This window comes from Phyllobates terribilis, unplaced genomic scaffold (assembly GCF_046119375.1).
Source record: "Phyllobates terribilis strain yellow unplaced genomic scaffold, ASM4611937v1 Scaffold_11__3_contigs__length_659146591, whole genome shotgun sequence".
Lineage (NCBI taxonomy): Eukaryota > Metazoa > Chordata > Amphibia > Anura > Dendrobatidae > Phyllobates > Phyllobates terribilis.
Window position 1 is genome coordinate 319,323,398 of NW_027362771.1, and position 144,179 is coordinate 319,467,576.

A 144,179-nucleotide genomic window follows, 5' to 3' on the forward strand; every position below is an offset into this window, starting at 1 on the left:
CCCTGCATTGCTGCCAGTGTCCCCCAGCATTCCTCTGACTTCCTTTTCTGGCTCGAACAGAACGTGCCTACTGCAGCGGTCACCTGATGGCCTCTACCAGAAGAAGTCAGGAGATTGGCGATTGACACTGGCAGTAGTATGGAGGAATGTCAGGGGTCTGTATGTGTTTTTTATAGGACCACTATAGGCACATTTCCTATTTTAAATTAACAAAATGCAGTAGACTATCGCTTTGAAGACACAACATAATTTGGGTCTTAAATGTTTTTTTCTCAAGTTGTATTTTAAAGAGCGACCACTCCTCCGACTCCTGTTTGCTGGGGACGGTGCGCTCCTGAAGATTGATAGTTCTGACCAGCGGAATGGTCGCTGGTCTGAATGCAACACGTTTCCAGGCTGGAAGCAGAGGCAGCTTTGCCTTTGGAGTATCGGAGAAGCCCAAGAGGACTGAACTTGGCTGGATCCAGCTATCATGCCAGCTTCAGTGTGGGGCAAGCGGGCTTTACAGCATAGAGCCTGCTAGTGGCACATGCTTCTTACCTAGGTAACCAGCCACTATGAGACAACAGGGTGACCGGTACCATAGGCAACGAGCTGTACGCTAAAAAACTAAAAGTCCCTCAATTCTTGGGAATAGAGGGAATTTTAAAAAGAGTGTTTTTTTTTTTACAAGAGCTTAACAATTTTACCTATTCAAACACTTCAGGCAACCTCTTTAACAATGCACTAATTTTACATAAATGTACCAAACATCAGTATACATTTCAAGGGTAGATTCATTTTTAGTTCGAAAAAGTTTACAGAAACCATTTTGATTTTATACATGGGCCTGGTAAATGTCTTGACATATGGAATGTAAAAACAACTCACAATCTAAGGAATTTGCTAAATCACTACAGACAGTCCCCTTTCTCAGTTTTTGAAATGTATTTCCATATCCGTGCCCCAGGTTGAAATTGTGTTTTTGAAATCCATTGTTGGGTCGGTGGTAGCATTCACCGGAGGCACCATTAGTTGGTCACGCATGAACCGTTCAGTCTCTTATTGTTTGTTCTTTGCATCGCTCTATAGTATCAGTTTTCCATGAACGCAGTAATTTTCAGAGGCGTACTGTGAAAACCAGAGGAGGACGTCACATGGGATTACAAAGTGGTATCGTGCCAGGGAACAATGTACAACCCACCTATATTTGGAGCTGAGTAGCATCAGGGAGGAATGAACAGCCCACCATAAACATATCCCAATTACATTATGAAAACGTAATGATTTTGCCAAAACTACAGATCCATATGTAATAAGTAGTGATGAGCTTGGCACTCGAATCAAGCAGGTTGAACACTCGGTTGGGCTCAACTTGAGTACCGAGTATAATAGAAGTCAATGGGAAACTCGAGCATTTTTTTCGGAAGACCCTAACAGGAGGGATGGGGGGCAGGAAAATCGCTGAAATGGATGGAAACAGCGCACAAATGACATGGGAACAGCATGGGGAAGATGCCTGGACGCATCTCTGACTTTCAGGTCGCTGCTCGGAACAATGTTGTCAGAGTATTACACCAATTTTATGGACTGATAATAAAACATATAAAACCGAAGATAAAATGGATTACTAGTGAAAGGACAGTATGTAGCCCTGAAAATAACTTTTCTTTTAATCGTGCAGTAGCGGTATACAAGTACTGCAATAGCAATATTAAACCCTGCCTATAAAATAAGCTCTCTCTCCTATAACAATTCTCCCTGAACTGCTTCCAGAAGAGAGTTTGCCGAGTATTGTGTCACCGGGTCTTATATAAGACCCGGTGATGCGATGCGGCTTGCCAATCACAGTAAAGACAGTAGCCAACATGGCTACGGCATTACTGTGTATGGAAGGCAATCCCCGGATGTTTATTGGCTGTCTAACGAGCACGAAACATGGGGTGAGGACTCAAGCAAGAGACTGAATGAGCAGGTAGTATCTAAGTATATATAAGATTATAAAATCATTATAGCTGCACCAATTTTAATGGAAAAAGCTTGTTAGTGATGCACATTGCATCACTAACAATGCTATGGGGGCAGTGTAGAGGGTAGCTAGGAGATGACAGGTTCCCTTTAAAGAACCTCATCCACAACTACCACAAAAGACTGCAAGCTGTCATTGAGGGGGCAATACACGGTATTAAGAACTGGGGTATGGGAACTTTTGATCAGGGTCATTTGGATGTTTTTGGTTGTCATTAAGATTTAAAAAGAGAAAACACAGTAGTTTGACAATAAATGGCTTCACCCAACCAATAACCATGAGTGGAGAAAAAGTTTTTTTTGTTATCATTCAAATTCTCTGAAACAAGGCCAAGAAAGGGAAAATTCTGCCGGGGTATGTAAACTTTTGAGCACAACTGTATATATGGATTGATCGGGAAAGCACGTTGACGTGCTTATGGCCACATTAACAATTAGTTTCCTGAAGTTTTGTTATATTCCATCAGTGTAATCTCCTCTCATTTCTATGTTGCAGTTAATTATTATGAAATTGTATCAGTACCAGTTTTCCTGTAATTCTATAACTGCTCCACTGAAAGGGTTAAATGACCTCACTGCCTATGTAAATCGGCTTGCGATAAAGACTGGTGCTGTCCAGTAACACAGATTACTCCACTGCTTACCTTGGGATAGAGATGGGACATGACATCTATTAATCCAAGCTGTTTGTGTCAGGCTAATTTTATGCAGTCCTCTTTAGAGCTTCTTTCAGAGGACATAGCGGTGAACAGGGACAAAGGGTTTGCACATTTAATGCTCTTACTTTCTGCTACATGAAATGACAGCATATGTATTGCATGGAATTAGAAAGAAGACCAAATGGCACATGTATAAGCGTTCACTTTGATGCCGGGGCTAGATGGTGACTTTAGCCATGACACATGTCGCACAGCTGAAAATCGCTATGTGCTGCAGAGTAATGCGGGTGAAAGGGGTCACATTGCGACCCATAAAATACCGCACACATGACAAGCAAATTGCGAAAAGTCAGGTCCAATTGGATTTTTTGTGACCATCTGTTTATCAACCTCATAATACCTTTGTCAATGATTTCTGAGTTGTTCCTGAATGCTATGTGTGAGTTTAAAATCAAAGTTAAATTCTCCATGCCAAGGAGCACAGGGTAGGGGAGATGACGATGTGCCTCTTCTCCACCTCCCTGCAGGCCCTAGTGTATCAGTCAGGCCACAGTGGGCAAGATCCAAGTGCAATGTAGCAATGATTGCCAGCGGTTCTGGACTAGTCTGATACCCACAGGCAAAGAGAGCAGGAAGGAGGATTTAACATTGTTTTTAAAAACACACATAGGGGTTGTCCAGGTTTGTCTTGAAAGTCTGTAGTTACTCTATGTGACTGCAGACTTGTGAATCCTGACAGTGCGTACAGCATGTGATGTGAGGATTCTCCGTTGCCGGCAGTAAGCCCAAGCGGTCATGTGATCGCAAATATGTGATATGCATACACCTGGCCATATTCCGACTAGACATGAGCAAGTATATGATATGCATACTTCTGGCCACATTCCGACTAGACGTGTGCGACCTCGCTCAATTCACTTATATTGAGTGGGGCCGCACGTCTAGTCGGAATGTGGCCAGAAGTATGCATCTTGCATACCTACGTTTACATGGTCTCACCGCCGGCATCGGAGAATCCTCACAGCACACAGTGCGTGCTTGTCAGGCTCCCTTTAACTAAGCAATAATACCCTATATAAATCAGCTTGTTTCAAGTTTGTGCTAGAATGTGGAGGTTATTCATGCCGTTGGTCATTTAAAAAAAAATATGCCAGGCTCTCGGCTCTCCAATAAACCTTTAAAATGGCTGTGGAGGATGACACTAGGTAACAGCAGGTGGCACTGAGTGGAGCAGAAAGCGGAACAGCCTGCAGCACTGACTCTGTTATACATGTGCTGAGCTGACAGTTACCAGCATCACCTAGGGAAATAGCAGTAATTAGTACTGTTGTCTTTACAGCTTGTTAATGCTGTGATGACTCTGTAGGTTTCTCTGCATGTGAAGTTTAATGCACAATTTATAAACATAAGCTAATAATTGTCATAATGTGCTGGAGCTCCCTGCTGTCCTGGATCCCAGTGCACCTATAGAAGTAAATAATATTTATTCTCTTATGCCTAATATAAAGTACCGTATTTTTCGGACTATAAGACACACCTAAGTTTTAGAGGAGGAAAATAGAAAAAAATGTAAGCAAAAAATGTGGTCATGATGCACTGTTAAGGGGGAGGGGGTCTGCTGCTGACACTGTTACAGGGGTAATGTCCCCCAATTCTGTTAATATCCCCCATCCTGGTATATATAGCACCCTCCTTCCTGTTATACGTGGCCCTCATCCCCATACTGATATGCTTGGCACCCCTCATCCCCATCCTGGTATGCATGGCCCCCCTCACCCCCATCCTGGTATGCATGGCACCCCAATCCCCCATCCTGGAATGCATGAAACCCAATCCCTCATCCTGGTATGCATGGCACCCCCTGATCCCCATCCTGGTATGCAAGGCACCCCTCATCCTGGTATGCAAGGCACCCCACATCCTGGTATGCATGGCACTCCTCATCCTGGTATGCATGACACCCCTCATCCTGATATGCATGGCACCCCTCATCCTGATATGCATGGCACCCCTCATCCTGGTATGCATGGCACCCCTCATCCTGGTATGCATGACACCCCACATCCTGGTATGCATGGCACCCCTCATCCTGGTATGCATGGCACCCCTCATTTTGGTATACATGACACCCCACATCCTGGTAGGCATGGCACCCCTCATCTTGGTATGCATAGCACCCCTCATTCCTCTTCCTGGTATGTGTGGCACCCTTCATCCCTCATCCTGGTATGCATGGCACCCTTAATCCCTCATCCTGGTATTCATGACCCCCCTCATCCCTCATCCTGGTATGCATGGCAGCCTTCATCCCTCTTCCTGGTATGCATGGCAGCCTTCATCCCTCTTCCTGGTATGTATGGCACACTTCATCCCCCATCCTGGTATGCATGGCACCCCAATCCCCCATCCTGGTATGCTGGCACCCCAGTCCCTCATCCTGGTATGCATGGCACCCCCTGATTCCCATCCTGGTATGCAAGGCACCCCTCATCCTGGTATGCAAGGCACCCCTCATCCTGGTATGCATGGCACCCCTCATCCTGGTATGCATGACACCCTTCATCCCGGTATGCATGGTACCCCTCATCCTGGTATTAATGGCACCCCTCATCTTGATACGCATAGCACCCCTCATCCCTCTTTGTGGTATGCATGGAACCCTTCATCCCTCATCCTGGTATGCATGGCACCCTTAATCCCTCATCCTAGTATGCATGACCCCCCTTATACCTCATCCTGGTATGCATGGCAGCCTTCATCCCTCTTCCTTGTATGTATGGCATCCGTCATCCCTCTTCTTGGTATGTATGGTCCCCCTCATCCCTTTTCCTGGTATGTATGGCACCCTTCATCCCTCTTCCTGGTATGTATGGCCCCCCTCATCCCTCTTCCTGGTATGTATGGCACTCTTCATCTGTTTTCCTGGTATGCATGGCCCCCCTCATCCCTCTTCCTGGTATGCATGGCACCCTTCATCCCTCCTCCTAGTATGCACGACCCCCCTCATCCCTCTTCCTGGTATGTATGGCACCCCTTAATATATCATATACTGGGTAACATTTGGCAATGTATTTAGGCTTTTTTATATATATACATTTTTTATTGCAGAATGCTGCACGTATTTAGGCTTTTTACACAAATACCGTACATTTAAAAACTAGGTGTTTGAACCAATAGCTATAGTTATGAAGTCCTACAAAATTATAATATGACGACTATTATTAGTATCTGTACAATTATTATCTATTTAGTATAACTGGAAAAAGTAAGAAGGTTGTTCCAACAGGACAACATCTGTTTATATACCGTATCATGACATAAGCGGAGAGGAGAGCGGCGGCTGTCCATATATTACACAGACCGCCATTCATTTGTCAAGCACTACTACGTGGCAACTAATGATTGCAAATGTTAAAGGGAACCTGTCACCCGGTTTTTCCCATATCAATAACCAAAAACCCATTAAAGTCATAATGGGTTTATATGTTTTCCCATATAAAGTAGGGCCAGCACCTGTAAGCCCTATGTGACAGCATTCTAGTGTGCTCTCCTTGAAACAAAAAATAGCTTTTATAATACCTACGGGCGGTGCGGTCCGATGGGCGTCACTGTTCTGGATCCGGTGCATCCTCTCTTCTTGCTTCATGTGGATGACGCATTCTACGTCATCCATACAGTGTCCTCGAAATCGCACTTCTGCACAGGCGTGCTCTGCCCTACCTGTTAGAATCTATGTTGTTTTACTCTCGGCCATCTTGTTGTGGTTTGCTGGCTTCTAGTCTTTTCCTCCGGTGCTGGGTTTCTTGGTCACGTGATCTCTGCACTCTTTATTACCCAGCATCTTGCCCCCATTCCCTGCTGGACATCAGTGTTGTTTCGCCCGTGCTCTGGCTAAGTAGCCTGGTTTAGTTCTTCTTGCTTTTGATTATTGTTATCCTGGGTCTTGTTCCAACAGTTTTGTTTCCTTTAATTTTTGTTTCTGCAACTAACTTTTCTGTTAGGAGGTCTCCTGCTTTTGCTCCCAGTCCTTAGATCTTTTAGAGACCCCTTTCCCTTTCCTACAGGTCTTCGTTTGAGTTCAGTGCAGGAGTTTCGGTGGGGCTATTCATAAGGAATAGGGCACCCACCTCAGCGTAGGGTTAAGCTGAGTCTCAGTGCAAGGACAGCTTTTCCCTCCTATTCATTAGTTCTAAGTTGCAGAATATAACGCTGCCGAGGGAAGAGCAAAGTATTGTAGTGCGCATGCGCTGGCGCTCTTTGGCCTTTTCCCATGCATGCACATTACAGTACTTTGCTGTGCCCTCAGCACGGTGGAGGAGTGCGCCTGTACGGGAGCGCGATGCCCAGGACACCGTGTGGATGGAGTAGAATGCGTCGTCCACACAAAGCAAGAAGAGAGGAGGGGCCGGATCAAGAACAGCAATGCATATCAGACCGGACCGCCCCCTCTAGGTGAGTATAATAAAAGCTATTTTTTGTTTTATGGATAGCACATTGGGGACATATAGACCAGGTGACAATTTTCCTTTAATATACAAGCACTTTGGCCCTGATTCATCATTGTTGTTTCTCCACTTTTTTGGAATTATTTGCACGTTATTAGTTGGGGGCTTTACTTTGTAGTATTTGCACCTTATTCTCTATAAGTTTTGTGTCATTATTAAAGTTGCCTTTCTTTATTAACTCTTTTTACATCTTCTCCTCCCCCATTCAGTTTTGCTTATCCAGATGTTTTTAGACAGATTCATGAAATGCGACTTTCCCAAATGATGCCATTTTTTGGTACATCTCACTTCAGTCACTGCCTGGAGTAAGGTTTCTGGCGTATTTTTCAATTTGGTACAGAATTGATTTTTTTAAAGGATTAGGGGTCTTTTTGAGCTAAAAAGTTGCAAAAAACTGGGTAAAGACAGAAATTTTTGATTTTGCATAAAATTCATGAACAGCTTAAGTCATTTTGAAGAATTTGGCGCAAAAAATATCAGCAAATACCACAAGACAAAAAAAGAAAAGTGACCTCAATAAATCACAACTAGTGTTGAGCGAGTATGTTCTGTTAACCCTTTCACCGAGTATGCTCGGGCCGAGCTCCGAGTATTTACAGCTGCTCGGTGATATGTTTGAATCGCTCCCGTGTGCATGATTTGCGACTGTTTGACAGTTTTAATACATGTGAGGAATGTCTATTTCTTACACATTCCTCACATGTAATAAAGCTGTCAAACAGTTGCAAATCATGCACACGGGAGCGATTCAAACATATCACCGAGCAGCTATAAATGCTCGGAGCTCAGCCCGAGCATACTCGGAACAGAACATACTCGCTCAACACTAATCACAACTGATGAATAGGGGCCTACATGAACAAAAGTATTGGGCCACACCTGAAAATTATGCTGCCCCAACTGCACCTCAGCAATAACTGGGGGTAGGTACCTAAGGCTCTGAGATGGAGACGGACTGCGGTAAAACATGCTACCACTGGACTCTGGAGCAGTGGATATGTGTTCTGTGGAGTTATGAATTATACTTTTCTATCTTGACAGCCTGATGGACAAGTCTGGTTTTTGTGAATGTCAGGAGAACTTTACCTGCCTAACTGAATTGTGTCAATTAATTTATTTATTATGCATTTCTTACATAGTGCCATCGTATTCTGCAGCGCTTTACAGACATTATCATCACTGTCCCTATTGAGGCTCACAATCTAGATTCCCTATCAGAATATCTTTGGAGGACCCCGAGGAAATCCACACAAACACGGGGAGAACATACAAACTCCTTGCAGATCTTGCCCTTGGTGGGATTTAAACCCAGGTCCTCAGCGCTGCGAAGCTACAGCGCTAACCACTAATCCACCATGCTGCTCACACGGTTTACCCACCATTTGTTAAGCTTGGTGGATATGAGATAATGCTAGTGGGTTGTTTTTCAGGGTTGGCCTTAGTTTCGCTAAAGTGAAATCTTAGGCACCGATTCATCATACTGGCGATGTTCACACCGGTCTTGATGAGTGGGCGTGGTGGAGTCAGATGCTCCTGATTCATTAAGAGGAACATTTTTTCAAGCGGCTTGCACGTCCGTGCCACACGTCTTCCTACATTTAGGGACTACAGTAAGAGTTCTGGAGTAAGGAATGCCATAGCTCGGCATGAATTAGACAAGGTATGCACCACACCCCTGTTGTGCCCTTGCTCCACCCATTCTGGCGGAGCTGGACAAAACTTACGTGAAAACGCAAAAAGTTCAGAGCATCTTACAAGGTTACTGGCATAAAAGCGATGATTAGGGGACCAAATGTTTCAGCATACCAAGACATTTTGGATAGTCACAGTCACAGTGACTCGCCGGCGCCTGCGCACAAGATCCCTGCAGTACAATGACAGCATAGTACACAGTACAACTGTGCCTTTTGTAAAAGGCGAAGTGAACAGGCGCGGGATCTGGACATGGCGACTGCACGTCACAGGTAACTGTGACGTGCAGGGGAGGAGGGAAATATTTTAATTAACACAGTAGGCGGGGATTTCTTCCAGTCCCTTGGCCCTCAAACATCGGAATCTTCCCTGAATAAAAAGCAACAGAAAGCAGACCTCTAATACGAGGCATACAAGTAGGTATAGATTCACATTTCTATCACCTGTATGCCAGTATTAGAGGTCAGATAAGTCCCAGGGATGACAGATTCCCATTAAGAAGAGAAGTAGCCAGACTGAGAACACATAAGGAGGGATTGAAAGGACTACCATTCACCTAGGTGAATACTGCCTCAGCAGATTGACAGTGATCTTGGGTCGTTGTTCCAAGGGAAAAGGAGAAAGACCTGGGCCCGCATCACGTCCTCAATTGACCTAGTTAAAGGTCACCTTTACTGAGCCCAGAGGGACTCCCTGAAAATAAGACAGACTCCATTGAGAGGCCAGGCATGATGGATAACAGTGTCACATCTAGTGCAAGTACAACTCTCGAGTCAAGGACGTTTTTTTTTTTGTGCCGACCTGATATATTTTTTTTAACATTATTAGGGTACATATGACGTTTTGATTGTTTCCTATTGTATTGTTTGGTGGAGTTGCTGCAACTTAAGAAACACAATTCTGGAATTTCAATTTTTTTACAGCTTTTACTGTATGGTTTAATCAATTTTATCTTCTGATAAATCAGACGTTTTAAAAATAATTGTGAAGACCCCGGGGTCTTCCGTGGGCGTAATACTACTCAGACAACACAGGGTGAGGGTAAAACAGGACAATACTTTATTGAACCACCAAACGGACAATAAACACATAGAACAGTCCCAGCAAATAGCCAAGATGGTGCAAAATTACACAGTCTCACCCTTCCGCTGGCCCGCCTGGGAATAGAACAGCTGCGACTTTGTGACTTCCAGGGCCAACTACCTCAACCAGTGGCCCCCCACTTTTGGTGGGCCTCCACAGAGGAGGTAGCGGCAAGCTTAGGAACCTGACAGTCCATCGAGGTATAAGGCCAGGAGACCCGAGGGTCCCACCCTAGCCTCTCCGAGGTTTTCCATGGGGCCAGATGACCAGCTGGTCCCAATCTGGCTTCTCTGAATGTCTGCATGGGTTCCAGGCGACCGGATGGTCCCACGTGGCAGACCCCAAACAACATATCCATGGGGCCAGGTGATTTCATCGTCCAAACCTGGTCTCCTCAAATGTATCCATGGGTTCTCTGGTGGTCAATGGAGCAGATCTGTATCCTTCCAGTCAGGGTCGTATACCCTTAGGCCGGAATCATGTAGAATCCAAATCTGTGTCTCTCTGGATCGAAACATGCTACCAAGCTACTGTGCTGAAGAGTATCTCTCTGATTCTCAGCTTCTCCTTGATTCTCCTTCCAGCAGGATAGAAAACCCTTTTTATATTTACATAGGTGGCTAAAGTCATCAGTCACAGGTCAGAGATAAAGGTGCAGGGCTCACTCAGGTCTCATTGTTTGAGCTAATCCCCTTGCTCTTGTAAATAAACTAGATGGTTTAGAACAATATGCAATTAGCATAGTAACAAACATCATTGTTTCCAAACCAAGAGAAGTCAACATTCAGATTTCTACACATAATAGTATGTCCTTCTTGACAAGCCACAGAAAAACACATACATTCACAAGTCAACACAAACACAATAGTGTATTTATCTTGGCTTAACAAATCTAGATGTCTGGCTGATTAAGATTAGAAGCTTTTTCGTCACAATAGTGATACCAAATATGTTGATTTTCATATTTTCCTATTTTTAAAGGGAGAAGAGGAGTGTGAATCAAATTGTTTTTTTTCATATTTTTAAATACTTTTTTTTATATTTAGTACTCTTGGATGACTTAAAGGGAACCTGTCACCAGAAGAAAACGCTATTAACCTGCAGATATGCAGTTAATCTGCAGGTTAATAGCGTTCTTATGCTGCCCGGCGTCTGCACGTAGCCAAATGCTCCGGGCAGAAAATTAACTTCATTCTCCAGGCAGCATTCTGCTTTCAGTCCTGGGGGCAGCACTGGCACTGGTTCAGTCACCACTCTGAGTATATAGACTGAAACTGAATTGCTGCCGGGGAAAATAAAGTTAATTTTCTCCCCGCAGTGACCACTAAGTGCAGACACCGGGCAGTCTAATAATACTATTAACCTGCAGATTAACCCCATATCTGCAGATTAAAAGCTGTGAGATTGAAAAATATATGTGGCCCACAAAAGTGTGAAATTGAACAATGCCTGAGCAACTCAATGGCCTAAGTGGGTAAGTAAACAGTGTCCTACAAATTCAAAGCTCAGCCAGTGTCTAAGGTAAACTATTCCTGACCGATTCACCTCCCCCCGCTTACATTTGTAATGTGCATTTTTTCATGCATATGTCTTGCATTGGTGACCTGTGGTCATGCTTCTGTGGTGGAAGCAAATCTTAACTTTGGCATCCTGAAAAACGCACCAAAAATCGCACCAAACCCTGCATTTTGGAAACTCCTTTCCTGTTAAGAGATCAGGTTTTGCTGCAGAAAAAAAAACACTGAAAAAACCCCTAATGTGAACATAACCTAAGAGAACAGTATCTATTCAGTAATAGAATTGCACTTACATCATATGATGCAACAGACAGGATAGGTATAGTGTGGTCAAATAAGCCCCAACGCGCGTTTCAGCCTAGCTTCAGGGGACGTCCCACAAAAAAGTAATCTATCTTGACAAAGAAATAGAAAATTGGTACAAAATAGGCTTGTCCTGAAGGGATTAATAAAGAGGACCTGTTACAAAAGTGGCCAGTTTATGCTCTTATACATTCCTGCTGCTCCTCTGCGTATACAGTTGTTTGTTTTTTAAAAGGCCAGCCTTTTAGTTTAGTGACAATTTTTATGGTCTAACAGGATTTTCTGGAGACGCGGCATTAGGCTGCTCTGCATCATTACCCAGTGAGCAAGCCCCCTTGTAAAGACCTTGAAAATTAGCCCTAAATAGAAAATCCATGTCTCTGGAACTGTATAGTGGATTAAAAAAAACTAAAATCGAAAAAAACAAATCCTCATGTGAGTGTCAGGAATAAAATAAGAGCAAAAAGAGGCCACTTTTAACCTGATGACAGCTTCTCTTTAAACAGGGCTCTGGCACCTAATAGCCCACTAAGTTCTTTGCCTATGATTTATGGCATAATGGGGACAGATTCATTAAAATTGTTTAATTTTTGGATAGTGCAAACTATTTCACTATTATCAATAATTTGCACCATATTCTGGTGCAATTTTGGCGCATGGCATCACAATTTAGGCCGCACCCATTTTGCGTTAGGCAATGCCTAAGCAAAACACATGATAAATGTGACGCAACACATAAAAAGGCCTCATTCAGACGTTTGTTTTACACATAAGTTATATTTGTGTTTTCCTCAAATAGAACGAGTACCCATTATATTCTATGGGGTTGTTCACACATCCGTGGGTATCTGCAAAAAAAAACAAAAAAACAGACATGCTCATTTTTGATCAAAGTCACAAATCAAACTCGCTAATGCTAGTCTATGGATCTGTGAAAAACTTGGGAAAGCTCACTGATCATCCTAGTTTCATCCTTTCTCTCTCCTGTTTTCACTGACTGTTTGCTAAGAGAAGCTTGAGAATAATTCACACTTAAAATGTTGTGCATATGAAAAACTGATGAAACATTGATGATCAGTGTCGGACTGACATGCCAGGAACCCACCAGTAACATTGACGCTCGTGGCCCACTGCAACTACATGCAAATATTACATTACTTTCACCCCCAAATTTACTTAGGCTTGGGTAGTTTGTTAAATGAATGATGAAATACTGCCTTTGTATGTACATTGTGAATCAAGTGTATTGTGTCTACTGTTCATATAAAGGGAGTGGGGGGCCCATCGGGGAATTCTCCTGTTCACCTATGTGCCAGTCGAAGCCTGCTGATGGTAAAAACAGACATATGGACCACATACATATGAAAATCCAACTCAGCACACCGATGAAAAGATTTTTACATGTATGAAAGGAAATGGCCGCTGATTGTCTGCAGGGCCCACATGGCATAACAACGTCATGCGAGACTCGACACAGGAGGTGACGATAGGTTGTTTTTCTTTTACAATGGAGAATATAGCAAATAAGAAGATAACTTTACACTTTATAAATTTGAAAGATGGCAGTCCCACCAGTTTGTAAAATACTTGATTATGAGGATTTTTTTTATTAAATAAATCTATCATCAGTTTCATGCTGCCCTAAAGACATGCAGCATAAAATACTAAAAGGCCCCCACATTACAAATAACATGTGTTAGGCTATGTGCCCACGATGCAGAAATGCTCCGGATTTTTCCTTAGCGTTTCTGCATCTTCCTGGCAGAAAAAAATGCATGCGGATTGTACATGCGGATTGTACATGTGTTTTTCCTGCCAGGGACAAGCGGATGTGAAGCGTTCTTCACATGCATTTCCGCATGCGGGTTGTCAAGCGCTTTCCAAGCGATTTTAGCATCACTTGGAAAGTGATTGACAACTTGGTCACACTATATAAATCCATGCAAACGGCATGGATTTATATAGTGTGACCCGAGAGAATGTCAAAAAATAAATATTATGCTTACCTTCCGATGGCCCCCGGAGTCCTTGTCTCTACTTGCCGGCAGCTCGCAAGCTGGACCTGCCGACGTCAATGGTCGCGTGACCCGTCACATGACTAAATGACGTCAGCGCAGGTCCTTTAGTCTACCGCGAGCTGCCGGCAAGCCAAGAAAAATGACGCGCCCCTGGGCCTGAGTCGCGCAGCGTTGCGCACGCGGGAGCCTACCCGGAGCCGGATCAGATGGGGGTAGTAGTCTCGTGGCGGTGACCCGGTCCGTGCCCAGGGAGTCAGACTAAGTGGCAGTCTATTAGCAGTAGATGGTGGATGACTACGCCACCCGTTGAATGCAGCTATGGAGCTGCCGCTGCAGGGCAGACCGCTGAGGCCGGTGGAAGGATGGTGCAGCGTGGATGGTATAACCCCCAACGGGAGGGGTATGGCCTCAGGGCAGCCGACGTGGATGATGGGGGTAGCAGGAACCACTCAGAGACGATGCGGTGTAGTTCAGGGTCTTTACTGGTGACAAAGATAGACCCTCCCGGAGTACTTGCTAGCAATCGGGGCCTGGTCAGTCCTTGAGCAGATGGGATCTCCCCTGGCCAGGCGGAGTTGTAGGCCTCCCAAACTAACGATACTCTTCTGGCTACCTTGCTAGAGGCGGGTAAAAGTAGCCCACGTCCCTGAGTGTACCGTGTGGTGCTCACCCGTATGGCCGGTGACTCGGGGCCTTCTAATGGCTTCCGCTCCACGATGGCGGTGCTGGTCCCACGCGTGTGACCGTGCCTTCGGGTTTCTGGGCCAGAGGACCTGCAATCCCCTGCCGGTCGGTTTCTGCTGCTGGGTAGAGATTAGTCCCCACAGCCTCGGACTCCGGGTTCGGTGATACTTCTCAGTCAGGGCGAGCTCTGCAGCTGCCAGCCCCTGACTCCTTGTAGCACTGTTCCCACAGAGCTCCTGATGTTCTTTTCCTATATCTGCTTCTCTGTCTCTACTTCTTCTCTACTCACTAACCCTGCCTCAGCCCTAGGTTTATATAGGGGAAGTTCTTCCCCTCCCAGGACTGGGCAGGAGGTGTGGCATGCATAGGATCCCTGACCAAGAGACCTCCCACCTGCTCTCAGACGTAATATCTCTATCACTGTGGCAACCAGACCCCTGGGGTGTCACATTCCCCCCTAGTGAAATTTAGTACTCCGGGACTAAACATATTTTTGGAAAAACATAACAAGGTATAAACAATAATAGTACAATAAGAAAAACATATAAAGATGGTCACGGCGTGTCCGCAACCGGGTGCAGTTTTTGAAGAAAAGCAAGGTGTCCATTTCACCAAAACAGGGAGACGTAACCAGGTAGGGGTCTGTCCTACCCCGAATCCTTAACAGTCTTTAGTCCGTCCTGGGTTACGCTCCAACTATGTACACAGGATTCCCGGTAAATCCACCAAAGACTCCTATAAACAACTAGACACACATAATTATACACAAGCAACAAGAAAAACAGGTAACCACAAATAAAACAATTTATACACTTCAAATCCTCCAACGTGCGGGTAACTGGCCTCTAGTGGCCCTAGTGGACCTACGGAGCTGACTGTCTAGCCCTGAACTACAGGGTGTAGGAGCTGTCAAGGGTAAACTGGGCAGCTGTCTACCGGCTCCTTGGCTCACTAGGGGTACGGCAGGCTCACTATAAGCAGAGGGTTGATCCTCCTGTTCTGCTTGTGTGGAGTCTTCTGCCTCCTGGACCGGCTGCTCTTCCAGCTCTACCTGTCGCTCCGTAGGTGCTTGGGATGCTGGTTGGAGGAAGGTGAGTACGGGTACCACAACTGCGCCATTGACTTGAGTCCAAGACCGAGGGAAGTCTCCGAGCACAGTACTAACCATGTCTTCCCTTTCCTCTACGGGTCGAGGGTCTTCTTGTTCCTCTTCAGGGTTCCGTAGCTATTCGGGACACTTCTTCAGGTGATCCCGGGATACAATGGTCGTGGTTTCCCCTCCGTCTTTACTGATGGTACAGACCTTTGGGTTGTCGTGGCTTGAGGGCAGTACGGTGTACGGGTCCTTCTCCCACTGGTCGTCCAACTTGTGGAGCCGTCTTTTTCTCTTCAAGACCTGCTCTCCGGGTACCAGGGGAACAGCGGGAGCATACTGGTTGTAAGTTTTCTCTTGTCTTTCCCTAGCCTGACAGAGACTTCGCTCCACACTCTCCTGTACTCTCCGGTACTGCTGCTGCCTCTCTGTGTCCCAGTCTGCTTCTGGTGAAGTGTCCTCGGGTGTCAGGACTCCCATTTCCAGGTCAACAGGTAACTTACCAGGTCTCGCCCTCATTAGGTAAGCCGGGGTACAGTTGGTGGAACCTACCGGGATGTGGTTGTATAGGTCCACCAGATCGGGCAGCTTCTCAGGCCACAGACTGCGTTCTTCCAGGGGCAACGTTTTCAGAAGATCCATTACCACCTGGTTCATTTTCTCACAAAGTCCATTAGTTTGCGGATGATAGGGTGTTGTCCTTATCTTCCGGCAGCCATACAGAGTGCAGAATTCTTGGAAGACCTCCGCTTCAAAGGCAGGTCCCTGGTCTGTCAACACTTGGTCCGGGTACCCGTGTGGACGGCAGAAATGCTGCTGGAAGGCTCTAGCTGCTGTTCGAGCTGTTAAGTCCTTGACGGGGACGACAACCAAGAACCGGGAGTAGTGATCCACGATGGTTAGTGCGTAGACGTAGCCACTTCTGCTTGGGGTCAGTTTTACATGATCCAAGGCTACCAGTTCCAACGGCTGCCGGGTGACGATGGACTGCAGGGGAGTCTTCTGGCTGGCACGGTCCTTCCTTCTTAGGTTGCACGGGCCACAGTCTCTGCACCACCTCTCGATGGTTCCCCTCATGCCTACCCAGTGAAACCGCTCGCGCAGCAGGAACTCCAGCTTCTTCCATCCGAAGTGTTCAGCCCCGTCATGGTATGCCTCCATCACCATGGCTGCGTCTCTTCGTGGCACCACTACTTGCCAGATTAGTTCATGCGTCCGGGAGTTAACCATTCTGCGGCACAACTTCCCCTTGTAAAGGAACAGTCGACTCTTCTCAGCCCATAGTTGCTTGGCTTCCTCCAGAGCGTCTGGGTCAAGGCGAGCCTCTGGCCGAGTCAGCATCTCCTTCACCAGTCGGACGGCAGGGTCACTGTCTTGCGTTTCCTCCCAGTTGTAGTGAGGCAAGGGGTTAAACGTAGCGGCTTGCTTACTCTTTACCCGATGGGAATACTGGATAGTCCCATGACGGTGGAACGCGGGGAGTTCAACTTCTTCCAGTCCCTCTGGATCTTCTCCTACGTCCGGTAGGTTTGGCATCCTGGACAGGGCGTCCGCGTTGGTATTGGAGCGTCCTGCCCGGTATTTGATTGTGAACTCATAGTTGGACAGACGGGCCATCCATCTCTGCTCTAGGGCACCGAGTCTTGCCGTGTCCAGGTGTGTCAACGGGTTGTTATCCGTGTACACGATGAACCGGGAAGAAGCGAGGTAGTGCTTAAAGCGTTCGGTGACTGCCCACACCACTGCCAGGAACTCTAGCTTAAATGAGCTGTAATTCTCAGGGTTTCTCTCGGTGGGTCGCAGTTTTCGGCTGGCGTAAGCGATTACTCGTTCTTTCCCCTGCTGGATCTGGGACAGCACGGCTCCTAGCCCGATGTTACTTGCGTCGGTGTAGAGGATAAAGGGCTGGCTGTAATCAGGGTACGCCAGGATTTCATCCCCCGTGAGGGCCATCTTCAGCTGGCGGAAGGACTCTTCTTCTAACTTCTCCCATCTGAAGGGTAGCTTCTGGTTCTTGGCCTTCCGGGACTGGCCTATCAGGAGGTCCTGCATAGGAGCTGACTTTTTGGTGAAACCGGGGATGAATCTGCGGTAATAGCCTACCAACCCGAGGAACTGCCGCACTTCTTTTACACTGGAGGGACTTGGCCATTCCTTAATTGCGGTGATCTTATCAGGGTCGGGAGCCACTCCGTCAGCGCTCACCACGTGTCCCAGGTACTGCACCTTTGGTTTCAGGAGGTGACACTTGGAGGGTTTCACCTTTAGGCCGTAGCTTGCCAGAGCTTCGAACACTTCCGCCAGGTGTTTCAGGTGGTCCTCATACGTCTTGGAATATACGATGACATCGTCCAGGTACAACAAGACCGTCTCGAAGTTTCTGTGGCCCAGACAGCACTCCATTAATCGTTGGAAGGTTCCTGGTGCGTTGCAGAGTCCGAACGGCATGCAGGTAAACTCGCTAAGTCCCATCGGGGTGGTGAATGCGGTCTTCTCCCGGTCCGCCTCTGCTACAGGAACCTGCCAGTACCCACTAGTGAGATCCAAGGTAGAGAAGAAGTTAGCAGATCTTAAAGCAGCCAAAGACTCCTCTATCCTTGGTAAGGGGTACGCATCCTTGTGTGTGATACGGTTGATTTTCCGGTAATCTACACACATCCTCATGGTGTTGTCTTTCTTTTTGACTAAGACTAGTGGAGCTGCCCAGGGGCTACAGCTATCCCTGATCACCCCAGCCTCCTTCATGTCTCTAAGCATCCCCTTGGCGTGTTGGTAGTGTGCAGGGGGTACGGGTCGATACCTCTCTTTTATGGGAGGATGGTCTCCCGTGGGGATGTGGTGTTCTACCCCCTTGACTCGCCCGAAGTCTAACGGGTGTTTACTAAACACTCTCTCGTACTCTTGAACCACCCGATAGACTCCCTGTTTCTGGTGTGAGGGAGTGGAGTCAGTACCCAAATGTAGTTGCTGACACCAGTCCTCCATCGTTTTCTTAGAGCCGTTACCTTCCTCCGGGGAAGATGGAGGCAAGGGTTCTATGGACTGTATGGAATCTTGATTGATGGTATACAATTTGGCTAGCGTGGCATACCGGGGCAGGTACACTTCCCTCTTCCCGATATTTATTATGCGAACGGGCACCCTCCCATGGCGTACATTGACCACCCCCCGTGCTGTCAAAATGGTGGGCCTACTATCTGAGTAAACTGGTTCTACCATTGCCTGGTAATCTCTACCTCTCAGACCAATAGCTGCCCGGCACCAAATCATCATTTCACTTTTTGGGGGCATGGCAATAGGGAAAGGGTCACACATTCGCACGCTACCAATCTCACCACCGGAGAGTTCTAGCTGTTGCCGTCGCATCAGTGCCCGGATCTCTTTCTGGAGCACTCGCTGCTGGCCGGAGCTGGCGTTCTTGGCAACCTGCTGTAAAAGGAAAATCACCTCTGCAAGACAATTTTCAATTACATTAGTTCCTAGAGTTATCTTTGGGTGACTCTCGTGTTTGTCAATCTCTACAATGATCAGTCCCTGTGCCGCCAATTCGACTCTACCGATTTTAATGGTCACCTCTTTAAATCCAATCTGTGGCACGGGCTGACCATTGCTGGCGATGATACTCAAGTCGTCGTCAGGGTAGCGGGTGATATCCGAGTCATTCCAGTACTGCTTGAAGAGCACGTACGGGATGGTGGTGACCTGTGACCCGGTGTCCAGCAGGGCACTCATAGGAATGCCATCCAGTACCACGGGTAAGACTGGACGTCCTCCCACATATTTGTCGCGCCAGTTCGATGGGCCTGGTGATCTTTTTCCTGGGGGTTGGCCCTCTACCCCAGGTTGTGCCAGTTTAAAGGACAGTACCTTGCCATATGTCCGGGTTGATTGCAGCGGCGGCAGATGGGTCGTCCGTCCTCGTTGTATCGGTCGCTGGGTCTTCCTCTGGCCGGTGGGGTCCTCCTTGGTCGACGCCACGGGATGTCCTCCGGTCCGGATGCCAGCTGGATCTTCCCTGGAGTGGAAACCTGTAAAGACTGCACAGTTCGGGTTAGCGCAGCAACGCTTTTAGCTAGCTCTTGGACCTGATGGTGCAGGTCTGGAGCCGGGTCATTGTTCAAAGCCTGCGCATCAGCTCCCACAGGCCCTGCCAACAAGGGCGCCGCCTCCTGGTGGTAAGTGGTAGTGGGGCGTCTGTGGGTCACAACGCCACCGGGTGCCGGTTCTCGAAGCACCCGGATGGCTCTGTCCTTGAACTGTGCAAATCCCAGATGAGGGTCCTGTAAGGCCATTGCCCGCAACTGGGTTCGGTGGGCATTGCAATATAAACCCTCTATAAATTGTTCAGTCAACAGCCTGTCCTCGTCTCCCACGCCGTCAGGGTCGGTCTGCTTAATGGCTCTCAGGGCCTCTTGTAGGTTCAGGGCATAGTCCCTTATACTCTCATGTGCCCGCTGTTTGCACCCGTAGAATCTAAGCTTGATCTCGGCTGAGGTGCGGGTATCAAAGGTGTCCCTCAGCCGGGTTAGTATCCCCGCGACAGTCCTCCCCCCAGGTGGCCAGGACTTTACCTCCCTTTGGGCTGCCCCGGTTAGTTGGGCCACCAGGATGCTCACTTTTTGCTCCTCTGTGAGGGGGTACACCTGGAAGAGGCTATCCAGCTTTTCTCTAAAGTCATGCAGGGTATGGGACTCCCCTGAGTACTGGGGTAGCCAGGCTGCCCCCGGGATATAGGTGTCACGCTGTCTCTGTATACTGGAGGTAGGGGGCCTAAGCTGACCCTAAGCTGGGGCCCTGACTAATCCCTCAACCTGGAGGTACTGTTAAAGGTACAGAGGTCCAGGCCGCCAGCGTAACCCCTACCTCCTGAAGATCCCTGCACCTCAGTAATCTAGTCCTGAGAAGGACCCCGATCACAACCAAAGGGAACAAGAAATAATATGCCCAAACACAGTATTTAGACGAACGAGACAGTACAAGGGAAAAACCAAAAACACCTTGCATACAAACAACTTCTCAACTACAACAGAGGGAAAACCAACGGGAAAGGAGATAAATGATAAAGCGAGGAAAGGGAAAAAACACTTCCAAATACACTTATCTCAGCAACTCCAAACACCACGATCCGCTCTGTCAGTCTGAATGAAATGCTTTCACCGACACCTCCCAAACAGACCAGCAGGTATATGAAGGAGTCTCACTACAGAAGTATTGATTGCAGCTGGGCGAGGCTGGACCTCATCTAGCCCAGAGAGAGAGAGAGAATTAACTCCCTCACTGCCGAGAAACACAAAGCACCAACAAGTCAGCTGCGAGAAGTCAGGCTGTGTACTCGTGACGATCTTCGTGGGAACACACCCGTGACAGTACCCCCCCTTCTACGAGGGGCCTCCGGACCCTCAGGGCCAGGTTTATCCGGGTGAGTCGTGTGGAAGGCCCGAACTAATCGGTCTGCGTTAATATCCGACGCAGGAACCCACATCCTCTCCTCAGGACCATACCCCTTCCAATGAACCAGGTACTGAAGGGACCGGCGATTAAAGCGTGAATCAATGACCCTCGATACCTGGAACTCCAAGTTACCATTGACAACCACTGGAGGGGGAGGTAAAAGTGACGGTACCACCGGCGCCACATACCTCTTAAGCAATGATCTGTGAAACACGTTGTGAATTTTAAACGTAGGGGGGAGGTCAAGACGGAATGCCACCGGATTAATAATAGAACTGATTCTGTACGGCCCGATGAACCTGGGACCCAGTTTCCAGGAGGGAACCTTAAGTTTTATATTCCTGGTAGACAACCATACCCGATCGTTCACACTTAGGTCCGGACCAGACACTCTCCTCCTATCAGCCATACGTTTGTATCGGTTCCCCATAGTATTCAGATTCTTCAGCACCCCTCTCCATACTGAAGCGAGTGATGAGGAAAATCGTTCCTCCTCAGGAACCCCCGAAGAGCCCCCCCCACTGAAAGTACAAAACTGGGGGTGAAAACCATATGCCCCAAAAAACGGGGACTTACCAGTGGACTCGCTCCGCCTATTATTAAGAGCAAACTCTGCCAGAGGTAAGAAAGAAGCCCAGTCCTCCTGGTTCTCTGACACAAAACACCGGAGATATGTCTCCAAGCTCTGGTTCATACGTTCCGTCTGACCATTGGTCTGAGGATGAAAAGCCGATGAGAATGACAACTGCATCCCCCGCCGTGCACAAAACGCCTTCCAGAACTTAGACACAAACTGAGACCCCCGATCAGACACCACCTCGGAGGGTACCCCGTGAAGCCTCACAATCTCCCCAATGAACACCTGCGCAAGAGTTTTAGCATTAGGGAGAGCCGGAAGAGCGATAAAATGTGCCATCTTGCTGAACCTGTCCACTACAACGAGTATGACCGTTTTACCCGAAGACGGAGGGAGGTCCGTAATAAAGTCCATAGACAGATGAGTCCAAGGACGCTCCGGGATCTTCAAAGGTAAGAGGGCCCCAGACGGACGGGTATGTGAGGTCTTAGAGCGCGCACAAACCCCACAGGACGCGACAAAAGTTACCACCTCCTTATGTAAATTAGGCCACCAAAACCGACGCGAGAGGAGATCCACAGTAGCTTTACTCCCCGGGTGTCCTGCAAAAACTGAGTTATGGTGTGCCTCGATCACCTTTTGTCGCAACTGATCTGGAACAAACAATCTCCCTGGAGGTCCAACAGGGGCGTCCCCCTGAGCCTCCAATACCTCCTCCTCCAGCTCAGAGCATACTGCCGAAACCACCACCCCCTCCTGAAGGATAGGAATCGGGTCGTCCGTATTCCCGGCCCCCGGGAAACTACGAGATAAGGCATCCGCCTTTACATTTTTTGACCCAGGACGATATGTAACGACAAAATTAAACCTGGTAAAAAACAATGACCACCTAGCTTGTCTGGGATTCAGACGTTTCGCGGACTCCAGATATAGCAGGTTCTTGTGATCGGTGATGACGGTGACCGGATGAACAGCCCCCTCCAGAAAATGGCGCCACTCCTCAAAAGCTAACTTAATGGCCAAGAGTTCCCTATTGCCGACATCGTAATTCCTCTCAGCGGACGACAATTTTTTAGAGAAAAAGGCGCACGGATGCCACTTACCAGGGGACGAACCCTGTGACAATACTGCTCCCACCCCTACCTCGGAAGCGTCTACCTCTACAATGAATGGCTGAGACGCATCAGGTTGAATGAGTATGGGCGCCGAGGCAAAACATTTTTTCAAAGAGGAGAATGCTTGACAAGCCTTGTCAGACCACCTAGAAAAATCCGTCCCCTTTTTAGTCATGTCAGTGAGAGGCTTAACCATGGACGAGAAATTACGAATGAACTTCCGGTAATAATTAGCAAACCCCAGGAAACGTTGTAGTGCCTTAAGATTCTCTGGCCGATCCCACTCAAGAACTGCCCGCACTTTCCCAGGGTCCATACGAAAACCGGACGCTGAAACCAGGAAGCCTAAAAACTGGAGTTCCTGTACGGCGAATACACACTTTTCCCACTTGGCATACAGTTTATTATCCCGCAAGATCTGTAACACCTGCCTAACGTGCTCCTGATGAGACACCAGATCCGGCGAGTAAATTAGGATATCATCCAGATATATGACAACAAACTGTCCCACCAAGCGGCGAAAAATGTCATTAACAAAGTGTTGGAACACCGCCGGGGCATTAGTCAGACCGAATGGCATGACAAGGTTCTCATAATGCCCCTCCGGAGTGTTAAACGCCGTCTTCCACTCATCCCCCTCCTTCATCCTAATCAGATTGTACGCCCCCCTGAGATCCAACTTAGAAAACCATTTGGCGCCCACGATCTGATTAAAGAGATCGGGAATAAGTGGGAGCGGATACGGATCTCGGACCGTAATCCGATTAAGTTCACGGAAATCCAGGCAAGGGCGTAGGCCTCCATCTTTCTTCTTAACAAAGAAGAACCCCGCAGCCACCGGTGAAGATGAAGGTCTAATATGCCCCTTAGCCAGACTTTCTGAGATATAATCCTTCATGGCCTGCCTCTCAGGACCAGAAAGGTTATACAACCTAGCTTTAGGTAACTTGGCCTCAGGGAGCAGTTTTACAGAACAGTCATACACGCGATGAGGAGGTAGTTCCTGACACCCTTTCTCTGAGAATACATCCTCAAAGTCCGCCAGAAATGGAGGTAAGACCCAAGGAGTAACCGCACCAATGACCGTGTTCATGCAGTTTTTATTACAGAATTTACTCCATTGGCTTATCTCCCTGGTTTGCCAATTAATAACCGGGTTATGCTTAGCTAACCAAGGAAGGCCCAACACAATAGGAGTGGGAAGACCCTCCAACACGTAGCAAGACAACAGTTCTTTATGTATTGCCCCCACTTGAAGTTTTACGTCATGCACAACTTGCAAAAAACTTCCCTGCCCGAGAGGCCTGGCATCGATCGAGAATATGGGGATGGGTTTAGCCAACTCACTCAACCGCATACCTAGAACCCGGGCAAACCGAGCATCAACCAGATTAGCCCCGGCCCCACTATCCAGAAGAACAGATATCCTCTCAGTTCTCGTACCCACCACCACCTCCGCCGGTACGAGAAACTGAGACGAACCTAGGGACGAAATACCTACTCCCAGATTGCCGTCCACCACACAACCTGGGATCAACAGTTTTCCGACGACTCTTCACTCTGCAAGGGACGGGATGGACACCCCCCAATAAAATGTCCCTTTCTCCCGCAGAAGAAACACCTTCCTGCCTTATGGCGCACCACCGGTCCCCTCCCCCGAAATGATGTCCCTCCTAATTGCATAGGCTCCTCTGGACTGACCAGGGGAACTACCATATGAGGGGACCTTGTAGGAGGTGGAGTCATCACAGGGGGTAGAGTTATCCCGCACCTCTCCCGAAGCCGTCTGTCCACGCGAATAGCGAGGGCCATAGCGGCTTCCAGAGACACGGGAGAGTCATACTGTGCCAACACATCCTGTAATTTGTCGGATAAACCATGACAAAACTGGCTCCTAAGAGCCGGGTCATTCCACTGGGTGTCCGTGGCCCACCTACGGAACTCCGAACAGAATTCCTCCGCCGGACGATCTCCCTGCTGGATCCTACGTAACTTAGACTCAGCAAGGGAGATCCGATCTGGGTCATCATATACGAGTCCCAGGGCAGCGAAAAACCTATCCACTGACTGGAGAGCCGGGGAACCCGGGGGAAGAGAGAACGCCCAAGATTGTGGGTCCCCTTGTAGGAGCGAGATGACAATTCCCACCCTTTGTTCTTCACTCCCCGATGACCGAGGCCGCAGCCGAAAGTACAATTTACATGCCTCCCGGAAAACAAAAAACTTGTCCCGCCCCCCAGTGAACCTATCAGGGAGAGCTACTTTAGGTTCTGGTCCGGCTTGCTCCTGAGGATGCCAAACCTTGGACCTAACGTCCGCCAGCTCCATGGACAAACTCTGCAATTGCCGAGCTAGACCGGCTACTGGATCCATAGTAGCTGGAGAAAAACTAAGTGGGTCGGTGAAAATGTCACGCTGTCTCTGTATACTGGAGGTAGGGGGCCTAAGCTGACCCTAAGCTGGGGCCCTGACTAATCCCTCAACCTGGAGGTACTGTTAAAGGTACAGAGGTCCAGGCCGCCAGCGTAACCCCTACCTCCTGAAGATCCCTGCACCTCAGTAATCTAGTCCTGAGAAGGACCCCGATCACAACCAAAGGGAACAAGAAATAATATGCCCAAACACAGTATTTAGACGAACGAGACAGTACAAGGGAAAAACCAAAAACACCTTGCATACAAACAACTTCTCAACTACAACAGAGGGAAAACCAACGGGAAAGGAGATAAATGATAAAGCGAGGAAAGGGAAAAAACACTTCCAAATACACTTATCTCAGCAACTCCAAACACCACGATCCGCTCTGTCAGTCTGAATGAAATGCTTTCACCGACACCTCCCAAACAGACCAGCAGGTATATGAAGGAGTCTCACTACAGAAGTATTGATTGCAGCTGGGCGAGGCTGGACCTCATCTAGCCCAGAGAGAGAGAGAGAATTAACTCCCTCACTGCCGAGAAACACAAAGCACCAACAAGTCAGCTGCGAGAAGTCAGGCTGTGTACTCGTGACGATCTTCGTGGGAACACACCCGTGACAATAGGGCATGGTGAAAGGCATGACCGCAACAGCGGTGGCGCTGGCGGGGGTTGAAGCGGTGAAGCTCTCCTCCGTATCCGACATCCTTCTCCCCCCTAGTGGACCGTGGCCTACCTTGCAATGATCCTCTTCCGTAGGCCGCGGCTCCGCAGTGGATCGTCAGGGTTGAGGACCTTCCGTCGCGCTCCTGTGACGTCGGCGTCTGCTGGGCTCCTTCCAGGACCTTACGCAACGTCCGGACGTGAGGCGGGGCTTCAGTTCTCGCGCGCTTTCGGAGTCCACGCCCCTCTTCTTCCCGCGCGGCGTCTTCAAGATGGCGGCCAACGGCGGGAAAACTCCACGGATGGCGGGAAGAAGGCTGAAGATGGCGCCGGATGGCGGGAAAACCTCACGGATGGCGGGAAGAAGGCTGAAGATGGCGCCGGATGGCGGGAAAACTTCACGGATGGTAAGTTTTAAAAGTCTCTTTTTCAGGCACGCAGTACCCGGTGGTTGCGGGCACGAAATCCTGCCGACTACGCCAAAAGTTGACGCGCCCCTGGGCCTGAGTCGCGCAGCGTTGCGCACGCGGGAGCCTACCCGGAGCCGGATCAGATGGGGGTAGTAGTCTCGTGGCGGTGACCCGGTCCGTGCCCAGGGAGTCAGACTAAGTGGCAGTCTATTAGCAGTAGATGGTGGATGACTACGCCACCCGTTGAATGCAGCTATGGAGCTGCCGCTGCAGGGCAGACCGCTGAGGCCGGTGGAAGGATGGTGCAGCGTGGATGGTATAACCCCCAACGGGAGGGGTATGGCCTCAGGGCAGCCGACGTGGATGATGGGGGTAGCAGGAACCACTCAGAGACGATGCGGTGTAGTTCAGGGTCTTTACTGGTGACAAAGATAGACCCTCCCGGAGTACTTGCTAGCAATCGGGGCCTGGTCAGTCCTTGAGCAGATGGGATCTCCCCTGGCCAGGCGGAGTTGTAGGCCTCCCAAACTAACGATACTCTTCTGGCTACCTTGCTAGAGGCGGGTAAAAGTAGCCCACGTCCCTGAGTGTACCGTGTGGTGCTCACCCGTATGGCCGGTGACTCGGGGCCTTCTAATGGCTTCCGCTCCACGATGGCGGTGCTGGTCCCACGCGTGTGACCGTGCCTTCGGGTTTCTGGGCCAGAGGACCTGCAATCCCCTGCCGGTCAGTTTCTGCTGCTGGGTAGAGATTAGTCCCCACAGCCTCGGACTCTGGGTCCGGTGATACTTCTCAGTCAGGGCGAGCTCTGCAGCTGCCAGCCCCTGACTCCTTGTAGCACTGTTCCCACAGAGCTCCTGATGTTCTTTTCCTATATCTGCTTCTCTGTCTCTACTTCTCTACTCACTAACCCTGCCTCAGCCCTAGGTTTATATAGGGGAAGTTCTTCCCCTCCCAGGACTGGGCAGGAGGTGTGGCATGCATAGGATCCCTGACCAAGAGACCTCCCACCTGCTCTCAGACGTAATATCTCTATCACTGTGGCAACCAGACCCCTGGGGTGTCACACAAATACACCGGGGGGCATCAGAAGGTAAGTATAATGTATATTTTTTATTTTATTCTTTTTTTTACAGGTACTATGGTACCCGGGTCCGGACGAGAGTCTCCTCTTCTCCATACCCGGGTACCATCCGCACATTGAAACGCATGGAATCCGCATGTACAGATGCAGTGATGCGTAATCCATGCGTTCCAATGCAAGTCAATGGCGGCTAAAATGCAGCACTTCTGCAAAATAATTGGTAGTGCTGCGTTTTTTTCCGCAATGATAATCTGCAGCGGAAATTTCCACAGAATGTGCACAGCACATGCGGATTATCATTGGGGAACATGGCAGACCTTCTACCAAGCGTTTTTAAGCGTTTCTGCAGCGGAATTGCCGCTGTGGAAACGCTTAAAAAACGCATAGTGGGCTCACAGCCTTAATTTGAAACGCTACAGAATTTTAAAAGGAACCAGTCACAGGGAAAAATTTCCCCTCTGGTTTGTCTCTGCCTGGCTAGTCTCGATTGACAGGTCTGTACCTATACACTAACAGATGGAGTAAAACATAGTTATGTGTAATCGGACAGCCTGTCAGAAATCCATGTTGCCCGTGGTTAGAGCTGCATGAATGTCCATGCCCTTTCCCTTTAAGTAATTAACAGAATATTGCTTTTTTTCCAAAGCTAAGGGTTGGGCTCATAATATTGCTAACTCCATACTTAATACATCTTTATTGTCCCACTTTTTTTTACAATGCATAATAAGCATGTTTTATGTTTTTTGTTTCCTTTGTATGTACCTGTTATTTTTTCTACCACACTTTTTCTTTCCACTCATCTTTCCATTAATATGCTGTAAGGTAGCGCTATTCATCACGCTAGGGGATACTCGCTTCACCGGGTCAATCAAAGCACACATGCAACGTTTTTCTGGTAATTCACAGTACAGCAGTTTATTACATCTCATAAACCGCTCATAACATAGGCCACCTCAGTGGCTCGCCGACATGTTACACATATAATATCCCAGAGCCTTTCTAGTGACAGACATGCCCACTTGGCTCCAGATACAGCCTTCAGCAAGGTAACAATAGCAATGTCCACATCAAGCAGCGTTTTTACCTTTGCCGGGTCGTAGCTGCTTCAGTCAGCTCGGTTCTGCCACAGCTGTGGCTTTAAGGCTTCCCAGATGGGGCCTCCGGGCCACGTACCTTTAAATGCTACTGGTATCTCAAACACAGGGGGATCCAGCCTCTGCCTTCCAGGCTAGTGGAGTCCCACACAGGGACCAGGCCTCTCGCCCTCCAAGGCTACTGGTATCCTAAACACATGGGGATCCAGCCTCTGCCTTCCAGGCTTCACCAGGCCTCTCTTTCTAGGCCTCACCAGGCCACTCTCTCTCTATTTCAAAACTACCAGGGTTTATATATCCTTTTGTGCACACAGAACCTGTGATGATGTCACAGTCATGTGATCAGTCACCTGAGGGGGAGGTAAATGGTCAGCTAGAGCACACCCCCTGGACATTCTAGCAATGCAGCAAGCCGCTGCATTACAATGCTTGGATACAGCACTCTGTGAACAGCCAGCTTCTTTAGCAATGACCTTTTGTGGCTTACCCTCCTTGTGGAGTGTGTCAATGACTGCCTTCTGGACATTTGTCAAGTCAGCAGTCTTCCCCATGATTGTGGAGCCTACTGAAACAGACTAAGGGACTTTTTTAAAAGCTTAGGAAGCCTTTGCAGGTGTTTTTTGTTAATTATTCTAATTTACTGAGATAACGACTTTTGTGTTTTCATTGCCTGTAAGCCATAATCATCAACATTAACAGAAATAAACACTTGAAATAGATCACTCTCTTTGCAATGACTATAATATGAGTTTCATTTTTTGTATTGAAGAACTGAAATAAATTAACTTTTTGATGATATTCTAATTTAGTGAGAAGCACTTGTATGTATGTATACCTTGTATGTAACTGTTGTATGTATATATATGTATGTATGTATACCTTGTATGTGTACCTAGTATGTAACTGTTGCCCAGCCTTGACCTACCATAATCTCAGTGCTCAGCTATTGCCCTCTACTGGTTTCCTACATCTTTCAGGTTTACTGTATCAATACAAAAGGGTCTATGGTAGAAAACATGAACTGTCATCACTGGCCCTGTACACTTCCAATATTATTCCCCCAGTCAAAAACACTAGTTTGATATGTTTGATACCAAGTGGGTATTTTGTGAACTTTAACATATGTAACAAATTACTGATTAACTTGTTCTATAGATCTTAATACAAACAAGAGTATGTATAGCGGTTTAGACAAATAGCAGCAAATTTTTAAAATTTTTTGGATATCATCTTAAATATAGTGGCTGGCAACTGTAAAAGCCTTCAGGGTTCAATACATGTCTGAACAGTGTGTCACTAATATCTGTGAGCATTATTACTTGACAGTATTTTAAAATGTTTTCTTCCGTGGAAATTAGTTGCAAAAATCGTATTTGATGGGATGTTGAGAAGCAAAACTTATTTACTTTCTCAAACAGTACACATTAGATTAAAATTGATGAGTTAACAATAACAAAATTTGGTTGGGTGAAATGTAACAATGAACAATCATTTTAGCTGACCAGTGCCACACCTTCACTATCTGGAAAAATGTCAGTCATTTTTAGACTTTTTTGTACATTAGATGAAAGATCTGGACTAAAAAGTGCAAGGTTGCGTTTGCACAATAATTGTTCACCGACGTTTATTAAATTGATGTAAAACGATAAACCTAAGTGTATGGACACCTTTACATTACACTGTCTTGGGCCACGTTCACACGTTCAGTATTTTACATCAGTATTTGTAAACCAAAACCAGGAGTGGTTAAAAAATGCAGAAGTGGTGCATGTGTTTTTATTATACTTTTCCTCTGATTCTTCCATCCTGATGAAGGTAGTATTTGAAACGTGCCTCGGGGTGAGTGCCACTTCTGTCCAGAAGGTCCTGGTACTATATCATCTGATTCATTCTGATGTTTCAGTCATCCTATATTTAGTCACCACCTATGAGATACATCATGCATATCATTCCGCAATTTCAGCCATGATTCTATATATGTGATATATGTTTGTGTTCATGCTCCTGCATGAAACTGTATGATTACTTCTTATATTTGTACCTAACCTTATCACACATATATTGATGTTTGATAAATATAACATTCATATATATTTTTATATTGTTTTTACATTTTCAGTGTGCGAGTCCGTCTTTTTTGTGCATTTCCACTGCATACCAACCCTTGTTCCTAACAAAGGTTTTTATACGGTCACTGTATATTGTCCATGTAATTATTTGGCCCCTCATCAGATTTTTTGTTTTTCGCAGATAATTGCTAATTGGTCTATAAATAACATGCCGGCAGATATATGTGTATGTGATTTATACGATAAATGTTCTCATTACATATGTATTGACGCGTTTCAACCGTTGCTACGGCATTGAGGAAGGACGCAGCAGCTTTCGAAACGCGTCGCCACGGCATACTCCACCCTGCCCCCTGTTTGAAGTTTATCATTGATTTTTTATTAGATTTTGAATACATTTTTCTGAATTTTAAAACTCACCTGAAGCTGGAACCTTCCTTCCTTTTCATAACATGGCCTTATACATAGAAAAATGGACTAAAGCTTTAGTAATTCATGATGACACTAAAGATGCAATAGCTAAATGTTTTCAAAGAGCTATTAAACCCATACAGAAAAAAATCATGGTGCTCAATATGTCTGTTGTGCTGCCTACAGTACTATGAAAAAGTTTTAGGTAGGTGTGGAAAAAACGCTGCAAAGTGAGAATGCTTTCAAAAATAGAATTTTTAAATAGTTTATTTTTTTATCAATTATCAAAATGCAAAGTGAAGGAACAAACGAGAAACCCTAAGGGTATGTGCACACGATGCAGAAATGAAGCAGAAAAATTCTGCATCATTTCTGCATCCCCCTGGCAGAAAAAACGCATGCAGATTGTGCATGCGTTTTTCCTGCGGAATACATGCGGATTCACATGCGTTTCCACATGCATTTCCGCATGTGGATTGACAAGCGCTTTCCAGGCGATTTTAGCATCACCTGGAAAGTGCTTGACAACTAGGTCACACTATATAAATCCATGCAAACAGCATAGATTTATATAGTGTGACCCGAGAGAGTGTATATACTTACCTCCGATGGCCCACGCTGTCCTGCTCAATCCGTTCTCCCGGCTGCCGGCAACTTTGAATTGAAAGACCTGCCGACGTCAGCGTCACGTGACCCGTCACATGACTCTGACGTCACCGCAGGTCCTTCAACTCACTGCAAAGTGCCGGGAACCAAGCAGGAGCGCTGCGCGGGCCGACAGAAGGTAAGTATACATTTATTTTTTATTTTATTCTTGTTTTACAGCTTTTTTAATGGTACCTGGGTGTGGATGAGACTCTCCTCTCCTCCACACCCGGGTACCATCCGCACATTAGAACGCGCCAATAGCGCAAGTACAAATGCAGTCTTGCGGAATTGGCGCGTTCTAATGCAAGTCAATGGCGGCGAAAACGCCGCGTTTACGCAAAATTAATTGACATGCTGCGGATTTTTGAGCGTAGCATTTACGCTGCGGAAAAATCCGCATCATGGGCACAGCACATGCGGATTTCAATTGGGGAACATTGCTGCCCTTCTACCATGCGTTTTTAATGTGTTTCCGCGGCGTTTACGCAACTGCAAAAACGCAGCGGAAACGCATTAAATACGCATCGTGTGAACTCAGCCTTAATCAATATTTGGTGTGACCACCCTTTGCCTTGAAAACGGAATCAGAATATAAATTTTTCTAGATACACTTCCAGAGTTTTTTTTTTAAAACTTGGCAGGGAGATTGTTCCAGACATCCTGAAGAAATAACCAAAGATCTGTGGATGCAGGTTTGTGCAAATCCTTCTATCTCTTCATGTAATCCCAGACAGACTCAATGATGATGAGATCAGGGCTCTGTGATGGCCATATCATCATCTACAGGACTCCTTGTTTTTCCTTACGCCGAAGATAGTTCTTAATGACATTGGCTGTATGTTTGGGGGTCATTGTCCTGCTGTAGAATAAATTTAGAGCCAATAAAACATCTCACTGATGGTATAGCATGATGGATAAGTATCTACCTGTATTTTTCAGCACTGAAGACACCATTAATCTTGACTACATCCCATACTCAATTTGCTGAAATACACCCCCAAATTTGCAAGGAGCCATCAATCTTGTCTGCAGACAGTCATTATTGTACCAACCTTTAGGCAAACAAACTGCCTTCTGTTACAACAAATATTTCAAATTTCTGCTCATCAGTCCAGAGCACCTACTTCCATTTTTATGCACTCTAGTTCCAATGTTTTTAAACATAGTTGAGTCACTAGGCATTGTTTCCATGTCGTAAAAATGTTTTTAAGTTCACAATGCTTCCATAAAGACGACTTCTGGTCAGACTTCTCTGAACAGTAGGTGGGTGTATATGGGTCCCACTGATTGCTGCCAGTTTTGAGCCGATGGCACTGCTGAACATCTTCAGTTTTCAAATAGAGGTAAGCATGATGTGTCTCATCTGTTGCGCTGTTTCCTTTATCTACCACTGTGTTTACGGTCTTCAACATTGCCCATTTCTTGGTGTCCTCAATGCTGAGAAATACAGGCAGATACTTGCCCATCATACAATACCATCATGGAGGTGTCTGATTGGCTCCAAATATATTCTGTCATTAAGGATTATCTTCAGCGTAAAAAAGAACAAGGAGTCCAGAAAGTGATGGTATGGCCCCCACAGAGCCCTAACCTAAATATTATCGGGTCTGTGTGGGATTACATGAAGAGACAAAAGGATTTTCTCTAGCCTACATCCACAGAGGATCTGTAGTTAGTTCTGTAAGATGTTTGGAGCAACCTCCCTGCGTAGTTATTTCACAAAATGTGTGAAAATGTACCTAGAAGAATTGCCGCGTTGATGCTTTTTTTGAAGGCAAAGGGTGGTCACACCAATTAGTGGTTTGATTTAGATTTCTCTTTTTTTCATTCACTTTGCATTTTGTTACTTGATCAAAATAAACTATTTACAATTCTATTTTTGAAAGCATTCTTACTTTGCTGCATTTTTTTCCACACCTGCCTTAAAATGTTTCACATTGCTGTATGTCTGAATACCACATAACATGTAGTGGAGTCTAGTTAGGTTCCTTACTATCTTAGTGAGCAGAGCTAAGTGCAGAAGACTGTATGGTGGCACACATTGTCTCCTCCTGCCACATAGGAAGCCGCTTGAGATACCGTTCTGTATATTCTCCACTAAGAGCAATGCTTTTTCGGCATTTGTTTGGAGTATGGCATAAAAAGGAAGTATTCTATTCCTAATGAATAAGCAGTTCAAGCTTCTCAGTACATGTATACTATTCTAATGTGGTTTAGTAGCTTGCCTTGTGATTTCCTGTTTAAACACCACAGGAAAAACAGTGTACTATTTGAGTATGAACTTCAAGCACTCCCATCAAAATTTTTATCCTCTTAATATATTGTAGTCATCATATTATATAGCACTGTGTACCAGGGCCGGGAAAAGTAGGCAGGGTACGCACCTGCCTAGGGCTCTACCTCCTGCCTACCAGAGGGGGGCGCAGTTTGAAAACAAAATTGCTGAATGCCTGGGGCCGCACAGCCGCTTCCTCAGGCCGCAGACACTCAGCACGGTGACGGCCGGGGCGCAGGCTCGGAGGTGAGCAATATCAGTCACTGACTTTGCTCACCCCTCTCTGTCCTGCGCCCTAGCCATTGCTCCCTCCCTGTTCTCAATTGCATTCGCATCTGTGCAAATGGGGGGAATAAAATGAGGGTCTGTGCAAGGGGGCATAAAATGAGAGGCTGTGCATGGAGCATAAAATGAGGGGCTGTGCAGCGGGGCATGAAATGAGAGGCAGTGTGGGTTCATGAACTGAGGGGCTGTGCGGGGGCCATGAAATGAGGGGCTGTGCGGAGGCCATGAAATGAGGGGCTGTTCGTTTGGGCCATGAGATGGGGGCTGTGGTGAATATCATACTGTTTGGGGTGCTTTTTGTGGGCCATAATACTGTATGGGAGTCTGTGAGGGCCATCATACTATATATGGGGGGCTGTGGTGGACATCATACTATATATGGGGGGCTGTGGTGGTGACCATACTATATATTGGCGACTTGTTGGGGATATCATACTCTACGGGCGGCTGTGACCATACCATCATACTGCATAGGTAGACAGTGTGATGGGTGGTTACAGTTTGAAGAGGACAGCGTGATGGGTAATATTAGGGTATAGTGTGAAAAGGAGCACAGAATGGATATGGAGAGGGCACAGCGTGAAATAGAGGCACAATATGGAGAGAGGTTAGCATGGTGGGGGGCAGTGTGGAAATATAGAAAGTGTAATGGAAAATTAGAGAGGGGGCAGCCATGCTTTAGGCCTTGGTTCATAAGGGTGGATTGTGTGGCGTTTTTAGCTGATAATGGTAAACAGTGTGGAGGACATATACCATAGGAAGTTTATTTAGGGTACAGGATGGACAGATATTTTTACGCAGAGGGCATTTTAATAACACTCTTATTTTTAAGGGCACTGTGCAGGGATGTGCTGCAAAAGACCAGAGAAGAGGGAGGTCTGCAGAGACCAACTGTGGCTGTGAAAAGTCATCATTCCATCTAGACAAGATAGAGATGAAAAGAAAGAGACCACCCCAGAGAAGATGTAATCTATAAGGTACCTGGATGTAAATGTTTATTTGTGATACTAATTCTCATCAGTTCTGTGGTTTCTGTATGGTCCGCAGTCTGATGATGGCTGTTAATAACAACTCCCAGTATCTCCTTACCATTGTTAATGACATACAGGGAGTTGCAGGGTTGTACGTTCATTCGATACAATTGTTTATGGGGCTGACTTGATATTACAATTGATCGTTGTACTAAGCTTGGTTCTTGTATTCAAGTACTCTTGGTTCTGGTCATGTACTTATGGTGGTTCTGGTGACGTATTCATGTACTGATGGAGGTTCTGGTGACATATTTATTTACTGATGATGTTTCGGGTGCCATATTTATTGATGGCTCTGGTGCTCTAATTATCTACTGATTATGGCTTCGTATACCACCAGAATCATCATCACTACATGAATATGTCGTCAGAACCAGAATACATCACCAGAACCACCATCAGTTTTGTGCAAGCTGTATTTGTCACATGACGGATGCAAAAACCATCAGACTTATCCCTTTATCTATAATGCGGGTCTGTTTATTTTCCATTAGGGTATATGCCAAATGTTGGATACCTTAATTGAAACTAAATGGCCCTGATTACAGTTACGCTTTATTAGTTTCCATAACTATTCTTGGGTTGGTTCTACATTCAAAATATAGGACATCAGGGATGAATACCTAGGGTCCTATTACCTTAGTCTCTGAACCATTCCTTTGCTTTGGGTGGGGGCGCCATTAGCTTCATCTGCCTAGGGCCCTGCTGTGTGCTTACAATTGCTCATTTTGCCTTTCCACCCAGCTAATTCTTTTCTTTTCCATTAAGTCTATGACGTCACGTGATTAAAAACTGACTAGCTGAATCCTTCTAAGCTCTATGTAGAAACAGGAGGTAAATTTTCCCTGAATGACTCATAGGTCACTGCAAAAGTCCTTGGCAGGGGTGATGAGCAGAGCAGCTGGGTCAGAAGTTAAAGATGGGAATGATAAATACAGGGAAAAGAGATTTCCTGTTTCCTACACAGAGCAGAGAAAAGAGAAGAATTAGCTGAGTAGAAAGGCAAAATTAGCAAATGTAAGTGCACAGTGCTATATAGTATGATGATTTCAATATATTAAAAGGATAAAACTTTGATGGGAGTACTTCTTTAATAACACAATATTGCTAAAATGTATAATGTTAAACATTTCTAAACCAAGACAGTTTTACATTTATTGATGTAACAATATAAAAGGTCCTGTCAACATGACTATTTCCTAAAGTATAATAGATTTAGGTGATAACATAAAAAAGTCACTTAAGCAGCCCTGGGTCTTGGGTTGGAATCCCACCAAAGACAACATAACATAATATGACATTGGCTTTTATGTATGCAGATGATAGGAAAAATAATATTCTGAGCGCAAATGAGAACAAAGGCTGATATGATCGGTGACAATTCTGTATTGCACTGCAGAATTTATTGGTGTCATGTATATGACAATAAATATAAGTGTAAAGCGAAACCTTATTATTGTAATATTCTAGTTCCACTTCAACTGGTATAATATCTCAAAGAAAAGTCCCATGATTTTACTTAATGCAGCAAATTTAATTATAGTTTAGACATGTGTAGTTCCAGTGATATTATGACTGGCATGTGATCACTACCGAGTTATTACATTTCCACATCCGTTCCTCGCGCTGATACTTCAGAAACATCGTCCTGTGCTGAATGACAGCTCTTTTATACTGTAGAGTTAAAGGTAATTTTACAGTAACATATTTCTTTATTAGATACTTTTTTGCATAAAGAAATGTCTGCAGTGTATAAATAATTAGCATATCAAAGTGAATATTAAATAACAATTCTTAAGTGTGATAAATCAGCAGATTTTTTTTAAGCTGTGCTACTTGTTATATTTATCCATCCAAGACTTGTAATATCGGTTACATAGAGTCGACTGGTATATACCTTTCTGATGTAATTCCCCCATCTTTAGAAGTGGCCATTTTGACGTGTTTTATAATGGTAAGAATAATAGGGCTGCAGACTACTGTTTTTGACCCAAAAAAAGAAGTCTTTTAACTCCTTCCTGACTAGGATATTTTTTTTGTGGTTTTGTCTTTTCTTCCCTCTTGCAAGAGCTTCAACTTTTTTTTTTTTTAACTGTGTTCATTGTGCAGTAAAAATGATCAGGTCAGTACGATTATGGTTATTCCAAACGCGTATGAGATTTTTTTATATATATTTTAGTAGTAAAAAAAAATCTATATCTTTATACAAAAAAAATTGGTTTCAATATTTTTTTTTTATTTTGATAAACCGAACTTTTACAAATGTGGCAAAACCTATTATGTTTTATTTATTTTTTTATATTCTAAAACTAGAAAATGGGGGGTAATTTGAACTTTTCGATTTATTTTTTTATTATTAAACTTTTTATAATTTATAAATACTGCAGCACTTAGTTAAATTAACGACTTTCTATAAATTTCCCTCGGGATCAATAAAGTGGATTTTGGTGCAGCAATATGTGAAAAACACATAGAAAAAAAAGGCAGTGAAAGAACAAAAAACACAGCATTTCTGCATGTGGGAACAAGGCCAAAAGCCCTGTTGATCTTTAGCAGATGATTTCCAGTGTTCATATTAAGAATTGAAAGCTATAAAAAGTGTGATAAATGATAGTAAGGCTATGTGCCCACGATGCAGAAATGCTCCGGATTTTTCCTGAGCGTTTCTGCATCTCCCTGGCAGAAAAAACGCATGCGGATTGTACATGCGGATTGTACATGCGTTTTTCCTGCCAGGGACAAGCGGAAGTGAAGCGTTCTTCACATGCATTTCCGCATGCGGGTTGACAAGCGCTTTCCAAGCAATTTTAGCATCTCTTGGAAAGTGCTTGACGACTTGGTCACACTATATAAATCCATGCAAACAGCATGGATTTATATGGTGTGACCTTAAAGAATGGTTAAAAATAAAAAAATAAATCTACACTTACCTTCCGATGGCCCCCCAGTCTTGCTTCACTCCGTTCTCTCTTGCCGGCAGCTCGCGGTACACTGCACTGAAGGACCTGCTGTCACATGACTATGACGTCAGTGCAGGTCCTTCAGTCCACCGCAATCTGCCGGCAAGGGAGGACGAGCGCAGCGGGGGCCGTCAGAAGGTAAATATAACATTTATTTTTTATTTTATTCTTTTTTTTCACAGGTACTATGGTACCTGGGTCTGGATGAGAGTCTCCTCTAGATGTCTCCTCTCCTCTAGACCCGGGTACCATCCGCACATTGAAACGCGTGGAATGCGCATCTACATATACAGTGATGCATAATCCATGCGTTCCAATGCAAGTCAATGGCGGCGAAAATGCTGCACTTCCGCAAAATAATTGGGTGGTGCTGCGTTTTTTTCCGCAATGATAATCCGCAGAGGAAATTTCCGCAGCATGTGCACAGCACATGCCGATTATCATTGGGGAACATGGCAGGCCTTCTAATATGCGTTTTTTAAGCGTTTCTACAGCGTTTTTGCCGCTGCGGAAACGCTTAAAAAACGCATTGTGGGCACACAGCCTAATATTGTGAAAATAGTGACACAATGTTTAGCTTTTGTTTTGTATTGTAACATGTAATATTTTTTTAAGTGATCATTTTGATTGAAACTATTCACTTGTGTTATTGATCATCTTCCCCCAAAGCATGAATGGAAGTAATAAGGGTTGTCCTTGTGACCACTTGCTGATAAATCATGCGGCGTTATTGTGAAATCGCTCTAGTACAACTAATGTATCTCACAAGTCTGGTCACATATCTCTTCCTGTACATCACGTAGGTCATCAGGCTGTATAGAATAATTCAATTATTGCCAACAGGTCAGCCTTTGTTTAGTTTTTTCGATTCTGAACAGAGATAATAGTAATAACAGGATCATATGATTTTTGTCAGGGGTCATTTTGAGTTTTTAGCAATCAACCCGCCACTCCGAGGTGGAGAAAATGTAAGAACATTTACTTTCCCACACTGAACATATCTGCAGCTCCATATTACTGCGGAAAGCCTTATTTCAAGGGCAGCTGAACCCTCTTGTTCTGTCTGCTGTCTAGATAAATACAGAATGTTAGCCCTACTTCTGAGATTAGCGGAAGGGCAGGGAATAGAACAGAAGATAATGGCACATTGATCAGAAACACGGAGCTATGGATGTTATGAGAGTTCTGCATGCACCTATCCTGTAGCAACAGATGTGTCTGTCGGCCACAACAAATGACTAAAATATGCCTCCTACATTTATTAGTAAAAAAAATTAAGGCAGATCAATTTCCCTGATCCATTCATTTTTTCTTGTCTGTCTTTTATGACCAAGAAATATAGATGTTATAATTAGAGGTGAACAAACCCGAACTTAAAAGTTCGGGGTTCTTACCAGTTAGTGTCCGGTGCTAAACTCCGAACCCAGACTAGTCTGGGGATGAGAAAGAGAGATTTTTGGGTCTCCATTGTTTTCACTGGGGTTCAAGTTCTGGTACCCGAACGAAACTTTTGGCTAAAGTTTGGGTCAGGTACCAGAACCCGAACTTCCAAGGGTCCACTCATCCCGTTATAATGTGTGCTGTTAATTTCAATGGCATTTCATTTAGCACAAATTTCTTATAAGAAATCTGCTTTCATCCATTGTGACCAAGGCTTTCCTTTGCAATATATAAAAAAGCAGTAGGTACCAGCTAATATTTTTAATTACTTGTCTCGTTGACTTATTTTACAAGCAGCAAGACCATGTCTCTCCTTTGAAAATGTTCTTTTTACTTTTTAGGCGCTATGTACTTTTGCTTATCTAACACCTAGTATAATACATGGTCTTTTTTTTTCATAAAGTCTTGAAAACTGATTTTCAATGTAGACTATGAAAACCTACAAACAAAACACTGGTTATTGCTGGGTCTGATCGCATTCAGTTATACTGGCTTTTAAGTTTCCATTAAAAAAGCACTGGCTTGTCGCTGAAGCCTTCCGGTATTTTATATTTATTGAATATGTTCATTGAATACCCTTTTAAAAAGGACGGAGATGTCTTTACTGTGACTGTTTTTGCCTTTTTGTGCATTGACAGGATAATAAGAAGATACACATTTTAGAACTACAGCATCAATATAAGTACCGGTATATTCAAATGTTTAATGCAGTTGAACCATCTGAGCAAAAATATTTATTAGTCTTTCCAGGTTCACACGATATAATTTTGATTTATATGTCCTTGAAGACGAGAATAAAAATGTGTACGTTTTTTCTCACAACAAACTTATCTGTGCAACCAAGAAAGCTGAGTAGTTTTCATTTTTCAAATACTTTGAATTTTTGCAATAATAACATGAAAGAGTAATAAGTAAAGGAATTTGTATGTCTGCCGTTTTCTTATAGAAGCCTTAAAATTGGTTAATCAAAATGCAAGTAAATTAAAAAAATCTGAAAAAAATACTGGCGCACAGTTACTAACACACTAAGTGGAAAGTCATTAAGAATGGTGTTTTATAAGCCAATCTCAATTAAAATTCTGCACGAGTATGGCTTAGTGCACAATGCATTTTGGCCTTTTGTCAGGAATACAGGCTCATACTTTGGGCACAGCCTGGATAGATGTGATGGCATCTCTCCACCATAGAAACCTATTGCAAAAAAAACCCCAATACATTAACAGCACAAGCATGAGAAAAAAATGACATGTGAATGAGGCCTAGGTGCTTAATTGTAGAGTAGTGTCAGTCCCACTCCTTTATCAAAAATGTAAAGCAAGTTCTTGAGGAATAGGTATGTAAAAACAATTATCTCAAAGTCGAGTTGAGTTCCGGGGTTAAGTCTGGTTCTCTCTGGTGGTAGGACCAAAGTAGTCTTCACTTCTGCGGCTGGAATCTTGGGCGCAACTGGCAATTACTATGCCATGCAACATCATGGTGTGAAGCAGGCATGACATTGCAGGACCTAGTAAACATCAAAGGGACCCAAGATGCCAGCTGCAGAAGCCATGATTGCCCTGGTTTTGCTACCACAAAAGACCGACCTGGACAGCGTGAATATGTTTGCTTCGCTCTATTTGGGACACCTCAGGAAAGGATTGTTTTCCTATTAAACATCCAAAATATTAGTCATTAAAAGTTTATTGGCACAAATGGAGGTACCATTCTGAAAACGACACTGGCTTTTCAAAGTGCTGGTCTCTAAGACTGGTCGTACACATTAGATGGCAGTCGGCCAATGCGTCAGCTGATCGTTCACTTGGCTGAGCGCTCCTGTGTTTTTTATTAGAAAGCTGCCGGTTTCTCTTAAGGAGAACAATGTGATTGGTAAACCGAAATCGGACATGCGCGATCGACAACTCTGCGGACCACCAGTCGGCCGGAACCCTGATACAACTGTCGGCCAAACACGTAGACATCGGCAGGTTCTGCCGGTGCCGGCTTTAGTCTAATGTGTATGGGGGCCCTAACCCTACAGAGACTCATCTGCTGGGCTAAAGCATTTAGTCATATTACACGGGCACCTCTGGAGGCTCAAGTGGCATGGCATCAAGTGATTAGTATACTGTCAGTAGACGGAAAACTGGTATAATTGATTTGATATACTGCTGTGATGTATGGAACTGGTAGAGACAAAATGTTGGACAGTTGTCTCTAGCACGTATTTAAAGGGGTTTTCCCATGAACAAAGTTAATTTTAATTAATAGATCTTTGAATATTAATAAGTTCCACAATTGGATGTGTTTAAAAAAAATGTTACTGTGTTGAGATAATCTTAGAAATGTGCCCCTGCTGTGTGCTGTGTAATGTCTGTGTCTGACTAAGAAAGAACATGGTTTCATCATACCACAACTCCCGGCCAGGGGAGAACGCAAAAGAGAGTATACAGACAGGACAGCATGGGGTCACAAATGATTGTTTCTTTCAAGTAAAACATTGATTAAAAACAGGCAGTGGAATGTTTTGCCACATAAAAATAATCATTTGAGATCCAATAATGTCCTGTCTGTATACTCTCCTTTGCTCCCTGACCAAAAGCTGACAAATATATATTCAGACCATGTTCCTGCACGGTAAGACACAGCCACTACACAGTACACAGCAGGGGCACATTTATAAGATTATCTCAGCACAGGAACATTTTTAACACATCTAATTGTGAAACTTATTTTTATTCAAAGATCTATTGATTAAAATGTACATTGTTCATAGGAAAACTCCTTTAACCCTTTCACCCCCAAGCCTATTTTCACCTTCCTGACCAGGACAATTTGACCAGTGTGACTTTATGTGGTAATAACTCTGGAACGCTTCAAGAAATCCCAGTGATTCTTAGTTTGTTTTTTCGTGACACATTATGCTTTGTTAGTGGTAAAATTAGGTCAAATTTTTGTTGCTTTTATTTGTGAAAATATTAGAACTTTGGCGAAAAATGTTGAAAATTTCACACTTTTCAAACTTTCAGTTCTTATGTTCTTAAACTAGTTAGTCATGCTGTGAAAAATAATTTATAAATAACATTTCCCATGTCTACTTTACATCAGCATCATTGTTTGAAGCACAATTTTTTTTTAGGAAGAGCGGTTAAAAGTTTATCAGCAATTTTTCATTTTTACCAAAAAATTTACAAAACCGTTTTTTTTTTAAGGACCACATCACATTTGAAGTGACTTTGAGGTGCCTATGTGACAGAAAATACCCCAAAGTGATACCATTTAAATAAATGCACCCCTCAAAGTGCTCAAAACCAAATTAAAGAAGTTTATTAATCCTTTAGGTGCTTCAATGTGGAAGGAAAAAATGAACATTTTAATTTTTCCACAAAAATGTTCATTTAGCCCCAAATTTAGCATCTTTACAAGGGTAACGGGAGAAAATGAACCATACAATTTGTTGAGCAATTTCTCCTGGGTACACCGATACCCCATATCTGGAGGACAAACTACTGTTTGGGCCCTCAGCTGGACTTGGAAGGGAAGGAGCGCCATTTCACTTTTGGAACGCAAAATTGGCTGGAATAGATAGCGGACACCATGTCGCACTTGCAGAGCCCCTGATGTGCCTGAACAGTGGAAACCCCCACAAATGGCCCCATTTTAGAAATTACACCCCTCAAGGAACTTATCTAGAGTTGTGAGCACCTTGAGCCCACAGGAGCTTCCCCCATAAAAATGTTGCCTTAGTGCCAAATATTTCATTTTTACAAGGATAACAGGAGAAAATGGACCATATGATTTGTTGTGCAATTTCTCCTCAGTACACCGATACCCCATATGTGGTGGAAAACTACTGTTTGAGCACACGGCAGGGCTCAGAAGGAAAGGAGCGTCAATTAAATTCTGGAGCGCAATTTTAGCTGGAATAGATAGTGGATGCCATGTCACATTTGAAGAGCTCCTGACATGCCAAAACAGCTGAAACCCCCACAAGTGACCCAATTTTGGAAACTACACCTCTTCAGGAATTCATTTAGTGGTGTAGTGAGCATTTTTAACTCTCAAGCGATTCACAGAATTGTATAACATTGGGCAGAGTTAATGGAAAATTACCATTTTCTCCACTAAAATGTTACTTTTGCCTCAAGATTTCAATTTTCAAAAGGGATGATAGGAGTTGTGACTTGTTGTGACGTCAGCAACTTTAATGAAGCAGTGATAATCTGCATATTTTTTCTCGGCTGTATTCAGCATAAGAAAATAAAACACAGCATGCTGCAATTTCAGTCTGAAATCAGATAGTGCAAGAAAAAAAATTATATGCCATCTGAATCATTGCAGAGATTTACACGGAAACCCCATTGTAAGCGCTCAGCATAGAGCGCAGGATAAATATGAGCCGTGCCTTACTGCGATCTTTAGGAGGCAGAATGAACTAATCAACAGCAGGAGAAGAATTGGTTTTATTTATTTTTGACGCCGTACCTCGTGCGGTATAAGTTATTAGACGACTTTATTTTTTGGGTTGGTGCGATTACAGCAATACCAGATTTATATATTTTTTTATGGTTGCCTACTTTCACACACTAAAAACGCTTTTTTTTTGCAAAACAAAGTTTTTGCATTGCCATATTTTGAGAGCTATAATTTTTCCATATTTCGGCTGACAGTCATATGAGGGCTTGTTTTTAGAGGGACAAGTTGATATTTTTATTGCTACCATTTTCGGTCACATAACATTTTTTGATTGCTTTCTGTTCCGAGATTTTGGGAGGCAAAATGAACATAAACCAGCAATTCTGTTTTTTCTTTTTATGCCGTTCACCGTGTGGCAAAAGTGATGACAGCTTTATTCTTCGGGTCAGTAAGATTACAGCGATACCACATTTATATAATTTCTTTATGTTTTGGCGCTTTTACACAAAAACTATTTTATAGAAAAAAAAAATTGTTTCTCCATTGCGTTATTCTGAGAGCTATAGCTTTTTTATTTTTTCGCTGAAGGAGCTGTATGGTGGCTTGTTTTTTTGCAAGACGAGATGATGTTTTCAGCTGTACAGTTTTTATTTACATCCAAATTTTTGATTGCGTTTTATTCCATTTTTTGTTTAGCGGCGTGATGAAAAAGCATAGTTTTTTGCCACTTTTTTTTTACTGTGTTCACTGAAGGGGTTAACTGGTGGGACAATAGGTCAGGTTGTTCCGGAAGCAGTGATACCAAATATGTGTACTTTATTTGTTTATTTTTGTTTTAGATAAATATATATATTTATTGATTTAATATTTTTTCTCTTTTTTTGTTCTTTATTTTGTGATTTTTTTTTAATATTTTTTAAAACTTTTTGTTTTTTTACCTTGTCCCAGGATGGGATGTCAACTTTTCCTTCTCTGATCTACCACTCTGCAATGCTTTTGAATTGCAGCTTATTAGATCAGGTAATTGTACACAGGGAGGAGGCATGCCAGCTATTGCTGAGCAGGAGCTTACAGACCACCGTACCTGGGTGACAGTGTGGACATCTTTCGCCCAGGGGTGACTATGGAGACCATTGGCACAATGCAATCGCGTTGTGCTGATCGAAGCAGAGAGGGATCTCCCTCACTCTGCTATGCTGAATGATGACGCTGTCACTATTGACAGTGGCATCAGAGGGGTTAAGCACCCGTGATTGGCGCTAGCACCGATCGTGGGTTTGCAAGGGTGTCGGCTCTCATATATCGCTGACAGCTGCTTTTGAGTGTGGCGACACTAGGAGAGAACCCGCGCGATTATCATGCCATACATGCACATAGGTTTGCTAGAACGCACCTCCCATACATGTACAGTGGATGTCGTGAAGGGGTAATTTCCTAACCTACCCAAGAAAGATAAAATGAAGAATATGATAGGTTTCTATGTGCAAAACTTCACTCCATGTTTTTACCAATACATTATAGATACAATTGTTTTACTTTGCAACTTAGTATAATTTCCTATAGATTATTTGCACCTTGCATAAACACACTTAAAGGGAATCTGTCACCCCCTGGGCGATACCAGACCTCTACTATGGCCATACATGGCATGGAAAAGTAAATCTATACATACCTGTATGGCCCATAGTAGAGGTCTGATTGCAGAGATAAGCACTTTAATAAATTATTTTTTTCACAGACTTGGCATCCGGGGGACGCCAAGCAATCCCCGCCTATCTGCTTATTATTCCCCTAAATCCCCCCCTCCCCTGCACGTCACAGGGCCCTGTGACGTGTAATGTGCTCCCTGACTTCTGGGCATGTGCAAAGCGCCGCTGACATAGAGTGCGCTTTGCTTCATCCCGGCCCCGTCCCTCCGTGCACTGCGCCGCAGGGTTCTATTACGCAGGCGCCAGAAAGTGACAGACCCCCCGAAGCCTGCGCAATAGAAACCTGCGGCGCAGAGCATAGGCAGACGGGGCCAGGATGAAGCAAAGCATGCTCTATGTGAGCGGCGCTTTGCGCATGCCCGGAAGTCAGGAAGCGCAGTGCACGTCACAGGGCCCTGTCACGTGCAGGGAAGGGGGGGGGGATATGATAATTAAGCAGAGAGGCGGGGATTTACGGGAATAATAAGCAGATAAGGGGCATTGCTTGGCGTCCCCCGGATACCAAGCCTGTGGAAAAAAGAATTGATTATAGTGCTTTTCTCTGCAATCAGACCTCTACTATGGGCCATACGGGTATGTATAGATTTACTTTTCTATACCCTGTATGGCCATAGTAGAGGTCTGATACCGCCCAGGGGGGGTGACAGATTTCCTTTAATGAGTTATTCCTAAAATGTACGTTCATGGCATATCCATAGGATGTTAAATAATTATGACAAATGTGGTTCCCACCACTCAGACCCGCATCTATCTCGATAATAGGGTCACATTGTCACTGCTATGGGAGAACAGGTACATGTGCATGTCTCTCCAATAATTTCTTTGGAAATTCAGAACACTGCCGAACCCGCTTGCTGGGCCATTTTTGGAGATGCCAGAGTAATAAATGAAGTGGGGTGTTCATGTGCAGCAGCCCCACTGTGACTGGCCCTCATAAATGGCAGTTCTAGTCTTGCCTGTGGTCTCTCTCTAACTGATTAAGGGCGTTTTCCAATACTAGGATGAATATCAGATTATCAGGGGGTCCGACACAAGGCGCCCCTACTGATCAGATATTACTTGCTCCGCCACAAGTATTTAGTGGCCGCTGCCGAATACTGCATCTTGGCTTCACAGCATGTGAATCATAACGCAGTGGTGGTGTTCTGCTCCGTACGCTTCCAGATCTGGTAACAGCCGAACACAGTGGTAGTGCCGGGTGTCCGACCACCACCAATCTGATATTGATGATATATGATATCTTAAGGAAAGGTCATCAAAGTCCTAATAGTGGTAAACCCCTTTACTAGTAATATAGAACAGATTGTTACAACTAAGATAACATTACGGGTTTGTCAGTTTTGTAAATTGCCCCTTATTCCTTATGTATGTTTGCTGGTTGTTATTCTGTGCATTTTCTTAGTGTAAGGAAGTGGTAACACAAAGTAACTGAAAGCATTTTCATTGAGCTTTACTTCTATGGCTTCCCTGGTATAGTGTATGTGGGTTAAGAGCTCCTGAGGTTTACTGTACAGGATGTGAAATGTGGCGGATAATCAGTTACATAACGGCTGGCGGCAGCAGGCAATGCAGGCTATCTGGTCACTGCTAATTACATTGGGAGAGAAATCACCAGAGAGCTTGCCTTTGGGGAGTCATGTTTATGTCCTTGCTGATACTCACATGCTAGCAAATTCTGTTCATGCTTCATTTTAGATGGGCTGTGTCTGATCAGTTTAGTCATGTAATCTGACCGACATGTAGAAGCTACATGAATAGGTGCACTGACAAGCAGGACATGGCCCTATACTGCTGAAGAACAAACTAATATACCGCCTGCACTAATCTTCACCATCTTCAGAGTGCATATGTACTGTGTTTTACCTTCACTGTTTAACCTCTCACATCCTTGCTGTCTTTTATACAATGAATGCATTCTTTATCTACTGAAATCAGAAAATATATCAGCAATAGTATTAGTTATGTGCCACGCTGTGTTTTTCATTAGGAAGCACTTGAGACAATTTTAAAAGAAATGTGACATCAGAAAATTGTAGAAAATTACCTCTTGTTTAAATCTGTTTTTTTGTGTTTAAAAAATACATTTAAGTTCTTGACAATTTTTTTTTATATCATCTTTCCTAAAATGAGAAATCTTGCAATTTTTAAACTTACCTCGGGGGTTTTTATGGACTAACTTCCTGTTCTAGAAAATGTACATGTACATTAGCAGCAATAGACTGACTTGGACCTTATCTTTTGTATTGAAGCATCTAATGAGTGTGTGCAAAGGTCATTGTGAAGGAAAGGAGGGGGGAGCAGGGTCAGCTGTGATATCACCTATTGTGAATGGTGGATCCTCTGTAATCAGTTGTGTACAGAGGTGTTTCCTGTAATTGTAATCATGCCTCTGGTAAGGAAACTGCTTTAAACTCTTCCTGAACTACAGGAAATTATAGCCCTGATTCATCAAAGCAATGACAGAATTCTGGTGTACATCGCTTTGAAAAGTCACAAAAGTTTATCCGTGTTTTCATGTCAGTTTCGTCAAAATGAGTATCACTGTGTATATTACTGGCATTGTAGATGGGATTTCACCACATCTCATTCAACCATCTGGAGAAAATCTGCAGTGAAATTGATGCTGCAGGTTTTAAAAGCAGACTCTGCAGTAAATGCACAGCATTTCTCAATATCTGCACCACTTGTTGCTGTTGCCTGCAGGTCCTGTGTGGACTTACCCTGACAAACTCGCATGTCAATCCAAAAAGTCCTAACGCTATCTTATCAGTGAGGAAAATATATATTCAGATAAATGGAGCCAATTTTTAGTTGCAGCATTCCTGCAATGTGGGAATCCACCCTATAGCTACGTCCACATGGGTTGGATGCACAACATATTTTCTGTTGGATTTTCTGTCCCGGTGGAAAATCCACTTTTTATTATAGTACCAGTATTGTGGATGTAAAAAATATCGGCAGCATAAAAATCTGCCTGTGTTCAGGATTTTCCGAAGAGTATTACAGCACTAGTGGAAAAAGAGAAAACTGCACATCCCAATTTCTTGTAAAGAAAAAAAAAGAAAAGTTATTTTACTATGGCTAAGAGCGGCTACACGCCAAAAACGGGTCAGATGTTTTCTATGGAATACACGCAATAATACAACATGCTGGTTTTTTAATCAAGATGGAATAAAATTTGGATGTGTAATTGGGATGTGCGGTTTTCTCTACTTTTTCCACTAATCCAGTTGATGGTTTGCAGCACTCCCACATCATAAGACCAGTTTTTTTCAGTATCAGCAGACAACAGAAATCTAAATGTGGTAAACCCGGATTTTTTTCATATTACAGCACTAGGGTTGTGGATGAGAACTCACTACGTCTTAACTGTACACTCATGGAAAAATCAACAATGTAAATCGAGCAGTGCTGCAAATTTGATATTTGCAGACCATCAATGTATCCTTTAGATTATAACATAGTGGATTCTGCCTTAGGCTAAGTGCCCACGATGCAGAAATGCTGCATATTTTTTCCGCTTCTCTCTGGCAGGAAAACGCATGCGGATTTTACATGCGTTTTCCCGCCAGGTCGAAGCGTTTGTCAAGCGTTTTTGCATGCGGGTTATCAAGCGCTTTTCCAAGCGATTTTAGCATCACTTGGAAAAGTGCTTGACAACTTGGTCACACTATATAAATCCATGCAACCGGCATGAATTTATATAGTGTGACCAAGTAATAGTTAAAAAAAAGAATAAGAATGGTAAAAAATAAAGATTATACTTACCTTCTGATGGACCCCGGTCTCCTCAGCAATGTGTCTGGTCTGTTGTATGGGTCGCGGTGGTGTGAAGAACCTGCGGTGACGTCAATGAGTCATGTGACAGGTCACACGGCCGCCGACGTCAGCGGTCGCGTGACTAAATTACGTCATGGCAGGTCCTCACACCACCACGACCCATACAACAGACCGGACACATCGCTGAGGAGACCAGGGTCCATCAGAAGTATAATCTTTATTTTAAATTATTTTTTTAACAGGTTCTATGGTACCCGAGTCTGGATGACAGTCTCCTCTTCTCCAGACCCGGGTGCCATCCGCACATTGAATCGCTTAATATCCGCATGTGCACATGTACTGACACGGATATTATGAGTTTCAATGCAAGTCAGAGGCGGCAATTACGCTGCGTGTCCGCAAAATTAATGGACATGCTGCGCATTTTTCCGCAATGATAATCCGCAGCGGAAATTTCCACAGCATGTGCACAGCACATGCGGATTATCATTAGGGACCAAGGGGCACGTATTACCAAGTGTTTTTTAGGCGTTTTCGCTGTGGAAATTCCGCAGCAAAAAAAGCTTGAAAAACGCATAGTGGGCACACAGCCTTTATTCCACAGCACTTCCGCAGGATAATCTGCATTATTTTACTGCCGTTGAATTGTCCCATGTAGATGCATCTTTAAATACCAGTTGTATAAGCATCAGATTCTCTGTCCTGATTTTCCACTCCATTACCATCATCGAGGATAAAAGTTTAAAACTCTCATGGCTAGTGTTGAGCATTCCGATACTGAACTATCGGGTATCGACCGATATTCGCGGTATCGGAGTTCCGATACTGAGTTCCGATACTTTTAGAATATCGAATACCGGAATCGGAAGTTCCCATAATGCCTGCGCTCTGCAGTGTCTCTGAAGGATGACAAGCTGGATGGCAGCGCTCAGCTTACTGTACTTGTCATTTAGTGTTAAAGGATTTATTAAAAAAAATAATAGTGTTTTCATGCACCGTCTCTTTAAAAAAGCCAGCGGCAATTCAGCAGCGGCATACACCGGTACCCGACAATTTACAACAGAAAGAATAGAGCATCACACATAGATTAGATAGATAGAAACATGTCAGTCACATATATAAGAAGTACAGTGACAGTGTTGCTTACTGTACTTGTCATTTAGTGTAAAGGATTTATTAAAAAAAATAATAATGTTTTCATGCACCGTCACTTTAAAAAAGCCGGCCGGCAATTCAGCATTGGTACCCGACAATTTAGAATAGAAAGAATAGAGCATCACACATAGATTAGATAGATAGAAACATGTCAGTCACATATATAATAAGTACAGTGATAGTGTTGATTACTGTACTTGTCATTTAGTGTTAAAATAAAGGATTTATTAAAAAAAAAATTGGCGTGGGGTTCCCCGTAATTTTAGGCTCTAGCGGAGGTTAAGCAGACGGCTGGGCAGATGTTTGAAGCCTGGGAAGAGGGTAATACCCACGGAGCTTCCCAGACTACTAATATCAGCCCCAGCTGAATACCTAGCCTTTACTAGCTATTAAAATGGGGGACCCCCCCAAAAAAAATGACGTGGGGTCCCCCTATTTTAATAGCTAGCAAAGGCTAGGCAGACAGCTGGGGGCTGATATTAATAGCCCAGGAAGGGTGCCATGAATATTGGCCCCCTCCCAGGCTAGAAACACCAGCCGTCAGCCACCCCAGAAATGGCGCATCCATAGGATGCGCCAATTCTGGCACTTAGCCTCGCTCTTCCCACTGCCCTGTAGCGGTGGCAGTGGGGTAATAGGTCTGGGGTTGATGTCAGCTTATAATGCCAGCTGACATCAAGCCCAGGTTAGTAATGGAGAGGCGTCTATAAGACACCCCCATTACTAACCCCATAGTCAAAGTTAAAAAAAAACACAAACACCCAGAATAAAGTCCTTTAATTGAAATAAACACACAATTCTTTATTGCTCTAAATTAAACCATACTTACCATCACAACCATTCCAGCTGAAGCCAATGTCTTCTCCAATAAAAGTAAAATAATAAAGCAACATCATCCTTACCTTTCCATGGTTCCCACGACAGCTTCAGCTCTGATACATTGACATGACAGGCTGGATCGCAACAGAACGCTGCCATCCAGCTTGCCATGCCGTAGAGACTGAGAAGTGCAGGCATGCTTGCGCTCCTCAGTGTCTCGCTGTGACGGCATCCAGATGAGCCGAGTTAATGTCCAATGAACTCAGCTCACCTCATGCACGTCACTGACAGCGTGGGAAAATTCTCCTGCTCAAGCGCTGAGCACAGGAGAATTTTCCCACGCTGTCAGTGACGTGCATGAGGTGAGCTGAGTTCATTGGACATGAGCTCACCTCATGCATGTCACTGACAGCGTGGGAAAATTCTCCTGCTCAAGCACTGAGCGCAGGAGAATTTTCCCACGCTGTCAGTGACGTGCATGAGGTGAACTGAGTTCATTGGACATGAGCTCACCTCATGCACGTCACTGACAGCGTGGGAAAATTCTCCTGCGCTCAGCGCTTGAGCAGGAGAATTTTCCCACACTGTCAGTGACGTGCATGAGGTGAGCTCATGTCCAATGAACTCAGCTCACCTCATGCACGTCACTGACAGCGTGGGAGAATTCTCCTGCGCTCAGCACTTGAGCAGGAGAATTTTCCCACGCTGTCAGTGACGTACATGAGGTGAGCTGAGCTCATTGGACATGAACTCGGCTCATCTGTGTAACATACCTGGCGGCGTCCTTGCATAGTGGTCCATCTCCCACTGTGCAAGAGCACGCACTTGATCTCCTGTCCAGAATGTCTCTCTGGCTTCCCTCCATGCTGTCTGTTTGTGTCCGTTTCTGCTGCTTAAGGGCGGCGCCCGATCACTTCCTGCTTTTTGTACCTGCTGTGGGTCACACCCCTTGTGCGTCCTCAGCCTATTGCTGTCTGTCACCTGGTATATAGCTCAGCTGCTCCAATCAATCCCTGCCTGAGCATAGTGTTTCATTCAGTGTGTGCTTGCACTCTGAAGGTGCCAGGTCCCGTTCTTTGTCTCCTGCCTTGCGGTATCAGTTCCCGTGTCTGAACGGAGTCCTGTCTATGTCTCCTGCCTTGCGGTATCAGTTCCCGTGTCTGAACTGAGTCCTGTCTTTGTCTCCTGCCTTGCGGTATCAGTTCCCGTGTCTGAACTGAGTCCTGTCTGTGTTCTCTTCTCTGCCTATCCTGGAGGCTGTATTTCCAGGCCTGTCTGAACACGCTCCTAGCCTGTTCCTCCCGCCTTCTAGGGGCCGATTACCTAGACCCGCTCCTGTATCTTGTCTGTCCTGTCTGAACACGCTCCTAGCCTGTTCCTCCAGCCTTCTAGGGGCCGATTACCTAGACCCGCTCCTGTATCTTGTCTGTCCTGTCTGAACACGCTCCTTGCCTGTTCGTCCCGCCTCTCTGGGGGCCGTATTCCCAGACCCGCTCCTGTATCCCGCTGCAGTGTCGGTCTCCTCCGTACACTCAGTTCCAGTCTGAACTCTCTCCTATCCTTTACCTGTTTTGCCTCTATGTCCGTTCCTTTCCTTTTTCTGCAGAGTCTGAACTCGTACCTAACTCCTGCTTGTTGTCTCTGTACTCCCGTTTGTGAGTTTGTGGTCCATTCGCTACTTCACTGCAAGTACCCTGTGGGTATCTGGCTCTGCCTTTCCCTTCCTGTCTGTTCCGTGTGTACAGAGCCCTGTCCCCCCTGCACTCCTTTGCTCACCGCTCCGGCGGTTCTAGCCTGCTCTGACTCCTTTGCTTACCGCTCCGGCGGTTCTAGCCTGCTCTGACTCCTTTGCTCGCTGCTCCGGCAGCCTTGCTCCGCTCTGACCCTTTTGCTCACTGCTCTGGCAGTCTCGCTCCGCTCTTATCCTTTTGCTCACTGCTCCGGCAGTCTTGCTCCACTCTTGCTCACCGCTCCAGGCGGTCTCGTCCTGCTTTACTCTTGCTCGCTGCTCCGGCAGTCTCGCTCAGCTCTGACCCTTTGCTCACCGCTCCTGGCGGCCTCGTCCTGCTCTACCCTTTGCTCACCGCTCCTGGCGTTCTTGTCCTGCCCTGTTCTCGCTCACCTCTCTGGGCGTCCTCACTCTGCTGTGTTTGTCCGCCACATCTGTGGTTCTGTTCCAGAGTCCCAGTGTGTACTGGGTCCTATCCCGCCAGTGTCCCTACCTGCTAGTGCCTCCCTGTCTGCACTCTAGCTGTGCTTGCCTGTACCCCTCTGCCTGTATTGTTCCTGAGTCCCAGTGTGTACTGGGTCCTATCCCGCCTGTGTTCCTACCTGCTAGTGCCTCCCTGTCTGCACTCTAGCTGTGCTTGCCTGTACCCCCCTGCCTGCATACCCGCCTGCCTGCATACCAGTCGTGCCTGCCTATACCCACCAGTCTGTGCGCCAGCCTAACCAGTCTGTTCCTGTATTCCCCTGTGTGGGTCAACAGCCGTGTCCGGGGTCTGTCCTGGAGTAGCACCTGGTCCCTCTGCTCGGTTCCTCCTTGGTGCACTGGCGTCGTATGCCGTCGTGCGACCCTGGTCGGATCGGGTGAATACCTAGTTACGCCCCTCCAGGCATTCACTCTCCGGCACGGTCCAGTGGAATCACACGCACACGCCGCTCAGCCCGGGCGTGTGCATTACAATCTGGATGCCGTCACAGCCAGACACTGAGGAACGCAAGCATGCCTGCGCTTCTCAGTCTCTGCGGCATGGCAAGCTGGATGGCAGCTTTTGGGTGCGATCCAGCCTGTCATGTGAATGTAGCAGAGCTGGAGCTGTCGTGAGAACCATGGAAAGGTAAGGATGAGGTTGCTTTATTATTTTACTTTTATTGCAGGAGATCGTTGGCTTCAGCTGGAATGGGCGTGATGGCAAGTATGGTTTAATTTAGAACAATAAAGAATTGTCTTTATTTCAATTAAAGGACTTTATTCTGGGTGTTTGTGTTTTTTTTTTAACTTTGACTATGGGGTTAGTAATGGGAGTGTCTTATAGACGCCTCTCCATTACTAACCTGGGCTTGATGTCAGCTGGCATTATAAGCTGACATCAACCCCAGCCCTATTACCCCACTGCCACCGCTACAGGGCAGTGGGAAGAGCGAGGCTAAGTGCCAGAATTGGCACATCCTATGGATGCGCCATTTCTGGGGCGGCTGACGGCTGGTGTTTCTAGCCTGGGAGGGGGCCAATATTCATGGCACCCTTCCTGGGCTATTAATATCAGCCCCCAGCTGTCTGCCTAGCCTTTGCTAGCTATTAAAATAGGGGGGACCCCACGTCATTTTTTGGGGGGTCCCCCATTTTAATAGCTAGTAAAGGCTAGGTATTCAGCTGGGGGCTCATATTAGTAGCCTGGGAAGCTCTGTGGGTATTACCCCCTTCCCAGGCTTCAAACATCTGCCCCAGCTGTCTGCTTAACCTCCACTAGAGCCTAAAATTACGGGGAACCCCACGCCAATTTTTTTTTTAATAAATCCTTTATTTTAACACTAAATGACAAGTACAGTAATCAACACTGTCACTGTACTTATTATATATGTGACTGACATGTTTCTATCTATCTAATCTATGTGTGATTCTCTATTCTTTCTATTCTAAATTGTCAGGTACCGATGCTGAATTGCCGGCCGGCTTTTTTAAAGAGACGGTGCATGAAAACACTATTATTTTTTTAATAAATCCTTTACACTAAATGACAAGTACAGTAAGCAACACTGTCACTGTACTTATTATATATGTGACTGACATGTTTCTATCTATCTAATCTATGTGTGATGCTCTATTCTTTCTATTGTAAATTGTCGGGTACCGCTGCTGAATTGCCGGCCGGCTTTTTTAAAGAGACGGTGCATGAAAACACTGTTATTTTTTTTTAATAAATCCTTTACACTAAATGACAAGTACAGTAAGCAACACTGTCACTGTACTTCTTATATATGTGACTGACATGTTTCTATCTATCTAATCTATGTGTGATGTTCTATTCTTTCTGCTATAAATTGTCGGGTACAGGTGTATGCCGCTGCTGAATTGCTGGCTTTTCATGTCATTTTACATTATTCTTAGTTGTTTTCCTTCATGTAGAATTAACCTACAAGGAAAGAAAGGGTTTATTTTTATTCCGATATTTGTGTCCCATTGGCTTGCATTGGTTTCCGGTATCAGAATCGGCGATATCCGATACTTTTTGGGTATCGGTCCGATCCAATATTTCCCGATATCGGAAGGTATCGCTCAACACTACTCATGGCACATTCTGCTGGATAAATTTGCAGCATATATTTGCCTGCACTGTGGATTTGAACATGTGCATGAGGTCAGTGTTTGCTGCAGATAGTTACTGCAGAATTCAATTTGCTAACAATGAAAGCTGCTGCAAATTTGCGACATTTGGTGCCGATTTTTAGGGGCCAAATCATTAAGAATCGTGTAGTACATGCCAATTTTAATGAAGGGGGGTGCAGACATAAGATGCCTTCCACTCCACAAATTAGGTGCCTCTTGGGGTATGTGCCCATGATCCGGAGCTGCTGTGGCCCATCACTTCCGCCCTCATTATGCAAATGAGCACCCGCTGTTTTGTTTTTTTTTGACATGTGGACTTTCCTCGTTGATGTTAGTCTATGGGGAAAATCCACATACGTACCAGCAAGAGAAATTGACATGATGCGGATATTAAAGATGCGCCGCATGTCAGTTTCTGCGGGTGATTTGCAGGTGCCCAGATACGCATAGTGGACATGGGATTTCTAGAGATCCCATCCACTATGCTGTAACATCTGGCCGCTGTGGGTTTGACGCTGCATAGACAGCGGCTCCTGATCGTGGACGACATATACCCTTAGGTCAAGTTCAGATGTCCAGTAATCGTCTATTGAAACGGATCCAGCAGCAATCAGTTATCTAAGGCTATGTTCACGTGTCCAGGAGTCATCCATTAGAATGGATAAAGCAGCAATCAGTTATCTATGTGCTGTGCACCTCCGCCAGAGATGTACCCCAGTCAGTGGCATACATTCTGATGGGTGAGCTTAGCCATGCCCGCCCGCCTGTCCGTCCAACGCATGGCCCATTTATAATAATAATAATCTTTTTATTTATATAGTGCCAACATATTCCGCAGCGCTTTACAATTCAGACAATTTACAGACATTATGGGCACTGTCCCCATTGGGGCTCACAATCTACATTCCCTATCAGTATGTCTTTGGATTTAGACGAAGCTAGCACGGACAGGAATGAAAACATTTAAAAATTAGCAAATTGTTAAATGTGTTTTAAGCCAGGATTTTGGTGTAAACACATTAATGAATTGGGACAGCAGTCTGTGGATTTTGCTGCAGAAAATCTGCTGGTTGGCCCTAATCAGCCGCAGACTCCCCCAGCAGCACTTAAGCATGGCCGATATCCCAGTTTGGCTTTTTGGTGTCCCCAGTACCTGACAGCATTGTATGTTAGATGGGCAGGACAGGGGCACAGTTACCAGAGCAGGGGGCTGCTGCCAGCTCTGCTATGGTGACTGTAGACCATGCCGCTGCTGCTGTGAGGAGAGGACAGGAAGGAGCAGGGGGAGAGCGCCGAGCCGGCCATACTGAGGAGCCGCCAGTGCACAGGTGGGGGCATACTGAGGAGCTGGCCATACTGAGGAGCCGGCCAGTGCACAGGTGGGGGCATACTGAGGAGCTGGCCATACTGAAGAGCTGGCCAGTGCACAGGTGGGGGCATACTGAGGAGCCGACCAGTGCACAGGTGGGGGCATGCTGAGGAGCCGGCCAGTGCACAGGTGGGGGCATGCTGAGGAGCCGGCCAGTGCACAGGTGGGGGCATACTGAGGAGCCGACCAGTGCACAGGTGGGGGCATACTGAGGAGCCGACCAGTGCACAGGTGGGGGCATGCTGAGGAGCCGGCCAGTGCACAGGTGGGGGCATACTGAGGAGCCGACCAGTGCACAGGTGGGGGCATGCTGAGGAGCCGGCCAGTGCACAGGTGGGGGCATGCTGAGGAGCCGGCCAGTGCACAGGTGGGGGCATACTGAGGAGCCGGCCAGTGCACAGGTGGGGGCATACTGAGGAGCCGGCCAGTGCACAGGTGGGGGCATACTGAGGAGCCGGCCAGTGCACAGGTGGGGGCATACTGAGGAGCCGACCAGTGCACAGGTGGGGGCATGCTGAGGAGCCGGCCAGTGCACAGGTGGGGGCATGCTGAGGAGCCAACCAGTGCACAGGTGGGGGCATACTGAGGAGCCGGCCAGTGCACAGGTGGGGGCATGCTGAGGAGCCGGCCAGTGCACAGGTGGGGGCATACTGAGGAGCCGGCCAGTGCACAGGTGGGGGCATACTGAGGAGCCGACCAGTGCACAGGTGGGGGCATACTGAGGAGCCGACCAGTGCACAGGTGGGGGCATACTGAGGAGCCGACCAGTGCACAGGTGGGGGCATGCTGAGGAGCCGACCAGTGCACAGGTGGGGGCATACTGAGGAGCCGACCAGTGCACAGGTGGGGGCATGCTGATGAGCCGGCCAGTGCACAGGTGGGGGCATGCTGAGGAGCCGACCAGTGCACAGGTGGGGGCATGCTGAGGAGCCGGCCAGTGCACAGGTGGGGGCATGCTGAGGAGCCGGCCAGTGCACAGGTGGGGGCATGCTGAGGAGCCGACCAGTGCACAGGTGGGGGGCATGCTGAGGAGCCGGCCAGTGCACAGGTGGGGGCATACTGAGGAGCCGACCAGTGCACAGGTGGGGGCATGCTGAGGAGCCGGCCAGTGCACAGGTGGGGGCATGCTGAGGAGCCGACCAGTGCACAGGTGGGGGCATACTGAGGAGCCGGCCAGTGCACAGGTGGGGGCATACTGAGGAGCCGACCAGTGCACAGGTGGGGGCATGCTGAGGAGCCGACCAGTGCACAGGTGGGGGCATGCTGAGGAGCCGGCCAGTGCACAGGTGGGGGCATGCTGAGGAGCCGACCAGTGCACAGGTGGGGGCATACTGAGGAGCCGACCAGTGCACAGGTGGGGGCATACTGAGGAGCCGACCAGTGCACAGGTGGGGGCATGCTGAGGAGCCGGCCAGTGCACAGGTGGGGGCATGCTGAGGAGCCGACCAGTGCACAGGTGGGGGCATGCTGAGGAGCCGGCCAGTGCACAGGTGGGGGCATACTGAGGAGCCGACCAGTGCACAGGTGGGGGCATGCTGAGGAGCCGACCAGTGCACAGGTGGGGGCATGCTGAGGAGCCGGCCAGTGCACAGGTGGGGGCATGCTGAGGAGCCGACCAGTGCACAGGTGGGGGCATACTGAGGAGCCGACCAGTGCACAGGTGGGGGCATACTGAGGAGCCGACCAGTGCACAGGTGGGGGCATGCTGAGGAGCCGGCCAGTGCACAGGTGGGGGCATACTGAGGAGCCGACCAGTGCACAGGTGGGGGCATGCTGAGGAGCCGGCCAGTGCACAGGTGGGGGCATGCTGAGGAGCCGACCAGTGCACAGGTGGGGGCATGCTGAGGAGCCGACCAGTGCACAGGTGGGGGCATGCTGAGGAGCCGGCCAGTGCACAGGTGGGGGCATGCTGAGGAGCCGGCCAGTGCACAGGTGGGGGCATACTGAGGAGCCGGCCAGTGCACAGGTGGGGGCATGCTGAGGAGCCGACCAGTGCACAGGTGGGGGCATGCTGAGGAGCCGACCAGTGCACAGGTGGGGGCATACTCCTGCTGACACACAGATTATATATACAGTGTACAGCTCCTGGCCATAGTTGCATACTGGGGCATGGCCACGTGTCTCTAGTGAGTGAGGGTCTGCACTCAGAGCTGCCCTCAGGGGGTCACCGTAGTGCCGCTCATGTGGTGAGGCCCTGGCGGTGCACTGACTGAGGCTTCTATCCCGTACATATATATTATACAGGGGTTTCCAGCACGCCTTGTGCTCCCGCTTCTCTTTTGCCCACGTGTTACTGCTGTTTGCTTCCGCTTCCCACGTGGCCTGGTCGCGAGTTTTTCACTGCAAGGCGCATGCGTGTTTGCCTCGGTCGGGGGTGGGGGTAACTAAGGTGACGAGGGGTTTGGGGACAAATGAGTGTGTCTCGGGCTCTCCATTACCGCCCTCAGGGGGGGAGATTGTGACTGACGCCTTGCAGAACTGGTGTATTAAAAAGGTGGGCGGAGCTATTGACCGAAACAGGGCGGGGTCTTGTTTCGTCCAGGGCCCGCCTCCGGGCTTTCGGCTTATGTGTCTCTGCAGCCTCCGCTGCTCTGGCCGTTATTCCTGAGGACTGGGCTCCGTGATTGCGGCTGCTTGTGAGGATCGTCCTGCCCGGGGCGCGTTCTGCAGTGTGTGTATACGTGTCATTGTCTGTGGGGAGGGAGTGTGCGGGACGTGCGGCTCCAGGCTGAGGCGGTGCAACAAAGGCCGGGAAGCCGCATGTCCGCCGTGTGCTGATGGCTGCGCGGCTCCATCCCTGCTCCGCCCTGGGGGCCCCTGTATATTGTAGCCTGCCCAGCCAGTGTATGGGCGCTGCTGTATATACAGAGGTGCCACCCTGCGTCTGGGCGCTGCTGTATATACAGAGGTGCCACCCTGCGTCTGGGCGCTGCTGCGTATACAGAGGTGCCACCCTGCGTCTGGGCGCTGCTGTATATACAGAGGTGCCACCCTGCGTCTGGGCGCTGCTGTGTATACAGAGGTGCCACCCTGCGTCTGGGCGCTGCTGCGTATACAGAGGTGCCACCCTGCGTCTGGGCGCTGCTGCGTATACAGAGGTGCCACCCTGCGTCTGGGCGCTGCTGCGTATACAGAGGTGCCACCCTGCGTCTGGGCGCTGCTGCGTATACAGAGGTGCCACCCTGCGTCTGGGCGCTGCTGCGTATACAGAGGTGCCACCCTGCGTCTGGGCGCTGCTGCGTATACAGAGGTGCCACCCTGCGTCTGGGCGCTGCTGCGTATACAGAGGTGCCACCCTGCGTCTGGGCGCTGCTGCGTATACAGAGGTGCCACCCTGCGTCTGGGCGCTGCTGCGTATACAGAGGTGCCACCCTGCGTCTGGGCGCTGCTGCGTATACAGAGGTGCCACCCTGCGTCTGGGCGCTGCTGCGTATACAGAGGTGCCACCCTGCGTCTGGGCGCTGCTGCGTATACAGAGGTGCCACCCTGCGTCTGGGCGCTGCTGCGTATACAGAGGTGCCACCCTGCGTCTGGGCGCTGCTGCGTATACAGAGGTGCCACCCTGCGTCTGGGCGCTGCTGCGTATACAGAGGTGCCACCCTGCGTCTGGGCGCTGCTGCGTATACAGAGGTGCCACCCTGCGTCTGGGCGCTGCTGCGTATACAGAGGTGCCACCCTGCGTCTGGGCGCTGCTGCGTATACAGAGGTGCCACCCTGCGTCTGGGCGCTGCTGCGTATACAGAGGTGCCACCCTGCGTCTGGGCGCTGCTGCGTATACAGAGGTGCCACCCTGCGTCTGGGCGCTGCTGCGTATACAGAGGTGCCACCCTGCGTCTGGGCGCTGCTGCGTATACAGAGGTGCCACCCTGCGTCTGGGCGCTGCTGCGTATACAGAGGTGCCACCCTGCGTCTGGGCGCTGCTGCGTATACAGAGGTGCCACCCTGCGTCTGGGCGCTGCTGCGTATACAGAGGTGCCACCCTGCGTCTGGGCGCTGCTGCGTATACAGAGGTGCCACCCTGCGTCTGGGCGCTGCTGCGTATACAGAGGTGCCACCCTGCGTCTGGGCGCTGCTGCGTATAGAGAGGTGCCACCCTGCGTCTGGGCGCTGCTGCGTATAGAGGTGCCACCCTGCGTCTGGGCGCTGCTGCGTATAGAGAGGTGCCACCCTGCGTCTGGGCGCTGCTGCGTATACAGAGGAGCCACCCTGCGTCTGGGCGCTGCTGCGTATACAGAGGAGCCACCCTGTGTGCTGTAGCTGGCATGTGTTTGTACAATCTGCCTTTGGTGTGGGCACTCTCCTAGTGTAGGGTATAACTGGTACATTTACCACCATATGCTTCTTGGTCCATCCATGTCTGCTGACTGGGGAGCTGCTGTCAGCGACTCAGGGGGGGGTATGTTTTTTATTTTTCTTGACATGCTTGTGTAAGATGTACATTAATGATACAGAAGGGAATGATTGTGCTGGTGCTTGGCATTGCACCCAGTGGCACATGTGGTTCCTTATGAATAAACCATTGCTGCTCCATCTGATCCTGGATGGACTTTCTATGTTTTATCCAGCCACCAGGTACACATACATACGACTGAAAAGTAGAATTGTGTGTAAGCTTAAAGGACTTCTTTGGCCATACATTATTGCTAAGCTACAAAACCAGTGGGGCTCCGAATCACTCGCCGCCATTCAGCTGATGTAGATGTTGGGCTGAGCGGCACTGAACACCTTTGTTCAATGTGTTGTAGCTGCTGCCGATCAGCTCCTATTCTCATTATTCAGCAAATTCCAGGCGAGCAAAGCAGAGAAAGATGCCTTTGAATTATTTCATAGGGAATACTAGCATTTCCCGATTAAGACTTCTTCGGAGTGGCGACAGGTCCTCTTTACATTCTGCACCTCGGCCTACTAATCAGAAGAGGCGTCTAGGATGCCAGTACATAGCAGGCAGCATGTAGGGCTTTGGTCCTGATGCCACTGATCTCAGATTTGGCCATTGGCCCAGGGTCCTGTGAACCGTTTTGCTCACGTCTGTTTGTTTATATGAGTATTTTAGGTATGGCTTTCACCCTGCTGCTGGGACATCTGTTACACCTTTGGCTGGAATGTGCATCAGCTTCAGAGCTGGAGCACAAATTGCCTAATACAAGTACAGGGTGTTTCAAAAATAAGTGGAGCAAACTCAAGTTACAGGTGTAACAGGCCGCTAAAATGGCTTTCTGAATATTTACTAGATCTGTTAATCTTGGCATTTTTTTCTTCCAGCATGGCGGACTACTTGATCAGCGGTGGTACTGGCTATGTCCCAGAAGATGGTCTTACTGCTCAACAGCTTTTCGCAAATTCCGATGGACTTACATACAAGTAAGCAGCAGGTTATCGCTTATTACAGATGCAAATGGAGTTTCACTAAGGGCTTTACACAAGTTTTCTGATGGGGAAAAGTCTCAATATAGCGCACAGCATATTTGCACCATAATTCAGGGCATTTCCCAGTTTACGTTGCTCTCAACAACTCTTTGAGAAGTGGATGGGCTCGGAGAGGCAGGGTCTCTTTTAGCTTGTCAAATCGATTTCTAATTTACCCCATAAATTGGTGTAAATTATAGAGCAAGTCTATGTCCGCTAATATTGTCTGATTAAGACGGGGACTTTTATCTTCCTTAGACTAGATTCACACATTCATGTGTCATACATGGATGCACTGTCAGGCCACAGATCTCCTGACCTGAACTTGGCAGCCTCATAATTGCTCATGAAGCTCTTGATTTTGGGTGGGAAGACCCATGGCCGGACCATGGGATGTATGAAAGCAGCTTTGGGTATGTCCACACTGTGTTGTTACTGCCCCCAAAACCGTCAATATATAAGGCTCGGTTCATTATTTGCTTTGTGGTTCAGTTTATTTTTTGGCTCGTAGTTTTTCCACATTTTTTAACATTTTAAAAAAGTCACATTTCATGAATCTAAAACATCTGGATAAAGCCACATTGACCTAAAGATCTGAACACTAACTAAACCACAAAAGACAACTTGAAAAAAGGTACAAATTATCTAATTAATTTTTCTTAATTCAAAAAGTCAGTAATTGAGAGGTTTTCAAGCAAAAAAATGGAAATGCAATGAACAATTGGGTCCATAGACTCATTGTTTTCAATGGAATTTCAGAATTGCTGTTCATACACCTGTAGATTTTTTTTTTTTTATCCCCACCACAGATTTGAAAGCATAAACACATCTCTTACTGGGGCCGATTCCACCCAGGAACCACAGCGGGCGGCTATACCTGTGTTGGCCCCATTGAATGGCAGTTCTAACTGCAAATCTGCTGCAATAGTTGGAGGGCCAGCCTCTAATTTCTGTAATAGATTTACCGCAAATACAGAGAAGATTTTCAGCGTGCATCCCCTTTTAGTGTTACAAATGTTTTTAAATTTTTACATGTCAGATTTTCCAGTATTGTTCATATGGTAATGAATTGAGCATGGGATGTTTTTAATGTAACTCAAGATCTGAGTAAGGTTTCCTGCTTGTGTTCTAGATTTCATTCTGATCATTGTATCAGTTTTTATTGTACTGCTGTTTCTGATACAGAAATGGAATACTTGATTTTCATGGCCGTTCAGCTGCGTGCACACCTTATTTTCACAACTGCATTTAATTTCTGTTTAGTTTCTTTGATGGCTAGAATAGCACAGCATTGAGATACATTCTTCCCTGTAACAGATGAAAAGTTGGCATGATCCATTGCCTAGCAAACCCACAAAAATTAACTAAAATGAGAGCCACCATGCCAGTGTGAACAGAGCCGTATTGTACTGAATAGAGAGCAGCGTAAGGCCAGAGCTGCACAGAAGCCCACCACAAATGTGCATTTAATATGTGAGCTTTGTTTGTCATTGGTGTAGGGGTTGGGTGTTAGGTAATGACATTTATGTAGTGTCACGTGTTCCCGTAGATTAGCACTGTACACAAAGACTCTTGTTTCACTTTTATCTTGCTGCCAACACTTGTTCATCAGGTGAAATGATCTTTTATGCAGTGTAAAAAACAAACAAAAACTAACCTAATCATTCTCAGCGGAGCCCATCATCCCGCGTAAAGAAGACTCGCACTGCTGAGAACCACGATGGCCTATGTGCACTGAGCGATCTAGTATAGATCACCCAATGAGCACCATTTGCTTTGGTCTGCCTGTGTAAGCAGCCAGTCAAGTGACCATCGATCTGTAAACGATCTTTGGAATCGTACTATTGCTTAAAATACATTGTCCAAAGGAACAAAAAAGCCTGATTTTACCCTTATAATATCAAAGTAAAGCAAGAAGCTGCCTCCAAGCCATATGTGCTGGCCTGTCACTGGTCCCCGGCATCCTCCACTTTCCTCTCCTGCTCTTTCCCTGACCCCTCGCCCTCCTCTGTAGTATGCAGACTAGCCCCTTTCACCCATTGAAGCACCGAGATGCCAGTGACATGCCTGACACGTGGGAGGGGGAAGTGGCTCTTTGTGATGTGCAGCTGGGTTGATTACTAAAATGTATCTTCCGCTCTGAACCTCACCCCCTTTATATGCAGCTGGCGGTTGTGTAGAGAACATCAGAGTACGTGATAAAGGAGGACCGGGCTGCATGGCAGCTGGTGCTGTCACTGTATCTGAGCATGGTCTCCTGCCAATGCTTCCTCCATTGCCCACCTATCATAAAATCTGGTATGACATAATGTTGCTTCTTCATAGAAAAAAAGCAAGACCGCCTACTGATTTTGCAAGATTTTAAGCATAGTAATTTTTGGAAGTTCATGCACATGGTCCGGTAAGAATGATGGATGCTAGATCAGCTTGTGGTGTTGAATTTTGTAGCAGCATAGTGCGTGAAATGCAAACAAACTAGGTTTTGCATAACCCTTTTATATGGCGTGTAATAATGCAAATTTTCATCTGCTTCAGATTGATTGTGACTTTCCAGCAGATTTCAGCCATTTCTATGCGAAAGGTCAAATTCACACGCAAAACGTATGGTTTTTTTTGGGGGGGGTTGACATGGAATAAAAAGCTTTATTAGACCATGTTGTTGCCTGTCTACCGCATGGTCTTGGCCTATGTGCCCACGATGCAGAAATGCTCCGGATTTTTTCCTGAGCGTTTCTGCATCTCCCTGGCAGAAAAAACGCCTGCGGATTGTACATGCGGATTGTACATGCGTTTTTCCAACCAGGGACAAGCGGAAGTGAAGCGTTCTTCACATGCATTTCCGCATGCGGGTTGACAAGCGCTTTCCAAGCGATTTTAGCATCACTTGGAAAGTGCTTGACAACTTGGTCACACTATATAAATCCATGCAACCGGCATAGATTTATATACTGTGACCTTAAAGAATGGTAAAAAATTTATACTTACCTTCTGATGGCCCCCGGAGTCTTTATTCGATCCGTCCTGGCTTGCCGGCAGCTCGTGGTACACTGAAGGACCTGCCGCCGTCACGTGACCTGTCACATGACTAAATGACGTCAGCGCAGGTCCTTCAGTCCACCGCGATCTGCCAGCAAGCGAAGACAAGCGCACCACGGGCCATCAGAAGGTAAATATAATATTTATTTTTTACTTTTTTATATACAGGTTCTATGGTACCCGGGTCCGGTCTCCTGTCCTCCAGACCCGGGTACCATCCACACATTGAAACGCATGGAATGTGCATCTACAGATGCAGTGATGGGTAATCCATGCGTTCCAAAGCAATTCAATGGCTGCGAAAACGCAGAGCTTCCGCAAAATAATTGGTAGTGCTGCATTTTTTTTCAGCAATGATAATCCGCAGCGGAAATCTCCGCAGCATGTGCACAGCACATACGGATCATCATTGGGGAACATGGCAGGCCTTCTACCATGCGTTTTTTAAGCGTTTCTGCAGCGTAATTTCCACTGCAAAAAACGCTTAAAAAATGCATTGTGGGCACACAGCCTAATAAAGCTTTTTATTCCATTATATTCCACATAGCTCCTCAGGACCACTGTTTGTTTTTCTTCTCACCCTCCTGCCCACTGTTTGCAATCAGTAACCTTTTGCTGTCTTCACACTAGATTAGTATTTGTAAGCCAAAACCAGGAGTGGAACAGTCAGAGGAAAAGTATAATAAACACGTCACCACTTCTGTATTTATCACCCACTCCTGGATTTGGATTACAAATACTGATGTGAAATATTGAACATGTGAACATGGCCTAAGAAAGGAAGTAGTATCCGCTGTGTGAGCCAGCAAGAAAGGGCTACATTCGCGTTATGCAGTAGAGCAGCGCCAGAAATGGCAGACAACTGCAATTGGTAAGTATTTTAATGTGCACACTACACGTGTGCTAACAAAGTTGGTAGTAATTAAAAAAAGAAACACCCTAGAGTACTCCTTCCTTTTTAAGATCTCTTCCCGATCGGTGAATGGCAGCTGTATTTAAAACCAGGGCTGTGGAGTCTGTAAGCCAAACCTTCGACTCCAACTCCCTCATACATGGCTCATGTTTAAGTGATTTTAAGCTTCTGAATGTTAGCATTCACTGACGGCAAGCATTGATCTTGATAGAGGGGAAGTGATTGAGTGCTTGGCTATCTCATACCAATAGAAAATGGTTAAATGACAAAAAGGAGATATAAGGCATGCATTCTTGTGACTACTTGTGGTCCTGGTGTTGAGACCCCCAGTGCTCATAGACTTCTCACCAATCCAGTGGATAGGTGTTAAAGGGGTTGTCCAGTACTTTTAAAAACATGCCAATGTGTTTTTAATGATAAATAGAAGCTTCTTTCTAATTACCTTCCTCTGCTGTTCCTGCCTGTGAGCGGGGCTATCGCTGGCCGCTCACAGGCATCACGTGACCCCCGGCTGCAGCCGGCTCTAACATCCGCTGATGTCACGACAAGTCCAGGCTGCAGCCGAGGGTCCCTCTTCCGTGTTCCACCGGTGGCTGCTGGGTTGTGGACAGGGTTACCCCGCGCGTCACACCCAGCATCAACCGCGCACTCTCCCTTTCCTCATTCATTGGGAAAGCATGCGTTGAATGCTGGGTGTGACAAGGGGAATAACCCCGCCCACAACCCAGCAGCCACCGCGGGGACCCCAGCGCTGAGTCACGCCTCACTTGTCATGACATCAGTGGTGGGTCACGTGCTGCCTGTGAGTGGCCTGCGATAGCGCCGCTCACAGGCAGTATCAGCAGCGCAAGGTTAGAAAGAAGCTTCTATTTATCATTAAAACACATTGGCATATTTTTAAAAGTACTGGACAACCCTTTTAAGTTGTAACTGAGACAGCTCCTTTAAGCACATATGATTTTATTGATAGACCCCTATCTGACTGACCTGCTCATGCTGAAAGTATTTTTGGCGTCACGATCATATCATATTACCATCAGTGGTTGTGTTCATCATGTGTGATGTTCTGTGGAATGTACAAGTAATCCTTCTAGCGTTATCATGTTACTTTAGAATACTTTTCCCCTTCTCCCATGACAGCACCACCTGAGAGAGGGTATCCGCCCACCAAGGACATGAACCTACTGAATCAAAAGGCGATACCTCTCTTCCGCATCAGTTTTTGGTTCCTGTCCTTGATGGGAGCCTCTCTAGGTGGTGCCTCGCCTACCTGTTCGTGGGATCTGGAGTTGGATCCCGGGATCGATGCGGCCTGGAGACCGCGAAGAAGCTGCAGATGGGTCCTCTGTTCCCAGCCCCATCTTGCTGGTACCTGGGTCTGCGTGCGGGGGGGGCTCCTTCTGGGGTCCTCTCCCGCGTGTGCTGGGTGCTGCGGCCGGGTATGCGCACGCACGGTGGCTGTGGCTGGGCGCTCCGGCAGGCAGGCTGCGCACGTGCAGGGTCGTTTCGCGCCCAGTGAAGTCCGGACTGCGCCTCGGAAGTCCGGACTGCTCACGTGCGGGGTCGTGTTGCGCCCTAGCACGAGGGCGCCAGAAGCCCGTGTCTGCGCTTGCACGGGGTGCGATTCCCAGAGACATCCCCGTTTGCAAGCGCGCCGGGAGCCGCTGGGTCTGCGCAGGAGGGATCCTGCGGCGTAGCGTGCCAGCTGCCATGTTAAAAAAAAAAAAGAGTATAAGATAAAATTAAATGACAGAAAGAGAGAGCACACTGCTGCAGGAAGGGGAGGGGCCCAAAGGAGGTGGAGCCCCCTTATACTTTAAAAGGATGGGAAGCAGTCAAGATGGCGGTGTCTGCATCCCCGTCATCATGAGTGAGGAGCTGCAGTCACCGGGCAGCAGCTGTCACCGCCGCAAGAGGAACAGCAGCAGCCACAGGCGCCTAAGCAGCGTAAACAGATAAAGCAAAGTGTGAAACAACTGGAGCAACGGGAGTCTTCCAATCATCAGAGGCACAGCAGTCGGGGTCGTACGAGTGCCGGCAGAACCGGTCAGAAGAAATCTTGTGAATCCACCTCTGCCAGATGGGAGCATTCATGTGAACGGCAACCACCGCCTCCGGAACCAAAAAACAGTAGTTCCAAGAATAAGAATAAAGAGTGTGCATTATGTAAAGTTAGCCTTCCCAACTCCTACGCGAAGAACCTTTGCTCTGATTGTATCCAGAAAACTATAGCAGAGGAGTCCCCTAGTTTTTCTAAGGATTTAAAAACCTTAATCCAGACGGTGGTCAGGGATGAACTTGACCTCTCGTAAGAGGGGGAAGCAGAAACGGGTTTCCTCAGACTCAGAGGAATCAGTAGAGTCCTGTTTCACGAGGGAATATCCCCCCCCCCTGACCTCTTCATCAGAGTCTTCGGATGATGATGGAGGGGGTAGGCCATGCTTTTCTGTGGACAATACTGAAAGATTGGTCAAGGCTATTAGAGTGACTATGTGTATTGCCGATGCCAAAGCTCCCAGAACAGTTCCGGACGTCATGTTCGAGGGCTTAGATCAGAAGAGGAGATGCACATTCCCAGTTAACGAGAAGATCAAGACTCTTATAGATAGGGAGTGTAAAAAACCAGAGAGGAAAGGCCAACTGCCTTCTTCAAAAGGGTATCTCCGCTTAGAAGAGGAGGATGCAGCTAAGTGGGACAAAACCCCTAAAATTGATGTGGCCATCGCGAAGTCCTCGAAAAGATCCACACTGCCCTTTGAGGGTTTGGGGAGCCTAAAAGATCTGCTTGATAAAAAGGCGGAGTCTTTTCTAAAACAGGCCTGGGAGTCCTCAGCAGGGGCTCTGAAACTGGCAGTGGCAGCCACCTGCACCGCCAGGTCTATGATGATCTGGCTTCAGCAGTTAGAGGACCAGATCAAAGGGAATGTCTCTAGAGAGAAAATTCTGTTGGGTCTTCCTCTTTTGCAGGGGGCAGCTGCATTCCTGGCAGATTCAGTTAGGCTGGCTGCCAGGTCATCAAATCTTTCTAATGCAGCCTGTAGGGCATTGTGGCTCAAGAGCTGACCAGGGGATGTGCAGTCAAAATCTAAACTCTGCTCAATCCCTTGCGAAGTGTACTTTCTTTTCGGGAAGGCCTTTAGATGACATCCTGGGTAAGGCCGCGGACAAGAAACATGGGTTTCCTACTGTATATGTTCCCCGATAATAAGAGCTCCTTTCGGAAGAGGAAATATAATCGGAGCAAGTTTCCCAGAGACCAAAGTGGTTGGAGAGACAGGAAGCCGAATAACAGAGACTTCATGTTCGGGGGTCCATCCTCTGAGAATAAGAAAGCCCCTAAGTGACGGATCTCCCCAGGTAGGAGGAAGGTTGTACCACTTCCTTCCCGCCTGGAAAAAAATCTCATCCAGTGCTTGGATTTTGGGGATAATCAGGAGGGGGCTGGAGTTGGAGTTCAAAAACATTCCCAGAGACACAGTTAGGCCTCTGGGGGCTGAAATCCTAAGGGAGCAGATGGCCCTGCAGCAGGAAGTACTCGCTCTTGTTGTAAAGGGGGTTCTAGTAGAAACACCAGTACCCGAACAAGGGAGAGGGTTTTACTCAACTCTCTTCCTAATAAAGAAGCCGGATGGCTCCTTCAGAACCATTGTCAACTTGAAGAAGCTGAACAACCATTTGATTTACAGGCCATTCAAGATGGAATCAATAAAATCTGCCATAAAAATGTGTTTCCAGAATGTTATATGTGCGTCCTCGATTTGAAGGACGCTTACTACCACGTCCCAATCTTTCCTGCACACCAACAGTTTGAGGGTAGCTCTACGGTTCGGCAAGCACATAAGGCATTTTCAGTTTGCAGCTCTTCCCTTTGGCATCTCCATGGCTCCAAAGGTTTTCACAAAGATTATCCTGGAAGTCACAGCGCATCGAAGGGAGAAAGATATCCTAGTCATCCCTTACCAGGACGATTTTTTTAGTGGTGGGCTGATCAAAACAACTCTGCGCACTGGCTCTGGCGGAAGTCGTGGCCAGTCTAAATGGCCTGGGTTGGATGTTAAATTTAGAAAAATCGAGACTAGAACCAAAAAAGGTTCAATCATTCCTGGGTCTCATTTTGGACTCTGAAAACCAGATTTGTCTTCTGCCAGAGGACAAGAAACTGAAGATCAGTTCCCTCATATCACGTGTAATCAGCAATCCATCCTTGACCTTGAGAAATGCAATGTCTCTATTGGGTACGATGACGTCTTGTATCCCAGCAGTTCAGTGGGCTCAGTTCCATTCCAGACGTCTTCAGCAGGAGATCCTGACAGCAGACAAACTGCTCAGAGGTCGCCTGGATGGAAGAATATCCCTTTCAAGTTTAATCAACTCGCTGGACTGGTGGATGAATCCGGTAAATCTATCTCTGGGGGTTCCTTGGTCTTTCCAGGTGTCAGATACGATTACGACAGACACAAGCGCAGAAGGCTGGGGAGCTCACCTGAGAGATCATTCAATACAAGGCCTTTGGTCGGACAGCGAGACGGGTCTCTCCTCCAACATGAGGGAGCTGTTGACAGTCAGAAATGCGCTAGAGTTCAGTTCTCTTCTTCAGGGTCAACACATCCGGATAATGTCGGACAACCGAACGACAGTCGCCTACATCAATTGTCAGGGGGGTACAAGATCCCTTCCTCTGATATTAGTAGCGGATCAGATCCTTCATTTTGCGGAGAGTCATCTATTCACGCTCTCGGCGATGCATATAAGAGGAGAGGAGGACGTAAAAGCCGATTTTCTAAGCCAACACATCATGAAACAAGGAGAATGGGAATTGAATACAGTGGTATTTCAGCAGATTGTCGGCCGATGGGGACAACCTCAGATAGATCTGTTTGCAAACAAACACAATCGGAAAACCAAAATCTTTTGCTCCCTGAATCCAAAGGAGAAGCCTTTTGCGGTGGACGCGCTGCAAATTCCTTGGGACTTTACCCTGGCCTATACCTTTCCCCCTCTAATGCTGATCCCTACTATCCTAAGGAAGATCCGAGAAGAACAGGCGAGGGTTATATTGATCGCCCCGTTTTGGCCCAAGAGCCCATGGTTCACTTGGATGAAGAGAATGTCCCAAGCGGATCCATGGGTTCTTCCGGACACCCCAGATCTCCTCAGGCAGGGCCCATTCTTCCATCCCCAAAGATCGGGCCTGCATTTGACAGCCTGGATTTTGAAAGGTCACTACTAACGCAGGAGGGGTTTTCTCCAGGTCTAGTTACTACTCTACTGGCGAGTAGGAAGCCGATGACGACTAGGATCTATGGCAGAACCTGGACTAAATTTCTGTCTACCTCGGGTCAGTCTGCCAAAGGGAGGGTTCCTATTGGGGCCATCCTGGAATTTCTTCAGAAAGGCTTAAGCATGGAGTTAGCCACCAGTACCCTTAAGGTACAAGTATCAGCTCTGGGGGCACTATATAATTACGACTTGGCAGCGAATAGGTGGATCATCAGATTCATTAAAGCTTGCAGTAGATCTAGACCCATTCCTACTCCAAGGATGCCTCCTTGGGACCTTAATCTGGTTCTAGAAGCGCTAACCAAGCCTCCCTTTGAGCCCTTAGAGGAAGTTCTGGAGAAAATTCTCACCTTTAAAAACAGCCATGCTGGTAGCTCTAACATCAGCTCGTAGGGTTGGTGATCTGGACGCGCTGTCGTTAACCATCCGTTCACTCAGGTGTGTATGGATAGAGTAATCTTAAGACCAGACCCGGCCTATCTTCCAAAAGTAGCCTCCAAATTCCGTAGGACACAAGTAATTACTCTCCCTTCCTTCTATCCTGACCCTAGAGATTCTGAGGAACAAAAGCTTCACACTTTAGATGTTAAGGGGGTATTAGTCCAGTATTTGGAGGTGACTAAGGCCTGGAGAAAATGTGATGCCTTATTCATCTCATTTCAGGGGGCTAGGAAAGGGCTTAAGGTTACAAGGGGGACCATAGCTAGGTGTCTTTTATATTACTCTTCTAGCAATCTGACAGTTCCAGAGAACCTGAAGGCCCACTTCACCAGAGCTGTAGCTGCTTCCTGGGCTGAGAGGGCGGATGTGCCCATCGACATCATATGTAAGGCGGCAACTTGGTCATCCCCCTCTACATTCTACAAGCATTACCGTCTTGACCTTTCCTCTTCTACTGATCTGTCCTTTGGGAGGAAGGTGTTGCAAGTGGTGATCCCTCCCTCTGGTGTCTGATCTCTCTAAATCTCTCAGGTGGTGCTGTCATGGGAGAAGGGGAAAAGATCCTAGTTACTTACCGGTAATGGGATTTTAGAGCCCATGACAGCACCCTATTAATTCCCTCCCCTTTATCACTTATGGTGTGCACTTCTTAGGGTGTTTTATTAAGAAATGTTTAGGTGGTAGTTATGTACTAACCTATTTTTCGGAGGCCCTCTCATGCTCTGAAACAAAAACTGATTCGGAAGAGAGGTACCGCCTTTTTATTCAGTAGGTTCTTGTCCTTGGTGGGCAGATACCCTCTCTCAGGTGGTGCTGTCATGGGCTCTGTAAAATCCCGTTACCGGTAAGTAACTAGGATCTTTTGCTTGTTTTAGTAAATATAAAGTAATACTACTGCGTATTTACCAAATCCCTATGGCATGTATATTGGATTTGATTAAAATTGAGGGGGAAAAAATGCGTTGCAACCCTGCAACAAATTAACACCAAAATTTGTGCATAGGAGTATGGTCATATGGAGGCTTTTCTGCATGGATTAATCCATGTAAAAGAAACTACAAAAAGCTGGTCATTGTGTAAGAGTGCCTGGGGAAAAAGTCACCATGTGCTTAACAGGTGTGAGTTCCCATTGATATCAAGATTATTCAAAGCGTTTTTGAAGTAGATTTGGGAATCTATGAAGACTAGATAACGAGGTTGTAATCCAGCTTTATAATAGATTTCCAGAATAAACCATAGACCTATTTAACAGCAATACGTTTTATTTACATTTTGGTGGAATTTTTTTTTTTTTTTGCTTTGTGAAGACGCATGAATTTAGATTAGAATTATGCAATCATATTACAGCCAATGAAACCTAAAAATACAGATATTTGCAGAATACTTGGTCAAAGAGGAAGGAAAGTCTGTAACAGTCACCCTTCTCCTCCCATATTCCAGATCAAAATAAATAGGTGTAACTCTCTCACGGGTGCCTGCATGTTAAGCCGATAATGGAGCGGGACAGTAGAGCCAGCAGTGAGGTTACAACTCCAGCTTTATTACTAAAGAATCCAGAATGGCAAGTGTTTCCTTTCTATTCTCTTATCACTGTCATGATGTGTATTCCAGTGCCAGCGTAGAATAAATGTGTATGATATATATTTAATCACGCTCTTGTTTTGTTTTTATCTCATAAAGCAGTTTAATTAAAAAAACTTATCAAACAATATTGATGATTAGGTTGTGGAAAGTATATTAAAAGCTTATTAAGCTTCTTCACATTGTTACAATGTCAGCCCAGTCTGCCTAAAGCTGTATTTACGCAAAGATTATCCTGAACGAGCGTTCTTAAAAGGAACCGGTCACCAGGTTTGCCCCATATGAGATACGGCCGCCACCTTTCAGCCTTCGTATACAACATTCTATAATGCTGTATACATGTCCCCAATCCGGCCTGCAAGACAAGAAAAATACTTTTTATAATACTAATACTCGTCTATGAGACTGTCGGGTCTTGTGGTCTTGGTCCTTTGCCTCCTATCTTGCGATTGCCGTCCTCCTTCTTGCTTCTTATGGATGACACGTCCTACATCATCCACACAGTCTCCCCGTCATCGTGCTTCTGCGCAGGGCGTACTCCTGTGCCCTGACTGGGGCGGAGTAAAGTCCTGCAGTGCGCATGTGCCGGGTCTCTTTGGTCTTTCCCTGCGCATGTGCACTGCAGTAATTTACCCTGCACTCGACAGGGTACGCCTGCTCAGAAGCGCGATGCCGGGAACAGTGTGGATGACGTAGGACGCGTCATCCACACGAAGAACAGAAAGAGGACTGCATCGCAAGAAGAGAGGGGATCAAGATCAGCGACACCTATCGGATCAAAGTGGGCCACCCCCCCAGATGAGTATAATAAAAGCTTTTTTTTCCTGTCTTGCAGGCCCTATCAGGGGCATATATACAGCATACTAGACTGCTGTTTATGAGGGCTGAAAGCTGGTGGCCGTATCTCATATGGGACAAACATGGTGACAGGACCCTTTTAAAAATGTTTCATGATTATCTTGCAGTGTAAACCAGCTGCCGATCACCCGGTAAATAAGCAAAACATTTGTTCATTGGGTGAAATTATCTTTTGTGCAGCGCAAAAGATTTACGTGTTCAGTGGTGCGTTGTCCTGTATAAACTGGCAGCCTTTGTACACAGAACGATCTTCTACAGATCGCTGGGTGAGCATTGGGCACAGCGGACTGTGTAAATAGGCCACTAAACCACTACCAAATACCAATCAGTAAATATTTACCCATCAGCAGTCAAGTGCCTTTGGTCCATCTGTATAAGCGGGCCTACATTTAATGCGGATTACAGATGTGACTATAAAGCATTTGGGATACATTGAGGTTGAAAAACTTTTTTTTTCTTTTTTTTATTATTATTATTATTGGCTCTCTTTATTAGTGATGAGTGAGTATGTTCTGTTAACCCTTTCGGCGAGCATGCTCAGGTGCTCGCCGAGTATCTTCAGCATGCTTGGGTGTTATGTTTGAGTCACGCTGTGTTCATGATTTGCGACTGTTTGACAGCTTTAATACATGTGAGGAATGCCTGTCGGTCACAAATCATGCACACAGAGCGACTCAAACATAACACCCGAACGCGCTGAAGATACTTGGCGAGCACTCGAGCATGCTTGTAAATCTCGAGTAAAGAGCATGCTCGCACATCACGACTTTTTATGTGATTTTTGTACCAGTGCAGGTAATTTGTGGGTATTTTCCGAATACTTGGCAAGTCTGCAGGGGATTTAATTATATATTATTATTGACTCTAACCTAAGATGCACTTCACAATTGTTAGTTGGCACAATACTCATTTAAAATATCTTGTGGACGTCTTTTGCAGAGTGATCTGCTATTGGGCCATGTGTCTGATCATTGTGAAAAGGAAATCCTCGTACACCGTGATGATGGCAGTCTGCCGACAAATATGTAACACTGGATTGACACACATTTGCATCTTTTGACTCCATAGTTTAATTTACCGTCCGCTAGAAATGCAGAAAAGACCAATGAGGGTCTTGATCGTTACACAGTATTTTCTTTGTATCTTGGGGGCGTATTTGCAGTGCGAAGAGGTCTTGAACTTGTGACAGTTCTTACAAGCTGAGCTCTGATGCATGTCTAACCTACAGCCAGGCACGCGGTGATCATGCGGTTTGTGATTGGACTGACAGGACTGTAGAGGAAGTGGGGCTGACTCTTCCTCTATTGTAATACATGCAGGCAGAAACCAATTTAAGCTGATTTTCCTATCACTGGAGGGTATCCAGCTGCCTGAGAGTTGAGCACTTTACACATGGCACCTGACATAAATGGGTTAAAAGATGCAGATGTGGATCTGTGAGTTTAGGTTAACAATGTGCCATATGGCAGGAGCAGCGCTGCATCCTGTCATAGTGTGCGCAGTATGACTGCCCGCCCGCTGACTCTTATTTGTCCATGCATTATTTAATTGAGGGGGAAGCAGGAAATAACCATTTCTGTCTTGTAAGAGCTCAACTTGAAATATAATCCCCTCTTTAAAGCTTCCTCTGGAAAATTATAGTGCATTAAGTAGAGTGTTATTCTGTTGTGTATGGTCGTATTTTGACAGCAAAGCCTGTTTAGATGTTGATTTGATGACATAACATTAATAACAGCTAAATGTCTAAACATTAGGGTTTTAGTAATGTATTGCTTCTGTTAGAAAACCTTTCTGCTCAGCAATAAATCATAGAATAGAAGAAAAAACAATCTGTATATATTTTTCTATTAGTTATAGGAAATCTGTCATGTCATTTTGGCCTCCTAATCCACCCTCAAACCGTACATCCCTCATGGTGCTGTAACTTTAAACGTCCTATTACAGCATGGATCTCAGACCTCTTGACTACCCCGCTTCACGGTTTATCCGTGAGTAGTGACTAGCATCATAGTATGTACATACTGAGTGTCTGCTCTGAAAACTGTGCGAAAAACTATGTGCACATGCCTTTAAATGGACTCTGTGAACACAGAATGACTGACTACAAACCAAGTACATCACGGCGGAGCCAATCATTTATATGCACCTTCCCACCTGCTTGTTTTCCATCTATTTCCGCCCTTCTTCCCCTTCATAAAGCCAGTGATGTCAATCAGAGAGGAGGGAGTGGAGATAGAGGGGAAAACAAGCAGGTGGGAAGGTGTATATAAATCATTGGCCCTGCCATGAAGCAGCGAGCAGCAGGACTTGGTTTGAACAGTCATTCTGTGCTGACGGGTTTCATTTAAGGTATATGCACATGGTGTCTTTTTCAGGCAGATTCTGCTTGAAAAAGCATCTCAATCTCCCCATGAAGTAAACAGGGTGCACGACCATGTCAAAACTGTTGCATACAGTTAGGTCCAGAAATATGTGGACAGTGACACAAGTTTTGGCATTTTAGCTGTTTACCAAAACATATTCAACGTACAGTTATATAATCAATAAGGGCTTAAAATGCAGACCCTCAGCTTCAGGCCATGGCCCCACTATCAGTATTCGGTCAGTATTTTTTCTCAGGAGTGGGAGCCAAAACCAGGAGTGGGTGATAAATGCAGAACTGGTGACTTGTTTCTATTATCCCTTTTCTCTGATTGTTCCTCACCTGGTTTTGGCTCCCACGCCTGAGAAAAAATATGGACCGAATACTGATAGTGGGGCCCTGGCCTTAATTTGAGAGTATTCACTTGCTAATTGAAGTAAGGCTGTGTGCCCACGATGCGTCTTTTAAACGTTTCCGCAGCGGCAAAAATGCTGCAGAAACGCTTAAAAAAACGCATGGTAGAAGGCCTGCCATGTTCCCCAATGATAATCCGCATGTGCTGTGCACATGCTGCGGAAATTTCCACTGCGAATTATCATTGCGTGAAAAAACGCAGCACTACCAATTATTTTGCGGAAGCGCTGCGTTTTCGCCGCCATTGACTTGCATTGGAACGCATGGATTACGCATCACTGTATATGTACATGCGCGTTCCATGCGTTCCAATGTGCGGATGGTACCCGGGTGTGGAGGACAGGAGACTCTCCTCCGGACCCGGGTACCATAGAACCTGTGAAAAAAAGAATAAAATAAAAAAAAAAATGTTATATTTACCTTCTGACGGCCCCCGCTGCGCTTGTCCTCCCATGCCGGCAGATCGCAGCAGCCAGGACGGAGCGAATAAGGACTCCGGGGGCCATCGGAAGGCAAGTATAGATTTACTTTTTTATTTTTTGACATTCTTTGGGGTCACACTATATAAATCCATGCCGTTTGCATGGATTTATATAGTGTGACCAAGTTGACAAGCACTTTCCAAGTGATGCTAAAATCGCTTGGAAAGCGCTTGTCAACCCGCATGCGGAAATGCATGTGAAGAACGCTTCACATCCGCTTGTCCCTGGCAGGAAAAAACGCATGTACAATCCGCATGCGTTTTTTCTGCCAGGGGAGATGCAGAAACGCTCAGGAAAAATCCGGAGCATTTCTGCATCGTGGACACATAGCCTAAGGGTTTAGGAATTACAGCTCTTTTAATATGTAGCTGCCTCATTTTAAAGGGACCAAAGGTAATTGCACAATTTTCTCAAAAGCTCTTTAATTGACTGCATGGGCTATACCAATATTAATCCTTCACAACATCCACCCAAGTGAAGAACACTCTCCAGAAAATGTGTTTCAGTATCTTAAGTCTACCATAAAGTGAAGACTTCATGAGACCAAGTACAGAGGGTTCACCACAAGGTGTAAACTAGTAATCGGTGTTAAAGATAGAAAGGCCAGATTAGACTTTGCCAATAAACCTCTAGCCAGCGCTGTTCTGGAAAATCTTTCTTTGGACAGATGAAAAGAAGATCAACCTTTACCAGAATGATGAGAAGAAGAAAGTATGGAGAAGGCTTGGAAAGACTCCTGATCCAAAGCACACCACATCCTCTGTAAAACATGGTAGAGGCAGTGTGATGTCATGGGCATGCATGGCTCCCAATGGCACTGGGTCACTGATGCTGATGAAGACAAATGCAGCTGGATGATTTCTGAAGGGTCATACTTTCTACTCAGATTCAACCAAATGCAGCAAGGTTGATTGGAAGGTGCTTCACAGTACAGATGGACAATGACCCAAAACATACCCTAAATGACCCCGAGTTGCTTTTTGCAGTATGTGCACACGGTCAGGAAACGCTGCGGATTGGACCCAGCACAACTGCGCTGTGTGCAAAAAGCAGCGCTCTAAATTACAAGCAAAGTGGATGGGATTTCAAGAAATCCCATGTCCACTATGCGTCTCTGTGCACCTGCGGCTCAACCATGTACACAGACATGCGGCGCGTCTTTCCAGACCGCAGCATGTCAATTTCTCTTTGAGTCGCTAGTCTCAGTAAGAGAAATTAGATCAATACAATGTATTGATTGCGGTGAATCCACATGGTTCAATAAACACATGCGGATTCACCTGCATGTAGCGCTTTGGACGCAGCATAAAGTATTCTGCGTTCAAAGCGCTGACAGTACGGATAGTGTGCACATACTCTTAAGGCAAAGAGTTGAATATTCTACAATGGTCGAGTCACCAGATTTGAACCCCATCGAACACGCATTTCACATGTCAGCACAGAATGACTTTTGAAACAAAGTACAGGCGTTCGGTGCTTTACGGCAGGGCCAATCATTTATATCCACCTTCCCAGCTGCTTGGTTTTCATCTATCTCTGCCTTCCTCTCTCCCTATGAAGCCAGAGTTGTCAATCAAAGAAGGGGGGTTGGAGATTGAGGGAAAACAAGCAGGTGTATTTAAATGTTTGGCCCCCACTATGAAGCACCGAGCAGCTGGACTTGGTTTCATTGGTTATCCTGTGCTGCCAGTCTTTTATTCAGGAAGACCCACAAACAAGCAACAATTGAAGTCAGCTGCAGTAATGGCCTGGCAAAACATCACAAAGGAGAAAACCCAGTGTTTGGTGACATCCATGGCTTCCAGATGTCAGGCAGTTATTACCTGCAAAGGATTCTCTACAAAGTATTTAAAATGAGCATTTTTATTTTTGGTTAAATTAACTTGTCCAATTACTTTTGAGCCTCTGAAATGAGGGCGCTTTGTAGAAAAATGGTTGCAGTTCCTAAATGTTTCACAGGATATTTTTGTTCAACCCCTTTAACTAAACCTGAAAGCCTGCATTTAATTGCATCTTAGTTGTTTTAATTAAAAAAAAAAAAATATGGCAGGTGGAGCCCAAATCATGAATATTCAGTCTTTTTCCAAATATTTCTGGACTTAAAGGGGTTATCTGGTCAAAAGTGACAAGTCTACAGTCACTCTGTGTGACTGCAGACTTACGAATTCCCCCAGCGCAGGCATTGTGCGCTTCGGGGATTCGCCGGTATGAGACCCGGTAGCTGAGTGTATGTACAGTTGTGTTCAAAAAGTTTACATACCCCCGGCAGAATTTTTCCTTTCTTGGCCTTGTTTCAGAGAATATGAATGATAACAAACTTTTTCTCCATCTCTTTAAAAAGAGAAAACACACTAGTTTGACAAAAAATGACTTCACCCAATCAATAACCATGAGTGGAGAATGTTTTTATCATTCAAGTTCTCTGAAACAAGGCCAAGAAAGGAAAAATTCTGCAAACTTTTGAGCACAACTGTATGTGTTATACATACCCCCAGTCAGTGGGGGCCAACTCACTCCATACACTTGTATGGAGCGGGGCCACGCCCCATCTAGTGATGCAGACTGTCATTGAGCGCGTCCAACTAGAATGCGCGGCCGCGCTCAATGCAAGCGTATCAAGAGAGAGGCAGCACTGAATTGCCAGGGGTATGTATAACACATACATACCCTCTGAAACCGGGTCTAATACTGGCGAATCCCTGCAGTGCACAGTGCTTGCCCTGGGTGGGGGGGGGGGGGGATTCATAAGTCTGCTGTCACACAGAGTGACTGTAGATTTATTTCTTTTGATCGGACAACCCCTTTAACTATATGTTCTCTTTTATGTCACTTCTTTTAACTGCGTCAGGGTTTTGCAACCCTCAAGTGGTTAAAATAAATGACCTCAGTCTTCAGGCGGCTTCTGCTGGGAAACCAGTTGCACTGTGTACTGAGAATTGACGCAAGAACGAGGCAAAGCGCTTCAAGATAAATGACTGCTGACGTGTTTTTTTTTTCTGAAGGGGTTCACCTAGGAAGACTCAACAGCTGCATCTAAATGACAGTGTGCAGATACCCTAGATTTGTTTTTCATTCATATGATCAGTGTTTTTTTTTTTTTGTTTCTTTTTTTTGAGGCGTTCAAAAACCAGTAGTTCCATCTTATGTCATGTCTTTTAACCATCTCAAGGTTTGGAAACCATAAAGTGGTTAAAATAAGGAACATGCGAATTTTATTTTTCCTAGCGGAAGCCACCGATTCCATGTGATAGAAATCATAGTGTAAAATACAATGATGTCGGAGCTGCTGAAGGACAACAAAACTAGCGGCAAAGCTGCTTCAGGAAAGTGTCTAAAAGGAGGAGGATTTTTGGTGGATTCAACTCAATAAAATACTCCAAATACTCAATGTGAGCATACCTTTGGTGTATGTTCACATGTTGTGTTTTTTTGCAGCATACAATACATGGATCTTTGTTGCGTTTTTTGTGTGCATTTTTTTTGCAGCGTTATTACTTGTCCTTTGTTTTTTTCTATTCATTTGAATGGGTAAAAAGCGTTGATTACTTTTAGAGCCCTGAAATTGAGCTAACTAGATATGATAGGCTATATCCTTTTAAACAGGTTGTCCCACAAACAAAGTGCAGTTTAATTAATAGAGCTTGAAATAATAAGTTCCACAACTGGGTGTTTGTTTTTTTTAAAAAAATGTTCCTGTGCTGAGATAATCTTATAAATGTGCCCCTGCTGTGTACTGTGTAATGGCTGTGTACAGGGACATGGTCTGATCATACCACATCTCCTGGGCAGGGGAGGTGGGGAGAGGCAGAAGTCACTTATATTAAGTGAGTATACAAAAGAAACAGAGGCTCCCAGTTGCTGCCATCTGAGCTCACACATTATCTTGTTTTATCACAGCAGCAAGTGTTTTGTCTGGTATTCACTTATGAGAGGTGACTTTTGTGTCCACCCCTGCCCAGGAGATGCGGTATGATCAGACCATGTTCCTTTACGGTCAGACACAGCCATCACACAGTAAACAGCTGGGGCACATTTATAAGATTATCTCTGCACAGGAAAATTTTTTTAACATCCAATTGAGAATTATTATTCCAATGACTATTGATTAAGATGTACTTTGTTCTTGGGACAACCCCTTTAATGAATCTGCCCCATAGTCCCAAACTGCTTTTTGTCTTCAGAGTAAAATGTACTTGCCTAAAATTGCACAGCCATTATCTGATTCATGCTGCCCATTGTTTGAGTAGCATAAATCTGATGGCCGTCTCCTTTTTAAAAGGTTTTTCCCCTAATCACTATGAGATCTTATAATAACGTGCATGTATATTATATCCCCAACCCCCACTTCCTAATCCCCTCCAGTCTGTTTACCCTCCAGTAGCCACTGGATCCATCCTGTTGTAGTGCCAGTGCTCCTGGTCGATCATGTGCAGTGCAATCTCTTAGCTGGCTTCCTACCAGCATACAGCATAACTCTGTTCTGCCTCCAGCACTGACTGTGTTAACCACCGCTTAGATTTTCTGTTTCTGCACAGTACCCTGCCTGACCAATTTTTATACTTTGCCATCTACTTCAATAGATGTCTGTACTGTTCTACTTCATTGTTGGCTGGTTTCTTTTAGAAGTCAATTTTCCTGCCCTAAGGTCAGCTCTTGAGCTTGTAATAACTAGATGGGGCAGAGCCGAGCTGTGTTTGATGCCTTCTGCTGAGAGATCAGTGGTGTGAAATTGGAATGCTGCTTGTCTGATGCATTTGGTACTGCTACTTGCATTGACAGCATGGCATTAACAGTTGCACATCACTTAGCTGAGTTCTGCAGGCATCCATCATAGCTTATCTCTGCTGAGCTTAGTTATCACAAGCTCTATTGTGGCGCAGTGAAGGACCGTTGATCTCTACTGAAAACTAGCTAATGTAACAATGATGTAAAAAAAAACACAAGCTGCTATACTGATGTAGATGGCAGCAGATAAAATGGGGTACAGGAGAACAGAGTGTATTCTGTGCTGGTGGCAGAGCAGCGCCATGTTGGATCCAGCTGAGAGATTGCACTGCACATGATAGACCAGGAGTAGAAGACCTAAAGAAGGATGGATCCAGTGGCAACTGGAGGGGTGTCTTTTGGGGATGATATGTGCAAACTGGGGCAGATTTAAAAGTAAGTTGTATTTGCGAAAATATATGAATGTGTACATTATTGTAAGACCACATTATATTTTGGGAATAACCCTCGGTGTTAATATGCCTAGCTAGTAGAATCCCCTCCTGTAGACAGAATCCTCCTGCAGTTGTTGATTGCATTTGCATTAGCTAAATCAGTATTTCCAGAGATTAGTCAGCAGCTAGGGATTGGCAGTCTGCTGGTGAAGCCCATCTGCTTTCTTCTAGCTCGATGCTGATGGCATATCTTTGTCTAATAATTGTAATCCTTGGTGTACATTCTGTGCTTTTCTTAGGCTGCTTCTGTCATGTATCACAAGTTGGATATAGACGACCATTCACCGCACTTTGATTTTTTTTGTTTTACTATGTCTAGGTTTGTTTCCCTGCAAGTTTTAAGGACTCAGTGCCCATGTTGTGCCAGGGCATCTGAGTTTAAGGCATTTACATATTACTTTACTTTAAACAGAACTAAAGTCTGAAATTTGCTTTTGACCTTTTTTTCTTAGAGTAAGTAAATGTTTATTTTTTTTCATATATTTATTAGGCAGTTTAATTGTTGGCAGATCTGTGATGTCCGAGTCTTAAGGCCCCCACAGGGTGCTCAAAAGACAACTGAGAAGTGAGGATGCAGGAGTGTACACAGCAGAATGCGGATTCAATATACGTCATCCATTTTCTGTTGGATCCATACTCGGCTGTGTACACTCCTGCCTCCAGAGCTGCTCACTTAGCCGTCTTATGAGCAATTGATGGGAGTCTCAGGACCCAGATCACCACCGACCAGTGGGCAATTAGTGTTGAATATAAAAGGTAAAAGTTTACTCTTTAAAATGTTTTGGTGACTTCTCAGTGATGCTAAATGTTTAGTGGGTAATCAACAAATAATTCATTATATTTTCATTTTGTGTTGAGACCAAGACCATTTTAGTTATGGCCATCAGTATCTTTGACACTGACCCCATTGATTACGGCGTTCATACATAGGGCGACCGGTGTGGAAGCTGCAGGCCAGCTCAACGCACTAGGGGCTCTCTCTGTTATGTGAGTGGTCTTCTACCGCTCACATTCCTTTGCCCTTTTCTGGGGAGTTTTATCGAAATGATTTTACCATGTCTGATTAAAAGCACTGCGATTAAGCCCTTTATTTTTCTGTTTCTGCACTTGGCTACAACCCTGGATGGGTTATTTGTAACAGGCGAGCCAAGCTCCTGTTTTGTGCAGATGCGCCCTGCAACCTCAGCAGTGTAGGTGCCTACATACATCGTTGTGCCAGGTCTTGGATAGGAGCTGTTCTTTGCATAGTCCTGATTAGACGACCACTTTTAAGGAAAATGCATTGTAGGGGTTGTCCCAAAGTCAGCACAATCACCAAGGTTCCGAGTATCCTGAAGTAGCAGGTGAGGATATGTAGTGCCGCTCTATTCACAGCCTAAGGAAGTTGTGATCAGTGGGAATCTCAGCTGTATAGATTTACACTTTAGGTGGAGGCATATTCTGAAAAGCATTGATCAGGTAAGTGGTAAGACCTATGCCGTTTTTTTAGAGGCTGACTACAGAGGAATTGACACATTTTATATTTGGATGTATATAATTTATATAAGCATACTGCACTGCTGCTACAAAAATAAAGTGGTTTGCTCATATCTCTTCTTTCTTTTTCAGTGACTTTTTGATTCTTCCTGGATTTATTGATTTTACTGCAGATGAAGTGGTGAGTGATCTTCTGTGTGCATCTTCCTTTCCTGTTTGTCCCCAACAAGTCTAGAGCTGTGGTGACTAAATTGTGTCCCTTTTTAGAAGTAATACAGTCCAGCTGAGACCAGCAGAATTGCGCCATTACTGGTCGGTGACGAGCTAGTACAACGGCAGCTTCTTAATTGAATGATTTCCAGAGTGAAATGGGTCTATTGAGCACTTAAGATCATTTAAAAATGCTCAAAAATTTCCATAATGGATAATGTCACAAATTAAATCTAAGCTTTAAGTTGATCACCCTTTTTTCAGTAAATGGTTAGAACCAGCACCAGGGGGCGCCAATCTAGGGCCAGCTTCACACATCCGTGTTTCATGGGCCATATACGGACAGCAATTTTCTTTATCACAATGGGTGGGTGGGCGCCTAATCAAAACGAACTGCCTTACCTGGAGCTGTGGGTCCTGGTCAGGAAGCCTGCGGTCACTTTTAGATCAATCATATGGTAGTCATAATTCAACTAAAATGTGAGAGCACCATAACTTTTATATTCCATAAACTGCTGTTTTTACATGGCCTGTGAAATGTAGATGTGTGATGCTGACCCTAGGATGGGGCCCTCTGGTGCAGGCTCTAACCATGTACTGGAAATCATACAATATTCCAAGCAAAGGGGAAATCAGCTGAATACAGATTTAGATGTATTATGTGAGATTATCTGCACAAATATATGCTTGTGTTTCTAATGCACATCATACTGTCCTAATGGGCTCTACCACCATCTTGTGGTCATCTGAACAACTGCAACTGAACGCTTCCATTCTGAAATAAGGACTTAATTTAGGCTATATGTCACCTTGTACAGGAATGACTTGAGGCTTGAGAAAGCAGGAAATCCTGTACTTGCCACTCCTGAACTAACACATGGTAAACTGCGGCCACACCGTGTCTGCACATCCATGCTTTTCCTTGTCTATCTGTTTTTTAGCATATAAATTCTCTGTTCTGATTACAGCGAAGCACAGTATGATGGGGTTTATGCTTCAGGAGTCATGTACATCTCCTGTCCCCCAAAAAATGCCACCCTTTATTGTTGGTGTATGAAGTGTAGTGATGAACGAACGTGCTCGGTTAAGGGGTTAACTGAGCATGCTTGGGAGCTTACCGAGTATCTTCGGCATGCTCGAAAACTATGTTCGAGTTGCCACGGCTGCATGTCTTGTAGCTGGTAGACAGCCGCGGCACATGCAGGGATTACCTGTTTGTTAGACAGCTACGAGACATGCAGGGATTACCTAACGGCTACAAGACATGCAGCCACGGCGACTTCAGCATAGTTTTCGAGCACGCTGAAGATACTCGGTAAGCACCCAAGCATGCTCAGTCAACCCCTTAGCCGAACACGTTTACTCATCACTAACTAAGTGTTTTATAAAATGATTTTGTGATAATTATATTAAATATTTGTTTGCTCCATGCGGATATCTAGTTAAATAGTTGATGCTTTTGCAGGACCTGACTTCTGCATTAACACGCAAGATAACCCTGAAGACCCCTTTGATTTCCTCTCCCATGGATACAGTGACTGAATCGGATATGGCTATTGCCATGGCGGTGAGTAGGAAGCACAGATCTGTTAGCCGCAAGACCCATTATATGCATTGTGTTTAGTCGGAAAGAAAACGTCAAGTTTTATATTGGCGTCTTAATGACTTCATGTAAAGGATAATTCTGCAATCTGTATAAGTTAAGGGGGAAAGTATTACGTATGTCACTTTAGTATTGCTACTTAATAAATTAATGTAATTAAGCATTTTAGTCTATTTTACTTTTGACTTCATGTATTACAGCTGATGGGCGGGATTGGGATCATTCACCATAACTGCACACCAGAGTTTCAAGCTAACGAAGTCCGTAAAGTTAAGGTAACATGTAAAAAAATGTAATTAGTTTTCTTTGGCATAGCTTGTTGTGATCTGTGGTTTTTAATAGTTTATTAATTGCTTGCTTTTTATTTTTCTCCATTACATGTGAACTGAGTACGACATAAAAAAGAGGGGGCAGGTTCATCTGCATTGGATGCAGTATGTTGGTGGATTTGATTAATTTTCGGACTGAAATCCTCCTCAAATCCTGACTGTGTGAATGGGCCTTTAGCAGTGTTCTTTGCTGATACTTACTCCAATGAGGTCCTTTATGTTTGCTTGCATTTTTCTACCAGGTTTTATATAGCTGATGTTGTCTTCTCTGCTTTCTTCTTGTTGCTCCAGAAATTTGAGCAAGGATTTATTACTGACCCCGTCGTGATGAGTCCCAACCATACTGTCGGAGATGTGTTTGAAGCTAAGAACCGACATGGATTTTCAGGCATGCCCGTGACCGAAACTGGCAAAATGGGCAGCAAATTAGTTGGAATTGTGACTTCAAGAGACATCGATTTTTTGACAGAAAAAGACTATACTACGTACCTGAGTGAGGTAATATGTCAGTTCATACAGTGGTTGTTTTTAGTATTTTTTTTAAATAGAAACAAGAAAGATTTAATTGAATTCTGGGATATCTTTACATACCACATAATCTAGAGAAAGTGGTGTTACTTTCCTCATTGTCGTTTAGCCCACTTTATAAATCCTGTGTGTCGGTGCTTGGTTGCTAGTGTTAGAATAAGGCGAGGCACTGGTAACAGGTCAGACAATCTGCACACTTCTGTGTATATTTAGTGGGTGGCATTCAGTTTATCAGTGTAGAATACAATGGCTGCAGTGTTGCCAGTGATTCTGCCAGTCCTCAGCACTGTATTTTTGGGGGTACTTTTTCTAAAGTAGTCTGTTCTTGCAGTTCTAGTTTAACCAAGGACATGTCAATGTTTTCATAGGTGATGACCAAGCGTGATGAACTGGTTGTGGCTCCAGCGGGTGTTACTCTGAAAGAGGCAAATGAAATCTTACAACGTAGTAAGAAAGGTATGTCTTTATTAATGGCCCAAGTCACTGAATGTAGAAATGTGTGTCCGAAAGAGCTGCATGAGAACACAATGTGAATGGGTCTTTACATATTGGCACATTCTTTACCTGACGACCTTGTAATTGTTTTGCTGATTAGGATTGGAGTTTTTATGAAATTATCTTTCAAACAGGGTTATAATAGAGGTGTCATCAAATTTTCCATTCCAAACTATCATTTGATTAGCAATCTGATCTGTTCCCAGTGTGCATATGCAATGGAGGTTCAGCATCTTGTCTTGTGTATGCACAGAAAATCAAATTAAAAGGTTATTCCCAACTGAGTGAATTATTACGTATCCACAGGAGGATCTGAAGTTTCCGATGTGTATGCAGCAATGGCCAGACATGCACACGACTTCTCCATTCATTGTATGTGGGACTGCCCAAGACAGCCGAGAGCTGTGCCCAGCTAATTCTGTTAGTCCAACAGACCCCGAACAGAGTAGTGGCTCTTGTGGTGCCATGGCTGCATTTAAAGAAGGCATCTTAGAGACCCTTCTCTGTATTGGTGACTATGGGACAGCAAGTTATCGCCCATGCTGTGATTAACTGATAATTTGCGAAGATAGTAAGAACACTTTTTGCTTCTTTTCTAAAGCTCTGCATGTTATCTAACTTCTATTGAATGCAGCAAATTTTCAATTATTGAGCAATATTTGCTTATACAACGCAATGGTGGCAGAAATATGCATCAATGGTCCAGTCAGACCCCTTCATAGATAATTCTGTCTTAACAAAATGCTGACCAGGTGATTTTTTTTTTTTTTTTTTTTTTAACCTGATTTACTCATTTGTTTGTAAACCATATGGCTCTGTCATTGGGAGTTAGTCATGTGTAAGGTATCTTGCGTGTGTTTATACTGGTGTAGACGCTGCAGAAGCTTTCTGTTCAATCCACATTTTTAATTGTAGGCAACATAGCCTTAAATTTTCCATGTGGTGTAACACTAAAGTTAATGGCAGATTGACACCTTATCTGCACCTCTTTTCTCTTCTATAATGTTTGTTTATAAAAGAACAACAAACCGTGTAGTATACGACTCTTTAGGTAACCACTTTGTACCCCCACCTTGCCTTTCACTATGCAGGTAGGGAATATTAGAAGAATTTTCCCCACTGTACATAAAGTATTTCATACACTGCCGATTTTGCAAGTTTTCCCACCTATAAAGAATGGAGGGGTCTGTAGTTTTTATCGTAGGTACACTTCAACTCTCAGGCTGTGTGCCCACTATGCGTTTTTTAAGCGTTTCCGCAGCGGCAGTTCCGCTGCAGAAATGCTTAAGCGCTTGGTAGAAGGTCTGCAATGCTCCCCAATGATAATCCGTATGTGCTGTGCACATGCTGCGGGAATTTCCGCTGCGGATTATCATTGCGGAAAAATCCGCAGCACTACCAATTATTTTGCATAAGCGCGGCGTTTTTGCTGCCATTGAATCGCTTAATATCCGCATGACTACATGTACACAAGTGGATATTAAGCGATTCAATGTGCGGATGGTACCCGGGTCTGGAGAAGAGGAGACCTCACCCAGACCTGGGTACCATAGTACCTGTAAAAAAAAAAAAAAATACATTATACTCGCCTTCTGATGGTCCCCGGTCTCCTTAGTGATTAGTCCTGGCTCCCCAGTGGCTCGCGATGGTCTAAAAGGACCTTCCATTACGTAATTTAGTCATGTGACTGGTCACGCGACCGCTGACGGCAGTCGTGTGACCTGTCACATGACTAAATGACCTCATGGAAGGTATTTTAAACCACCGCGAGACACCGGGGAGACTGGGGGTCCATCGGGTGGTGAGTATAATGGGTTTTTTTTTTGTTTGTTTTTTTACCATTTTTATTATTTTTTCTAACTAACTTGGTCACACTATATAAAATCCATGCCAGTTGCATGGATTTATATAGTGTGACCAAGTTGTCAAGCACTTTCCAAGTGATGCTAAAATCGCTTGGAAAGCGCTTGTCAACCCGCATGTGAAATCGCATGTTCAAAACGCGTGACAAACGCTTGTCCCTGGCTGAAAAACCGCATGTACAATCCGCATGCATTTTTTCTGCCAGGGAGATGCAGAAACGCTCAGGAAAAATCCGGAGCATTTCTGCATCGTGGGCACATAGCCTTAGAGACAGAATCTAAAAATAAAAAACTGAAAATCATTGTATGATTTTTAAATAATTAATTTGCATTTTATTGCGTGAAATAAGTATTTGATACAGTAGAAAAACAGAACTTAATATTTGGTGCAGAAACCTTTGTTTGCAATTACAGAGGTCAGACGTTTCCTGTACTTCTTGACCAAGTTTGCACACGATGCAGCAGGGATTTCGGCCCACTGCTTCATACAGTACGCCATACTCCTCCACTCATATGTCAGAAACCCCTCAAACAAGATCATACCTTAAAAACAGCACCCCTCATTAAATTTAAGCCTCTGTTTAGAAAGCTTAACGGTGCTTCACAGGAATGCAACGTGTAATGAAAAATCACATTTTTCCACGAAAGTGTTCATTTAGCTACAGATTTTAATTTTAACGTGGGTAAAAGGAGAAATGGACCCTACAATTTGTTGGGCAATTTCTCTTGAGTAAGCCTTTGCCCAATATGTGGGTGTAAACTGTTTGGACGCATGGCTGGCTCGGAGAGGAGCGAACCTTTTTATTTGAATTTCGAAGCACACATTTTGCAGGCTTAGACGACAGATACCATGTTGAATTTTCAAAGCCTCTGAGTGGCAAAAACAGAAACCCACCACTTTGGAAACTACACCCCTCAAGGAATTCACCCAGAGGTGTGGTGATTCATGGTATTTTATAACAGTGGGCCATGATAATTAGAAATTCCATTTTTTTTTTCTTCTACTAAATTGTTGCTTTACCCCAAATTTTTAATTTTCACAGGTAATAGCAGAAAATGGATTCCATAATTTGTAACACAATTTGTCTTGAGTATATCAATACCCCATATGTGGTCAGAAACGACACTAGTGCATAGCTCCGAAGTATGCCGATTATGCACATTAGCAGAACCCCAGCAAAAGTGACTCCTGTTTAACTATACTCAATTAATTCATCTAGAGATGCATACTGACACCACGGTTGCGTCACAAAGTTTTATTCTTTTTGGGCAATGAGAATTTTTTTTTTTTTTTTTACCAATAAATTGTTATTTTAGCCCCAGTTTTTATATTTCCACATGGGTTCATAGGTGAAAATTACAATTTCTCAAGAACAAGTTAATAGCCTATGCGTGGTCATAACCTATTGTTTGGGCGTACTGCAGGACTTGGGACAGAAGGAGTGCTATTTGATTTTTGGAGTGCAGATTTTCATGGAATAGTCTGTGGATGCCATTTGCAATTACTCTAAGTGCCAGAACAGCAAATCCCCCTTCCATTCTCCTTCCCTTCTAATGTGACCCCATATTGGAAATTAAACCCCACTCACAATTCTGCTTTGGGTGTAGTGACTATTTTGATTCCACAGGTGTTTTCCAGAAATAAGCACGCATTTGTTGCACAGCGAAAATTGCAAATATTCTAGTTTAGTGCCCATATACTGTGCTCAGCTTGTGCTTCAGGAGACACCCACACCCCCTAAATTAGGTGGGTTCTTTCCACTACAGTATTGGCTACCACTTCTGAGAAAAAATACTGACCAAATACTGATAGTGGGGCAGTAGCGTAAATCTCCTAATGACTCGATTCAGACTGAAACAGTCACTGTAACAAGGCAGACTGGGTCACTTTGGACTCCGTAGAGGTTCTGTTCGGTAGTGATCTATCTTTTCAGAGGTGCACACAGATGTGGTTGGCTGCGCTTTTGTGCATTCCTAAAAAGATGCCATTTGATCAGATACCATGCAGAGTCCAGAGTGACTCCATCTGCCTCATTATAATGAATGGTTCTGTCAGGAATTTTTGTCTGAATCCTGTTTTTCAGAGATTTAGATGGAAACCCCATTTAAATGCTCAGCATTGAGTGCACAGGATAAATGAGCCGAGCCTTACTGCGATCTTTGGGAGGCAGATTGAACAAATCAGCAGCAGGTGAAGAATTGTTTTTTTTTAGTTATTTATGCCTTTAGGTATAAGTGATAAGACCGCTTTATTCTTTGGGTCACTACAATTCCAGTGATGCCAGGTTTATATAGGGCTTTTTTATGTTTTGCAACTTCAGCACATGCATAAAATTATTTTCTCAATATAAAAAAAAAACTCTTCATCACCATATCATGAGCTACAACTTTTTTATTTTTGAGTGATTTTTCTGAATGAGTGAGTGATGTTTTTGTGGGATAAGATGACTTTTTTGCAGTGATACAATTTTTTTTTTTCTTCACATACATTGTTTGTGATTGCATTTTATTCCACTTCTTGTGCGTAGGAATGAAAAATATATTTTGAGGTTTTTTTTTGGGTTTTTTTTTTTTTTTTTCACTGTGGTAACTTTAGGGGTTTAATAGTCTGACAGATTTCTAGTTCTGGTCGTTCCAAATCTTCTCTCCTTTTTGTTTTTGTAAACTTCTTTCTTTTTTTTTTTTTTTTTTTTTTTTTAAAACGAAGGTCGTGTGTAGGAATCTAACATTTTATAGTCTAATACCCTGCAATAGTTATGTTGTGCATGCATTAGTGTTACACTGACAGGAGGCCATTTATATCCTGCTATACTTGTGCAATAATATTGTGTACTTTGGAATGTTTTTAGTTTCTTTTAAAGGATTTTCCGCTTTCTACAAAGCCAAACTCTTGCTCCGGTGCCCGCACAATCACCTGGATGTCCATTTGCGGGCCTTCCTATCTGTTTGCTGTACCTAGGGAAATAAGATGTATCAGTACGGGAAGGGGTCAATTCTGGCTTGCATGCTCTAAAAGAAAAATAAAATAATCCAGTGAAATCTTAAGACATGCTTGCATAATATGGCATCGACTAGTGTGTAAGATGCAGGTCTATCAAATGAGGTGTATGAGTAAGGCCGGATTCTGACGGCCATACTAAACTCGGGCCAATCACTTCCACATCACAGATGAAGGCGGGAGCTGGATACTATTGGACATGCACTAGTCTGGTCTGTAACGGATTAGTGCATTCTGCAATTATTTTCTTTCCACCCCTTACACAAGCCATTGAGCACACAGACAGTACTGACTAAAAATAGGGCATCTGAACCCATTGTATGCACATTACACTGTGTGTAGCACTTTCTCCAACAGCCAATTCTCTGTTCACTGCAGAGCAGGATATAGTGACAGCTTGAAGGGTAGACAGATAATATTTGATCTGCTCTGTATTGAACCAAGGATCTCCAATTGATGTGGGGAGACTGACTGAGCGTGTGCAACCAGCTTTTGGCTCATTGGATGGACGTGCATGTTGCTAAACAATTTTAAAGGGAATATGTCACCAAGTTGCCACTTCATCTCAGCAGCATAATGTAAAGACTGAGACCCTGATTCCAGTGATGTCACTTATGGTCCATTTACACAAATCAACTGGCAGCAAGATACGTACACCATTGGGTAAACTTTTATTAACCAGCTCATTGGGTGATCGGCAGCCTGTTTACACTGCAAGGTTATCGTGAAACAATTTGCAACGAGTATTCACTTTATTATCTGTACAGTGGACATGTTGCAGTCGTGCAATTTCCATTAACATTTAGGTCTAAGTACTATTGTAGATGCATACATTGGTCTATTGCTACTAATGAAAATGATAAAATAACATCTGAGTTTTGGTACAGATTTTAAAAGCATTAATTCACATGCGGTGACTCTGCACTTGCCATGATAAATAATAACCATGTAAGACTAAGACAGGGTGTTGTGGAGCCCTGGGGATAGTTCACCTGCTGCAGATGTAGAGGAGATGTTTGGTTCTTTGCATTATTTATTTTAGTCTTTGTGGCGGTTTAGATGGCTTTTAAAAATTTGAGTATTGTGTTACTTAAATCTTTTGGAATTGCTCATTGACCAAAGGTAAGCAGGATCCCGGATCAGATACCTTCATCCTCAACCTCAATACCCCGTGCCTCCTTCCTGTCAATAAGGGGGATGGCTACATGCCAGCAAAGACTGCTGAAATGGATTGTGGTGGTAAGGAAATGCTTACACAAAAAGAGAACCAATTTAAAAGAAATGATTTCTGCATCTTGGGGTTTTAAGATGTTCTAGGATAATTAGCTTCTTATGTTAAGCAGTGCTTGGAGGAATTTTACACTAAGGGGCTATTGCTTGTTGTCTGTGTGACTTGGTATTTTTAGGAAAAAAATGGTAAGTATTGGTGTTCTTACTCACAAACTATTAAATAACAAGTAAGATGGTGGGGTGGGAAGGTGCACGCTGAATAATGGAGGAAAGGTTGGCGGGGTGGGGAGGTGCATGCTGAATAATGGAGGAAAAGATGGCGGGTGGGCAGGTGCATGCTGCATAATGGAGGAAAAGATGGCGGGGTGGGCAGGTGCATGCTGTATAATGGAGAAAAAGATGGCGGGGTGGGCAGGTGCATGCTTAATAATGGAGGAAAAGATGGCGGGGTGGGCAGGTGCATGCTGAATAATGGAGGAAAAGATGGCGGGGTGGTCAGGTGCATGCTGAATAATGGAGGAAAAGATGGCGGGGTGGTCAGGTGCATGCTGAATAATGGAGGAAAAGATGGCGGGGTGGGCAGGTGCATGCTGAATAATGGAGGAAAAGATGGCGGGGTGGGCAGGTGCATGCTGAATAATGGAGGAAAAGATGGCGGGGTGGGCAGTTGCATGCTGAATAATGGAGGAAAAGATGGCGGGGTGGGGAGGTGAACGCTGAATAATGGAGGAAAGTTAACCCTTTTACTGACTGAGCTGGGAAGTGCTGAAAGAAAGTAAATTCATTAAGGGTTTTAAACTTTCAGCATTCAGAGGTGTGATATTGAGGAGCACTTTTCTTAGTAATATGCAGCTTTCTACGGTGTACTCTTGCATTGCTTTACTAAGTCTGCTAACCAGCTCTGCAATAAGTGGCCCTGTACGTCTCTCTGTGTAATGGCTTGCAACTATAACACATTTTCCCTTTTACTACAGGAAAACTGCCAATAGTCAATGATAGCGATGAGCTTGTGGCTATTATTGCCAGGACTGATTTGAAGAAGAACCGAGACTACCCTCTTGCATCAAAGGACTGCAGGAAGCAGCTGCTGTGCGGTGCCGCTGTTGGCACCAGAGAAGATGACAAATATCGGCTTGATCTTCTCATGCAGGCTGGAGTTGATGTTGTTGTCCTGGTATGTATATTACGTGATTTTTTTTTTTTTGGCGTGTGTGATATATACATTTTTAGCAGCAATCCGTATTTGTAGCAGTGTGCATGTGCAGCACGGCTCTTACAGCAATCGGTTCTTAGTGTATTTCTTATATTTTAATTCATAGTAGCCAAGCAAGAATCTGTGAAATCTAAGGCTACTTTCTCATGACGAGCTTTTTGTGAGTTGTTGATGTTGCAGATTTTCTGCAGAATTTCTGCACTTAACTAAAATAGGTTACTTAGCATTTTTTTTGAAAAATATGCAACGTAAAAAAAATCTCCAAAAACTCATAACGGGAACATAGCCTAAAAAAGTCACTTTTACTGTATACAATTAAAAGGCAATTCTCATCACTGGTCCTCTTTTCAGCTGGCATTGTAGATAAGTTACCCCATGTAATTTAGCTGATTTCCCTGATGAATCACTATATAGGAAATGTTCCAGGATTTTTTTTATACATGGAGATTGGTTGTGAAGGGTCTGGATACTGGCCCTGTTTTGTCAGGGGTGGCGTCCAACCTCCAACTACAGCATTTTGCTCCTCTGATGGGCATGCTTTTGATGGTATCACCAATATCATTAGATTACCTGGATATTGGATGTACACACTAGACTGGTGAGAACTTTCCATGTAGTATGCTTATCAATATACCAGGGATTTTTTAGGATTATTACCCATTTAATGTGGATTTTTTTTCTATATAAGAAATCTGTTCTGTGATTACCTTTTAATCGTATTTAGTAAAAGTCAAGTTTTTGTCTTCTCACTCAAGGTTATTTTTATGCATGTACGTGATTTTAATTCAATGTGCATTTACTAAAGGCTTTCTTCTTCCTCAACAGGATTCTTCACAAGGCAATTCTGTGTATCAGATAAATATGATCCACTACATCAAACAGAAATATCCTGAGTTGCAAGTAGTTGGTGGAAATGGTAGGTGTTTAGACTGATAGATATATGTGTGTGTGTGTGTGTGTGTGTGTGTGTGTTTTGCATATGTGCACTTTGTGTAATCGTCTCCCTGCAGTAGATCTGCTAAGGCCATTCATTATGTTCCCAGTCTGTGTAGTTATTTTGCCCAGCGTTCTGTCGGCATCTCTATACCTATGAATCTTTCTTATCTGACAGTGGTGACTGCAGCTCAAGCTAAGAATCTCATTGATGCTGGAGTTGATGCTTTGCGTGTAGGCATGGGATGTGGATCTATATGCATTACTCAGGAAGGTAAGTGGATCGCTGCTCTTCTACCCACTAAGTCCTGCTAATTGCTTTTCTGTTTAGTCATATGTTGCAGCCAGTTGACTAGCTAGAATGCAGGCAGCAATGCTTTGGAGACCATGGTTGACATGTCTTTTATTCTTTATTAAAAAAAGTCAAATTGGTTCTTGTTGCAGTTATGGCCTGTGGAAGACCCCAGGGAACGGCAGTATACAAAGTTGCCGAATATGCCCGTAGATTTGGCGTTCCGGTTATAGCAGATGGGGGAATTCAGACAGTGGGACACGTGGTGAAAGCTTTAGCTCTCGGAGCTTCGACAGGTAAGTGTCTACAAAATGAGAATTGTCTGTTTTTGTGCGTGACACAAACTGATACTGACCAGTTTTGGTAACCATTATAATTCTATCAGGGCAGAAATTTTCAGGTTACTGTTCTTGTCACAGACGAGGAGAAATCATTTGATATGCTTATCCAGATATTAATCAATACAACCTTATAATCTTGAAATCAATGTGACTAATTCCGTTAATTTTGTCATGGCGAGAAAAACAAACTTGTGTATATATTTCCTTGGATGTCTGGACACAGCATTCTGTTAACCTATGAGATAAACCACTAGGAGCACAGCGACATGAGACTGCTAGTAGCAGCGAAGCTACTTTCTATTGGCACACAAAATTAGAATTTTCAGAAATCCTTAATTTGCAATAAATCCCTTTAGAAATGCAGCACGAGCGGTCAGTTGTATCTGCCAAGGCAACACTACCCCTATTCCATAGTTAAAGGCTCTTTGGTTTTACTTAAAGAGAACATATTGGCAGGATTTTATACCCCAAAGTAATGGCATGTATGTAAAAGCGCTTTAAAGCCGAGTACATTCTTACCTTTCCTATAGAAATCCATTTTGCTGTTATAGAAAAATCCATAGTTGAAATTGTATGCTAATGAGATGCAAGTGCAGTGGGCGGGCGCAGCACTTATAGCTCTCCTGCCTCTCCCCCTATTCCCCAGGCAGTGCATGGTTCAGCCGCCTGTCAGTCGGAGGTAGAGAGGCAGGAGAGCAGGAAGTGCTGTGCCCACCCACTGTACTTTCATCTCATTAGCATACAATTTCATCCATGGGTTTCACTAATAAAGCAAAACTAATATCTACGCCAAGATAAGGATTTAATCAGCATTGAAGCGCCTTGACGTATATGCCAATTAGTTTGGGGTATAAAACCCTGATGACAGGTTCTCTTTTAAAAAGGTTTTCTGGTCTCCAGGTGCAGTTTGTTGTATAAAAAAAAACAAAAAACTATACTTACTCGACCTCACTTGTTGCACCGTTGGCAGCTAATCACTGATGAATGGCTCATGCCATCTACTCAGGCAGATGTCGCTTATTGGCTGCAGCGCTGTTGCAGACAATAAGGGTATGTTCACATGATTTTTTTTATCTAGGTGGATTTGGAGCAGGTCAGCTGTGAAAACCACCTGAAAAAGTGGTAATAGACTTTCTTTTAACCTCCAAATAGTAAAAAGAAGTGAGCATACCATTCTTCGCTTGGAAGGCGCTCCATACTTTACAATAGAAGGCAATGGGAAGGTTAAAGAGACGCCTGGTTTCTTTTGTGTGTTTTGCTTTTTTTTTTTTTTTTTTTTTAAATTCTTATTGTTTTTAAATAAAGTTCCTAAAGCAGCAGTCATAAGGCTCCTAATACTTTTAAACAATGTTAAAGCTCTCCATAAACGACCAAAAAAAATCACTTAGACGCCTCAAATTTACAAAAGAAGCAATTCCTGAAGCATCTTCTGCTTGAAAAATTAAGATCTTTTTAACCACATGCAACAAAAATGTGGTAAACATCCCCTAACAGACACTGGAAGCAGCTGCTGAGTCTACCGAGGAGTCAACAAACTGCCTGGAGTCAGGGGTTTCCTGAAACCGAACAAACCCCCTTAGTACTTTCATCGATCTTTGTTTTAACGTTTATTTCCTATTCTCTGTGCAGTGATGATGGGTTCCTTGTTGGCTGCAACCACAGAGGCCCCTGGTGAATATTTCTTTTCGGATGGTGTGAGACTGAAGAAATACCGAGGAATGGGCTCACTAGATGCCATGGAGAAAAATACTAGTAGCCAAAAAAGATATTTCAGGTCTGCAGAACAATGTTTTTCTCCCAAATCAGCTATCTATTTATATAATGTTTTCCCTTCTCCTCAAACCTAGTGAAGGTCGTCTCGTCCTTGGGACATTTAGTTGTGTTTAAGGCTGCGTGCCCATGTTGCGTATTACAAGCGTATATGCTGCGGAATTTCCGCAGTGTAAACGCTTGTAAAACGCATGTATATCCGCACCCCATGGTCCCCAATGGCATTCCGCAATGTCAATGCCCATGCTGCGGATTTTTCCGCAGCGTATATGCTGCGGTCAAAAATCCGCAGCATGTTCATTAATTTGGCGTTTCCGCATGCGGAATCAATGTGCGGATGGTACCCAAGTCTGGAGGAGAGGAGACTCTCATCCAGACCTGGGTACCAAAGAACCTGTAAAAAAAGGAATAAAATAAAGTTTATACTTATCTTCTGATGTTTTCCCTCCGTCGCGCTGTTGTGTGAAGGACCTGCCACGTCATTGAGTCATGTGACCCATCACATGACTCAATGACGTCACCGCAGGTCCTGCACACAACAGCGTGAGCAGCTCAAGACTCCGGACGGGGCAGAGAACGCATCGGTAGGTGAGTATAAACTTTATTTTTTACCATTCTGATTCTTTTTTTTTTTTTTTTAACTATTACTTGGTCACACTATATATGCCGGTTGCATGGATTTATATAGTGTGAACAAGTTGTCAAGCACTTTTCCAAGTGATGCTTAAATCACTTGGAGAAGTGCTTGATAACCCGCATGCTGAAATGCATGTGAAGACGCTGCAAAGACGCCTCACAAACGCTTCTACCTGGCGGGAAAACCGCATGTAAAATCCGCATGCGATTTTCCCGCCAGGGAGAAGCGTAAAAAATATGCGTCAGTTCCACAACGTGGGCACATAGCCTAAAGCTAAAACATTCAAATCCTAACAAAGCACCCTTTACCTTCCCCATTCACTAGAGATGAAATGTGTCTGAGCCTGGCGTTTTCTGTGGGATTGGTCAAGCACCAAATGTTTCTTTAGGCCTGACTCTTCCCCGACCATAATCTGTTGCAAGTCAGTCGCTTGATCCTTAAGCTGCTGCTGGAGGAGTCTGTCGGCAGCTCTCCTAGAGCAGGGTTCCCCAACTCCAGTCCTCAAGGCCCACCAACAGGTCATGTTTTCAGGATTTCCTTAGTATTACACAGGTGATAATTGCATCACCTGCACAGGCAATAATTCCATCACCTGTGCAATACTAAGGAAATCCTGAAAACATGACCTGTTGGTGGGCCTTGAGGACTGGAGTTGGGGAACCCTGTCCTAGAGAACACGGGAGCTCTCAGCCCAGCTTTCCTGTGTATGGGAGAATCGGGAGGGAGGGCTGTGGGCCTAGCGATCAGTCCGATGACCGTTATCTAATGTCTGACCAGCTTTAGACAAACTAAAGACTAATCATGTTAAGTTTTAGATTAGTACACCTCATTGTGGCATAATTGTTGTAGGTAATATCAATTATAGCTGGCAGTGTACCATCTAAACTTGTTTCTGATTTTTATATTTCTGCATTTTATGTTTCATAACAGTGAAGGGGACAAAGTGAAAGTGGCTCAAGGAGTGTCTGGTTCCATTCAGGACAAAGGGTCCATCCATAAATTTGCACCATACCTAATTGCAGGAATTCAACATGGCTGTCAAGACATAGGGGCCAAAAGTCTTTCTATCTTACGGTAAGTACCGTATTTTTCGGACTAATAAGACGCCCCGGACCATAAGACGCACCTAGGTTTTAGAGGAGGAAAATATTTAATTAAAAAATGTGGTCATGGTGCAAGGGAAAGGGGGTCTGCTACTGACACTGTTATAGGGGTAATGTCCCCCAGTTCTCTTAATATCCCCCTTCCTGGCATGCATGGCACCCCTGATCCCCCATCCTGGTAGGCAAGACACCCCTCATCCTGGTATACATGGCACCCTAATCCCCATCACGCTGCACACACACAAAAAAAAAAATAAACACTTCTACTCAGGTTTCTTCCCTCTGCTCCAGCGCTGCATCCTTTTCTGCTGCCAGCACTTATCTCACTGTGTGAGCCGCGCATGATGTCACTGCCATGCGCCCTCACACTGTGGGATAAGCTGCCGGATTAGTCACTGCTCCCCACGCCGGGACTGTGTGCGTGGGGAGCAGTGACTTCACTCACCTTAATAGCCGGCACACAGTGTAGCCGCAGCGCGGCTCTTTTGGTGGCCAGGCTATCGCGTGTGCCCGCTATTAAAGGGCATGAATATTCACGCCTCTTCACTCCCATGGCCGCAGCAGGAAGGAGAATGAACAAAACTTTGGGAAAAATACAGAATTATGAGTCTGTAATGAAATTTTGAGTTTTTAGTGTGATGCCTGTTATAATATATACAGTGCATTGTGAAAGTATTTGGCCCCCTTGAACTTTTCTACCTTTTGCCACATTTCTGGCTTCAAACATAAAGATATAAAATTCTAATTTTTTGGGGAAGAATCAACAACAAGTTGGACACAATCGTGAAGTGGAATGAAATTTAGGCTGTGTGCCACGATGCGTTTTTTAAGCGTTTCCGCAGCGGCAAAAACGCTGCAGAAACGCTTAAATGCATGGTAGAAGGCCTGCCATGTTCTCCAATGATGATCCGGAAAAAAAACGCAGCACTACCAATTATTTTGCGTTTTCGCCGCCATTGACTTGCATTGGAACGCATGGATTCCTCATCACTGTATATGTAGATGCGCATTCCATGCGTTCCAATGTGCGGATGGTACTCGGGTGTGGAGGACAGGAGACTCTCCTCCGGACCCGGGTACAATAGAACCTGTGAAAAAAAAGAATAAAATAAAAAATAAATGTTATATTTACCTTCTGACGGCCCCCGCTGCCCTCGTCCTCCCATTCCGGCAGATCGTGGTGGACTGAAGGACCTGCGCTGACGTCATAGTCATGTGATGGGTCACGCGATGCTGACATCGGCAGGTCCTTCAGTGTACCACGATCTGCCGGCAGCCAGGACGGATCGAAGCAAGACACCGGGGGCCATCAGAAGGTAAGTATAGATTTTTTTTTTTTTTTTTTTTTTTTTTTAACATTCTTTGCGGTCACACTATATAAATCCATGCCGGTTGCATGGATTTATATAGTGTGGCCAAGTTGACAAGCACTTTCCAAGTGATGCTAAAATCGCTTGGAAAGCTCTTGTCAACCCGCATGCGGTAATGCATGTGAGGAACTCTTCACATCCGCATGTCCTTGGCAGGAAAAACGCATGTACAATCCGCATGCGTTTTTTTCTGCCAGGGGAGATGCAGAAACGCTCAGGAAAAATCCAGAGCATTTCTGCATCGTGGGCACATAGCCTTATTGGATATTTTAAACTTTTATAACAAATTAAAAACTGAAAAGTGGGGCGTGCAATATTATTTGGCCCCCTTGAGTTAATACTTTGTAGCGCCACCTTTTGCTGCGATTACAGCTACAAGTCACTTGGGGTATGTCTCTATCAGTTTTGCACATCGAGAGGCTGAAATTCTTGCCCATTCTTCCTTGCAAAACAGTTCGAGCTCGGTGAGGTTGGATGGAGAGCGCTTGTGAACAGCAGTTTTCAGCTCTTTCCATAGATTCTCGATTGGATTCAGGTCTCTACTTTGACTTGGCCATTCTAACACCTGGATATGTTTATTTTTGAACCATTCCATTGTAGATTTTGCTTTATGTTTGGGATCATTGTCTTGTTGGAAGATAAATCTCTGTCCCAGTCTCTGGTCTTTTGCAGACTCCAACAGGTTTTCTTCCAGAATGGTCCTGTTTTTGGCTCCGTCTATCTTCCCATTAATTTTAATCATCTTCCCTGTCAATGCTGAAGAAAAGCAGGCCCAAACCATGATGCTGCCACCACCATGTTTGACAGTGGGGATGAGCTGTGTTGCTTTTACGCCAAACATATAGTTTTGCATTGTGGCCAAAAAGTTCGATTTTTTGGTTTCATCTGACCAGAGCACCTTATTCCACATGTTTGGTGTCTCCCAGGTGACTTGTGGCAAACTTCAAACGAGACTTTTTATGGATATCTTTGAGAAATGGCTTTCTTCTTGCCACTCTTCCATAAAGGCCAGATTTGTGCAGTGTATGACTGATTGTTGTCCTATGGACAGACTCTGCCACCTCAGCTGTAGATCTCTGCAGTTCATCCAGAGTGATCATGGGCCTTTTGGCTGCATCTCTGATCAGTCTTCTCCTTGTTCGAGATGAAAGTTTAGAGGGACGGCCGGGTCTTGGTAGATTTCCAGTGGTCTGATACTCCTTCCATTTCAATATGATCGCTTGCACAGTTTAAAACTTGGGAAATCTTTTTGTATCCAAATCCAGCGTTAAGCTTCGCCACAACAGTATGTCGGACCTGCCTGATGTGTTCCTTGGTCTTCATGATGCTCTCTGCACTTGAAACAGAACCCTGAGACTATCACTGAGCAGGTGCATTTATACGGAGACTTGATTACACACAGATGTATTCTTTTTATCATTACCAGTCATTTAGGACAACATTGGATCATTCCGAGATCCTCACTGAACTTCTGGAGTGAGTTTGCTGCACTGAAAGTAAAGGGGCCGAATAATATTGCTCGCCCCACTTTTCAGTTTTTCATTTGTTAAAAAAGTTTAAAATATCCAATAAATTTCTTTCCACTTCACGATTGTGTCCCACTTGTTGATTCTTCCCCCAAAAATTAGAATTTCATATCTTTATGTTTGAAGCCAGAAATGTGGCAAAAGGTAGAAAAAGTTCAAGGGGGCCAAATACTTTCACAATGCACTGTATATTAGGTTGAACATGTTAAACTGGCCATATCATGAAATGGTGGCTGCAAAGCAGAATAAAACGTTGTTTTTATTTTTTTAATTTCTCCACTTTGTTGTGGAAATATTAGCTTTTACAATTTTAGATTATAATTTATGTTAAATCGAAAAGGTGCGTCACTCGAGATTTTACGCTGGGAGTGTATACTTTTTCCCCTGCATGAAGTTGACCAATCATAAGCTGGTAGCATTATACATGGGAAAGAACCAGCCCCCACAAAAGCTTTCAACAGGTTTTCTCTTGTGTGAGACATATAATCTGTCCTTAGCTTGGTCCAGTATTTGACACTGGCTCTATTTTGCTGGGTTTGCTAATAGTATTGAAATAGTTATGTTAGGCTAATAACACTGCAACCTAAATTCTGTTTAAGTTTTTCTCTAAGTTGGGCTTTTGGCCCTTCAGAGACGGGATAAAAGTAGTAATGAATATGTGTAACAAACTATATGGCTTGGTACTTTTGCAGGTCCATGATGTATTCAGGCGAACTCAAACTGGAAAAGAGAACAATGTCTGCCCAAGTAGAAGGTGGTGTCCATGGTCTCCACTCGTAAGTTATCTTTTTACTTTGGTGATGTTAACTCTTGTGTTTTTTTTTTTTTTTTTTTTGTTAGTATTTCTTGATTACTAGATATGTATATTCGCTAAAAAACTTACATGGATGGTAAAAAAAAACAAAACAGCATTTATAAGTTGGGGTTGGGGATTATCAATACTGCCAACTTAACTTTAAAAAAAAAACAAAAACAAAAAAAACCAAGCATTTTATATGGGCTTTTTAATGTCATTAAAATTTTAAAGTTCACATGGTTTTGCTTCATTAATGCAAGTTATAGAAATTTGGCATTGTTTTTATATCCCTACATATTTTGTAGGAAGCAATCTGTTCCATTCATGTATGGTTTTCAAATATGTTGTGTTAGAGGCTGCATGGATGACCTAATAGTAAGGTGTTTATCAAGAAACCTTAGAACATCAAGTTTCTTGTATATTTTACCTGTTCCGCTGTGTATTGGCATAATACCCCTTTAAAAACCTCATCAATCCAATTGTTCCCGTTCCTGTTAAATTTGTGGAGATCAGGAGAGCTGATTGCATGATGGTAATACTCAACTAGACTAAGCAGAAGTCCCATCAGCCTCAACTTTTTACGTTGTTATGAAGAGCTGACTTGTAGGAATTCACTTAAAAACCATCATGTCCGTATGGTCAAAAAACATTCTGGACAACCCTTGTCATGGCAACTAAAGTGTGATGTATGATCAGCGCACGTCACCACCTCTGGGTGATGCATGCTCTTACTCTTGCTTAATTGATAAGCTTTTGAGTAATGGAGCAGTGCCAAAAGGGACTAAGATCTGTACCAGGACTCTGCGAAGAATAGTCACATACACCAGTCTGTTTAATTACTTTCAGCATGAGGTTAGTGTAGTACACTAAAATAATTCTATTCAATGTGTGTGTAGCTACCATTAGTGCCTTGTACTTGCTACAGAACCTACGTGACCCTTTATGTCCGCAACCTACTCATCCAGTAAGCATTCACCTATGAGAAAGTAGTCCTGATAATACCCTGGTTTTATTTGCTCTATACCACTAGTACACATGGAGACTTTTTACTCTTATGTATTCATAAATGACATGGATTTTAAGTTCATGGGTCACAAAGCGTAGTCCTAACATATATGCTCCTGTACATGTCACATTTTGTCTGTTTAGTTATTGGTGATGGGCTAAATTTAAAACCACCTCAGTGACCAGACGGCTTTTAATTTTCTTTCTCTCTCTTTGGACATGCATCCATTCTAGATACACATTTCTGCCATGTAAGTAGTGGAGCATTTCTGTCTTGTATTTTGCAAGATAAAACCTACAAGAGAATGCAATGATTTTATATACCTAATCTTAAAGATCATCTATTACGGCAATCTGTTAACTTCATTTTTGGCAAGAGTGCAGGAATAAATGGCATGTATGACCCCAGAGTAAAGGGCCCTAGTGTCCTCTTAGTAGGTCCATTCTGACTGTTTCGCGCTGCCTACTGGGAGTCTCATTTCCTGGGGCTAAATTGTGTGATGAGGATTTCTGTTTTGATTATTACTGATTTACTTCTCTCCCCTTTAAAAATCTGTGTAATTGCAAATCCTAATCTGTCTGCAACATATGTAATAGTTTTCAGTGGGTTTCCAGTTGTACCAAAGTAAAGCTTAAAGAGAACCTGTCACCAGGATTTATCACTATAAAGTAAAGATATGGCTATTACACTGATTAAATTAATACCTTTGTTGAAGGGATGTGATCACTTATTTTTTTTTAATCATGGTTTTAAGTTTTCATCTGATGACGTCTTCTGTGGATTGGGGCAGGCCTGGGGGGGTTGGGTCTTCTTCTGCTTCAGCCTCTCAACCTTCTTCTTGTGTTCCTACAGGTCCAGTAACTTGCCTCCATTTTGAAATTTTGCGCCTCTGCCATCTTTGGGTGGGGGGCGCGTGCACGTTGTGAGATTCCACATCTGGCCTTGGGGTCTTCAATAAAATGGCATTGGGGTCAGTGCATGCGCAGATAGAGAACTATTCTATCCAATAGAAAAGCCGGTTTCCCATTTGAGAGGTTTTACAATTGGATGAGGTAGATGGTCTGCTCACCTGCTCCTCCACCCGCAGACACTTTTTGGACAGTAAGACAGTGCAGTTTTCCTTACAGAGTGCTCAAACATGAGAAAATGGCCAACTTATTAAATATACTGATGGCTCTGATTCATTAAGACTGGCGTTTTGTACACCAGCCATAATGAGGGAAGATACGCCACATTCATTAAAAGGTGTCTGCATCTTCCAGAAATGTTACAGCAGCCATGGGCTGGCGTACACTTCTGCCATAATTTGTAAATGAATGGGTCTGTGCACATGTTTTTTACCTGCAGCACGGGCCGCAAAACGTCCCCCACACTGATGACACACGGCTGACATCCGTGTGATACGTAACTGCGCCTGGGAATCTGTGGTACTGTTTGCACTGTTTCTAAGAGCTGGGCGCTGAAGTCATATGTCGTCATCTGACCCCTGCCAGCACTGAGATCAGCACCAGTTGACAGTAGTATTCTGCCCCCGCTGTGTCCAGCAAGTGTTTTTTATTTTATATTATACTCTCCTTTATACCCAATTCACTGAAGCCATTGTCCCCTGTAAAAAAAAAAAAAACCCATAATACTCACCTGTCCAAAATACTGGCACACGCTGTAATCCACACTGACTGACAATTCTGTGAGCATGAGTCGCTCCAGCGAACGGGCCCCTTAACTGCACTGAGCTCACTGAGTGACTTGGGCGTGGAGATGGGGTGAATATTCATGCCCTTTAATAGCGGGCTCACGCGATCGCCCTGCAGCAGCAGGAGCCGCGCTGCAGCTACGCTGTGTGCCGGCTATTAAGGAGCATGAATATTCATTTTCTTTAGCAGCGGGGACAGTGTAGGCTGAAGCAGGCGGCTGCTGCCTCCTGTGCCCCGCTCCTCTGCCGCTTCCCCCAGCACAAATGTTGCTGGGGGGGGATAGATAGATATATCCCCAGCAACATTCGGACTAGAAGACGCACCCCCCATTTTCCTCCAAAATTTTGAAGGAAAAAAGTGCGTCTTATAGTCCGAAAAATACGGTATTAGAAGTATCTAAACTGAAAACTGATTTTTTTTCCTATTAAACAACTGCAATGCTAATAATAAATCATTAGAGAAAAGGAAAACAGCTGAGGAGGCATATGAGAAATCTTTATTTAATGAATAATACAAAATGTATACAATATATGGTAGGGAGAGGAATGAGTAAAACACATTTATAGGGAGAACGATGAAGATAAATCCACAGTGAGGATCAATGAACCCCTATGAGGCAAATACTAGCTAAAACTACTCCTAATTGGCAATAGTAATTGTATAAAGCATAGATGATGGGTAAAGTGCATAAGAGTAAACCTTAAGCTACAGCATGTTATTAACATAGAGAATATATACTATAGCATAAGATGCATAATGGACATTAAAATGCAAATGTGATCATAATATAGTCATAGAAAAATGAAAGCCACAAACTCTACCTTATAATGGTATCAGTCCACATTGAGATATATGTACTAGGAGAGATTAGGGTGCAATCATTAAATGCAATAAATACCTTTAATAAATAGACATGGTAAATAATTTGAGCCAGAGGGAGGACAGAAGGGGGCACACAGGCACCTTGACGCGTGTTTCACCGCACTGGGCTTCGTCAGGATATTATTAAAATTGTTGTTCATTGTTTGTTATAAATATCTAAACTAAAATCTGTTTTTCCTAAGAGGATATTTCTACTAATTGGTGAAGAATTTTGTAGGTTGGCATCATTCGAACTATGTAATAAGAGAAAAATACTTTATATTAAAAAAATAAATAAATAAATTCCCAAGCACTTGAGGACTCGGGTACCGTGGGTTTTGTCTGCTGCCACCAGGTGGCAGACACTAAGAAAACAAAAAATGCTCTTCCTGCTTAGACTACACAGGCAGATGGATCTGGATGCCAGGTTTCCAACCCTAACTTATCTGTTGTTGTTTAACCCCTTAATGACCAGTATTACTTTGGTCTTGAGGTCCACACACTTATTTTCATCGTCACATTCCAGGAGCCATCGTTTTTTGTTTTTTTTTCCTCCCCTTCTTCGATGTAACTGTATGAGGGCTTGTTTTGTGTTTGTTTGTTTTTTTGTGTTTTTCTTCTTTGTGAATGTTGGCTTATATTCAATATAATACCTAACTTTCCTTAGGTTAATGGGGGACTAAATACAGCAGAATTTTTATTTTAACACTATTTATGCAACAAATGAAAAGCTTAATACTGCATAAAGTTAAATTTTATCAATATTGTTAACTTTTATACTATCAATGCTGTTTTAAAAAAAAAAAAAATTCGATTTTTGTTTGCCCTAGCGTAATTCTGTCAACTAAGCTGTAGGAGAGTGTTTGTTTTTGTTCTTTTTAATGTAGTTTTTATTGGTCCCATTTTGGGGTTCTTATTGCACTTTTTGGCAAGTGCAATGAATAAAAAAGACACAGTAATTCTTGATTTTTTATTTGTTTACAATCCATTCTTCTGAGAACCATACACTGCTCAAAAAAATAAAGGGAACACTCAAATAACACATCCTAGATCTGAATGAATGAAATATTCTCATTGAATACTTTGTTCTGTACAAAGTTGAATGTGCTGACAACAAAATCACACAAAAATCATCAATGGAAATCAAATTTATTAACCAATGGAGGCCTGGATTTGGAGTCACCCCCAAAATTAAAGTGGAAAAACACACTACAGGCTGATCCAACTTTGATGTAATGTCCTTAAAACAAGTCAAAATGAGGCTCAGTATTGTGTGTGGCCTCCACGTGCCTGTATGACCTCCCTACAACGCCTGGGCATGCTCCTGATGAGGTTGCGGATGGTCTCCTGTGGGATCTCCTCCCAGACCTGGACTAAAGCATCCACCAACTCCTGGACAGTCTGTGGTGCAACGTGACGTTGGCCTCCATTGGTTAATACATTTGATTTCCATTGATGATTTTTGTGTGATTTTGTTGTCGGCACACTCAACTGTGTTCTGTACAAAGTATTCAATGAGAATATTTCATTCATTCTGATCTAGGATGTGTTATTTGAGTGTTCCCTTTATTTTTTTGAGCAGTGTATTATTAACTTGGACATCAGTATGAGGGCTTGTTTGTGCTCACTGGTGCCATTTTTGGTGTCCATTTTCCTTTAGGAAAATGTCTCTGGAATCTGATTTTTTTTTTTTTTTTTTTTTTACTTTTATTTTGGGCCTGGCTGAACAAAAAATGGCAATTCTGCATTTTTTTATTATTTTGCTTGGTTTTTGTTTTATTTAACTTTTTTTTTCTTAAACAATATTGGTCCTACAAGGTGACTTGAATGCTCAGTCCTTTGATCATATTGATAATACATTGAACTACTTATGTAGTACAGTGCAGTGTCAGTGTTGTGCTGACAGGCTGCCCAATAGATTGTGCATCTTGCACGATATATTAATCTTTTATCTATGGAAGACCAGAGGCTATTGTTAGGCTCCCAGTTGCCATAGTAACCAGCAAGTCCTCGCAATCATGCTGTAGGGAGCTGATGAGGTGTCAGAGGGCGCAATCCTCTGCTTTGACATTTAAGGAGTTAACTGAGCCACTGCGTACACGGAGCACACTCATTCCCCTATGCTGTATCTCTAGCAGGGAGTATGAGCGCTGTTAGGCTGCTGGAGCTCCAGCATCTCAATCTCGGGATGATTTACTGGCTTTTTACATCCTAAAGGAAAATGACCTGTCCATTAGCAAGTGAAAAGCCAGTGCTGAGACTTTAAGGCTATGTGCACACGGTTAGTATTTTTCAGCAGCTTTTTCAGCTGCCATTAACCACAGTGATGGCAGGAAAAACGCTGTGTAAAATAGTATGTTTTTGCGTGCATTTTTACATGGGTTCAGTTGAATGGGTGAAAAATGCTGTAAGAATTGACATGCTGCAGTTTTTTTAAAAAAACGCTTTAAGTTTCCAAGATGAGTTTTTAGCGAGGTTTTTGACTCTGGGTATTTTCACTGTGCAAAAAAGTCTTACAGTTCCTGGAAACTGGATAGAATTTATTGAAACCTCATGCCGCTGTGATCCCCCCCCATGCAGCGTAACCTGACCTGCGGTGCGTGTTGAAATCTGCATCATGTTAATATTTCTTGCATGTATTCTGAGTTATGTGCAGATTTTTCCTATAGAATTGCATTAGTTGCAGAAAATCTGCAGGTAAAAAATGTATACGCGTTTTTAGTGCGTTTCCGCCTGTCATGTAAAATAACAAAAGTAGATAGTACTCCTCTTCCCTGGGTCCAGCACTGGCTGTCTGCCACTGCTCTTGTTCGTGTTTTGGCTGCACCCTGTGATTACATGTCAGCAGCTCACATCACCACTACAGTCAATCGATAAGCTCAGAGGCTCCACCGATGTAAGTGGCATGAGACGCTGAAATAAGTAATTGGTTGCCGCAGTGTTGCGAGTTTTCAATGTGACACCACTGCTACAGCCAAAACACTGAGTCCGGAGCAGCCGGGCAGGGTGAGTATGAGCTGCTTTTGTTTTTACATGAATGGCAGTGTTCAAGGTCCAACATCTCTAAAACTGTAAAACCACTGTAACTTGGTAGATATGTAAAGTTGCGCTGCATCATGAATCCATGAATGTTTTTGGTTGTGCATGTTTGTTGATATGCAAGTGCTGGTAATCTATGGTAAGATGAGGGAACCTGTCAGCAAGTTTTAAGATCGCAAAGTAATGACATTACAGTAAAGTACCAGTAATGATTACTGCCATACTTTTTATATTATAAACTCCTGTCTCTCTTGTCTCTTAATCCATCAGTGAATTCTTATGCAAATAAACTCACAAGTGTAGGGTCTTTCTCCTTCTGGTGCAAGCCTCCTGACAGTGATTGACAGGTCACTCTTCCCTGTGATCTGTTCCCCCAGCCGACATCTCGCCCAGTCATTTCGGGAATGGCGCATGTGCAGTAACATCCTGATGACATTGCAAGTGCCGGACTATCCATCTGTGCATGCGCTGCCCCTGGGAATGAGGCTGCCTGTGTGCGATCTGAGATGGAGGCTGCCTGTGTGCGATCTGAGATGGAGGCTGCCTGTGTGCGATCTGAGATGGAGGCTGCCTGTGTGCGATCTGAGATGGAGGCTGCCTGTGTGCGATCTGAGATGGAGGCTGCCTGTGTGCGATCTGAGATGGAGGCTGCCTGTGTGCGATCTGAGATGGAGGCTGCCTGTGTGCGATCTGAGATGGAGGCTGCCTGTGTGCGATCTGAGATGGAGGCTGCCTGTGTGCGATCTGAGATGGAGGCTGCCTGTGTGCGATCTGAGATGGAGGCTGCCTGTGTGCGATCTGAGATGGAGGCTGCCTGTGTGCGATCTGAGATGGAGGCTGCCTGTGTGCGATCTGAGATGGAGGCTGCCTGTGTGCGATCTGAGATGGAGGCTGCCTGTGTGCGATCTCAGGCGGGGGAGCAGGACACAGAAGAGGAACTTGTCAGTCACTGGGAGGAGAGAGAGGTCAGATTGCTGGAAGTGCAGGCCAATCCCCTGTGCTGGCAAGCTTATTTTCAAAAGAATTTGCTGGATTAAGAGACCACAGAGACACACTTATATACTGACTCAATATAAAGGTATGAAAGCAATCATAATCATAGGTAATTTACTGTGATGATGTTAGTCTGAGGTTTGAAAACTTGCTGACAGGTTTTCTTAACACAAAAACGATGCTCGTTATTTTTATATATTGTTTTATTAATTTGTTTTTGTTTTTTTGGAGAAGGGATATTTGGTCCATTGTTCATATTTTAATGTGTTCTATATTTTGCTTTTTATTTTTTTAACAAATCTTCTCGTCTTTGCCTTCCTCTCTAGTTACGAGAAGCGGCTATACTGAAACTGGGAAACGTAGCTATCGCCAGTCTACTCCCAACATACCAACTCCGGTCCCAACCAAACCCACGTGATGCATTGAAGAGTTCCTCCTTTATTCTCCAAGTTCCTCGCCTTTTCCCTTCTCCGTATTATGCAGGAAATCCGAATCGCCAATGTTTACCTACTCACTACGTGGCGTGGTATTTGCACTAAGGACACCATTCTATGGGTGTGCGAGAGAGACTTCTTCTTTTTTTTTTTTTAAAGTGGAACACCAAACTACTGCCAGGCTGATATATACTAGATGTTACCATAATTATCAATGCTAATAGTTTTGTTACATTTGCAGCATTTTTCTCCCACATTACTGACCATTGATATTGATCCCTTTCCTGAAGGCATGGAGGGCTGCAGTGCTGTTGAAAGGTTCCAATAAGGAGGTCACAATCAAAGTTTTCTCATACTCCTAATAATGTGAAAATTGGAAGTGGTACAGTACAATAATGCTGACAATCTGCTGGCCATCCAATGTTCTGGCTTTAGATTACAGGATTGGCAAAACATAGCTATCCAGTTTACAATGTGTGCCGCAGAGCTAAGGAAGAGTATGCCACATCATGCACCAGTGGTGGTGACGTATATCCTCTAAACATTTATGCTTTTATTTTTGTTACTGTTCGGTATTTTAGACTTGTACAGCAAGGACTGTACACAGATCAGCTGTACGTTTCACTTTACACTTCTTTGGTCATTTTGGAAGGTGTTATAAAAGAATGCTACAAGATAGATGGAGATGAACTATTTTAAGGATGACCTTTTAGAAAGAATTATTGTTTCATACATTCATACGTATTTTGTTTTGTCACATTGCAATTCCTTACATCTTGTTAATTATGAGCAATGTATCGATTATATATTTATTACCATGTCATTAAGCTGTTGAACATCAAGCAATAAATCTGAGCTTCGCCTGCTAGTTGGTTCTGATATACTATAATTCCTCAGTTAAATGTGTGGCTTGTTATTTTAAGATCTACATAATTACACCGGTATACCTATGAATTTGCTACTGGTGTTAACTGTTTGGATTGTTTCCTAACATTTAACTCCAGGGTCATTAAAGAAGCACTTCATCTATTTTTTTCCTATAGTGCAGCATAGACCATTATCGAAATTATGTAGAGGTTTTTGTGTGCCCTGTGTATTCTTGTTTTAGTTAATGTGCCAATATCTGGGTTTTCTGCCATCTTGATTAAGTCTCCCTCAGATATTGCGCCCATAGTGTAGACTACAGTTCATATGATCAGATTTATGAAACTGCTTATTTAACAAAAAGTAACCAATCACACCATGGGTTACATTTTTAACAGGGAAGAATACAAAATGTAAGCCACTAAATATCTTTAACTGCATTGGAGGGCATACAGAAGGAAAGGAAGGTGGAGCTGTCGGGAGGGATTCACTAAGTGATGTGATATCCTGTAAATCACAGGAAGTCAGAGACTGACATCCTGTCATTGACAACCAGTCTGGTACATAGACTAATGTAAACTGTAGATCACATGACTCCACTTCCTATAATAAAGAGGTGGGAAATGTATGGATGTAACTGAAGTAGGATAAAATACACAAATAGACTATAGATTCTGGGTAAGCATTGTGTTTCCAAGAAACAAAACTGCTTCTTTAAGAGAATGTGTCAACATGTTTTTTCTATGTATCAGAGGACAGCTTGAGATAGGGGTTAAAACACTGAATTCAATGATGTGTCACATGTCAAGCTGTGTACTGTCGTTTACGTACAAAGAAGGTTTTATTACCGGGACATTATGATTGCTGTGACTAGCTGGCACGTGGGCGCTCGTCCGACTCCACCCCCTCCTGTGATAAGCTTCTCATTATCTATAGACCTTGTGTGTATATATAGAGCCTGGTGGGGACGGGGCTAGCTTTCTCAGCTCTGCTGCATTGCTAAATATAAAGGCTTTGATTGTGTCAGAATGGCTGCACCCAGTAAACTAAGTGATACATCATTGGATTTAGGGTCTTTGTCTACATCCTGCTTTCAGAAGAGATAGCAAAAACCTGCTGACCGATTCCCTTTAATTATATTGGCACTTGATATGGCCTAACTGACGCATACATTTGCTCATCAAAAGAATGTCTACAAATGACAGTGCTGGTAAGAAACGTGATTTTACAAGCTAATTAAACATAGGTTTTGCTGTGTTTGTATATGGTGACTGACGTGTCATACTCACGTTTATAGTTTAATCTAAAAGTTGTGTGTATATATCATATTATATTCCTATTTAAAAACCGTGTAAATATCACACAAATCAAGAGTTAAAAGCATTTCCTTCTAGGCTTGTGTTTTTTTTCAGCTAAAACCTATTAAAATATATCTTGAACAGTTCTACTAGAAACCTACCTAATGTCATGACCCAGACTCTGCTCAATAAAATATGTATATATGATAAAACTAAAAGTGCTACAGGGTGTAGAAGAAAAACTACGACCCCCTGGTAGCTGTTGGCAAAAAAATGGCTGCTTGTAAGTAGAAGTAAGGTACTTTTATTGAGGCTATATGTTTCGGCACTGTACAGGTGCCTTCATCAGGTCATATGAATTAAGAGGCACAGAGAAAAATGGGAGGGATGTGATGTCATTGGGCAAAGTCATGAATAAGTTGTTCTTCCATTGCTGATGCATGTGCCACTCTTGTGACTCCTGCCGGCTGTGCTGGAAACTTCCTCCTCTCCATAGCAGCCCTCCTACATGCAGTCAGTCTAGTTTTCAGCAATCCACGTCCTCTCTACATTCCTACACTTACTACAACATCATCAGGTGTTTGCCAGCTTCTCACGTGATGTTATCTTACCAAACACAATTGTGTACCAATACCAGTCATGTCAAACATTTGTCTGCTCCCCATCCCCTTTGAACCCTATTTTAATATTTGTGTTTCTCTGAAATAGATGCAAAACACTTGTTTCACTCCATTGTACCATCAGTTAATATTTTGTTTGCCTATATGAATTTACACATTCATTCTGTTTTAAAGTATTCATGACCTTTTGACCAATGATGTCATATCCCTCCCATTTAGATCTGTGTATGTATGTATGTGTCTGTACCTCTTCTTTCATATGGCCTGATGAAGGCACCTGTACAGTGCTGAAACGCATATCCTTAATAAAGTCACTGTATCTCCCACGAGCCTTAATTTTTTCCGGCAGCGCCCAGGGGGTTCCTTGTTTGTTTTTGTACCCCCCACATCCTGTTCCACCGGACACCTAATCGCTTGGCTACGAGTCTTTTGCCCTATGCGCTTTGTTGCATTGCCATCTAGAACTTGTTTTTCATCTGAACATTTTATTTTAATGCAAATCTTGGTAAAGCTTTTGCTAAATGGTCTACTTTGTTGGCTTTTGAGCTCTGCAAGCTGAAATATTGTTAGAATCTGAACACCCGTTGTAACCCAGGATTGGAGTCTATCCTGTGTATGCTTTTAAAGAATTGCCTAATCAGGGTTAATGTAGTATTATATGGCAGCTATTCAGATTTAATGGTGGTTCATGTAATTCAAGAAGATGTTTGTAGAAAGCAATTTTCCATTCTGGCTTATTGAAGGGTCCCTTGTTTAGGACCCCTTCTGTGTGATTCCTAGATCTCCTAACAAGGAATATAGAGAAGCATTGCTTACTTGAGGCCATACTACTTAACTGAAAGTTTATTTAGGTGGGACTGGCTGTAGAACTAATGTGTACAGGGGCAGCGCAGTAGTGTCCTGTGGCCGGAGATCAGCGGAGAAGGATTGTACGTAGAGATGAGCGAATCATTTTGCAGGACCTTGGTCCAGTGACCAGGTTCATACTCAATGGATGCTTGACAGGAGCCCTGTGAACAATCTTCTACCTGCCAACGTATTCAGCTCTTCTTTTGAGCTAATCGAAAGATGAACTGGGGATGCTGAAAGGTAGATGGCCATTGGACCCCAGGGCCTTGAATAAATCTGCAATCAACTCTACTTGCCCATAGTTAACCTCAATGAAAACATAGTAATCGAGTGCTTACAGACCCATAGGCATGCTTGGCTACAGATACTAATAGCTCTGAGAAGGAGGAGACTGGTAGCTGTTTAAGGATCTGTTAACCCTTAGGCCTTGATTCATTAAAATTGTCAGAATTTAGCGTAAATTGCTTTGAAAGGTCACAAAATTTTTGCTGAACGTGGAGTTGCACAAAAATACTGCGCCTTTTGGGCGTTTTCTTGCCACGCTCTTCCCAAATGAGCGTAGCTGAGACACGGGCGTGATGCCACAGATTATCAAATTGATGACGAGCTGTACCATACCTTATGCATACATCTTATTCCATTCCCTGACTGGAGTAAGATGTGTGGCCACTTTTGAGACGCTCCTGAATGATTGAGGTGTTCGCCTCTTAATAAATCAGGAGAGTTTGACTCCAAAATGCCCCTTTTAAGACCCAAGTTCCTTTCAATGTCTCTTGTCTAGTTCTTGTCTCTTGAAGGTATATCCTTGTTTTTTAAACAAAGATGCATTGTTTTTGATACTTTTCAGGTATTTGGCTTTGATTCTAATACTTATTGAGTTACTTGGGTTTTTGTTGCATTTTTGCTGCAGAAATGCACTAAAAATGCATGTGTGTTTTTGGGGGGAGTTTTTTACCTGTGAATTTTCTGCATCCAATGCAAGTGTATGGAAAACATCTGCACATAAAACTCTGCGTACTCTCAAGATAAATTGACATGTGGATGTGAAACGCGCACCGCAGGTCAGTTTACGCTGAGTAAAAAAGCACAGTGTGCATGAAAACTCATCTTGGGCACACAGGCTTAAGGGATCTGTTGACTTTGATCGTAATTTGCAGATAGCAGTGAAAGGAGAAAATTTTATAACTGTGCTATACTTGCCCTGTTTCACTCATCGGGGTAGGGCACAACCCTGCGCCATTATGGCAGTTTTTCCAATCATGCTCAATGTTTACTTCTTGTCCTGCTTAGCTTGTGACTAGGTAATTGAGCTGACAGGTTTCTTTTTAACTATTTATTTTGTATTAATTCAGTTAAAGGAAAAATGTAACCCTTTCCAGTTAGAAGATGAATAAAAGTCCTGGTCATGGATCTGCAATGTGCAGGAGGCTCAGGAGCTGAGCTCCACTCACACGCAGTAGATGCCAGCAAGGTTACATAGCTGGCATCTATCCAATTAGATGCCACTCTCAATCTTTGACAGAAACATTTAAATGGAGGGTTTGCCAGTAAGTTTGTGCCATCACTTTCCCGTGATGCAAATGTAGGGTACTGAAAGATTACAGTGTCTGTATAATAAAAAAAAAAAAAAAAAAATTTATACATACAGACCTCAAAAAAATAAAGGGAGCACTCAAATAACACATCCTTGATCTGAATGAATGAAATATTCTCAGTGAATACTTTGTACAGAACAAAGTTGAATGTGCTGACAACACAATCACACAAAAATGATCAATGGAAATCACATTTATTAACCAATGGAGGCCTGGATTTGGAGCCACCGCCAAAACTAAAGTGGAAAAACACACTACAGGCTGAGCCAACTTTGATGTAATGTCCTTAAAACAAGTCAAAATGAGGCTCAGTATTGTGTGTGGCCTCCACGTGCCTGTATGACCTCCCTCATCAGGAGCGTGCCCTTGCATTGTAGGGAGGTCATACAGGCACGTGGAGGCCACACACAATACTGAGCCTCATTTTGACTTGTTTTAAGGACATTACATCAAAGTTGGATCAGCCTGTAGTGTGTTTTTCCACTTTAATTTTGGGGGTGACTCCAAATCCAGGCCTCCATTGGTTAATAAATTTGATTTCCATTGATGATTTTTGTGTGATTTTCTTGTCCGCACATTCAACTTTGTACAGAACAAAGTATTCAATGAGAATATTTCATTCATTCAGATCTAGGATGTGTTATTTGAGTGTTCCCTTTATTTTTTTGAGCAGTGTGTGTATGTATATGTATGTGTGTGTGTATGTATGTGTATATATATATATATATATATATATATATATATATATATATATATATATATATATATATATATATATTATACACTGCGGTACTAAGGGGGCTAAAGTATTGTAAGTGGGACAATCAGAGGAAAAGTATAATAGAAACATGTCACAACTTCTGTATTTATCACCCACTCCTGGTTTTGTCTAATAAATACTGACAAAATACTGAACGTGGCCTTATTGTGAGTTTGTAGACACGCCCGTTTCCAAATAAAATAGTAACCTCTAGTTGTTAATTTATTTGTACATTTTTTTACAAGGAATAAATTCTCCAGAGAGATATTACACTCAACAAAATTTGCTCCATCGGCAGTGGGGAGCCGGCTGTCAGTCAGCATGACATCGGCAGTCAGGCCCCGTCAGCAGAGCACAAGAGAAGCCGCAGAATTGCCTGCAGGAGCGGTCCATGTCTGCACTGAGCCAGCAGAGATCAAAGCCGGTCACAACAGGCCGGTAGTTAGAAACTATCTGCCTGTTAGTTCCTAGGCTCATAATAAAAATAAATAAATTGTCCCGGATACCCCCTCTAAGTGTCTGGAAAAATGTTCTCACCTTCACTGGAGAACCACTTCAAGTAAAATGTATCACCTATTGAATAGGTGATTAATTTGTTGATTGGTGGTAACCCCTCTAAAGGGAACCTGTTGCCTGAAAAAAAACGCTTTTATCCTGCAGATATGGGGTTAATCTGCAGGATAATCGCGTTGTGAACCTGCCCTGTGTTGGCACTTAGTTTCCTCCCGGTAGCTTGGGTCTAACTTAATTTCCCCCGGCAACATTCCGATTTCAGTCTCCACTCTGTGTATAGAGTGGTGGCTGTAACAGTGCCCCCCCGCACTGACTGACAGCTGGCACCAATGAGGAGTGAGCTGTCAGTCGGGGGTGTGGTTACAACCACTGTTCTCTATGCACAAAGCAGTGACTAAACCCATGTCGGCGCCACCCCCGTGACTGAAACCGGAACACTGCTTGGGGAATAAAGTTCATTTCGTCCCTCAGCTGGGCTCTAAGTGCAGACGCCGGGCGGGTTCACAATGCTATTAACTTGCAGAATAACTCCATATCTGCAGGTTAATAGTGTTTTTTTCAGGTGACAGGTTCCCTTTAAATATATATTTGGATATATAAATGACCCCTTATGACATATATGCCTAGTATAAACTAATGGTCATCATATGCGTATAGTTTATAGTGAAAAGCAAAATGTGATATTTTGTGGTTGTACAGCATATGAAATATGTGCGTTATAATTTAAGGCTATACCAATTGCACCCTACATAGGCTCCCGCACTGACTAGCACAGAAGACAATGAAGGAACACTCTAGTACCATGTCTCTGCAGCCATGTTGTCATCTATCACAGATCTGTTAACTAGCTAATCTTGCATGTGCATGTAAAGGTCATTCTAGGTAAAGGCAATACATATCCCGCAATATGTTCTCAGGTTACCACTACTAGTGTGCCGACAATCACTAATCCACTAGTTGTTACTTTTACCCCCAGTAAATACAGGGTAGAAAGCCGGTCAAATAAGTTTTGCATTCAGCTTTATATGATGTCGGTCATTGTGATTTTACCATAATAGATTACCTATGCCACGTCTCTGGTCTTGGCATTTAGTAGGCACTGCAGTATTTCTAGGCTGTGATTGTTAATGACTCATCATTTCTATTCCAATAGTTAAACATTGAAAGTATATTCTTTTCTATAGATTTAGACAATTAGATGCAATGCAAAGAATGCATGGTAAAATCCAAATGTTGCATGCCATCCGATGCTTCTTATTTTACTGTTGGCAATGCAAATTCTGCCGGGAAAACTCACAACAAAAATTGAGACATAATAGACGTGCTGTATATTTGGAAATTGACAAAATGCATTCAAATCCAGAGTTTGAAGATCTCTTACAGTGTAAAAACCCATTCAGGTATAATGGATAATGCTACTATTGCAACCAACCTGCCAACTCTAAATGTGTTCTTAAATGGGTAGTCTGAAACTAACCCTGATTTAATCCTAAATGTCTAATGTCCTGATCAAATTGCTTTTCTAATATACTTTATAGAAAAATTCCCTCTCTACTGTATTTTTTAATTTTTTTACCATCTTCCTGTTTGACATTTTGTTTGAGAATCCCCAGTGCATGCTGGGATGCTCAAACAAGATGTTTTCAAGGGGGAGTGGCTGTGGTCACTGCTGCAGCCTCTGTCCCCACCCTAAAACGAAGCTTCTTTAGTGATGTCCATTTCAGGGGCTGGGCTAGTCCCTGCCCTACAGATCATGCGTCACTTGTCAACTCCGACGTATGATTAGTAGGATCTTGTCACAGTACAATATTCTTTTGCATGCACAGTGATGGTGCACTTCCTCACCAGCTCTGATGAGAAGTGACAAAATGGCAAGAGAGCGCACTGTCAGTGTGCAATGTAAGGAGAGAACCCAGCGAGCAGGAAAAGCAAAGACCAGACCCCATAGGGAATTTTTAATGAAAAAATATTAGAAAAACAATTAGATTATTAAATAGACATTTAGGATTAAATCAGAGTTAGTTTCGGACCACCCCTTTTAAAGATTTTCAGACCTACATTCCTATGACTCCAACATACGCATCTTGACAGACTTTCGCAGACCATGACAAAGCTTAAATTAAAGTATATTGGATAAAATATGCGCACTGTGAGCTTTCCTTCCCATCATGATATACATGACATGGTGATGAGAGTTTTTGGGTATACATTTGTGTTTACGTGAACTGTGCTTGTCATATAGCGCAATGTATAATGCTTCTCATTAGTTCTTAAAGGTATTAATGAAATGTGTTTTAACCTCTGTTGGGCTCCTTTCTCCTCTTATATGCTTACTTTTCCTGTATCATGAGCTTTACTAGGTATGTTATACATTCATTTATTCTAAAGCTTTAATTATATTCTTCTGGGTCCAATTTTTTGTCTTTTTTGTGCAATTGTCTTTAAGAAATAAAATTAATTTAACATGTCACTTGTGATGTGTATTTTGATTGGTACAGACAGAAGAATGTGTCGTATAGGACAACCATTTTAGAGTAAATTTTATTAGAAAAAAAACGATTGAGGTCATGCTGGCCTGCCCTGCAACAAGTGTACTGTCGGAGCGTGTGTTTAGCACGGCAGGGGGTGTCATCACAGACAGGCACATCTGCCTGTCCAAATCTAACGTGGGGAAGCTAACGTTCCTTAAAATCAACCAGGCATGGATCCCATAGGATTTGTCCATACTTTTTGGATGACTAGACAACTATAACTGCCACACCCAGCCAGTCTTCAACTCTATTTGCCTCCCCAAATAAAACCCCCCAAAAAGCCTTAGTTACTTACCGGTAACGGGATTTTTCGGAGCCCATGACAGCACCACGTGAGAGAGAGGATCCGCCCATCAAGGACATGAAACCTACAGGTTAAAAAGGGCGGCCCTCTCTTTTCGCCTCAGTTTAGTTAACAGAGCATGAGAGTACCGCCAAGGTTAGTTATAACAAAACATAATCACATTAAGTACATTACTTTTCATCAATTTCCCACAAGGGTGCACAAAAAGAAATCAAATCTACAGGAGTGCACAACACCAGTGAAGGGAGGGAATATACGGGTGCTGTCATGGGCTCCGAAAAATCCCGTTACCGGTAAGTAACTAAGGCTTTATTCGGTCGTCCATGACAGCACCACGTGAGAGAATTACTGAGATGAAGGAAATTAGGGAGGGACCACAGCTTGAAGCACTCTTCTCCCGAAAGGGAGATCTGCAGAGCCACCCAGATCCAATCTATAGTGCCTATAGAAAGTAGAGGGAGAAGACCAAGTGGCAGCCTTACAAATCTCAATGGAAAGCCCTGTCTTCTCCGCCCAGGAGGTTGACACCGCTCTGGTAGAATGTGCCCTCAATCCCTCCGGTATCTCTTTATCCCCTGAGGAGTATGCGAGGGAAATGGCCTCCTTGATCCATCTAGCGATTGTAGCCTTTGAGGTCTTACAACCCTTTCTAGCCCCCTGATAGCAAATAAATAGGGACTTATCCTTTCTAAAGCCATGTGATACTTCTAAGTACCTTAGTACGCACCTCCTAACGTCTAAAGTGTGAAGTCTCTCCTCTTTTTGATTTTTGGGCGGAAAGCAAAAAGTTGGGAGAACTATTTCCTGGGTTCTATGGAATCGAGTGGCCACTTTAGGAAGAAAGGCTGGATCAGGTTTTAATATAATCCTATCGTCCAGAATTTGCGTGAATGGAGGGCATATTGAAAGGGCCTGTAGGTCACTGACTCTCCTGGCTGAAGTTAGGGCTACTAACAGGACCGTCTTTAGGAAAATAATTTTGGGGGAGACTAAATCTAGTGGCTCAAAAGGAGGACTGGTCAAGGCATCTAAGACATAATTCAAATCCCAGGGAGACATCTTTGCTTTGGTAATGGGTCTACACCTAAAGGAAGCTTTTATAAAACGGCCTATCCAATAGTTATCTGCAATATTGGAAGAAAATAAAGCTCCCAACGCCGACACCTGTACTTTCAAGGTACTGGTAGTGAGGCCTAATTCTAAGCCTCGCTGCAGAAATTCCCGAATTTTCCCAATAGGGGGCCCCTCCTCCACCTTAACTTCTGCAAAGGACAGAAACTTCCTCCAGGTCCTGGCATAAATACGGGTGGTAACAGGTTTTCTGCTAGCCAGGAGAGTATTCACTACATTTGCGGGGAATCCTTTGTTGGTCAATAACACCCTCTCAAATTCCACGCCGTCAAATCTAAACTCGGGGTTGGAGGATGGGAAAGTGGCCCTTGAGTGAGGAGGTCCGGAATCTCCGGAAGAACCCAGGGATCTGATATGGACATCTTCCGGAGACAAGGGAACCACGGTCTTTTGGGCCAAAAGGGACATACAAGTATCACTCTGGCCCGGTCTGCCCTGATCTTTTTTATCACCGCTGGGAGCAGGATCATGGGAGGGAAGGCATATGCCAGAGGAAACCTCCAGGGAACCATAAAGGCGTCCACTGCCAGGGGTCCTTCCCTGGGGTCTAAGGAACAAAAATTTTCCACTTTCCGATTGGCTCTTGTTGCGAATAAGTCCACAGATGTAAGGCCCCACATATCTACGATTCTGGAGAATATTTGTGTATTTAGGGACCACTCTCCTTCTTTTACAGAAGTACGGCTGAGGAAATCCGCTGTGTTTTCCTTGCCTTTTAGATGAGTAGCCGAAAGAGAGAGACAGTGATCTTCGGCTTTCAGCAGAAGTGCGTTTGCTACCCTCATCAAGTTTCTTGAGCGGGTTCCCCCTTGGTCGCCAAAAAATTCAAACGAGCCCTGCCCCTTGCGGTGACGTCACAGGGCTTCATGCATGGCGCACCAGATGTCGCGCCAGAAGGTCGCGCCCGTCACGTGCGCCACCGGCGCGACCTGGATCTCCTGCAAGCGGTAGCGAGGGGAGGAAGCCCGCTAGCGGCCCCACACCTGGTGGACATCTACCTCCCGTAAGGCGATGTCGCGCCTGCCGCAACGCTCACGGAGGCGCCCCCATGAGCCCTGCCGTGGCGTCTCCAGAGGACCGGGACGGACCGGCTCCAACCACCTGCTGTGGCCCTCTCTGGGACAGGAGTCCATCTTCTGCAGGTAAGCCTGCAAGGTCCCCCATCATGGACAGGAAACCTAAACTGAGGCGGAAAGAGAGGGCCGCCCTTTTTAACCTGTAGGTTTCCGGTCCTTGATGGGCGGATCCTCTCTCTCACGTGGTGCTGTCATGGACGACCGAATAAACTGTGTTGGTTACCTCCTCCCCTGCCTCTTCCACCTTCTCCTCCAGGTAGACCTCGGCCCTCTGGTTGTAGTTTATTTTATTTTGGGTTAATTCTATATTTTTTTGATGTCCTTTCCCTAAAAAATAAATAAAAGTTGGATTACTTCTCGCTTGTCTCTTCCACCCATACCGACGCGTCCACCTCTTCCTCCACGTTGACCTACGCCTCATGGTTCTAGGTAGCTAGTTTTAGTTTTGTAAATTGTAGGTTGTTTTAAGTGAGTTACGTTTAAAAAACAAAAACAGTGCTGGATTACACCTCCCTTGACTCTTTATTTTACTCTGTTATATAGCGCCATTATTATTACACAGCTCTTTACAGACATTATCAGCACAGTCCCCATTGGGGCTCACAATCTACATTCCCTATCAGTATGTCTTTGGAGTGTGGGAGGAAACCGGAGAACCTGGAGGAAACCCACGCACACTCAGTGAGAAGATGTTGTCCTTGGTTGGATTTGAACACAGGACCCCAGCACTGAGCCACCGTGCTGCCCTGCCTCTTCCGCCTATACTGCCATGTCCACCTCCTCTTCCACTTGGACCTGTACTTCCTGGTTCAAGATTCTTATTTTTTTACTTATATTCTGCTTAGCATAGGGACAGGACGCAACTGTAGTGAGGGACAGTATTACGTTTTGCTTGTTTGCGGTTTTACTAAAACACTCGTGTGTGTGTGTGTGTGTGTGTGTGTGTGTGTGTGTGTGTGTGTGTGTGTGTGTGTGTGTGTGTGTACATGTGTACATATTTTTCTACTCTTAGGCAACCATGTCTGTGATAGTACTGTGCCAAAAGTCGCTGTGTGTATTCTTTAACCCTTATCTATGGGGGTACTTTGCCAAAACCCACTGTGTTTATCATTTCAACCGTATCTGTGGGAGTAATGTGCCTTTAAGCCGCTGTGTGTACTCTACAACCCTGCCTGTGGGGGTACTGTGGGCTGTTGTCTGGGTGTGAAATTTGTTATCAGCTTCTGTGGAATAAATGTGAAAACCTGCTCTGTGGGTGAAATTTATTAACTTCTGTTTTTGTGCCCCAAAGCCTCTGTGTACTCTGTAGCTGTGTCTGTACGAGTAGTGTGCCTAAAAAATAATTTTACTCTACCTTTGTGGCCGGGCCTAAAACTCATTAATGGATTTTAAGGGGTATTCCCATCTCCAATATCATATCCCAATATATATAAGTATAATAATATAATATTAGCAAATACCTCCAATTAGAAATGTAGTATAGTTTTTCTGATTCGCTATGTCTCTTTCCTAATGTGCAGGCATTGCAGGACCTTATATATCCATGGTTACGACCACTAGCAACTAGCTAACTCACTATATCAGTGGTCGTAACCATGGATACAGTAAGGTCCGGCAATGCCTGCACATGAGGAAAGAGACATAGCGAATCAGAAGAACTATACTACATTTCTAATTGTAGGGATTTGCTAATATTACTACATCTACTACATATTGGGATAGGATCTTGGAGATGGGAATACTGCTTTAACTACTGATTCCAAATACAGAGCCTCTAAATTGTCATGGATGGCTATTTTGTCTTGCAATATCAGCTGCTGACTCAGTTGAGAAGTGGTTAATTTGCTCCACTGCAGCCTCTCTTGGATGTGGTACACATTTATGAGGTTGCTTCTCCGGAATAGAAACTTGATTCTCCATTACACGTGTGTACTCTGCAACCCTGCCTGTGGGGGGTTTGAGCTTAGATGGCGTCCAATTCCTTCACTTTGTGTTCCACCGGGTCCCCTCTTAATCATGGCCCCAGTTGGAGTAAACAAAAAAATAGAAACGGAGTACAATTCCATTATCCCTAGCTGAAGTATTCAGGCGTGGTTGCCTGCTTTGAACAATAATTTTTTCAAAGGAAACACTTCGGGCCCCCAGGACCCTAAGGCAACAGCATTGGAGAGGCATCCCAAGGCAAAGTGGCTGGAACTGGCGGTAACAAGCCTCGTGGCGGACCGATATCTGTATACAGAATCACACTACAAGCTTTTTTTTTCTCTGTTGCTGCTCTATTGTACGCTACTGAAGATAAAAGTTGTGCGTGAAATTTGTAAGCTGCTAATGTAGGGGTATTGTGCCCCATGCTCTGTGGGTGAAATTTGTAAGCTGCTAATCTAGGGATCCTCTGCCCCATGCTCTGTGGGTGAAGTTTGTAAGCTGCTAATGTAGGGATCCTCTGCCCCATGCTCTGTGGGTGAAATTTGTAAGCTGCTAATGAAGGGATGCTCTGCCCCATGCTCTGTGAGTGAAATTTGTACGCTGCTAATGTAGGGATGCTCTGCCCCATGCTCTGTGGGTGAAATTTGTAAGCTGCTAATGTAGGGATCCTCTGCCCCATGCTCTGTGGGTGAAATTTGTAAGCTGCTAATGTAGGGATGCTCTGCCCCATGCTCTGTGGGTGAAGTTTGTAAGCTGCTAATGTAGGGATCCTCTGCCCCATGCTCTGTGGGTGAAATTTGTAAGCTGCTAATGAAGGGATGCTCTGCCCCATGCTCTGTGGGTGAAATTTGTACGCTGCTAATGTAGGGATGCTCTGCCCCATGCTCTGTGAGTGAAATTTGTACGCTGCTAATGTAGGGATGCTCTGCCCCATGCTCTGTGAGTGAAATTTGTACGCTGCTAATGTAGGGATGCTCTGCCCCATGCTCTGTGAGTGAAATTTGTACGCTGCTAATGTAGGGATGCTCTGCCCCATGCTCTGTGGGTGAAATTTGTAAGCTGCTAATGTAGGGATCCTCTGCCCCATGCTCTGTGAGTGAAATTTGTACGCTGCTAATGTAGGGATGCTCTGCCCCATGCTCTGTGGGTGAAATTTGTAAGCTGCTAATGTAGGGATCCTCTGCCCCATGCTCTGTGGGTGAAATTTGTAAGCTGCTAATGTAGGGATGCTCTGCCCCATGCTCTGTGGGTGAAATTTGTAAGCTGCTAATGTAGGGATGCTCTGCCCCATGCTCTGTGGGTGAAATTTGTAAGCTGCTAATGTAGGGATGCTCTGCCCCATGCTCTGTGGGTGAAATTTGTAAGCTGCTAATGTAGGGATGCTCTGCCCCATGCTCTGTGGGTGAAATTTGTACGCTGCTAATGTAGGGATACTCTGCCCCATGCTCTGTGGGTGAAATTTGTAAGCTGCTAATGTAGGGATCCTCTGCCCCATGCTCTGTGGGTGAAATTTGTAAGCTGCTAATGTAGGGATGCTCTGCCCCATGCTCTGTGGGTGAAATTTGTACGCTGCTAATGTAGGGATGCTCTGCCCCATGCTCTGTGGGTGAAATTTGTAAGCTGCTAATGTAGGGATATTCTGCCCCATGCTCTGTGGGTGAAATTTGTAAGCTGCTAATGTAGGGATGCTCTGCCCCATGCTCTGTGGGTGAAATTTGTAAGCTGCTAATGTAGGGATGCTCTGCCCCATGCTCTTTGGGTGAAATTTGTAAGCTGCTAATGTAGGGATGCTCTGCTCCATGCTCTGTAGGTGAAATTTGTACGCTGCTAATGTAGGGATCCTCTGCCCCATGCTCTGTGGGTGAAATTTGTACGCTGCTAATGTAGGGATGCTCTGCCCCATGCTCTGTGGGTGAAATTTGTAAGCTGCTAATGTAGGGATGCTCTGCCCCATGCTCTGTGGGTGAAATTTGTAAGCTGCTAATGTAGGGATGCTCTGCCCCATGCTCTGTGGGTGAAATTTGTACGCTGCTAATGTAGGGATGCTCTGCCCCATGCTCTGTGGGTGAAATTTGTAAGCTGCTAATGTAGGGATGCTCTGCCCCATGCTCTGTGGGTGAAATTTGTAAGCTGCTAATGTAGGGATGCTCTGCCCCATGCTCTGTGGGTGAAATTTGTAAGCTGCTAATGTAGGGATGCTCTGCCCCATGCTCTGTGGGTGAAATTTGTAAGCTGCTAATGTAGGGATGCTCTACCCCATGCTCTGTGGGTGAAATTTGTAAGCTGCTAATGTAGGGATGCTCTGCCCCATGCTCTGTGGGTGAAATTTGTAAGCTGCTAATGTAGGGATGCTCTGCCCCATGCTCTGTGGGTGAAATTTGTAAGCTGCTAATGTAGGGATGCTCTGCCCCATGCTCTGTGGGTGGAATTTGTAAGCTGCTAATGTAGGGATGCTCTGCCCCATGCTCTGTGGGTGAAATTTGTAAGCTGCTAATGTAGGGATGCTCTGCCCCATGCTCTGTGGGTGAAATTTGTAAGCTGCTAATGTAGGGATGCTCTGCCCCATGCTCTGTGGGTGAAATTTGTAAGCTGCTAATGTAGGGATGCTCTGCCCCATGCTCTGTGGGTGAAATTTGTAAGCTGCTAATGTAGGGATGCTCTGCCCCATGCTCTGTGGGTGAAATTTGTAAGCTGCTAATGTAGGGATGCTCTGCCCCATGCTCTGTGGGTGAAATTTGTAAGCTGCTAATGTAGGGATGCTCTGCCCCATGCTCTGTGGGTGAAATTTGTAAGCTGCTAATGTAGGGATACTCTGCCCCATGCTCTGCGGGTGAAATTTTTAACTGGACTGGAAGTAGCAAGCCTCGGTCTCTGTGAGGGCACTGTTAAAATTTTTATGTTATTCATTTACTTCCTATTTTACCATGATTGCTATGGTGAAAAAACCCCTTTAAGTCATTTTCCTATCCACATTTGTTTGCAGGGCAATTATCCTGTTCTTACCCCCATTTAGCTTCCTTTTGCAGCCCCCTAGCCCTGACTGTGACCATTTTACAGCCATTTTAAAGCACTGCAGTTCAGGTCTCCATTGACTTCTATTGGGTCCAGGGCCACGGTCAAGTTCGAGATTAAGTTCGGACCCAACCTGAACTTTTTACTGTATGTTCATCTAACCCAGTGAACCCGAACATCCACAGGTTCGCTCATGACTACAAAAAATCTGCTTGGAAAATGGACTTCTACCAGATATGGAAAGAAATCAATGTTACTGCAAAATACCTAGAAGTGAATTAACGTTTCAAAAATAAATACACTGTATTCTCCTATTTTAATTTATCTCTTACTACAGGGTCCAATATCAACCTCCATTTTGTCCATAAAATGATACATTCATTCATTTAAGAATATTATAGACTAGAACTTGAGAAATGTCATTCTTTCACCATTTTTATTGCACAGTACTACAACATAAAGTTTTTGGGGATACATCCCCTTCCACGGGTATGACTACAGGTAAAAATTGATGTAGAATATACATATTGGGCGAACAGATACATAAGTTTTACAACAGGGGTGCACAACCTGTGGCCCACAACCATATGGACAGACAAATTCTTGACTGACAGGATATCTCTATGTGAGGAGACACACACAGAAGAGTAGTGGCAGCAGCTGAGGAGCAGCGACTGGGAAGTACTAATGGTGCACTGTGTAGACATCTCTGGATGTCTCATACATCAGAATGGGGTCACTTTTTGGCATGCCAGAAAGTAGTATGTGAATTAGACAGGTGGCCTTCAGTGTCTGTGGCTCGATCCACTGTAGTTTATGGGAGTTCTGAATCATTAGACAGTAAGCAAAAAACTCATGATCTATTGCAAAGAGCCATGTGCATGCATGACCTCTTCCTCTTTAGGGCCCTACTCAGAGTTTTTTTACTAGAAATTAGAAGATGATTCTACTGGAAATTCACTGAAAAAAATGATTCAAATACTCTTTGAATAAGCTTCCACTTAGTTTTACTGGGAAATGTTTAAAATAATGTGAAAAAAACAGCACTGCGTGCACTAAAGGAGCTTTTCCAATTCAATCAGTTGGAAACTTATTCAAAGAGTACTGTATTTGACGCAGTTTTTGATGTGGACTTAGGAGCAGAATCTATTTCTAAATCCACGTAAGAAACTTCTGAACTTACCATGAGGCTACATTCCCACGATGAGTATTTGATGTTGCAAATTTTCTGTAGTATTTCTGTGCCTTAAGGTTAGGGATTTTTTTTCTAATAAACAAAAAAGGGCCACATTGTTACACTTAGCTAATCTGGCTGCCACATTCATAGTAAAGGGATATTACCTTCTGTGACATTTATGGCATATCGAAAGTATATACCATATATGTCTGATAGGTACAAATTCTACTTTCTGGATGATTAATATGACCAAGACATTTGTTCCTCCCGTCTGTCTCCTGATGTGGCTCCATCCCTTCAATCAACAGCTTCAATCTCTCTCAGATGGTTCAAGAATCAGTTATCAGATTCTTTTCATGAGTTCCAGGATTGTTCTAGCAAAAGATCAAAAGCGCAGCATAAAGAGGTGACTCAAGTGTTTTCGTCTCCTGAATCTGAAAGCGTAAGTGCTTCAGACACGTCAAATAATTTCTCTATACATGACCTATACTTACTTCATAGTAAGGCTGTGAAAAATGCAGTAGAATCTGACAAAGACACAGACCGTAAAGCAAAGGAGAATAGATGGTCTATATTTTACACGAAGGAAATAAAACAATTTTGGTATACCCTATTCTAATTGAAAGCTGGATCAGGGAGCCAGGGTCAAAGCTATAGATATATCCCAACTATTATTTATCACCATTCAAGAATTAGAAAGTACAAAAATATCATATATTATTTCTTTAAAGGTATCATAAAGTTTATTATATTCAAAGACACATTCACAAACGGAAACCCTATAAAACAGCCCCAAAAAAAACCCGTTTAAAATGATTGGACAGTGTGGTTCCAGATGACAATAATTAAATGGCATCGGTGATTATAATAGTACAAGTGGCATATATATAGTTAATAGCAAACATGATTTTTTGTATATAATAAATGATTATACCCAGTATTTTTTTTAGAGTTACATATATACAGCATATACCATAAATAGGCAAATCAATAGATCTGAAGATTTCATATATTTACATACACATAATTAGTTTACAGATAGTGCCACAAGTAGGGTATAGACAATTAAAACAATCACAGAAAGGTTGCCCAATAACCATCAGTACCCCTATATCACAGAGGCAACCTTCAATGATAGTTAGTAATGGAACCCAGAGAATACAGGCCATGTGCCATAGTGCTGAACCACACTGCCTTAGTACCCCAATGCATGTTTGGCATTCTGCTTTGCCAGGGGGTACTGAGGGAGTGTTAGATCTGGACTTATGTAGTGGAAGAAGGTATACATTACCTGTAAGCAATCCATAATTGAGGGCACATGTATCCCACCCATCACGCGTCGTTCCCCATGACCAGCGTCCCGGAAGTCTGACTGCACATGTCTGCACAGCGTAAACTCCGAATGGACGCCAGGCATGGGGGGAGAGGGCATGATGACGCGGCGCCCACGGAGAGTCCCAAGGTGCCGTTTGTAAACCAGCAAACATGCCCTAATGGACAAAACATAGAAATGCTCCGCAATGTGATAGTTCAAATACATTGCTCCTTATATAATTTTTCTTAATTCTCCTTTTCAGTCTTTCTTATATTATGTGGATACGGAGTAGAGTTTTCATAAGTAAAGAGCCATCTTGTGGTTGAATTTCATATTACACCTTAAAGTAAAAAAAACAGACATAAATATAGTTATATGGCAACAGGATAGTATTTTTAACTTATAAATTACTGTTATATGTGGGATAGTTAACCCATTGCCACAATTTAAATAGATTATAAACAAAATACCACACTATCATGTAGTATAACAATCCATATCTCAAAATGTTATATATATTACATCATAATAATTTGTTATTCATCATTTAATGTTTGAGATCTCTTTGGGGTTATAAGAGGTCTAGAAGGTATAACCCTATCCAATATCTTCTAAAAATATCAGACATTTCCCTCCATTGTGCATAGCAAGGGTTTATCAGTCTCACCTGGTCATCCTTTTTCTTTTGTTTTGTTCTCAGAAGCTGATCCCTCAGGGTGGCCATCACTCTATTATATCCCTGTTGGATGACATAATTGTTAAAATGACGAGCTTTAAAACGTCTCCTAAGTTATCTTGCTTGATTGTCAAACAGAACATTGGTAGAACATATACGCCGAGCCCTTAGGAACTGTCCATTGGGTATCGATCTTATTACCTATGGAGGATGAGAAGATTTCGGATTTAATAGGGAATTTACAGCTGTCTTTTTCCTATAGATATCTGTTGTAATCTGACCATCCTCCTCTTTCCTAATCCTTCAATCTAGAAATTAAATTTCTACGGGGCTCGATATTTATGTCAGCCGAATGTTTGAGGGAGCGTGCAATTGGCATGCTGACTGCAGTAATGTCCACCATAACTGTTGCCCGTGCATCGAATGTTCATTTCTTTACTGTAAGCCGTCTCCAAAGGCGTTTCAGAGAATTTGGCAGTACATCCAACCGGCCTCACAGGCGCAGACCATGTGGAACCACACCAGCCCAGGACCTCAACATCCAGCATCTTCACCTCCAAGATTGTTTGAGACCAGCCACCCGAACAGCTACCGCAACAATTGGTTTGCGCAGCCAAAGTATTTCTGCACAAACTATCATAAACTGTCTCCACCTGACTGCAGTTTGTCGCCATAACCAACTTGAGTGGGCAAATGTTCACAATCGATGGAGTCTGGCACGCTGGAGAGCTGTTCTCTTCATGGATGAATTTTCACTGTACAGGACTGAAGGCATACTGAGTGTATGGCATCATGTTGGTGAGCGGTTTGCTGATGTCAACGTTGTGAATTGAGTGGCCCATGGTGGCGGTGGGGACATAGGTGCATTTTATTGATGCCATTTTGAATGAACAGATCCTGAGGTCCATTGTTGTGCCATTCATCCACGACCATCACCTCATGTTGCAGCATGATAATGCACGGCCCCATGTTGCAAGGATCTGTACACAATTCCTGGTGTCAAGGTAAAATATATATATATTATAGAAAATCAATTAGTTTCTTTTAATAGATTACCTAATCAGTGTGAATCAATATAGAGATGATGGAATAATCTATGTGTATGTATGTATGCAAATGAGTACAGTGGTGGCCAAAAGTATTGGCACCCCTGCAATTCTGTCAGATAATACTCAGTTTCTTCCTGAAAATGATTGCAATCACAAATTCTTTGGTATTATTATCTTCATTTAATTTGTCTTCAATGAAAAAACACAAAAAGAATTGTCGTAAAGCCAAATTGGATACAATTCCACACCAAACCTAAAAAAGGGTGTGGACAAAACTATTGGCACTGTTTGAAAAATCATGTGATGCTTCTCTAATTCGTGTAATTAATGTAACGGGTCTGGGAGGTGGAACCTCTGAGCAACTATACAAAGGGGCAGTCCTTGTAAGGAAGCGGTTGGCTCCCAGGGTAGGCGGGCAGGTAGTCACGGCTAGTGACGGGGACAGTCTCTGGGTAGAAGGGCAGGAGGTCACGGCAAGTGACGGGGACAGTCTCTGGGTAGAAGGGCAGGAGGTCACGGCAAGTGACGGGGACAGTCTCTGGGTAGAAGGGCAGGAGGTCACGGCAAGTGACGGGGACAGTCTCTTGACAGGCGGGTGGTCACGGCAAGTGACGGCTAAGCCTCCAGATAGGCTAGCAGGCGGGTAGCAGGTGGACGCTCCCAGGTGAGCGGGCAAGAGTCTCTGGACAGGCAGGTGGTCACAGCAAGTGACGGCTAAGCCTCCAGATAGGCTAGCAGGCAGGTAGCAGGTGGACGCTCCCAGGTGAGCGAGCAAGAGTCTCTGGACAGGCAGGTGGTCACAGCAAGTGACGGCTGAGCCTCCAGGTAGGCTAGCAGGCAGATAGCAGGCGGACGCTCCCAGGTGAGCGGGTAAGAGTCTCTGGACAGGCAGGTGGTCACAGCACGTGACGGCAGAGCCTCCAGGTAGGCTAGCAGGCAGATAGCAGGCGGACGCTCCCAGGTGAGCGGGTAAGAGTCTCTGGACAGGCAGGTGGTCACAGCACGTGACGGCAGAGCCTCCAGGTAGGCTAGCAGGCAGGTAGCAGGCGGACGCTCCCAGGTGAGCAGGTAAGAGTCTCTGGAGAGGCAGGTGGTCACAGCACGTGACGACAGAGCCTCCAGGTAGGCTAGCAGGCAGGTAGCAGATGAGCGCTCCCAGGTGAGCGGGCAAACGGATCCATAGACAGACTGGCAGGGCTGGTAGGCAGACTGTCGGACCGCAGGAATGTAAGCAGATAGACAAGTATCAGGCAGGCATCAAGCAGGAATCTGGCAGGTATCTGGTTACGGGACCTGAGGGCTGAAGCAGAGTGATAGGCTATGCAACAACATTGCTCGGGCACCTCCATTTTGGAGGAGGTGCCTTATATATGGTGAGGTCCTCCGGCCATTGGCCGGGGACTCCTTAGGACGGCGCGCGCGGCACAGTGGCCGGGAAGCAGCGCGCGCTGCCAGCAGAGCGGGAGGAAGACGCCGGGCACGGAGCGGAGAGGTGAGGGGAACAGCGTCCCTGCCTAGCAGGAGGCAGGGATGCCGACGCTACAGTACCCCCCCCCTTTAGGCCCCCCCTTTTTTAGGCCAGACAGAAATTTATCAAGGATGAGAGGGGCATGGATGTTCTCCCGGGGCTCCCACGTTCTCTCCTCAGGACCAAACCCCTTCCAATCTACTAGAAAAAAGGTCTCTCCTCTTACCCTTTTGGTGGCCAGAATGTTCTCTACCTCAAACTCGTTTTCAGCGGAAACCGGAGCAGGAGGCGTACCTGTAGACTTGGAGAAAGAGTTAAGTACCACAGGTTTGAGGAGAGATACATGGAAGGAGTTAGGGATCCCCAAGTTGGCCGGGAGTTTCAATTTATAGGCCACCGGGTTGATTTGTTTGATAACTTCCAGTGGGCCGATGAACCGAGGCCCTAACTTGTAGGAAGGAATCTTGAGCCGGACATACTTGGATGAGAGCCAGACTTTATCTCCAGGACGGAATTGTGGAGGATCCAGGCGTTTTTGTCAGCGTGTTTTTTCATCCGCTCGGACGACTGAAGGAGTGCGGATCGGGTACTCTCCCAAATGGAGGAGAATTCGCTAACGAGAGATTCCGCAGCCGGATTGTCCACCGAGGTGGAGACGGGAAATGGGATCCGAGGATGCTGACCGAAGACTACAAAAAACGGGGATTTGGAGGAAGATTCGCTCTCGTGATTATTGTAAGAGAACTCGGCCCATGGTAGGAGATCCACCTAGTCCGAATGGTGGGCATTAATGAAGTGCCGGAGGTAACTGGTCAGGATCTGATTGATCCGCTCCACTTGACCATTGGACTGTGGGTGGTAAGCGGAGGAGAAGTCCAGGGTGACGTCAAGCAGCTTACATGTGGCTCTCCAGAAGCGTGAGGTGAACTGAACCCCACGATCCGACACGATGTGGAGGGGCAGGCCATGGAGACGGAAGATGTGGCGGATAAAGTCTTTAGGCAGCTCAGGTGCAGACGGGAGGCCCGGCAGGGGAATGAAGTGAGCCATCTTGGAAAAGTGGTCAGCGACCACCCAAATGACCGTACAACCGGCAGAGACAGGGAGATCCGTTATAAAGTCCATAGCTATATGCTGCCATGGGGCAGCAGGTACTGGAAGAGGAAGGAGGCGACCGGCTGGCAGGTGTTTCGGAACCTTGTTGCGGGCGCAGGACACACAGGCTGAAACAAAGTCTATTACGTCCTTGTGCAGGGTAGGCCACCAGTAATGCCGGGTAATAAGCTGGAGGGTCTTTTTCTGACCGGCGTGGCCAGCTAGCTTAGACGAGTGACCCCAGTGTAGGACCTTCTTCCGATCAGGTACTGTTACGAACATCTTACCGGGAGGGAGACGATTTAGATTCACGGGGGCCACCTGCATTACTCTGGCGGGATCAATGATGTGCTTAGGCTCCTCCTCTAGATCAGACACCAGGAAGGATCGGGACAAGGCGTCAGCTTTGATGTTTTTGTCTGCCGGGCGAAAATGAAGAACGAAATCAAAGCGGTCAAAAAACAAGGACCACCGGGCTTGGCGCGGGTTAAGTCTCTGGGCGCTCTGGAGGTAAGCCAAGTTCTTGTGGTCCGTGTAAATAATTACCGGGTGAAGAGCCCCCTCGAGCAGGTAACGCCACTCCTCCAGTGCCAGCTTAATGGCCAATAACTCTCGGTCTCCTAGAGAATAATTGCGCTCAGAAGGGGAGAAGAGTTTGGAGAAGAAGCCGCAAGTTACCATTCTTCCGGAAGACGACTTTTGGGTAAGTACCGCTCCGGCTCCAGAGGAGGAGGCGTCCACTTCCAGGAAGAATTGTTTGTTGCCATCCAGACGATGCAGCACCGGGGCGGAAGAGAAAGCCTGTTTTAAGGAAAGAAAGGCTTCCTCTGCTTCGGGCGGCCATTCTCTGGGATTAGTGCCCTCACGGGTGAGCGCAGAGATTGGGGCAGTCCGGGAAGAGAAGTGCGGTATGAAGAGGCGGTAGTAGTTGGCGAAGCCCAGGAACCGCTGAATAGCCTTCAACCCCTCTGGTCGGGGCCACTTCTGGATGGCAGACAGTTTCTCAGGATCCATTTGTAGGCCGGTCTGAGAGATTATGTAGCCCAAAAACGGAAGCGAGGTCTGCTCAAAGAGGCACTTCTCATATTTAGCGTAGAGGTGGTTCTGCCTGAGCCTGAGCAGGACCTGACGAACATCCCTCCGGTGAGTGAGAAGATCCGGAGAGAAGACCAAGATGTCGTCCAGGTACACCACTACGCAGGAGTAGAGAAGGTCCCGGAAGATGTCATTGACCAACTCTTGAAAGACGGCGGGAGCGTTACAGAGACCGAAGGGCATTACCAGGTATTCATAGTGGCCGTCCCGGGTGTTGAATGCCGTCTTCCATTCATCCCCCTGACGGATACGGACCAGGTTATACGCCCCACGGAGGTCCAGCTTGGTGAAGATTCTAGCCCCCCTCAGACTGTCAAATAATTCCGGAATGAGCGGAAGGGGGTATTTATTCTTCACCGTGATCTGGTTAAGGCCTCTATAGTCTATACAGGGACGGAGTGAGCAGTCCTTCTTTTTGACGAAGAAGAAGCCTGCTCCCGCCGGGGAGGTCGATTTCTGGATAAATCCCCGGGCCAGATTCTCCTCAATATATTCAGACATGGACCGGGTCTCAGCAGCGGACAAAGGGTAAATACGCCCACGGGGAGGAGTAGCGCCGGGTATCAGGTCGATTGGGCAGTCGTATGGTCTATGAGGGGGTAATGTCTCTGCCTCCTTTTTATTAAAGATGTCCGCATAAGACCAATAGGGAACCGGAAGACCAGGTAGATTGGCTGGGGTAGGAGAAGGACGGACAGGATGGACGGGAACTAAACAAGTCTTATGGCAGTCCTGTCCCCAGCGAAGGACTTCTCCGGTCTGCCAATCAAGCACGGGTGCATGTTTCTGAAGCCAAGGAAGGCCTAGCAAGAGGGAGTGAGAGAGTCCAGGCAGAACATGAAAGAAGATGCTCTCTGAGTGCAGCATTCCCAACTGCAGGGTTATGGATTCGGTGATGAGTTGGATGGGATGTGGTAAGAGGCCCCCATCTACGGCAGCGACAGATAAGGGTACAGCTAGAGGTTTGGTGGGAATGCGGTATTTCTCTACCAGGGACTGAGAAATGAGATTTCCAGCAGCTCCAGAGTCAAGTTGGGCTAGTTCAAAATAACGGTTCTCCCCGCAGATGATAGAGACCGACAGCAACAGAGATGGAGAGGGTTTACTCTTATCTAGGACAACCTCTCTGAGCGATCCTAGACACAGGCGTTTCCTGACCTCTCCGGGCAGGAACGGATCCGGTGCTCCTTACTGCCACAGTAGAAGCAGCTCCCCTCGGCTCGGCGTAACTCTTGACGGGTTTGACCATCTTGGTCTGGTCGACCTGCATAGGCTCGGGTGAGTGCGCCTGGGGAGTAACGGGAGAAGTGACGGGTTTCTGGAAGGTAGGGGCTAGACGTGGAAACCTCCTCTCACGGGTGACCTCTTTGGCGCGCTCCTGGAACCGGATGTCAATCCGGGTGGCAAGTCGTCGAGAGTGGTAGGAATGTCCCGACCGGCGAGTTCATCTTTAATACGGCCGGACATACCCTCCCAAAAGACAGACACCAGGACGTCATTATCCCAGGCCAGCTCCGAAGCAAGGGTACGGAACCGTATGGCAAATTGGCCCACGGTGAGATTTCCTTGACGAAGGCGTAGCAGAGATGATGCGGATGAGGTCTTCCGTCCTGGTTCGTTGAAGACTTTCCGGAAAGCCGTGAGAAAGGCTGGCAGGTTGGACACCAGGGGGTATCCTCTCTCCCATAAAGGATTTAGCCAAGCCAGTGCCTCTCCCGTGAGATGGGACATGATGAAGGCTACTTTGGCTCGGTCGGTGGAAAACTGGTGTGCCAACAGTTCGAAGTGCAGAGTACACAGGTTAATGAAGCCCCGTGACTGTCCGGGATCTCCGCCAAAATGAGGCGGGGCGGTGAGGCGAGGACCGGGAAGAGTTGCCATGGAATTGATGGGCAGTGGCGCTGCCGGGGTAGTAAGTGTGCGTGTGGAGGCAGCTCCCGAAGAGGTAGACAAAGTGTCCAGGCGGGAGTTAACACTACGCAGGTGACTCAGGATGGACTCCTGTTGGGACCTCTGACGGGAAAGTTCATGACATAAGTCCGAGAGCAAGGGAGCTTGGGTGCCACTGGGTTCCATGGCCCGAGCAAACTGTAACGGGTCTGGGAGGTGGAACCTCTGAGCAACTATACAAAGGGGCAGTCCTTGTAAGGAAGCGGGTGGCTCCCAGGGTAGGCGGGCAGGTAGTCACGGCTAGTGACGGGGACAGTCTCTGGGTAGAAGTGCAGGAGGTCACGGCAAGTGATGGGGACAGTCTCTGGGTAGAAGGGCAGGAGGTCACGGCAAGTGACGGGGACAGTCTCTGGGTAGAAGGGCAGGAGGTCACGGCAAGTGACGGGGACAGTCTCTTGACAGGCGGGTGGTCACGGCAAGTGACGGCTAAGCCTCCAGATAGGCTAGCAGGCGGGTAGCAGGTGGACGCTCCCAGGTGAGCGGGCAAGAGTCTCTGGACAGGCAGGTGGTCACAGCAAGTGACGGCTAAGCCTCCAGATAGGATAGCAGGCAGGTAGCAGGTGGACGCTCCCAGGTGAGCGAGCAAGAGTCTCTGGACAGGCAGGTGGTCACAGCAAGTGACGGCTGAGCCTCCAGGTAGGCTAGCAGGCAGATAGCAGGTGGACGCTCCCAGGTGAGCGGGTAAGAGTCTCTGGACAGGCAGGTGGTCACAGCATGTGACGGCAGAGCCTCCAGGTAGGCTAGCAGGCAGATAGCAGGCGGACGCTCCCAGGTGAGCGGATAAGAGTCTCTGGACAGGCAGGTGGTCACAGCACGTGACGGCAGAGCCTCCAGGTAGGCTAGCAGGCAGGTAGCAGGCGGACGCTCCCAGGTGAGCGGGTAAGAGTCTCTGGACAGGCAGGTGGTCACAGCATGTGACGACAGAGCCTCCAGGTAGGCTAGCAGGCAGGTAGCAGATGAGCGCTCCCAGGTGAGCGGGCAAACGGATCCATAGACAGACTGGCAGGGCTGGTAGGCAGACTGTCGGACCGCAGGAATGTAAGCAGATAGACAAGTATCAGGCAGGTATCAAGCAGGAATCTGGCAGGAAACTGGCAGGTAACTGGCAGGTATCTGGTTACGGGACCTGAGGGCTGAAGCAGAGTGATAGGCTATGCAACAACATTGCTCGGGCACCTCCATTTTGGAGGAGGTGCCTTATATATGGTGAGGTCCTCCGGCCATTGGCCGGGGACTCCTTAGGACGGCGCGCGCGGCCCCTTTAAGAGAGGGGGAGCGCGCGCGCCCTAAGCACAGTGGCCGGGAAGCAGCGCGCGCTGCCAGCAGAGCGGGAGGAAGACGCCGGGCACGGAGCGGAGAGGTGAGGGGAACAGCGTCCCTGCCTAGCAGGAGGCAGGGACGCCGACGCTACAATTAACAGCACCTGTAACTTACCTGTGGCACCTAACAGGTGTTGGCAATAACTAAATCACACTTGCAGCCAGTTAACATGGATTAAAGGTGACTCAACCTCTGTCCTGTGTCCTTGTGTGTACCACAATGAGCTTGGAGAAAAGAAAGAAGACCAAAGAACTGTCTGAGGACTTGAGAAACCAAATTGTGAGGAAGCATGAGCAATCTCAAGGCTACAAGTCCATCTCCAAAGACCTGAATGTTCCTGTGTCTTCCGTGCGCAGAGTCATTAAGAAGTTTAAAGCCCATGGCACTGTGGCTAACCTCCCTAGATGTGGACGGAAAAGAAAAATTGACGAGAGATTTCAACGCAAGATTGTGCGGATGGTGGATAAAGAACCTCGACTAACATCCAAACAAGTTCAAGCTGCCCTGCAGTCCGAGGGTACAACAGTGTCAACCCGTACTATCTGTCGGCGTCTGAATGAATAGGGACTGTATGGTAGGATACCCAGGAAGACCCCACTTCTTACCCCAAGACATAAAAAAGCCAGGCTGGAGTTTGCCAAAACTTACCTGAGAAAGCCTAAAACGTTTTGGAAGAAAGTTCTCTGGTCAGATGAGACAAAAGTAGAGCTTTTCGGGAAAAAGCATCAATATAGTGTAGAGGGAAAAAAAAGAGGCATTCAAAGAAAAGAACACGGTCTCTACAGTCAAACATGGCGGAGGTTCCCTGATGTTTTGGGGTTGCTTAACTGCCTCTGGCACTGGACTGCTTGACAGTGTGCATGGCATTATGAAGTCTGAAGACTACCAACAAATTTTGCAGCATAATGTAGGGCCCAGTGTGAGAAAGCTGGGTCTCCCTCAGAGGTCATGGGTCTTCCAGCAGGACAATGACCCAAAACACACTTCCAAAAGCACTATAAAATGGTTTGAGAGAAAGCACTGGAGACTTCTAAGGTGGCCAGCAATGAGTCCAGACCTGAATCCCATAGAACACCTGTGGAGAGATCTCAAAATGGCAGTGTGGAAAGATCTCAAAATGGCAGTTTGGAGAAGGCACCCTTCAAATATCAGGGACCTGGAGCAGTTTGCCAAAGAAGAATGGTCTACAATTCCAGCAGAGCATTGTAAGAAACTCATTGATGGTTACCGGAAGCGGTTGTTCGCAGTTATTTTGGCTAAAGGTTGTGCAATCAAGTATTAGGCTGAGGGTGCCAATACTTTTGTCTGGCCCATTTTTGGAGTTTTGTGTGAAATGATCAATGATTTGATTTTTGCTTCATTCTCTTTTGTGTTTTTTCCTTGCAAGCAAATTAAATGAAGATAATAATACCAAAGAATTTGTGACTGCAATCATTTTCAGGAAGAAACTGAGTATTATCTGACAGAATTGCAGGGGTGCCAATACTTTTGGCCACCACTGTATGTTAATAGTTAATGAATATATAACTAACAGCTTCTGTTCTAATTTGTAGACACGAACAACTAAATGATTTCCTGGGAATGACGTATGCATGTGCACAGCTGATAACAGAGAGATTCATGTTGAGTTGGCAAAGATGGCTCTGAGAAACGAACTCACCCCTCCCATCGGAATTCCTAAGGCGTTACTGAGTGCAAGAGATACATAGATGAACAAATTACAGCGTGCCGAGTTATCAGAAAAGAGCAATACATTTTACTAATCCCACCTAGAAGGAGAATGCTATTTAACCCCATGTCTACATAATAAAGTATGCCATTTGCGTGGTTCAGTCTCTGAGTGAAGTTTATCAACCAGATTAGCAGATTTGGTTAATTAGCTTCTCTGCATGCACTCGGACATCTTTAATTTGGAGGAGAGAAGTTACCTAGTGTATCTTAAATTGGTGAAACCTTCACACTGGAAGCTGAAAACATCCCAGTTCTTGCATGGCCAGCATACTCACCGGACATGTCACCCATTGAGCATGTTTGAGATGCTCTGGATCGACATACACGACAACGCGTTCAAGTTCCTGACAATATCCAGCAACTTTGCACAGCCATTTAAGAGGAGGTAACCAACATTCCACAGGCCACAATCAACAACCTGATCAACTCAATGTGAAGGAGATGTGTTGCACTGCATGAGACAAATGGTGGTCACACCAGATACTGACTGGTTTTCTGACCTCCACAGACCTCTCCCATGATGTAAAACTACATATTTTAGAGTGGTCTTTTATCGTGGCCAGCCTAAGGCACACCTGTGCATTAATTGTTATGATCTGCAACATGAACTAAGGAAAGATAGGGGAAAGCTGTCCCTGCAGTAAGACTAAGCTGAATCCCTACGATGTAGCGGGCTGCCTGTTCCTAGCGAACAGACCCGCCTTAGTCCTCGGCTAGTCTGAACGAAAACCTATAGCATAAGGGGAGGGGTCCCTAAAAGAACTAAGGACTGGAACAAAAATTGGACACCTCCTAAACAGAGAAGTTGTTGCAGAACACAAAAAGACAAACAGACAAAAAGGTACTAGAGGTCCCAGAAGGACCAAGCGAACTGACAGAGATAGGCACCGAAGCACCTGGCTAGAAAAACAGTCAACAACACTGAAGTCCAGCACAGCCAGAAGGGTGGAGCTGGAATATAAAGGCAGGTGGTCGCGTGACCGTAAAACACAAGATGGAAAAAACAAACAGGAGGGTTCTAACATTAATCATGCCATCTATTTTGTGAAGTGCACCAGTCCCTCCTGCAGCAAAACAACCCCACAACATGATGCTGCCACCCCCGAGTTTCACAGTTGGGATGGTGTTCTTAGGCTTCCAAGCTTCTCCCTTTTTCCTCCAAATGTAATGATGGTCATTATGCCCAAAAACTTCAATTTTAGTTTCAACAGACCACAGGACATGCCTCCAAAAATTAAGGTCTTTGTTCCTGTGTGCATTTGCAAACATTAATCTGGCTTTTTTGTTTCTTTTGGAGTAATGACTTTTTCCTGGCACAGTGGCCTTTCAGCCCATGTTGATACAGTACTCGCTTCACTGTGGTTATTGACACAATCTTACCAGCTTTTGTCCTTTGGTTGATATGCACATGTTGGACCAAAGCATGTTCATCTCTGGGACACAGAAACAGTCTCCTTGCTGAGTGGTATGATGGCTGGACATTCCCATCTTGTTTGTACTTGCGTATAATTGTTTGTACAGATGAACAAGGCACCTTCAGGTATGTTGAAATTGTATCCAAGGATGAGCAAGACTTGTGCAAGTCCACAATTCTCTTCCTGATATTTTGTCTGATTTCTTTAGACTTTCCCATGATGCTACACAAGAAGCAGTGTGTTTCAGATGTGCATTAAAATACACCCACAGGTGTGTCTCTAATTAACTCAGATGTTGCCAAAAAACTTAGCAGAAGCTTCCAAACACTTGACATCATCATATGGGCAGTCCAGAATTGTTTAAAGGCATAGTAATCTTAGTGTATGTAAACTTTTGACTTTGCAGTAAGTAATGAAAATGCCTTAAAACATTCTCTCATTATTCTGGCATTTGGCAAATATTAAAAATTGTGGTAATCGTAATTGACCTAAAAGGGGAAAGGTTTATTCTGATTTCCTGTTTTATATAGAGAAAAACATGCATATGTGTCTTTTTATATAGTGCATGTAAACCTCTGGTTTCAACTGTATATATATATATATATATATATATATATATATATATATATATATATATATATATATGTTAGATTGTAAGCAAAGTTTACACTGGATAATTCCTTCTGAGTTTGACCTAACAGATCCAACACTGTCCGAAAAAAATCTATCTTCCGTCTAAAGAGTCCTTGCTTCTTAAAGACCCTATGGACTGAAAAGCGGTTTCTCTTCTGAAAAAAAAAATAGGACTGCCTCCACCTCTAAAATCACTTAAGCATTGTTCTAGTCGCCACAGCTATGAAGATATAATTAGTCATTTGACAAATGGTTTGGAAAAAGGTGATCTGCAGTAACAAATTTTGAATAAACTACTGGTCGATAAAACTGCTTCAGACTTTCTATGTAATGCGCCTTTTGATATTTTGAAGTACTCCTCAAAATCTCATGCTATAGCTAACACTTCAAGAGGAGCATTGTAAATCAAGCAGTGGTCATGTGATTTTCCATAAAAAAAAACATTTTTGATCCCTGGCCTTCAAGTCTGAAATATCTAGGGAAGGGCAAGGGTTTCTCTATCCTACAGCCTAAAAGAACATTCAAGCCTTTTTGTTCTCAAAGGAATTAGACTTCCATAAGAGTTATGATGTCCAATGTTCATTTTCTGTAGGGGAGAAGATTATCCACGTTTTATACAACATGATCAGTAACTTTCACAGATGTATGGGTCTCATCATTAATAAAGAGGGCTTTATCTCTGATGCTAAAATAATTTCCTCCAGATTGCTTGTGTTATATCAAAGAATCCAGTCATTTGACATCGGGTGCAAGACTTACTTGTAAAAGGGGCTCTGGAAAAGGTTCCAGTTCTCCAAGAAGGCTCAGGAATCAATTCCTCAGCATTTCATTCCACAAGCCTGGTGGAAAATTGTGTCTAGTTATAGATCTCACTTATCTGAACAGGTTTCTAAAAAACAGTTCAAGATGGAAACTCTCCATTCTGTGACAGCAATTCTCCAGAAAGATTTCCTATCAACCATAAATCTGCAAGATGCATACCTGAACATCCCAATTTTGT

At 44.8% G+C, this 144,179-nt stretch overlaps 1 protein-coding gene across 6 annotated transcripts; it reads left to right on the forward strand.

Moving 5' to 3' along the window:
* Window positions 1-36,761: 36,761 nt before the first annotated feature.
* On the forward strand, window positions 36,762-117,057 carry IMPDH1 (inosine monophosphate dehydrogenase 1). 6 transcript variants are annotated; one of them, XM_073652570.1, is made up of 16 exons: window positions 36,762-36,779; window positions 62,308-62,406; window positions 84,646-84,694; window positions 86,189-86,290; window positions 86,527-86,601; window positions 86,947-87,153; window positions 87,552-87,639; window positions 94,743-94,942; window positions 95,807-95,897; window positions 96,093-96,188; window positions 96,359-96,502; window positions 98,177-98,321; window positions 99,885-100,028; window positions 103,646-103,729; window positions 104,989-105,005; window positions 111,669-117,057. In XM_073652570.1, the coding sequence occupies exons 2-16, from the start codon at window positions 62,309-62,311 to the stop codon at window positions 111,758-111,760; spliced, it is 1,632 nt and encodes a 543-aa protein (XP_073508671.1). In that variant the 5' UTR covers window positions 36,762-36,779; window position 62,308; the 3' UTR covers window positions 111,761-117,057. The 6 variants fall into 6 exon arrangements, with proteins under 6 accessions (XP_073508671.1, XP_073508670.1, XP_073508669.1 ...); XM_073652569.1 differs by lacking the exon at window positions 36,762-36,779 and adding an exon at window positions 59,419-59,434; XM_073652568.1 differs by lacking the exon at window positions 36,762-36,779 and adding an exon at window positions 59,517-59,539.
* The last annotated feature ends 27,122 nt before the right edge of the window (window positions 117,058-144,179 follow it).

Coding starts and splice junctions, on each gene's coding strand:
- IMPDH1 (XM_073652570.1), top strand. CDS start 62,309: ATGGCGGACTACTTGATCAGCGGTGGTACTGGCTATGTCCCAGAAGAT. Junction 62,407..84,645: donor TCCGATGGACTTACATACAA/GTAAGCAGCAGG, acceptor TTTCTTTTTCAG/TGACTTTTTGATTCTTCCTG. Junction 94,943..95,806: donor GAGTTGATGTTGTTGTCCTG/GTATGTATATTA, acceptor CTTCCTCAACAG/GATTCTTCACAAGGCAATTC.